At 45.9% G+C, this 140,158-nt stretch overlaps 7 protein-coding genes across 23 annotated transcripts in view; 2 read left to right on the forward strand and 5 right to left on the reverse strand.

The window, feature by feature from the left end:
- Positions 1 to 6,327: 6,327 nt before the first annotated feature.
- On the reverse strand, positions 6,328 to 23,871 carry TMEM170A (transmembrane protein 170A). Of its 4 annotated transcripts, none has more exons than XM_019413151.2 (3): positions 23,494 to 23,871; positions 11,069 to 11,170; positions 6,328 to 7,772 (listed from the first exon to the last, which is right to left on the reverse strand). In XM_019413151.2, exons 1-3 carry the CDS (start codon positions 23,624 to 23,626, stop codon positions 7,642 to 7,644), a joined length of 366 nt encoding a protein of 121 aa, XP_019268696.1. In that variant the 5' UTR covers positions 23,627 to 23,871; the 3' UTR covers positions 6,328 to 7,641. The 4 variants fall into 4 exon arrangements, with proteins under 4 accessions (XP_019268696.1, XP_019268693.1, XP_019268698.1 ...); XM_019413148.2 differs by having other exon boundaries at positions 11,000 to 11,170; positions 23,494 to 23,863; XM_019413153.2 differs by lacking the exon at positions 23,494 to 23,871 and adding an exon at positions 22,780 to 23,422 and having other exon boundaries at positions 11,000 to 11,170.
- A 7,057-nt stretch (positions 23,872 to 30,928) lies between these two features.
- On the reverse strand, positions 30,929 to 43,674 carry LOC109245691 (carbohydrate sulfotransferase 6). 2 transcript variants are annotated; one of them, XM_053906680.1, is made up of 4 exons: positions 43,585 to 43,674; positions 42,861 to 43,161; positions 33,682 to 33,757; positions 30,929 to 32,758 (listed from the first exon to the last, which is right to left on the reverse strand). In XM_053906680.1, exon 4 carries the CDS (start codon positions 32,740 to 32,742, stop codon positions 31,555 to 31,557), a length of 1,188 nt encoding a protein of 395 aa, XP_053762655.1. In that variant the 5' UTR covers positions 32,743 to 32,758; positions 33,682 to 33,757; positions 42,861 to 43,161; positions 43,585 to 43,674; the 3' UTR covers positions 30,929 to 31,554. The 2 variants fall into 2 exon arrangements, with proteins under 2 accessions (XP_053762655.1, XP_019268692.2); XM_019413147.2 differs by lacking the exon at positions 43,585 to 43,674 and having other exon boundaries at positions 42,861 to 43,375.
- A 1,329-nt stretch (positions 43,675 to 45,003) lies between these two features.
- TMEM231 (transmembrane protein 231) lies at positions 45,004 to 70,867 on the reverse strand. Of its 3 annotated transcripts, none has more exons than XM_053906683.1 (9): positions 68,628 to 70,867; positions 68,148 to 68,228; positions 66,735 to 66,792; positions 63,380 to 63,549; positions 51,160 to 51,288; positions 50,684 to 50,827; positions 48,498 to 48,579; positions 47,266 to 47,371; positions 45,004 to 46,909 (listed from the first exon to the last, which is right to left on the reverse strand). In XM_053906683.1, exons 2-9 carry the CDS (start codon positions 68,169 to 68,171, stop codon positions 46,729 to 46,731), a joined length of 894 nt encoding a protein of 297 aa, XP_053762658.1. In that variant the 5' UTR covers positions 68,172 to 68,228; positions 68,628 to 70,867; the 3' UTR covers positions 45,004 to 46,728. The 3 variants fall into 3 exon arrangements, with proteins under 3 accessions (XP_053762658.1, XP_053762657.1, XP_053762656.1); XM_053906682.1 differs by having other exon boundaries at positions 68,148 to 68,254; XM_053906681.1 differs by lacking the exons at positions 66,735 to 66,792; positions 68,148 to 68,228; positions 68,628 to 70,867 and adding an exon at positions 63,645 to 64,619.
- A 42-nt stretch (positions 70,868 to 70,909) lies between these two features.
- On the forward strand, positions 70,910 to 81,507 carry GABARAPL2 (GABA type A receptor associated protein like 2). 2 transcript variants are annotated; one of them, XM_053906684.1, is made up of 4 exons: positions 70,910 to 71,077; positions 71,410 to 71,465; positions 72,639 to 72,811; positions 76,084 to 76,428. In XM_053906684.1, the coding sequence occupies exons 1-4, from the start codon at positions 71,044 to 71,046 to the stop codon at positions 76,229 to 76,231; spliced, it is 411 nt and encodes a 136-aa protein (XP_053762659.1). In that variant the 5' UTR covers positions 70,910 to 71,043; the 3' UTR covers positions 76,232 to 76,428. The 2 variants fall into 2 exon arrangements, with proteins under 2 accessions (XP_053762659.1, XP_019268690.1); XM_019413145.2 differs by lacking the exon at positions 76,084 to 76,428 and adding an exon at positions 80,904 to 81,507 and having other exon boundaries at positions 70,916 to 71,077.
- A 7,061-nt stretch (positions 81,508 to 88,568) lies between these two features.
- Positions 88,569 to 119,594, reverse strand: ADAT1 (adenosine deaminase tRNA specific 1). 9 transcript variants are annotated; one of them, XM_019413132.2, is made up of 11 exons: positions 119,486 to 119,562; positions 118,852 to 119,007; positions 116,202 to 116,390; positions 115,835 to 115,903; positions 114,678 to 114,732; positions 114,105 to 114,235; positions 110,440 to 111,043; positions 107,603 to 107,748; positions 105,761 to 105,860; positions 100,173 to 100,259; positions 96,222 to 97,580 (listed from the first exon to the last, which is right to left on the reverse strand). In XM_019413132.2, exons 3-11 carry the CDS (start codon positions 116,368 to 116,370, stop codon positions 97,448 to 97,450), a joined length of 1,494 nt encoding a protein of 497 aa, XP_019268677.1. In that variant the 5' UTR covers positions 116,371 to 116,390; positions 118,852 to 119,007; positions 119,486 to 119,562; the 3' UTR covers positions 96,222 to 97,447. The 9 variants fall into 9 exon arrangements, 7 of the variants coding, with proteins under 7 accessions (XP_019268680.1, XP_019268685.1, XP_019268677.1 ...); XM_019413135.2 differs by lacking the exons at positions 96,222 to 97,580; positions 118,852 to 119,007 and adding an exon at positions 88,569 to 90,466 and having other exon boundaries at positions 119,486 to 119,594; XM_019413130.2 differs by lacking the exon at positions 118,852 to 119,007 and having other exon boundaries at positions 119,486 to 119,592.
- Positions 119,595 to 124,046: 4,452 nt separating this feature from the next.
- Positions 124,047 to 138,753, reverse strand: KARS1 (lysyl-tRNA synthetase 1). Of its 2 annotated transcripts, XM_019413127.1 has the most exons (15): positions 138,621 to 138,734; positions 135,934 to 136,113; positions 134,150 to 134,309; positions 133,020 to 133,185; positions 130,384 to 130,477; positions 129,829 to 130,015; positions 129,618 to 129,743; positions 128,584 to 128,703; positions 127,397 to 127,559; positions 127,114 to 127,287; positions 126,870 to 126,955; positions 126,446 to 126,531; positions 125,670 to 125,796; positions 124,821 to 124,964; positions 124,047 to 124,332 (listed from the first exon to the last, which is right to left on the reverse strand). In XM_019413127.1, the coding sequence occupies exons 2-15, from the start codon at positions 136,077 to 136,079 to the stop codon at positions 124,234 to 124,236; spliced, it is 1,878 nt and encodes a 625-aa protein (XP_019268672.1). In that variant the 5' UTR covers positions 136,080 to 136,113; positions 138,621 to 138,734; the 3' UTR covers positions 124,047 to 124,233. The 2 variants fall into 2 exon arrangements, with proteins under 2 accessions (XP_019268672.1, XP_019268673.1); XM_019413128.1 differs by lacking the exon at positions 135,934 to 136,113 and having other exon boundaries at positions 138,621 to 138,753.
- Positions 138,754 to 138,806: 53 nt separating this feature from the next.
- TERF2IP (TERF2 interacting protein) overlaps positions 138,807 to 140,158 on the forward strand; it is an 8,750-nt gene continuing 7,398 nt past the window's right edge. The window contains exon 1 of the mRNA XM_019413129.2: positions 138,807 to 139,607. Coding sequence (XP_019268674.1) covers positions 138,917 to 139,607 — 691 coding nt within the window. The 5' untranslated portion in view covers positions 138,807 to 138,916. The remainder of the gene's footprint in view (positions 139,608 to 140,158) is intronic.

Genomic DNA, 140,158 nt, shown 5'->3' on the forward strand with positions numbered 1-140,158 from the left:
TGTGTTGGCGTACTTTGTGTTTATGTGAATATTGTTGTATGTTATACTGTGTGTTTGCTACATGTACTACATATGATTACTGCATGTGTGTGTCTGACTGAGGAAAAGAGTTAATACAATCTCAGTATTGTAGAGGATGTTATACAAAAATGCTGTAATTGAAACCGTGTTTTATTATATAAAAACACTGCACATAATTATTGTAAGAAAGATGTATTAAATAAGGTGTTCTTGAACAGAAACACACATGAAACAAGATTATGTATTGATCAGTTGACAAAAAAGATTGTGACCGGAGACTAACAGGAACCCAGCCCTGTACTGCTAACTGAATGTGCACGATGACTTTATAAACATAACTACTGTGAACGAGAATCAACAGAATCCTAGAATTCAGACAACACCCACATGCATCCTTCAAGTTAATCCACATGGAAGTATGGCCACCTATGGTCTCTATCATTTTATCAGATTAAAAATATTTCTTAATTAGAATCCAATTATGGGAAGCAGTAATCAGAAACAAATACACAGGAGACAGTAACAATTAACATCCTTTTGTTCAGGTTTAGGGTTTTTCTCAGATGAAAATTGCTCTTCATTGTTACTCTATACTAGTCTGGGTTTGAGTCACCCAGTCCTAGAGTTAATCTAAGAAATAGATGAACACACCTGTGATTAAAAGGACATTATGGTGAATGGGTGACAGGCATTAAGGAGGGCACTTTTCGGGATGAGCTCTGGGTGTCATATCTAAGAGATGAATCACTCACTGGGTTCTACTCCTGAAGCCAAGACCACACTGTACGTTAACTAGCTTGAAAATAAAAAATAAATAAATAAAATAAATGTTAAAAAGGGGCACTGTGGTGGCACTATAGCAGCAAACTTTTAAAAACAGCCTAATTGGGGACACCTGGGTGCCTCAGTCAGTTAAGTGTCCAACTTCAGCTCAGGTCATGATCCCGTGGTTCATGGGTTCCAGCCCTGCATCGGGCTCTGTGCTGACATCTCAGAGCCTAGCCTGCTTCAGATTCTGTGTTTCCCCCTCTCCCTGCCCCTCCCACACTTGTGCGCGCGCTCTCTCTCTCTCTCTCTCTCTTTCACTCGCTCTCAAAAATAAAATAAAACATTACAAATAAATAAATAAAAACAGTTAATTGAAACATAATTCACAGACCATAAAATGTACCCATCTAAAGTACACAGTTCAGGGGTGCCTGGCTGGCTCAGTTGGTAGAGCATGTGGCTCTTGATCTTGGGGTTGTGAGGTCAAGCCCCATGTTGGGTGTAGAGATTGCCTAAATAAATAAACTTTAAAGTGCACAACTCAATAGTTCTGGTAAATTCAGACTTGTGCAGCCATCACATAAAAAAATGAGCCTCTGACCCATTTCTCCCCAATCCCCAGCCTCAGGCTAATCTGTCTCTATAAACTTGCCTATTCTGGACTTTTCATGTAAATGGTATTATACAACATGTGGTCTTTTGTAACTGTCTCCTTTCACTTAACACATCTTCGGAGGTAATTTCTCTTTGGGATGTACCTGTGGAATTGCTTGATCATATAGAAATCATATGCTTTACCTTTCGGGGAACCGCCAGATTGCTTCCCAAAGCAGCTGTGCCATTTTATAACCTCAGCAACAATGCCTGAAGGTTCCATTTTCTGCACACCTTGCCAAACCCCTTGTCTTTTTTATTAAAGCCATCCTAGTGGGTGTGAAGTGGCATTTCATTGTAGTTTTTATTTGTACTTCCCTGATGACTGATATTAAACATCTTTTCATGTCTTTATTGGCCATGATATATGTTCTTCGGAGAATGTCTATTCAGATCTTTTGCCCATTTTAAAACCAGGTCATTTGTCTTTTTATTTATTTTTTTAACATTTATTTATTGTTGACAGAGAGAGACAGAGCACGAGCAGGGGAGGGGAGGGGCAGACAGAGGGAGACACAGAATCCGAAGCAGGCTCCCGGCTCCGAGCTGTCAGCACAGAGCCAGACGCGGGGCTTGAACCCACGAACCACGAGATCATGACCTGAGCCGAAGTCGGACACTTAGCCCACTGAGCCACCCAGGTGCCCCATCATTTGTCTTTTTATTATTGAGTTTTAAGAGTTCTTTATATATTCTAAATAGCCGTCTCTTATAAACCATAGGACTTGAATAATTCCTTCTATTCTGTGGCGTGTCTTTCTACACCCTTGATGGCATCCTTTGAAGCATAACATTTTTAAATTTTGACCAAGTCCAATTTATTTTTCTCTGGTCCCTTGTGCTTTTGGGGTTCTATCTAAGAAGGCTTTGCCTAACTCAAGATCACAAAACATACTCTCGTTTTCTTCTGAGCTTTATAGTGTTAGTTCTTACATTCGGGTCTGTGCTTTAGGTAGATCGTCCTTATGGGAGGATAAGAGAAAAGTAGATGTGAAATTAGGACCCAGGATTTGGGAGTTTACCATGCCAGCCTCTTTCCTTGGACACTGTAAATGGACCCTGCAGTGACAAACTGGGATGTAGCCTTTTGCCCCTGGGGAAAAGGATGCGTTAGAATTCTCCAACACACTCTCCCCCAGCATCATCTCATTTCTCCCAGTCTCTTTGCAGCTCACTGTCACTCCATGCATTTGTTCAAATTCACAGTTTCCAGCCACTTTAAGGATAATCAGGGTAGGAGCTACTTTCCATTATTTCAAATAGTTTAACAGAGCCCAAATCCAGCTCAAAGGCATGCATTGTTTGACCTGAAAAGCATTTTATGTGAATTCAAGTTTGTTGCAAGCACTTAAAAATTGAGATGTCAACCTAGATTTCCAACTTCCCCTGAAAAACTGGAAAATCTGGACATACTGGGCTCAAAATCCCATAAAGTAAGGGACTAAGTAATGGTTGGCCCCTTTAGACAGGGCTCTCCAGTTGGCCAGAGTACAAACTCCCTAGAAGATTCCTGGTTCATTATTACTGTGTTGTCTTAGCAAGAGTTTATGGGGTCCTCTCTACCATACTCAGCACCTTTATTTTTTTATTTTTGAGAGAGAGACAGAGTGTGAGCAGGGGAGGGGCAGAGAGAGAGGGAGACACAGAATCCGAAGCAGGCTCCAGGCTCTGAGCTGTCAGCACAGAGCCTGACGTGGGGCTCAAACCCGTGAGCTGTGAGATCAAGACATGAGCCGAAGTCAGATGCTCAACCAGGTGCCCCCATACTCAGCACCTTCAGCCCCTCCTCTTCTACAGTCTCTTTCCATTGTCCAATCTTGGGTTATCACCTTTTGAAAACTGAAGACAAGCTCCTCCTCTTAGGTCCTGGATACATACAGTCTTGGGGGCTTCTGGCCAAACTCTGCATGTAGAGTTATCCTGGGGTGCTAAATATTGTTCTGTACCTTGATCTGAGTGGTATTCAGCATAAATGTGTGAACACATACACGTTCATCAAGCTACACATTTGAGATTTGTGCACTTTACTGTATATTATGCTTCAATAAAAACTACAGAGACATGGTGGATGGGCAGTCTACTGCCAGACATTGTCTGTCTACAATGCCAGGAACTACAGTGGTCACCTTGTGCCCATGATGTAAGCTACTCAAAGAGGCCGATCCAATTTGCTGAAAATGGCAGAACAGAAAAAGACAATGTCAATGAAGAGTACTAAACCAATGTTGGGAGCCTCTCGTCACGAGAATTTACTGTTGAAATATTTCTTTTTCATACATCTTATCAGCTTTTGCCCATGCCAGTGTGGTTTCATACAAAAAGCTCCAGTTGATAAGATCTAGCCCACAAAGTGCAGTTAAGAGGACTCAAGATTACATAGTAAGTACAGTTTAATCACACCTTTGAACAAGAATTTTACCATAAATTAGTAAGACGTTGAACGTAAAAGGAATACAGCCAAACATATCTTAAGTAGTAAGTTATTTAAAACTCCCTAAATTTAAGTCAGACGTTACTGCAAGATTCAGTTCATTGGCCACTGAATATAGAAATAATAGTCCCAGTTCACAGAATTGAAATTCTTTATTGATAAACATTTATACCAGAATTAGAAATGTCAGTAGAAAAATAAAATTTAAATAATTTTCTATTGTACAAAGATTTGATCATTTGGACTGCAGCAGTTGGTGAAATAATCTAATACAAAAGCTAAGCTGATTTTAGTGACAACCAGCCTAACTAATGCACGAAACAGAAATGCATACACACCACACTTCCTGCCTGGGGCTGGCTGATGGCGACCAGCCTCACCTCCCAGGAAACGGTTTCTTAGGGAAGGTCGATATGCACTGCAGTTGTAGTAAGAACTTAATACACACCAGAGCAGTCAGAAAGGACACTGAAACCGAAAGCCAACATACAATTCCAAATTTAAAAAACATGGGGTGCCTGGATGGCTCAGTCGGTTAAGCAGCTGCCTTCAGCTCAGGTCATGATCTCACAGTTTGGGAGTTCGAGCCCCAAATCAGGCTCTGTACTGACAGCTCGGAGCCTGGAGCCTGCTTCAGATTCTGTCTCCCTCTCTCTCTGTCCCTCCCCCACTCACGCTCTGTCTTTCTCTCTCTCTCTCTCAGAAATAAATAAAACATTAAAAAAAAATTAGAAAACATAAGGAATGGCTTAATGATTTGCATCAACTTTTTCTCACTGGTTTAGACATTTCCAGTAAACGTTTTGCTGCAAAATTTAAAAATGAGTTAAGAGCACAAAGAGACATCCTTCTTGTGGAATATTCATTGCGATTTGTACATGGACTTAAGTTTTCGTGAAATGCCTCCCCCACCCCCGCCAAGCCCCCGTATTAAAGAATCCAGCTTTTATGACTGGGAGCTGCCTCCTTCCCCTGCATAAAAAATACTATAAAAAAAAAAAAAAGTGGATATCTAGCTGGGAAGGGGTGTTTGCACAGCCTCTAAGAAAGCCAGTTGTTGGCAAAAATTCTACAAACCTATATATGGTAAAATAAAATGTTCAGCACAAATGCCAGTATTTTTCCATGAGTGACCACCCCCAAATAATTGTGTATTTGAGACAAGAAATTAAAAAAAAAAAATCCAAAAAAGAACAGACATTCTTTATCATCCAAATAGTTTTTCCTTAAAACCATCTCAAGCTACAAAGCTCAATCTATATAAAGGTCTATAGAAATTTATTCACAGTAGAATGTTCACATATGGGGATGGATGAAATATTCAGTAATTTAAAGATATAGTTTATATTTGAAGTTTTAAAAAAGCAGATCATCAAAATATGGCAAACAAACAAACAAACAAAGATGGGAACAAAAACACCTTTCAAAATGCACTAACTTTTGTGTCTTGGCTCTAAAAGAAAAATAACCAAATATTTAAATCATCTATCAGTATGTTCAAAAATTAGTATTCAGGAAGAGGGGCCTACCAACCATAGGCCCACGTGTTTAACTTGTGAAATTCTATCCAAAATGTTTTAGGGGAGAATTCTAATAAGAGGTATATTTCAAGAGAGATGATTAAAATAATTTTCTACAATAAAGGATATAATGTCCCCACTTTTTCTTTTTTTTTAGAGTTTATCTTGAGAGAGCAGGGAGGAGAGGGAGGAGGGAGAGGAGGAGGGGGGAGAGAGAGAGAAAGAGAGAAAGAGAGAGAGAGAGAGAGAGAGAGAGAGAGAATCCCAAGCAGGCTCCGTGAGGAGCCCAAAGCAGGGCTTGAACCCAGAAACCGTGAGATGATGACCTGAGTCAACATCAAGAGTCAGACACTCAACCGACTGAGCCACTCAGGCACCCCTGTCCCCAAGTGTCTTAAATTGAAGGGCTACTTTGCAAAAATCACAGCTCCTTGAACTGGAAAAAGGAGTCTTATTTATAGGGCACCAGGCTGGCTCAGCCAGTGGAGCAAGCAACTCTTGATCTTAGGGTTGTGAGTTTGAGCCCCATGTTGGGGCTCAATTTTTAAGTAGAGATTACTTAAAAATGCAATCTCTTAAAAAAAAAAAAAAGGCTACATTTGCTTGAAAGAAAGATTTGAGCATTGGAAAGAAAACTTGGGGAATGTATAAAAACATTTGCTGGCATTCCAAGTCTTCTTGTAATTTTCCACCTAGTCTGAATATATGTCACTGTAATTTTGATAACTGGTCTAATGGCCTATTAGTTAGAAGGAAATCTCCAGTTAATTTTGTGACCTCTTTGTAATTTTTCCTCTTTGACTTTCCCTGATAAGTTCATCTTCCAGGCTATTTTTAATCAGAAGCTGGAGGGCATATTGCTTTAAATGGAATAGATATTGTTTGTGTGTACATGACCTCATGGGCTGTTAGCCTTACTGTCACAATGAAAACTTTCCTTTAAAAACATCAGGTTTAATGAATCAGAAACTATTCTGAAAACAGAATGACTGTATTCCATACAACGCAGTTAGGTGGTAAGGATCAATTTAGATATCTAATTTTTGCTATCCTTTTTCTTTTGAAGGTCACAGTTTTCAGACATTTTAATAAAAAAGCAATTTAGGCAGAAGAAAAACTAAGATAGCTAAAATTGGGTTAAAGAAACGATGTTTAATTCTCTGTAAGGAAATAGAGTCTCTTGAAGGGAAATGTAAAATGTGGAAGTATATCTGAAAATTAAATTTTAGGCACTTTCTGGGAGTGACCCCCAATACTGTAAAAGTGGTAACCATATTAAGACTAAGAAATCAATAACCTTTACCCTAGTTTAAGCTACATTTCAACAATTTCAACTAAAGTCACTAAGAAAAACTGTAACAATGTTTAAACAAAAAACAATTTTTTTGGTACCTCACTGTCCAAACAGCATCCTAACCAATCTGGCTTAAAATTTTGAACTCAAGCTATTTAATAGAGTCTATTTCCAATTAACCAAAATCAAGAGAATGAAAGTGACAAGAAAAGGGGTACAGGAACTTGGGAGGCAAAAAAGTCTCAGTAAGCTAGCTTATTCTGATAAAATGTACAAAACAATAGATTCACATCTCTTAAAATATCTTAAGTAATCAGAGGTCAAGATAGTTCTCCATAAAATGTCACATCATCTTCTTTTCTTTCAGCAGTGGAACTGAAGCCACTACTTGTGTTGTAGGGTTTTTTCCTGTTCTGTTTCACCAAATTTGTTCTCAAAGCTCTACTCAACCAAAACCTACTTGGCACTTACTGTCATGAAGATGTAGCAAAAGAAGAGTCTGCCAAATTCTAATCAAGATTAGATTAAATAAGGTTTTAGTATGGTATACTCTGTTCGGAAAGAAACCAGTATTTTTCATAGTTTCTCTGTTATAGGCAACATTGCATTTTCTCACATATTATTATACATTTCAGTGCAAAGGATGTCAATCTAGAAGCATTGTTGACCTAGCTTGGGTAAAGGTGCACCTGTAAAACTACTTAAATACCGCCCCCCCCCCCCCCAAAAAAAAAACCCACTTGATTTGTTTTGGTTGAGAACAATAAGAGTCCAGTAAGATCTTCAGTTCCTGGAGCTTCAAATCGCAGAAAGGGCTGAAATGTCATTCTTCACACGTATTTCTTCATCCGTTTCTTCCATTTGAAGAATTAAGAAAACACTACATTCCATAATGTATTCTTTTTGAGGATTCTGTAAAACTGAGGTTTGCCATCGGGGTATAAGGGTGTTCACTATAGAGTAGCTAAAACCCGTAAAAAGGAGACCACTACTACACAGAATGTCTGTCCGGTGCCCAAGGTGAGGGCTTCAAATGGTATCATTTCCTTTCCTGCTGCTCGGTACACTCCAGCAATTGCAGCACCTGTTTAAAAATTCAAGAGTGTTAAAAAAAAAAAAAAATCAAGGTTAATATAATCAGGAAAATACAGTACTTAAAATCCTACCCTAAGTAGAATATTCCAGATTTTTTTACATTAAAATTTAAATATCATAGAAATGTCTTATTCTCCCTATACTTTTCTCTAGATTTTAAGTATTCTCCATATGACTTATAAATTACTGATTAGTGCTTTCAGACGTTGAAAAGTGAGTCCTTAAAATGGAGTCTCCTGGATTTACTGAATAAAATAATCTGGAAATCATAACCCAAATCACAAATTTCCACGTGACCTGATTACAAACTCATCACAAAAACATCTCTTATTTGCCATGCTTAGCATTTAACAGGTACCTAATAAAATTTTGGTAATGAATGCCAATGAAACTTTCCAGGGAAACTGAACAAGAAATATTTCAGAAAAAGCCAGAGACGCCCACTCTGCCTTCTACTGTACTCAGCTCCCCTCCCAAAGTGGACGGACGAGCAGCAGAGGGAAAAGGAAAGGGTGACTCTACGTTTATGAAGTTGTTACTAATTCAAAGGGCATGAGGCCAGAGGTGCTAAGGGGGTCCTTCCTGTTCCCCACATCATTAATCGTCTTTATTACGTTAAGTCACCACAACTTTCCAGAAACGGAGTAAACCAAACACAAACATCTGTACCTCCCTAGAAACCCAGATGAATTGTTACAGGGACTCAGCATTGTATTGAGAGAGCCAAGATTTCATTAGTTTGACAATAATAGATCCAAAGTTCCCAGATGACCCTCCTCTCAAAGACCACTCCAAACAGAATCCTCCTTGGTCAGTGTGTTCATTCCTGCAAACAGGTATTTGCCTCTATGTTTTCTAAGATCCCTATTCTCGTGATACTCAGATCAAGCTGGAACAGAGAAAGCACAGCATGAAACAGATTTTGAATAATACAAGACAACATACAGCATCTCAATCAAATGCCTACACATTTTACACATGTGATATGAAAACATATTAACAAATTCGAAGAAGAAGAAAGAGCAAATTAACCAGTATCTGTATTGGTTGCCTGGAACATCTGTGACTTTCAAATGCCCACCTCCAGTGCCTATGCATACGTACGGTGTCATTAACATCTGCAAGGCACCTGCTGCATCGGGCCCCTTCATAATTTAGCTCCCAAACGAGTGGGTGGGTAGAAAGCAGTGTAAGAAACGTGAAGTAGGCCCTAAGGTGGGGCCTAGATGACGAAGAAGGGAAGAACGAAAAAAAAGCAAACCAGGAGGAGCAGTAAAATGGGAAGGAAATGGACTCTACTCACCAGAGTCTTAAAGAGAGAATGGACACATTTATTGCACGATTCCTAAGTGTTAAGTATTACGTTAAGTACTTTAAATAAACATTATTTCCTTTTATCATCACACAGCATCTGAGGAGGGTAGAATTATGGTTATTTTACTGATGAGAAATCTGAGACAGCTCCTAGGAGCCAGTAATCCAATAAGGAAACTGGAACAGAGGGTCTCTAAAGAGCAGCAGCAGGTGATACAGTTAAAAATACTATATAAAGCCAGTTATGGAAACACCTTAATGCAGACAGGAGAAAACTGGCCTCCTCCTCCTGTTATCACAAAGGTTTCGCCACCTACAGAACACAAAGAAATGAGGCCACTTTGTCCTCAAAAAAAAAAAAAAACCTCAAGTCAAAGAAAAGGCAGAGGGGCAGTTCTATTTAGAGCTCAAGGCTTAAATGCACACACTCACACAAAAATTACAAATTAGCAGGAATGTTGTGTTTCTATCTTTTCAGCATGTATTTATGTTTACATATGCACCTGGAAAAAAGTCTGAAAGCATATACCAAAATGCAAACTGAGGTTTTCACTTAGGGATGTGATAATGGAGTGTTTTTAGTTTTGGTTTCTGGAGCTTTTAATTTATATAAAATATATTTATATTTAATCATGAGCTTAAAAATGACCTAAACTGATTCTCATCCTTATGATATCAGCAAAAGCCAAAAACAAGTAAAAACAATTTATAATTTGTTATTCCAGTTCTTTAAAAATTTTTTTAACATTTTTGAGAGAGAGAGAGAGAGAGAGAGAGAGAGAGATACAGAGCATGAGCGGGGGAGGGGCAGAGACAGCGGGAGACACAAAATCTGAAGCAGGTTCCAGGGTCTGAGCTGTCAGCAGAGCCTGCCTGATGAGGCGCTCAAACCCACGAACTGTGTGATCATGACTTGAGCTGAAGCCAAGCTCAACCGACTGAGCCACCCAGGTGCCTGTGTTATTCCAATTTATTTTTAAATGTTTATTTATTTTTTGAGAGAGAGAGAGAGAGAGAGAGAGAGAGAGAGCGAGCGCGAGCGAGCGGGGGAGGGGCAGAGACCAAGGGAAACAGAATCTGAAGCAGGTTCCAGGCTCTGAGCTGTCAGCACAGAGCCCGACATGGGGCTCGAACCCACAAGCCATGAGATCATGACCCAAGCTGAAGTCTGACGTTCAACTGACTGAGCCACCCAGGGGCCCCTCCAATTCTTATTCAGAAAGTTTTGACAGGGGAAAAAAATAACCAGAAGACAAATCAGGTACCATTCATTAAAAAAAAAATTTTTTGAAAGAATACAAGTGGGGGAGGGGCAGAGAGGGGAGGTTAGAGAGGATCTGAAGCAGGCTCTACAATGACAGCAGCAAACCCCGGGTGGGGCTCGAACTTGCAAACCATGAAATCATGACCTGAGCTGAAGTCGGATGCTCAACCGACTGAGCCACCCAGGTGCCCCAAATCAGGTACTTTTCTGAACTAGAATTACTCTTCCATCCTTAAAAAATTATTATTCATCCTGAGCGAGGAGAAGGACCTCGTCAACAATCTTTCGATGCCATCAGTCAATTGATAGCTGACAAGAAAGGAGCAGTAGCTTCCAAAAAGATAAACACCTTTTACTAGATTTCAAAATGTAGTTTTACTACATCTCAAAAGCCTCACATGGCTTATCTGAAGCCAGTGAGAGAAAATACAACTTAGGAAGTCAAAGATGTTAGCCAAATCATAGGAGGGGGAGGCGGGGGTTAGAGATAAGAGAAAAACAGTACGCTAAAGAAAGCGCCCATGGTTAAAAGCCACCCTTTGTTGTTCATTTCACACAGACATGTTTCTAAAATGGGTCCTGAAATTAAGCGACTAGTCATAGGAAACGTATGACTGGTATTTTAATGTCTAACATACTTGTCAAGATTCCAGCAGTAATTGGTCCCACGATGCCCATCAACAGGATGCTTACAGACATGAACCTACCATATTTGTGATGTCTGAGGGTGAAGAGGGCCAGTAATCCAGCAGGGACATGGAAGAAGAGAGAGGACACCAGTGCCCACAGGAACACACCATACCACATCTCTACGAGGAAAAGCAAAGAAAGGTCACAAGTCACAGACTTTCCTAGTACAGGAATTACCAAGGGCTCCTCATCATGCCCGCTTATTTCATTTTCAAAGCCATCCAGGTGCCAGGTAGGTTCAGCAGTCAAATATCTAAATATTGATGGTTCTAGAGGGATTAGCAAACCACGGCCCTCAGGCCACCACCTGGTTTTGTGCATAAACTCTCACTGAACGCAGCCATGCCCATTCATTTAAATCTTGTCTAGGCCTGCTTTCAAGCTACAAGAGCAGAACTAAAACAGTGACAAAGAGCACATGGCCTGCAGAGTCTGAAATATTTACTATCTGGCCATTTCCAGAAGAACTTGGTCAACCCCTAAAATGATCAGTCATTTTAGACTTCTACGATGGAAAAGCTTTACAGTTTTATTCATTCAACAGTCATTTCCTTTTTTTAAATTATTTTTAAGTTAAAATTTTTTTTTTATTTTGAGAGAGAGCGACAGAGAGAGAGAGAGACAGAGAGAGAATGCCAAGTAGGCATTGCACTGTTAGCTCAGAGCCTGATGTGGGGCTTGAGCTCATGAGCCATGAGATCATGGCCTGAGCCAAAATCAAGAGCTGAATGCACAACTGACCAAGCCACCCAGGTACTCCACAACAATCATTTTCTACTCAGCCATCAAAAAAAAAAAAAAAAGAAATCTCACCATTTGCAATGACGTGGATGGAACTAGGGTACATTATGCTAAGCGAGGTAAGTTAGAGTAAGACAAATACCATATGATTTCACTCATGTGGAATTTAAGAAACAAAACAAAGGAACACAGGGTAATGGAAGGAAAAATTAAATAAGATAAAAACAGAAGGGGAGGCAAACCATAAGAGACTCGTAACTATTCTTAACTATAAAGAACAGAGTTGCTGAAGGGAAGGTGGGTGGGGCACAGGCTACACGGGTAACGGACATTAAGGAGGATACTTGTGATGAGCACTGGGTGTTACATGTAAGTGATCAATGTTTTTAATATAGGTTACCACGGATCAAGGTCCTAAATACATACATACATACACACATACATACATAAATTCATATCAGGCCATCACGTCTTAGAATAGCAAAGCTCTTTAAGATATGAAATAAATACCAGAAAATATAAATGTCTGCCTTAGAGACAAACGGCACATAAGTGAGGGGGCAGGTTAGAGCAACTAGTTCCTAGGGAGAATGTCTAATTGACTTTTAAGATGACTGTAATTTAGGCAACATTAAAATATATGATCAGCAACTATGTCTAAAAACCTATGCATGAGCCACCTCAGAAAATACAAAAAAGGAGGAGATACCACCCTGCCCTCAAAACTTTGCAATCTGGTAAACAGCAGACAGAGCAATTCCCCTCAGTGAGCCCAGGCAAGCCTTCAGAATTCTCAAAATAGCCCCTTAGCTACCCACATGGATACAATGAAGGTGTCATGTGAGATAAAATATACTGTCCATCCTTGCGTTAGGAGCAGGTAAGTAACAGGCAGTTTCAGAGACCAGTCAACAGCTTAAACTTAGAGATTCTGGACCACAGCACTACCGACATCGGGACCAGTTAACCCTTTGTTGTGGGGGGCTGTCCTGTGCATCGCAGGACACGGAGCAGCACCCTAGCCTCTCCCCACTAGATGCCAGTACTGGCCTCCCCCCAGTTGCAATGATCAAAATTATCTCCAGACTTTGCCAGATGTCCTCCTGGGGCAAAACTTCCCTCAGTAAAAACGAGTGTCCTGACTAAAACAGAGGGTTTATAAGATTAAAAGCAGTTAAAGCTACAAAGATAGGGGCGCCTAACTGGCTCAGTCAGTACAGCATGTGACTCTTGAGCTCAGGGTCATGACTTTAAGCCCCACATTGGTCGTGGAGACTACTTAAAAAAAAAAAAAAAAAAAAGCTACAAAGACAGATGGGGTCACACTATGGTGGGCTTTCAAGGCCAGACTAAAGACTTCAGTGTGAAAGCCCTAAAAGTACCATTAAAGGTCTTGAGCAGTAAAGGGTTGTCCGGACGCTATTTCACAGGCCCCACCTTACACTCCCAATAGGAGTACAAACTAGAAAACCTTTCTGGAGGGTAATTTAGAAGGGTGTATCCAAGAAAGTCCAGTGTGCACACCTTTGCCACAGAGACTTTACTTCCAGGAATACATCCGACAGGAATACACATGCAGGCAAGGCCAGAGATAACGAGGGGTTCCCGGCAGCATTGTCTGTAATGGCAAAGACTAGATGCCAACTGTACGTCCATCAGTGTAGGGCTTGTCAAACATGTTTGGGTGCAGCTATATAATGTAACATTTAAAAAAATTTTTTTTTTATTTTTGAGAGAGAGACACACACACAGAGTGCAAGTGGGGGAGGGGCAGAGGAGGAGGGTGACACAGAATCCGAAGCAGGCTCCAGGCTCTGAGCTGTCAGTACAGAGCCCAACACGGGGCTCGAACTCATGAACCGTGAGATCATGGCCTGAGCTGAAGTTGGATGCTTAACCGCCTGGGCCACCCAGGCGCCCCTACATACTGTAACATTATACTACCACGTAAAAACATGGGATAGATCTTTATATACTGATGGGATAAGATGCCCAAGCCACAGTGGGAAGTAAAAAAAAAAAAAAACAAGTTCCAGAAGAGTGTACAGAAGAGTCTGTTTTTATAAAAACAAAAGAAACGAACGAGTGCGTAAGTCTATGAATTCGGAAAACAGTCTGGATGTAGGTGTACTTAATAAATATTGAGGACATGTGCAGGCGCTGTTCTAAGTGCTTTACAAATCTTAACCAGTGCAATCTTCTAAACAACTCTGTGAGGCACATGATATCCCTGGCTCTTGGCTGAGGAAACAGAGGCAGAGGGAGGGAAGGAACTTGCCAGAGCCCACAGTGCCAGTGGGGGCTGGGGCAGAGCCCTATTGGGCCCCATGCATGCTCCATGCTGGCAAGCTACAAAAGAGCCTTATTTCTGGGGGGTGGGATAGGTTGGGGTAGGGCTAATGACAATTCACTTTTTACTTTGATTTTTCTTAAAAAGCTTTTCTAGCTGCTTACTGGCTTTTACAGAATTATTATTAAAAGAAAGTAGAAAAAGAAGAAAAAAGGCTTTTGTTTCCAAAAGAACAGTTTGGGAAGGTTGGTGGGATTGGAATGAACAATTACAGAAACGATGAGGAGCACTAACTGGCTTGGGGAGCGTGGAGAGCGGGAAGGGCAGGACCAGGGGCTCTTCTCCAAGCTGTATCTGAAGCTGCATCTGAAGCAGTCATAAGAATGACTGCTGGGCGGGGGCGCCGGGGGGCTCAGACAGTTGGGCAGTTGATCGTCAGACTCCATTTCAGTTCTGATTGTGATTTCACAATTCTTGAGATCGATCCCCGTGAGGTGGACTCCCAAGTGACAGCACGGAGCCTGCTTGGGATCCTCTCCTTCTCTGTCCCTCCCCCACTCTTCACGCTCAAAAAAAAAAAAAAAAAAAGAAAAAAAAAAAAGAATTACTGCTGTGCATGTTTCCTTCCCAATTTCTTATTCTTGTTGTGGGTGGGAGCCAAATGCCCCCAAGCCACCCTTGGCATTGTCACCGGTGGCTATACTAATTCTTTGCTCATTTTGACTCACCTAAAGCTTCAATTAACACTATATTCGACACACACCTGAATTAGGACACCTAGTTCATGCTTTGAATGAAAGTGTCAGGTGTGCCCCATCTAGGGCTCAATGCTTATTAAAAATAACAAACGACTGAGGGTGTTTTGGCACTTTTGCTCTGGTGAAAAACAGATTGCTATAAAAAGTTTCAAACCGTTTGTGAGACTTTTTTTTTACCCCCCGCCGAACAAGATCTATCTTCAGAAAAATTTCATAATACTGTTGAAACTGGTCTGTTTGACAGGGTTTGCCAAATTCTGCTAAGCCAAGTTAGATCATGAAATATGGGGCATAAAGTGATTAAATAGTAAGGTCCCAAACTTAAAAACTAAATATATGTAACATAAAAAGCTAATATATGTAAAAAGATAGTGTCCAGAAACCGCCCCTCGAATACGTGTGCCCCCGCCAGAGCTCTGGTGCCCACACACCTCTCCTGCACCCTGGCTCAGTGACAGCAGCTTGGTCTTTTCAGCCTAAGCCCCCTCGTACTCCACCGCCGCCAGCTTGACCCCACGCCATGGCACAGAACCATGCTGTCCCCTTCCAAAGCAGTAACCCCATCTTCAATCCCACAGTCCTTACCAGCTACTCCCCAAATCACGTGGAGACTCTGACCTCTATCCCACCACCGAGCGTGTGAAATTCTATGACGGCACCGGGAACGCCAGCGTCCCAGGGTGGACAATGGGATGCAAAATCTGCCTCTAAGAACTCAGAGCAGTTGCCATTCTGGCTGCTGGCTGCCACAACGGACTTCAGACCCCGCCACTGAGCCGATACTACTCTCGGGCCCTGCTGGAGCTCCCCAAGTTTTAGAGGTAAGCACTGCTCTCAGGAGCAACTCAAGGCGGTGCTGGAGCCTGGCTTCATACTGGACGCCATGGCACCATCAGGGCATTGAGCTGGGAGGTGGGGCCTTGATCTGCCAGAGACATACCAAATTGATAACTGCATGAAAGGGGGTCCGAGAGGATCGAGGCCTGATGAGAAAGGAAGAGAGACCTCTCTCTCCGTCTCTCACTCTCTCTCCCTGCCACGTGAGGACATAGCAAGAAGGCAGCCTAAGAGGGCCCTCACCACAGCATGGCCATCCAGGCTCCAAAACTGTGAGAAAATAAGTTTTTATTTTTAAAAAAATTTTTTAAAGTTCATTCATTTTTGAGAGATAAAGAGAGACAGTACGGGTGGGGGAGGAGCACCAAGAGAGAGGGAGACACAGAATCCGAAGCAGGCTCCAGGCTCTAAGCTGTCAGCACAGAGCCCAACGTGGGGCTCAAACTCACAAACCGTGAGACCATGACCTGAGCCAGAGTCAGGAGCTTAACGGACTGAGCCACTTAAACCACTTCAGCCTAGGGGCGCCTGGGTGGCTCAGTCGGTTAAGTGTCCAACTTCAGCTCAGGTCATGCATGATCTCACAGTCTGTGAGTTCGAACCCCGTGTCAGGCTCTGTGCTGACGGCTCAGAGCCTGGAGCCTGCTTCAGATTCTGTGTCTCCCTCTCTCTGCCCCTCCCCTGCTCATGCTCTGTCTCTCTCTGTCTCAAAAATAAATAAAAACATTAAAAAAAAAATTTAAAAAAAACACTTCACCCTATGGCATTTTGTTACAGCAGCCTAAAACACCAACCCTCACTCCTTCCCTATTTTCCTGGTGCACAGCACCTGCCTGAGGAGGACTGCTAGGCTACCAACCCACATCTCAATTTTCCTGAAAGCTGAGAAGCCTATTTGTAAACAAGGTGTGGCACAGCAGGTCAGCACTTCCGGAGTTTCTGAGAAGGGGAAGCATACCGCACGCACCCTCCTACAACCTTGAGCTGCATCCATTAGCTCCATCAGTGCCTACAAATCTTAGAGAACATCACTTAAGTCACACTAAGGAGGAAAAAAAGGGCTTTATTATGTTAGGTGAGTAGTCTAGTTTATAAAACACTTTTCAGATGGATGAGATTATTAAAGGACTCTTAATAGCAAAGGCAAACCCCAATCAATAAAACACTTAAAAAAAAACTAAGCGATTTCCCTTTAACCTACTGCACCTTAATTTGCTATCTACGTAATAGCTACTTATGGATCATCATATAGTACTTTTCATTTCTTCGGTTCAATATGCTGTCAAAAATCTGTGTCTACATATCTTACAGTATTTCTCTGTTCACTATTTCAAATCAAGCGCATTATCTTCAGCTTTGCTTACTCTGACGGCAGCACTGCCTGATGTTGAAGGATAAATCAGAAAATTAATCTGCAACAAAAAATTATAAGGGGCAATCAGATTAAGCACTGGTGACAGACTGGGCTCCAAAGATGTCTACACACTCATCCCCAGAGCCCATGAATAGGTGGCAAAGGCAGTGTGCAGAGGTGATTAGGTTAGGAGTCCTGGGATAGGTGAGTAGACTGGCTTTTCCAAGTGGGCCTAATGTAATCACAAGGGTGCTTGTAGGAGGAGGCAGGAGGGTTGGAGACAGAGTGCTTGGAAGATGCTATGCTTCTGGCTTTAAAGATGAAGGAAGGGGGCGAGAGGCAAGGAATGCAGGTGACCTGTAGAAGACGGAAGAGGCAAGAAAACCAATTCTTCCTAGAACCTTCAGAGGAAGGTAGCGTTGCTGACCCATTTTGGATTTCAGGCCTCCAGAACTCTACGATGTTTGAAGCCACTAAATTGTGGTAAGTTGTTACTGTGCCAATAGCAAACGAATACAAGCGCCAAGAGTTTATTCTTTCAACAATCAAGTATTTACTGAGCCCGTCCCCTATGTCAGGCACTTGAGTGAAACAAAACAAGACAAACATGCTGTCCACAAGGAGCTTATTACCTTTAAGAATCTGTTTTTCAGACAGACAGTTCAGTTAAAGGGATAAGCCACACAGACTGCAGATTCCTCTAGGTGAGTTCTTTATTAACGGAAAGGGTTTGTAATGGCTGGCTCCCTATCTAATCTCCACAACTGAGTCAACCAATTTCTAAGCAAGGCCTCAAGACCAACCAGGCCCCAGTCAGAGTAGCAGAAGAAGCCTAAGCCAAGTGGGCAGGGTGAGGCTCAGCACTCAGCCATCCTTTTAGCTGGCCCCACTCTATCTTATGTTACGTCAAACAAGCGAATGAACAAGCTCAGCTTCTCTGAAGCCAGGGTTCTAAGGGAACCTGGGAACTGTAGTCCTACCTGGTCCTGGCAACTCAGTGCTGGACTGCCTTCACACTAATTGCCCATCAGCCTACATCTCTCCACACTGCCCACTGTGAGACCCCTCTCTTACTGAACCCCACCTACCCACCATGGTCCCCTCTGGTCCCCTGCAAAATCAAATACATATATATCGGTTACTGCCCCCAGTTCCTGACAGAGCTCCTAAAACCCTTTAAATAATGGTGCTAAGTGTCAGTTGCTTAAGTGTCCAACTTCGGCTCAGGTCATGATCTCACGGTTTGTGAGTTCGAGCCCTGCATCGGGCACTGTGCTGAAAGCTCAGAGCCTGGAGCCTGCTCTCTGCCCCTCCTCCTCTTGCACTCTGCCGCACCCCCCTCTCAAATAAACAAACATTTAAAAAATTTTTTAAGAAAAAAATAATGGTGCTAGAAAATATTCTGTTCTCATATTTAGTCTTTTATTATTTTTTTAAACATCTATTTTTGAGAGACAGAGCATGAGCAGGGGGAGGGGCAGAGACAAAAGGAGACACAGAATCTGAAGCAGGCTCCAGGCTCTGAGCTGTCAGCGCAGAGCCCGACGCGGGGCTCAGACTCATGCACCTGTGAGATCATGACAGGACCCTCAACTGACTGAGCCACCCAGGCACCCCCTAATATTTACTCTCTGACCCTGGTTTCTAACACAGAACTTCCAAATCTCTTGGAATTTCCAGGCACCTCTTTTGTTCGCAGAAGGCACTCTTGGTAGGCTCCAGGATGGTCACCAGAAAGCCATGATTATAAGCATGGAACTTTCAGCCCCATCCTCCATCCTCTGGAAAGGGAGAAGGGTTGGAAGTGGAGTTAATAATCAATCACGCGTACGTGATTAATCCTCCATATAATCCCCAGAGCAGGGAGTTCAGAGAACTTCCGGGTTTGGTGACTACACCTACGTCTTGGGAGGGTGGCAGGCCCAGCTCCACAGGGACAGAAGCTCCTTTGTTCAGAATCCCTTCTGAATTCACCCTATGTAACTCTTTATCTGGTGTTCATTTGTATCCTTCAATATTCTGTGTAATAAACTGGTGATTTAGTAGGTAAAGTATTTTCCTGGGTTCTGTGAACTACTCTAGAAAATTAACTGAACCAAGGAAGAGGGTCATAGGAACCTCCAACTTAGAGCCGGCCGGTCAGAAGCACAGCCACCCACCTAGACTTCTGACTGGCATACAAACTGGGGAAACTGAGCCCTTTACCTGTGGGATCTAGTGTTAACTCCAGGTAGACAGAGTAGGAACTGAACTTCAGGACACCCAACTAGTGTCACAGAATTGGTAGACGTGTAGAAAACCCTACGATCGGTGTCAGAATGTGGTGAACGTGGGAGTAGTGTGAGAATAAAGGAAAGCAGGGAGTTTTCCCCAAGAGACCTTTCCACTCCTCCTTAACAGTGATGGCCTTCCCACCAGGACTGCCCGCTGCGGGCTGTCACCTCTCTTCTGACACCACTGCCTGACTGCCTGCTCACTGCTGGTTTCTGAGTGTAACCCTCTGGCCTGTCTCACTCCAGCGGCCTCTTGGTCCTGATCTGGCCTTCCGTCTATTCACACAAAGCCAGAAAATCAGTGCTAAAGGATATGAAGCATATTGTGAGGGGTTGTTTTATTATTATTTTTTTTTATCTGAGAGAGCGCAAACACAAGCGAGGGAGAGGGGTAGAGGGAGAGAGAGAGAAAGATGGATAATCTTAAGCAGACTCAATGCTCGGCATAGAGCCCAACGTGGGGCCTGAGCCCACGACCCTGGGATCATGACCTGAGCCGAAATCAAGAGCTGGACGCTCAACTGACTAAGCCACACCAGTGCCCCAAGTATGAGGTTTCTTGTTGGGGTGATAAAATATTCTAAAGTTACTTGTGATGATGGGTGCAAACTCTGCAGATGCTGAAAACCACCGAATTATACACTCAGGAGTTGGCCAAACCATCCGTCCTCTGCTCAAAACCCTCCCACACCACCCTCTGGGAGGTGACCTCACCTCTTCCTCCCTGCTTTGCCCACAATCTTCCGTCCTCCATGGTGGCCTTCTTTATGTTTCCTAAGTAAACTCCTGAGCCAGGGCTCTGAACCTGCTGTGTCGCTGTCCAGAAGCTTCTCCCAACAGCTGCATGGCTCGTGCCTCACGTCCTTCAGATTGCAGCTCCAATAGCATCATCATCAAGAGCTTCCTCATGACCCTACGTAAAACGGCATTCCCCCACCTGACGCACAAGACCTGCCACTTACTATCTCCCTCCTGTCTGACAACACCGGCTCTTCCTTTCCATACTTTCATTTTCTCTCTATCCTCCTTTGTTTTGCTCACTACACATCTTTACTTGGTACCTAGAAAATAATAGGCAGGCAACAGACACTTGAGTAAATACTTACTGAGTGAATGCATAAATAACTGGTCTTGAGTGTGACCCATTCTTGGCTCCGGCAACGGCACAACCAAACCCTAGGTAGGTTTCAGTTTAACTATCACAGGACACGCTTTAACACTGCCATTAATAAAAATTCCTACCTTCAGAAAGTTCCTGCTTTCCTGCTAAAAGACAAGATCTGCCTTTCAGATTTGCTAAAAAACGATGACAAAAGAAATCTGAACAACCTGGAATAGGGAGGGTTAGGCGGCAATCTAAATGGCTAAATTGCAAATGCAGGTTAAAAAATCAATTCAAAGCTTCCTGATGGTGACAAACCACAGAGTATTTTAGAGCAACGATTTTGCCATATTGACTTGTCGTAAAGTGCAAGTAGCCTTTTCTGTGAGGCCAAAACAGAAGTAATTCCAGATTCAGGTCAATGAATAGAACTCACTGTAAGCAGGCTTTGGTGCCTCGAAAAGGATCAAACTCCACGTACCTATAACATCCATTAGTCCAGTTAAAGATGAGACACAGCAGGGAGGCTCTGTGTTTACCCATCCCATTCTGATCAACTTCAGATCAAGGGCTATATCTCATGTATGTTTATATCCCAAGCCCAGAGCCTGCACTGGGCCAAATGTATACTTGCTGAATATGAATGAATAGTTCCCCCAAATTTTATATATGTGTATATATATATATATATATATATATATATATATATATATATATCAATAGAACTGCCCATAAACTCATGTCCATGTGGCAGTTTCCTGTTTTCAGAATACTTTCTGAAAGCAAAACAATTCTCATAGCTGTCATAGCTACTATGACATAATGTCTAACTACTGTCCCAAATCCACTTATCTCAATCTTAAAGAAAAGGCAACCAAAAGATAGACAGACTGGAGAATATTCAGCTCCAAAGTACCACCTCACATATGACTTATCGCAAAAGGATTAAGGTACCCTTTCAGTGGAGAGATCCGATAAACACCACCTTCACCAAATGATTACTGACAGCAGTGTTAGTAAAGGTACACCGTGATGTTAAAGGTCTCCTGATATAATGCACTGGGAAGTGGACATCACCTGTATAGATAGGATTCTAAACAAAAATGTTTAATCTGAATGTAAGCATGAAAAAAATGATCGATAAACTTAAATTATAGGACATTCTATGAAATTAGGCTGGACTCTTCAAAATGTGAAGGAACAAAGATGGACTAACTGTTCTAGATTCACGGAGACTAAAGAGACATGGCAACTAAATGCACAGTGTGATCCTGGATTAGATCTGGGTTTTTTCGTTTGTTTGCTTTTTTTAAAGAAAAAAGCTACGTGGGGAGCCTGGGTGGCTCAGTTGGTTAAGCATCAGAATTCAGCTGAGGTCATGATCTCGCGGTCTGTGAGTTGGAGCTCCGCGTTGGGCTCTGTGCTGAGAGCTCAGAGCCTGGAGCTTGCTTTGGGTTCTGTGCCTCCCTCTCTCTCTGCCCCTCCCCTGCTCTGTCTCTCTCTCTCTGAAAAATAAACATTAAAAAATTAAATAAATTTAAAAAAAGATACATGCTGAAGTATTAGGCACGAAGCATCATCACTTCGGTAACTTCCTTTCAAATGGGTCTGCAGAAAATAAAAATGTTGTGTGCGCGTGTGTATGTATGTACATACACAATTCACACACACATATATGCATATAGAGATAAAGCAAAAGAATGAAAACGTTAATAATGAGTCGAAGTAAAGTACTTCAATGTATCAGTATGTTTGAAAATTTCAAAATAAGGAAACAAAAACAGACTAATCTGGTCCAGCAGAACCTCCAGACTGTGTGTACATTGCATTTTTCATAGTGTCTCCAGAATGCCATAGATTTGTTGTCACGGTCAAATGTGCTCTTAGTACCTTTTGAAACAACGGGAGCTGCCAGATTATCATTTTAGCTAGAGTTCCAAACTAACATCTGCATCTGCCCCAACGTGGTTATTATCATCAGCTGTCCCACAAAGCTGTCAGGGAAACTACTAGGCAGGTAATACACACCAAGTCCCGGGGGTCCACTGAACGGCGCCCGGCAGTCGCTTCCCCGTGGAAGAGAAATCACAGGTGCCTTGTTTATGACTGCAGCCAGTAAGTAATCCAATCGTCCTTCTTTTGCAGGTCCCTGGCGCAGTTCTCGAATTGTTTACTCCCAGTCACCTTTGCCGGACAGCCCAACCTCACCCTTCCATCGCCACTGTTCTGTCTCCTGGCCTTTTAAAGGTCCAACACAGAACTGCGCCCTCCCCTCAAAGCCTTTATGAGCCTTCCCCAGTCATTTCTCCTCCTCTCAGTTTTCTGAGCACGGAGAGCTTTCTACCTTCTTATAAATTTGGAAAAAACCCTTACATCAGGCCCAGCAGAAGCTCCGGCGGGCGTTAAGGAGAGTGAAAACGCATCTGTGTCAGAGATCTCGAACGCGGGAGTGGGGAATTCGGCAACAGGTCTCAGAAAGTGATTCCTCGAAAGAGAAGCTGGCGGAGTGGGTGCGTTTGGACGCAGGTGGGACAGCGATCGGCAGACAACCCGGGGGCACCCGGGGCTGGGGCGAAATTACACACCAGGGCAGCGCGGAGTGCCGACCGCCCCTCAGCCCGGCCGGGACGGTTCGGCGTCCGAGCTGCGAGAGCCGCGCGGCCGGCGCGGACCACAGGGGCCAGGCGCCTCGAGCCCCTAACTAGCAGGCGCGACGGCCTCCGGGGCTCTGTCGGGTCCCGGTCTGACCCTGGAGCTTCTGGAAACTCCAAACAGCAACATCAGCTCGGGTGGAGGCCGAGCTCCCTCCACTGACGGGTCCACTCGCGGCCGCTCCCTCCGCTCTGGCCCCCAGCGCAGAGTCGGAATGGTCCGCCAGAGGTGCCGGCGGGGAAGCGACGGAGGAAGAGCTATATCCCCCAGCTCCCCGCCGAGGGAGCGGGAACCTCCTTCCAGGAGGCATACAGCGCCGGCAAAGTGGGACAGGCGGGCGGAGAGGACCCCGCCGCGGGGGAAGGGGCGCCCCCCGGCCGGGCGGCGGCGACGGAGCGCGGAGTGCGCAAGCGCGGGGCGGGGCGGGGCCGGTACCTGGGAAAGAGCAGAGAGAAGTGGAGTTGGGGCACAGGGTCCCGTTGCCCACCCGCGGCACGAGCTTCAGGCTGAGGATCTGCTGTAGGAGCCCGGCCGACCCTCCGCTGCCGCCGCTCCCCTCGTGCTCCATCCCGCCGCCATTCACCGCAGAGAGATGTGGGGGAGCGTCCGAAGTGCTGCCGAGGCTCGCTCGCTCTCACTCACAGACCAAAGCGCTCTCTGACTCTACCTCCTCAGCGTCACCCTCGGATGGGGCCCTCTTCCTCCCACCTCAACGGCTCAGCCAAGTGATGGGACCTTCCTCCAATCACAGGACGCTGCAGATGGCAGAGGCGGGGCGAGAATTGCTCCCTCCCCTGACGTTGCGTATGGCTCACCGAAACCTGGCACCCACGGGCTACGCCCCCTACTGGGCAAGTGTCTCCTGCTCCAGAGTAGGATGTGCGAAGCTCTGCCCTTCTCTGCAGCGCCACCTATAAGACAGTAGGGGGATTGCATACCCTCCCCAGACCCGGCGCGTAGATTTCAAACGGATCTAGCAATGAGAATCAGATGGTTCAGCAGCCAGGTGAAGGAGGCTGGAAGACATCAGCAATACCTCCAATATTTGGAGGGAAAGTGAATTTTTTGAAAGCTTAACTTTCTTTAAAGTAAAAAGCCTTGCTTGCAGGGACGCCTGGGTGGCTCAGTCGGTTAAGCATCTGACTTCAGCTCAGGTCATGATCCCACAGTTGGGGAATCCAAGCTCAGCATGTGGCTCTCTGCTGTCAGCACAGAGCCTGCCTGCTTTGGATCCTCTGTTTCCCTCTCTCTCTGCCCTTCCCCAGCTTGTTCTTTCTCTCTCTCAACATAAATGTCAACAAATCTTAAAGAAATGCATTGCTTACAAAGTTCATAGTATTTTACATAATATTAATTCAAGAACATTAGCAAGATTGTTTATTAGAGTTCCCTCTTGAAGATTTCGTTTTGAGAGCTAATGTCCGTTCCTCAACACTGCAACTGGGATTTTGCATCAACCAAGAAACATCTAAAATGGAAATAGTAAGTATTTAAAAAAGTCATGAAATATTTAATGCTATCTTCTGGTACATTTCTCAGACCATGAGAGTGTGTAAAAAGTGGAAGAAACATTATTTTAGGGTTATATAACAATCAATAGTGTATCACATTAGGAAACATTATTTTTAATTTACAAGTCTATCCCCAAATTCTGAATTGAGAGGTTAAAAAAAATGACATTTACACTTGCAGGAGTCAGAAAATGTATGTTTGATGTGCCCTTTCTTTTAAAAAACATTCTTTTAGGGGCACCTGGGTGGCTTAGTCGGTTAAGTGTGGGCTTCGGCTCAGGTCATGATCTCACGGTTCATGAGTTCAAGCCCCACGTCAGTCTCTGCGCTGACAGCTCAGAGCCTGGAACCTGCTTCAGATTCTCTGTCTCCCTCTTTCTCTGCCCCTCCCCTGCTCACACTGTCTCTCTCTGTCTTTCAAAAATAAATAAACGTTAAAATTTTTTAAATTTTTTAATGTTTATTTTTGAGACAGAGACAGAGGGCAAGGCAGGCGGAGGGGCAGAGAGAGAGGGAGACACAGAAACCAAAGCAGGCTCCAGGCTCAGCTGTCAGCACAGAGCCCAATTCAGGGATCAGCCCCATGAACCGGGGGGATCGTCACCTCAGCCAAACTCCAGCGCTTAACCGACTGAGCCACCCAGGCACCCCATATGTGCCCTTTCTAAGGAAGCTGAGTATGTCCTCTGGCAAAGTTAAGGAGTGATGACCGAGAAAGAGAAAGATGTGCAAAACAAGAAACCATGGATTTAACCTGGAGTGTCAGACTGACTTCTGTGCCTAAGTCCTAGCAGCCACCTACCCAGATTAGAACAGAAAGAAGAGTGTCCTAGGAAAAATAGTGGAATTGACCTTAAGCTATGGACTAAATGGTTAAGAAGCTCAAATTTTTAATGGCAGGGTGAAGAAAGTTCCTCTTTCTTCTCTTAATGAGAAAAAAAAAAAACCCTGAAAGGCAATACAAAGTCCAGGAGACACAAGCCTGCAAGAAAATTAGGAAGCAACTAGATTTTTCGCTTGTTTCCTTTTTAGAACTCTACCAACCATCTCACTTGTTTCACTTACAGAGAGATGCAGAACTATAAAACTTGTAGAAGACAATGTTGAATGTAGCTATGACCTCACAATAGTGAAGGAGCTCTTAAACTAGATAGAAAAATCAAAGATTATAAAGGAAAGGATTGATAAATTTGTTTTAAATTAAGAACTTGTGGGGGCGCCTGGGTGGCCCAGTCGGTTGGGTGTCCAACTTCAGCTCAGGTCATGATCTCACCGCTCAAGAGTTCGGGCCCGGCATCAGGCTCTGTGCTGACAGCTCGGAGCCTGGAGTCTGCTTTGGATTCTGTGTACGTCTCTCTCTCTCTGCCCCTACCCTGCTCGCACTCTGTATCTCTCTTGCTCAAAAATAAATAAACATTAAAAAATCAAAAAAAAAAAAGAACGTGTTATTCAAGTGTTATCATAAAAACAGCAAAAAGACAAACCACAAACTGGGAAAAGATATTTGCGATATTTTTGTAAGCAGCAAAGGAGTAGTATCCAGATCTATAAAGCACTCCCGAAACTCAGGTAAGAAAATGACAAAGGGACAAAAGAACTGAATAAGTACCTCATCAAAGAGAAAACACAAATTGCCAACAAAAATAGGAAAAGATGCTTAACCTCATTATTTATCAGTGAAACCCAAAATGAAGTCACGATGAGATCATTTATCAACCACCCAATAGCCAAAAAATTTGAAGTCTTGAGAATGGCAGTTGTTGGTGACGTCGTAGAGCAACTGAACTCCTGAGCAGCAAGTTGACAACCATTTTGGAAAAATGTCGAATGAAGAGTCTCACGATCCAGCAAGTTCGCTCCCAGATGAATATCCTCTAGCGTTGGCACCAGGAGGCTCATACAAGATGGTTCCTAGTAGCGTGGTAACAGCGAACAGCTGAAAAGCTGGACGTCCATCAAGACGAGAATGAGTTAACAAAATTGTGATATAATTTTCAATAAAATACTATTCAGTCATTGAAATAAGTTACTTAAAGCTGCAAGCAACAGCATGATGAGTCTGTGGAATAAAAAGGTGAGGGGAAAATCGAAGTTACAGAAGAAGGCCACAGTGCGATTGACTTGATCCAGTTGAGAAACTTGCAAGACTAGCCAATACACTAATTAAGGATAGTAACATAGGCAGTGCAATGATCTATTATTTTAAAAATATCTGACATGTTACATACATATATAATATTATATGCACAGTTATTTGAGGAGGACCACAGAGCAAGAGTGGCCTTGGACACCATCTCATTCCAAGGAAAAGCCAAAGTCCTCACCAAGGCCTACAAAGTCCTACATGATCTGACTCCCTCTCTCTTGCGTTCTCATCTCCTAGCTCTCTTCCTCTGGCCTCCCAGACCAGACCCACTAGCCTCTTGCTGTTCTCCCAATATGCCAAATGGGTTCCCTCCTTGGGAGTTTTGTATTGTCCCTTTCCTCCTCTGGGACATTCTACCTATCGTTACCCCTTAATTAACTGCCTCACTTCCTTTAAGACTTTGCTCACATGTCACTTTCTCAACAAGACCTACGCTGATCACCCTACTAAAAATTGCAACTCACCCCCCCTATGCCCACACATTCCTAATACTGGTGATTCTTTCCTACTTTTGTGCTGGTGACTGCTCACTTCATAACGGGTGTTGAACAAACAAATGGAGGTGTGGCGGACTTGAAGACTCGGATCAGAATGGCACCAGGACTGCAGGGCCAGCCAGGTTCTCCAATCTTACCCCCAAGGGAGAAAGCATGATTGGCAGAATGACCTGCCGCCCCAGGAAAATTCAAAGTCCACTCTGCAGTGGTTGCTTCAGTCTCTGTGTCGTTGGCCAAACCCTCTCATTTCAGCAGACTCCCACTCCCTCCTGAGGCTACCAGTGTTTCTGGTCCAGTTTTTTTTCTTTTTTTCTAAAGACTTAACATTTTTAGAGCAGTTTTAGGTTTATAACAAAATTGAGGGAGAAGTACAGAGGTTTCCCATATACATCCTGCCCTCACACATTGGTAGCCTCTCCCATTATCAATATCACTCACCAGAGTGGTACATTTGTGACCAAGGATGAACCTACATGCATACGTCATAATCACCGAAAGTCTATAGTGTACCTTAGAGTTTGCTATTAGTGTTGTACATTCTACAGGTTTAGACAAATATATAATGACATATACCCATAGTTATAGTATCATAGAGAGTATTTTCATTGACCCTAAACCCTATGCCTCATCCATTCATCCCTCCCTTCCCCATGCCCAACCCCTGGCAGCCACTGATATTTTTACTGTCTTCATAGTTCTGCCTTTTCCAGAATGTCATATTAGTTGGAATCATATAGCATGCAACTTCTTCATTGGCTTTTTTCATTTAGTAATGGGCATTTCGGTTTCCTCTGTGTCTTTTCATGGCCTGATCGCTCATTTCTTTTTATCACTGGATAATATTCCATCGGGTAGGTAAAAATGAAAATGACTGACTTACTCCTATACAGGTGACGGGCGGGGGCGGGGGGGTGGTGGTGGTCAGTAGGAGAGGAAGATAAGGGCATTCTCGACACCATTCCAGAGACTTTAAGTTAGTACTCCATTTTTAAAGTAATTTGGTAGTTTCACATATAAGACACAAATGCTTCTTGATCCAATAGTTCGACTTCTAGGAATCTGCACTATAGACACAAAAACTTGGTCACCTCCTGGGGACTTCTCTAATCTCATGAGCCTGGACCCACGAGTGAGTTTTTAATTTTGTCAAGGAAACTTGATTCCAAGGGGACGAATCCCTGTCTTTAATCTGGCTCCTTTTCTTCATTCTATGCTTGATGAGCTCCCATTCTTCCTTCATTTATTCGAATCAGTGTTTCCTCTTCAAAGAGGTCCTCCTGACTTCCCATACTAAAGTAGGTCATCCTCTCCCCATTCTTATTATTTCTTCTTAGAGCACAATTGACATTTATGTTTGCAGGTTTATCTGCGGAACTATTTACTTTGGGTCTGTATTCCCGACGAGAGCAAGGTCTGTGACTGCTCTGTCCCCTATGTCTCCAGGGTCTGAACTGTCCTGACTCATTGAAACACTCAATTGGGTACTGCCTGTCCTTGTCCGGAAACCTGATCTGGGTTCACCCCCAGCCTTGCTTAGAACCAGGTACACCGGGCATATATACATTCACCCAGAGGCTTGCCCAGAGTACACTATATGCAGGGAGCCAGGTCTGGGAGCCAGTCATCCCCTTTCTGGGATCTGGGGTGTACATCCAGAATGGATGAATCACAGAGCAAAGACCATTAATGGTGGCCATCCAAACAGTCTGTGACTGGAGCAAGGGCAAATGAAACTTGTGTGAGGCCACTATCAGGCTGGGCTCTGAGCCATCCCAAAGCCTTCCTGGGCCCCACGAGGGATCAGTATCTCCCTATTCTTGGCCTCTGGTACCATGAACATCTTGCTCATCCCTCTTTGCCTGAACATACCACATTGTCCAGGACCATTCCTAGGCTGACACCTCCACTTGGCACTGTGATCCTTCCAGGCAGGGCCAGCAGGCTACTTTTATCCCCAGTGGCCAGCACAGGGCAGAGGACAGGGAGGGGCAGGCAGGGAGAAAAGGGGCCAATAGTAGGGGCTCCGATGCCCCAGCCCACTGCCTACCATACCCTTCAACACTCAGGTCCTTGAGATGTTTGCAGCCAAATGCCTGAATGGCTTCCTAACACCTAGAGACCTATGTCATTACCAGGGGAATGATCTGGCTCTCCAGGCTGGTAGTGGGGTCCTTTACCGCATCCCAGTTCAGTTTGTTAGAACTGTAAGCATTGAAGTCAGAAATGCGAGTTTGAGCTCTCTCCTATCTATCGAATATCCAATAGATAGATAGATAGATAGATAGATAGATAGATAGATAGATAGATAGAGAGCACGAGCAGGGGAGAGAGGTAGAGGGACACACACACACACACACAGAATCTTAAGGAAGTTCCACTCCCAGCAGAGTCCGATGCAGGGCTTGATCCCAAGACCATGAGATCATGACCTGAAGTGAAATCAAGAGTCGGATGCACTCAACCAACCGAGCCACCCAGGTGCCCCGAGGTCTGTCCTGTATATTAAGCTATGTGACCTGAGCCTTTCGAAGTTGCAGAATCCCCATTAACAAATGTGGGGGTTTAAATACCTTCCCCATGTTACTGTGAAGGAGCAGATGGAGGTTTTATGAGGCCTGAAGCTTCTACAGCTTGACGGCTCCTTAAGTGAGGGGTCCTGAAGCTTCAGCTTCAAGGTCAATATGTCTCTACTCCCTGCCAGAAAAGACATAGAAAATGCCAGATTCCCTCTTGCCTGCCTGCTTTGCAGCAAGGATAGGGGTCCACAGTCAAGGTCCCATCAATCCAAGGCCATACCTGGGTGGAGAAAAAGAAGCTAGCGGCCTCCAGAACCCCTTCTGGCAAATGACGGCAACATTTGAGGGCACACAAATGTTGTGTGAGGTCACACAGTGAGGTCACACAGTGAGGGCAGCTCCATTATCTCCAGAGGTGACGGGCACACAAGTTCTGGCAACTGTCAGGCCCACACCAACACTGTGCCCCAAAGTTTGTGTGCGCTCAAATCTGCTGCCCTGTTCTTCCCAGAGGGTCTGTGAGCTCCGCCCCGCCCCCCCCCCTCCTTTTCCTTTTAAACACTTACTGGGTGCTTGCTAACTCTCATTTTCATTTGCTAAGCTCAGGACTAAGCCGTCTGGACACCCAGCGTCCCTTTAATAAGTCTCTGCAGCCGAAGCCAGGTGTTGTGGCTCGCAGGCAGGAATGGTATTCTGCTCATCTAGGGCCTGGCCTGGGAGGACCAAGGGAAGACAATCACCCCGCAGGCTTTTTCCTTCCAGTCTCCTGGCCAGATTTATCTGGTTACAGTCGCCCTGTGACCTGCCCTCCAGGCACTGATCCTGATGCCAACTTCGTGCTTTGCCACATGCTCTGCCTGGCTTGCTGCCCAGGCCTCCCGAGGCCTCCCACCAGCCTCATCCAGCAGGCTCTCTAGCTGCTGCACTCTGGGCTCGGTCAGCTCATCGCTTCCTGTAGCCCGCAGCTGTGGCCCCAGCCATGGCTGCTTGGTCTTCCCTAGTGCGAGTAAAACGGGAGAATCTGCCCTTCTTTCGTAAAAGTGACAGGTCTCTGCAAGCCTCATCCACCCCTCGACCTCCCGCTGTAGCCTCAGAGCAAAACCCTCCTCCTGCCTCCATCCTCCTCATGGTGCCACCTGGGACAAGTCCCTTCAGTTTTGTGTTCTGCCCGTCAAACTTCACAGACTGTAAACTCCAGTATCACACAGATTCATTAATTTTTTATTTCTGTGGGTGGGACCTTTACTGTCAGGGCAGGTGATGGGGGTATGTGGGCTCCTGGGAGGATGGGCAGAGAGAGGCTAGAGGGAGACCACAAGATAAGAGGCATCTTGTCTGATTTCTTGCTGAAAGAAACAAGCAATATAAATGCCAACAGCTCTGATAGAGTGTGGTGGTGGGACCTGGGGGCAACAAGTCTGGGGTGTGGGGGGGAGGGGCTGGACTTGAGGGGCCAGCTCACCGCAGCGCCCCCTCTACCCCCAGGTAGGGCCGGGACCCCCTTGTCAGCTGTCGGATGATGCATCCAAAAGGAAAAGAGACTTAGGAAGAAAGCACTCGAGTAGCAGCCGAGTGGTCTGAACTTATTCGCGGTGCCCACAGGAAGCGTGGACACAGTTTCGCTTTCCGTGAAGCGTGCACCCGACGGGAACCCAGCTCCCAAGGAGGACTCGAAGGAAAAGCAAGAAGAAAGAAGCATGGAGTTTCGGGGACTCAATCCATTCCTACTACGGAGGAAGACTCCCCAACTCCGGGCCCCTCCACTAGCAGCCTCGGCGCTGCGTGACCGGCTCCCTCCCCCGCCGCCACAGCCTGGGGGGCCTGCGCTAAGGTCGGGGGTGCGCCGCGGTGGACGACGCCCAGCTGAAGCTGCTAGTGCCGAGCGGCTGCACCAGGTCCACGGAGAGGTCGCGCTGCTCGGCCTCGGAGGCCACGGCCCGGTAGCCCAGCAGCTGCAGCGCGCCGGCGCACAGCTCCTGCACGCGGCGGATCTTGGCGAAGGGCAGCGCGTGGCGCCAGGCCTGGGAGACGTTGAGCGCGTTCCTGGATGAGGTCTTGAAGGCCTCGCGGCGGGCGCCGGGCCCGGACCCGTGCGTGCTGTTGTGGATCCAGGCCTCGAGCTGCGGCGTGAGGCTCAGGCCCGCGAAGTCGTAGAGCTCGCGGATCTCGGGCAGCGGCGCCCGCGCCAGATCCTCAAAGCGCACCAGGCGGTAGCGGCCGCGCAGGAAGGGCGGCGGCTTGCTGGTGGCGGCCTCGGCGATGCGCACGTGGCTGCGACACACCTCGCGCACCACGCGCAGGCCGGGGTCGGACTCCACCCAGGTGCCATTGGTGCCCAGCACGATGCCGTTGTCGCGCGCCAGCGCCTTGGCCGTCTGCTCGCGGGAGCGCAGCACGGCCCGCGGGTCCCGCACCAGGTGCACGATGCGCAGGTTGAGCGCGGGGTCGTTGAGCAGCGGGTAGAGCACCTGCAGGTTGAAGAAGCGCACCTCCTTGAGCACCACGTGGCTGTAGGAGCGGCAGGCCTCCTGCGCCACGCCAAAGGGCCGCCGCCCGCACAGCGGCTTGCACACCGTGTCGCTGCTGATGGCGCCGCGCGGGAAGGCGGTGCAGGCCGGCGGCGAGCACAGCGCGCGGCTCACCGCGAACTGGAAGAGGTCCGACAGGTTGCGGCGCCACGGCAGGTAGGCGTCGAACACGTCCATGTCGCACAGGAAGACGGAGCGCACCAGGTCGCGCACGGCCATGTGCAGCGCCGGCGCGCTGCCCTGCGACAGGGTGGTCCACACGTGCCACGCGGGCTCCATCAGGTAGAAGACGTCGGGGTGCTGGCTGAAGAGCTGGCCCACGAAAGACGAGCCCGAGCGCCACGAGGACAGCACCAGCACGTGCACCCGCTCTTTGCCGCCCACCGGGGACGGCGGCCTGGGCCAGGAGACCAGGAAAAGCAGGATGGCGGTCTGCGCCAGCAGGAGCACGGTCACGGCCGTGCTGGAGATGCGCGGCAGCCACATGCCGCCGGCCGGGGGCCTGCGGGAGGAGAGTGCAGCCGTTGGGGACCGCGGCCCGCTAGCCGCGCCGCAGCCCAACTCCCGCCCGGTGCTTGCGGAGAGCGGCCCCGGGTCTGGACCCCCCGACCTGTGGGGGCCTCCCTGGACTACAGCCGTCTCGTTGGGCGCTCCCCCGGCAACAGGACTTTAAGACATCAAACATGATCTAGACCCTGCAGAGCAAAGGCCAGTTGCAGACTACTGCGGGAAATGTATGTTCGTCCTTACTTCCTCCCCTCCCCTGCCTTTCTCTCCCTCTCTCTCTGCCTTACTCCTCTTTCTTTCTTCCCTTCTTTCTTCCTTCCCCCTTCCTCCTTCCCTCCCTCCCTCCTTCTTTCTTTCTCTCTCTCTTTTTTAAAAACAGAATCTCCACCTTTTGCTTAAGAATTCCTTTTGGGGGGACAGTTTTAGGCTGTTTAGCTAAACATCTTGATGAGTGATTTGGCTCCCTCCCCAGCTTCAGCCACTTCTTAGCCTGTGATCTCTGACCAAACACTTAATCTGCCTGTGACTCAGTTTACCCATCTGTAAAAAGGGGATTGATACTGGCACTGGAGTAATGGAATGAGCATGGGGGCAGGGCATGTAGCAAATCCCATAACATGCAACTTGCACTTTCCACACAGGGCGCGTCTGTGTTGTTTGACTTCTTTTAAACACGCAGCTACAGCTTTTGTTATTAAAAGTAAACAAATGACAGAGACAAAGAACACCAACTGTTGCCACCTACAGGGAGTAGAGTGCTGCGGGATGCTGGGACTCCAGAGGGAAGGTACCCTTCTGGAGCTGCGTGAATGTGCAGAAGAAAGCAGTTGAGGGGGAGGTGGGGCAGAACCAGGGAAGGAGGAGGTGACAGCAGTCAGGCCCCTGGCCACGGTTTGCCTCCATGCTGAGGTTACTCACGGTAGTCCAGGGCCGCTGGGAGAGCTGCCCACCTCAATCACAAATCCATGGAAGACGTCCGCGGGTTCTTCCGGGCCTGAGGAAGCAGGAGGGAGGCTGGGTCAGCGTCTCACCGGAGGAGATAACCCGGCACAGGGGGAGGGTTTTGCCTTCCCTTACTGACCGAAAGGTCCCTGCAGGTGGGAACAGAGCTGCCCAGCCCCCGCCTGGAGCTGGGCACAGACCAGGGGCAGGGTACATTTTTCCAAATGGGTGCGAACGGGTGGTCTCTCCTGCTGGATGGAGAAGGGAGGGCTGGCACTGAGCCCTCTGGTGCCACTTAGCAGCTAGGAGCCCTGGGGCAGATGACTTCTCCACCCAGATGAGACACCCTGAGGTCACCTACATTTGGAATCCCGGCATCTCCCGAGCCTACCTCTAGTCCCCAGCCACTCCTGGTCCTGTGGTGGATCTTAAGAATGTCACCCTTGTCCCTCACAGTGAAAGGAACCCTGAGCCAAGCTCGCACAGCCTGAGGTCTCAAAGATGAGCTGCTTTGGAAGGAGGAGCCTGGAAGTCTCCTCCTTGCTTCCACAGTATTTGCTCCCCACTAAGCCACCCCACCCCCCAGCCATATCACCACCGGGAGAAGCTGGGTCTAAATCGTGAGCTGGTCCCACTTATTCAGAGGCTGCAGGAGTGGGAGGAGGACACCCGACGGACCTGACATCTGCTGACTCCGACGCTGTCTCCCGAGTCCCGGACCCTACGCTCACTCCCGGAACATAAGGAGAGCAGCCGCCTTCCTGCCCTGCACGTGTTATCTCCTCTCCTCAAAGATGTGCTTCTCCACGAGAACAGGGCACAGGAGAGGAAGGGAACTCAACCTGCATTTGCTGACATACGAGTGCTAGATGCTGTTTTGACTCAATGGCCCCTTTGGTAGACACTGTGATCTCAACTTCTTAGGTGAAGGACCCAAGGCTTGGAGAGATAGTAGGGGAAGGGGGACCCCGACCCAGGACTTCCGTCTCTAAGCTCCTGGCATTTTCTGATCCCAAGCAGCTGGCCTCTCCCATATCCTGGGGGATCCCTGCGGAGCAAAGGACCCTGAGGTCTGGCCCAAACACAGCTGTCCTGGCCAGCCCAGCCCTTTTCTGGCTAGGGAGGGTCTCAACCACAGGCCGATGTACTCCAGGGAAACCAGACATTTTCTTAAATGACTCACACAATACCGGAGCTGATATCTGATCTTATTACTGGAACTCGAGAACTAGGAAGGGGACTGACACACCCTACCCCATGCGGGAGCCCAGGGAAGACCAGGTCCCGTGGGAGATTTCCTGATAAGGAGCCTTGTGTATAGCATACCCAGTGACCTCAGGGTTCAAAGTTAAGAACGGGTCCGAAAGGTACCAGGACAAGGACTTAATTTTCATGAGTGAATTGCATCCTCCCAACACTCCCGGAAGGTAGAAATTACCTTTTTTTTTTATTTTAATGTTTTAATTTCTTTTTGAGAGATTGAGAGTATGTGAGCAGGGGAGGGGCAGAGAGAGGGAGAGGGAGACAGAATCCGCCGTCTATGCCGTCTATTTCATCGTGTCGTTCCCCTGTGCAGCAACCTTCAGCTTTCCAGACTCACTTCCCATACTTCCGACCCAGCATCCTATAGGTCAGGTGACCTGGAAGCAACACTCCATGTTCCTCTCTTCTCTGCTGCGAGTGCCCATCCCGCTTCCTCTGAAGACACCTCACCTGTGCCTCTCTCAAGCCAGGTACCACTCTGCCCTGAGTGACACTTTGCCCCCGCCTCCTTGCCACTGCGTTTTCTCACGACTGTCTGTTCCCAGGCATCAGTGTGGACGAGTGCACGAGACAGAGTTTCCTTGGGTCCCACTCAGTACTTGTTCCTCCTTATTCTGCTAACAGCCTCTAGATTTTTCTCTGGGGAGCCACCCCTCACTCACACAAAGTGCACGTGGTTTGCGTGGAGCCGACCGCCCACTTCCCAGTTCGTAGGGAGTCATGTGCACCAAGCCTCGTTCATCTGTATATTCCGCACGTCATCCCCCGACCAAGCGACAGGCTTAGGAATGGACATTTGCCCCAAGTCCAATCCCAGGAGTTTTTAGCTCTGCAGGGGAGAGGGACGCTGCCTGGGTATAAAGCCAACACAGAAGAGAAGTGAGCGGAGAAAAAAAAAAGTCTGAGCTGTGAACACCCGGATCCAGCTGGGCGAGATTCACCCGTGGACTTCTCAGTGGGGGAAAATACCCCCTTTTTTAGCCAAGCCAATGCGAGTTCGATTTCTGCCATTTACAACCAAGCATTTTGACTGGAAAGTGGGTCCTGTGGGTGGGGTGGGGTGGGGTGTGGGCCGAACCCTCAGGAAGCCTGGACAGAGCTTTTGGAGGCCCGTCATGCCGTGTTTCTTGATGAGGTGCTAAGTACCTGAGCGTGTTTGATTTGTGGGAAGTCATTAAGCCGTATTTAAAAACAATTTTTTTAATGTTTACTAATTTTTGAGAGACAGAAAGAGTGTGAGCAGAGGAGGGGCAGAGAGAGAGGGAGACACAGAATCCGAAGCAGGCTCCAGGCTCTGAGCTGTCAGCACAGAGCCCGATGCGGGGCTCGAACTCACAGACCATAAGATCATGACCTGAGCTGAAGCCGGACGCTTAACCAACTGAGCCTCCCAGGCACCCCATCAAGCTGTATTTTTATGCTCTTTTCTGTATGTATGTTATATTTCATTAAAAAGTTCAGAATCCCGACTGAATAAGGCAGTAAGTGTCATGTCAGGGAATGTCCCAAAGACTAAAGAGTGGATGATATTAATAAAGATTTGCCTAACTTAAGTCAGACACTCTATGATCCAAATCCAAAGGGAGGAACTCCCCCACGTGTCCCATATTTCTTCCTGCTGAGCGTTTAAGTTTAATTATTTATTTTGAGAGTGAGAGCACAAGCAGAGGAGGGGCAGAGAGAGAGAGAGAGAGAGAGAGAGTCCCAAGCAGGCTCTGCAGTGTCCTCCTGAGCATTTTAATTTTTTTTTTTTTCAACGTTTTTAATTTATTTTTGGGACAGAGAGAGACAGAGCATGAATGGGGGAGGGGCAGAGAGAGAGGGAGACACAGAACCGGAAACAGGCTCCAGGCTCCGAGCCATCAGCCCAGAGCCTGACGCGGGGCTCGAACTCACGGACCGCGAGATCGTGACCTGGCTGAAGTCGGACGCTTAACCGACTGCGCCACCCAGGCGCCCCCCTCCTGAGCATTTTAAAGTGGCAGTATCTTCAGAGGTGCCTGGGTGGCTCAGTCGATTAAGTGTCCGACTTCGGCTCAGGTCATGATCTCATGGTCTGTGAGTTTGAGCTCCACGTCGGGCTCTGTGCTGACAGCTCAGAGCCTGGAGCCTGCTTCGGATTCTGTGTGTGTGTGTGTGGGGGGGGTGTCTCTCTGTCCCTCCCCCACTCATGCTCTCTCTCTCTCTCAAAAATAAATAAACATTAAAAAAAATTTTTTTAAGTGACAGTATCTTCTAAATATCCCTGACTGTTTCTTGGCCTTGGAGACACAGGAAGGAGCTACTGTTCTACCTGACTTGCCAAGGGGAAACCTGAGGGCAGGACGGTGTGCCACAGGAGGGGGGTGACCTGGAGCCCAGGAATCCAGCTCTCTGGGAAACCCTCACCTGCACCCCAGCTCTGCGTGCCCTTGACTCCGCAGCATGTCCTGTCATCAGCCCTTCCCAGCCCTGGCAACGCATCTAAGGGAGTGAAATGTAATACTAAGTACAAATCCAGGGCTCAGCTTTCTCTCAGTTTGGCATCAGCTGGAGGCCATCCCTGTTCAGGAATCCCAAAGGCTACAGAAAACAGATCCCAGATGAGGGACCAGCGGACTCTTGGCATCAAGGGCCACCCCTGGGGGGCAAGCCAGCTCTAATGGAGCCCGGGGCATCTGTTACAAAGAAGGCTGAAAAGGAGGGAAAAAGAGGGGGGAAAAAAAAAGGGGGGGGGGGAGGCAAGGGAGAAAAGGAGAGAGAGGAGGAAGATGAATGTTTACAGTGGGCTGGAAACACGGAGCACCCATAAATACCATCCATTGAGGGCTTCCTATGTGCCAAGAGTTTGCTCCCATCTTCTGATTTAGTCCTTACAACAAACCTATGCAGTGGACCTGATACCCCTCCCTGTTTTACAGATCAGGGAAGTGAAGTTTAGAAAGATTAAGAAATTTGCCTAAAGGACCCACACAGCAGCGGAGTCAGAATTTAAGTCCTCACCACCTAACTTTAGAGCTCTTAACTACATAACTTCGAGTGGAAAAACCACAAGTACCAACACATACGAGGATGTTAAAAATACACCGGTATCAAAGGACTTCATCAAGAAAGTGAAAGGACAGCCCCGGATGGGAGAAAATCCTCGCAAATCATATGTATGGGAGCCAGAATATATAAAGAGCTCTTACAACTCAATAACAGAAGACGCAGAAGCCAACATAAAAATGGGCAAAAGATTTGAGTAGACATTTCTCCAAAGATATACAAATTACCTGCAAGCGCATGAAAAGATGCTTGATACTTTTAGTCGCTTGGGAAATGGCAATCAGAACTACAATGAGATATCACTCCCCATCCACTAGGATGGCTAGAACCAAAAAGGTAGATCAGCAGCGTTAGTGAGAAGGTGGGGAAACCGGAAGCCGTGGACACCGCTGGGGGGTGCAAAGTGGTACAGGTGTTGCAGGAAACAGGCAGTTCCTCGAGAGGTTAAACACAGGGTTACCACGTGGTGCAGAGACGCCACTCTAAAATACATATATATCCAGGGGTGCCTGGGTGGCTCAGGTGGTTGAGCATCTGAGTCTTTATTTCGACTCAGGTCACGATCTCATGGTTTGTGGGATCGAGCCCTGCATCAGTGAGGAGCCCGCTTGGGATTCTCAATCTCTCTCTCTCTCTGTCCTTCCCCTTGCAATGTCTCTCCAAAAATAAATAAACATTTAAATAAAATAAAATACGTATCCAAGAAGACTGAAAACACATGTCCACACAAAAATGTGCTCATCACCTTTCATAGTAGCATTATTCATAATGGCCCCAAAGTGGAAACATCCCAAATACCTATCGACTGATAAACGGATAAACAAAATGTGTGGTACATCCATACACAGCTTCCCCTTGGTGAATGTGGAAGTTGGGGCATCAACCTCTACACAGTCGAAAATCCATGTGCAACTTTTTTTAAGTAGTATCACACCCAGCATGGACCCCAACGTGGGGCCTGAACTCACAAGCCTGAGATCAAGACCGGAGCTGACATCAAGAGCCGGATGCTTAACCGACTGAGCCACCCAGGCACCACCACCACCCCCCACCCCCATGTGTAACTTCTGGCTCCCGGAAAACTTAGCTACAAACAACCTACTGCTGACTGGAAGCCTTAACACGAACAGTCACCTATTTTGCATATTATATGTATTAAAGTAAGCTAGAGAAAAGAAAATGCTACTGAGAAAATCTTAAGGAAGAGAAATACATTTATACTACCACAGTGTGTTTATTGAAAAAAATCTGCATATAAGTGGACTCACACAGTTTAAACCCACGTTCAAGAGTCAACCGTAATTGAGTGTTATCTGGCAATGAAAAGGAATAAAGTTTTTTTTTTTAACGTTTATTATTTTTGAGAGAGAGACACACACAGAGTGTGAGTGGGGGAGGAGCAGGGAGAGAGGGAGGCACAGAATCCCAAGTAGGATCCAGGCTCTGAACAGCCAGCACAGAGCCAGACGTGGGGGCTGAAACCTATGAACCATGAGCTCATGACCCGAGCTGAACTCGGACGCTTAACCGATTGAGCCACCTGGGCACCCCAGGAATGAAATATTGATACATGCTACAACATGGATAAACCCCGAGGTGATTAACACACAACATGTGTATACTGTTGCATCAGTGAATTGTGCACCGTAAAAGGGTGAACTTTAGGGTACGTGAATTGTATCTCAATAGAGCTTTTATTAAAAAAAATACACAAAAATGCAGAGAAAGAAAGTTGGAACGATGTGTGCTGAATAGTAGTTACCTTTCTGTGGCCAGATAACAAGTAATTTTTTTCTTGTTAGTGCTTTTGCTGCGTTTTCCAGGTGGTCTACGACAGACTTGTATTACTTTGGTAATCGTAAACTCATAAACTTGGTTAAAGGAGGCATGGGCACGGGTGGAGCTTGCCTGCTCCAGCTTTCGCTGCAGGACGAGGAGTGTGGCAGATCAGTCCCCTGGCTGACCCGAGTACCAGCTGGCCAGAGTAGGACGGGGGCAAGGACGGAGAACTACCTCCCAGAGGCTACAAGGAGTGAAGATCCCTAAACCCGCCCTCAGCCTCAGGGCTGTGGACTGGGTCAGGCTGTGGCAGGAGACATTCCTGGCCCCAAGCCCTGGCCACATCTGCTCTCTGCCAGCCCTAATGAGCAGCTTCGTGGCATCAGCCAGAGGCAAGGAAGCTGGAGTCACACAGCCCAGATGCTGCTGGAGGAAACAGGTTTGCCTGCAGGAATCTATTGGGAAATGAAATCAAATTGTCTAGGAAAGGAGCCTCAAGTCCCCCTGGCTCAGAGCCACCCCAGGGGGCATTTCAGAGCAGATGAGCAGGTAACACATAACACCTTTCTCTGGCTCTGAACTTTGGGGATCCTCAAAATGCATTTTGCGCTGGACCTAATCATAGAACCTTACAGCTGGGGAGACCTGAAGTCTGGGGACTCCCACCTCTTTTCTGAAATAACTCATGCAGGGGAGGGGGGGTAGGGAATGCACCTTGAGAACATTCTCCTGTGTTCCCCCAGGTGTTGACAGAGCCCTCTTACTACAGGGATAATCTGGAAAGTTCTCTGGCTTATTTTTTTAACATTTTATTTTGATTGATTTGTTATTTTTGAAAAGCAAATCATTCTTAGAATTCAATCACATAAGAAGAAAAAAAAAAAAGGAAAGGGCTGTTTTAGAAGAAAACATGGAATAGCCAAATGCAGTGTGTAGATGTTGTTTGGATTCTGATTCAAACAAGCCAAGTGCAAGAAGATATCTTTGAGGCAATGAGAGAAATTTCACCTTGCCTGAGTATTAGGCGATACTGAGAAATCACCGTTAATGCTACTATCACTGTGCAGAATACTCTTGTTCATACATTTCTGTACCTATGTCCCCTTACTAGACCAGAAGCAGGATTCTGTCTCATGACAGGGAGCAGTGCTGGCACAGTGGCTGATGAACTCCATTTGATCTTTTACTGGGTGACCTTGGACAAGATACTTAATCTCTCTGTGCCTGTTGTTGTTGTTGTTGAATCTGTAAGACGGGGGAAATTCACCTGCCTGGTTCAGTGGGTAGAGCATGCGACTTGATCTCAGGGTCATGAGTTCAAGCCCCATGTTGGGCCTAGAGCTTACTTTAAAAGGTTTTTGTTTATTTTGTTTTAGAGAGAGAGAGAGAGAGAGAGAGAGAGAGAGAGCAAGCAAGAGAGCATGCATGAGCGGGGGAGAGTGACAGAGGCGGAGAGAGAGAAAATGAGAATCTTAAGCAGGCTCCATGCTGGGCTCTAGCCCATAACCCTGGGATCATGACCTGAGCCAAAATCAAGAATCTGATGCTCAATGGGCTGAACCACCCAGACACCCCTAGAGCTCACTTAAAAAAAGAAAAAAAAAAAAAAATGGGAGTGCCGGGGGGCTCAGTCAGTTAAGTATCCAACTTTGGCTCAGGTCATGATCTCACAGTTCTTGAGTTTGAGCCCTACATCTGGGCTCTGTGCTGACAGCTCAGAGCCTGGAGCCTGCTTGAGATTCCGTGTCTCCCTTTGTGTGCCCCTCCCCAGCTCGCGCTCCATCTCTCTGTCTCTCTTTCTCTCTCAAAAATAAAATAAGCGTTAAAAAAGCAAAACTCAGGCAGCCTGGGTGGCTCAGTAGCTTAAGCATCCAACTTCGGCTCAGGTCATGATCTCATGAGTTTGTGGAGTTCAAGCGTAGCAACGGGGGTCTGTGGGGACAGCTCGGAGCCTGGAGCCTGCTTCAGATTCTGTGTCTCCCTCTCTCTCTGCCCCTCCCCCACTTGCATATTCTCTCTCTCTCATGAATAAGTAAACATTAAAAATTTTTTAAATAAAATAAAAATAAATGGGGGAAATAATATAACCCAAGTCAGGGCTCGATGTGAAAAGTGAATGAGTTAATATTTATAAAGAACTTAGAACAAGGTCTGTCACACAGTACACTAGTATTTGCTCAGAAATCTTCCAAATCCTGGGTGACAACTATATTCTATGAATCGGAGCGAAAGCCTTTTCATAAGGAAAACTCAAGGACAACAGCCTGATCTGGTTCAGGTGACCCTGGGAACAGAATGTGGCAAGCCCAGGCAGGGTCAGAACGTGTACCGCAAAACAACGGTGAATAGTGGCTACAAGACTGGCTTCTGAAAGCCGGACTGGGTTCAAATTCTGCCTCTGCACCAGTGAGGTGTGTGACTTGGGGCAGTGCACTCCTAACGTCTGGGCGCTTCCTCCTCTGGCTCCTTTGCAAAGGACGCCGGCGACAGCCCCTACCACACGCGATGGAGAGGAGTCAATGGAACCGTAGAGCCCTCAACACAGCCAACCCTTAGCGGGCTGAAGCAGCCAGGCACTATTCTCATTACCTCTGGTACTTGGCAACTCACTCTGGGCCTCAGGGAAGCCAAGTCCTTCCTGCTCTCTAGGCCTCAGTCTTGCCATCCTCATGCCTCCGGCGCAAGAGGGTACCGAAAAGAGAGTTAACATTGGCCAGGCACCTCCGCTGAGGCCAAGATCCAGCAGCCCCAACAGAGGCCTCCAGGCTCCAAGGTCAGCTGCATATGGTTCTCAATTCACTCACCAAGCTGCTTTTTCTCAAAAGAGTTCCGCGGAAAAAGCTTTCTGGATTAAAGCCCTTGGCAACTCCCGTTTTAAGAGATTAGGGATCCCCAGTAGCGATCTCCGGTGCAGCTGAAGCCCCGGGGAAGACACCGTGAAACCAGCGTCTGGGGCTGCAATGCCCTCTCCACCTTCGGTTAGAACCACCACCCTCAGCTCTTCTCCCCAGACCCGACTCCTCGGCTGCAAGATCAATGCCCCGGTTTGGGGGCATCCTGCGCGGAGACAGGCCGAACCAACGTACCCCGAAGCTGGCGTCCCTGCCCGAGCTGGCGCGGCGGCAGGCGGACACCTCTCTCCTGAGGCTCGGCAGGGGCTCCTTGACCTCGCCTCTTCCCAGTTCCAGTCCACGGCCGGCTGTGTCTTCACCGGGAGACTCCTCGGGAGCTGATGTGCCCCGCAGGCTCCCAAGGCTCTTAAGGGGCACGCAGTGACCCCGGGGAGAAGGCTCCGAGAGGCATGGGCGCGGGGGCAGCAGATGCCTCGATATTGGAGGCACCTGGCGAGCTCAGGAGGGGGGAAGCTGGAAACGGGGCAGGCGTGTCCTGGAAACGGAGAGGCGTCTTAAGAACAGGGGGTGTGCGTGCGGGGCAGTCGTGGGGCAACGACAAGACGCGGACTGGGGCGCCCCTGCCCGGAGCCCCCCACCCGTGCCGGGCGCCGCGCCCCCCGCGCCCTGCGCCCCGCGCCGCCAGTGCAGCCGCCCGCTGCCCGAGAAGAACGCGCACAATGAGGCGCTTTCAGACGTGGCTGCGGTCCCGGAGCCGGCGGGCGGGAGCCGGGGCGGGAGGGACGGAAGGAAGGAAGGAGCCGGTTGGCCCCCTGCTCCCACTACCCTCCCCACTTCGGGGGAGGGGCGGCCGCCCGGGGGCGGGGGCGGGCGCCGGAGGGCGGGGTGAGGGCGGGCGCAGGTGGGCCCCGGGGGCAGCGGGAGGATGTCAAAGGGCGCTGGCGCTCACCCTCTTCACCCGACTAACTGACCGAAAGAGTTGTCTCCCGCTCCGGTCGCGGAGAGCGAAGCCTCCGGGGAGCACAAAAGGCCCTGGCGAGGGAAATCAAATCGTAATCTTGCCCCTCCTCGCTCTCTGTGGCATCCTCGAAGCGAAGTGACTTGGAATCCAAGCCGCTTTCCCAAGCCCCCAGCCTCAGACCTGAGTAAGCCAAGTCCAAGGCGTCCTGATGCCAAGCGGACAGCGCAGCCTCCCCAGCCAGTAGCCCAGCTGGGAGGGGCCGAGACGCCAGGTGGCCCTCAGGACCTAAGCCCAGAGCTGGCTGCCCCCTCCTCCCGTCCCTTCCCTGTTCTAGTCTCATCCCAGAGGCACAGGCTTGGTAGCAAGTCCGGGTAAATACAAGATAAATTTCAAAAAGTAAAGCAGCCCGTCCCCCTCCCCCGCCCAGATAACAACAGAGTCCAGGCATCTGAAAAAAAATTCTGACCTCCTATAATCCGTGCTGGGATCTAAAAGAAGTCTCTGCTGCTGGGACTATAAATTAGTGCATTCTTTCCAGGATGCGGTTTGGCAAGATGAATTTAAATCCTTAAGAACGGCCATAAGCTTTCTGAATTAGTAATTCCTTTCTAGCATCTAACTTAAGGAAATAAACTGGCAAGAAGGATTTATACACAAGGTTCATAGAAGTGTTGTTTATGATAATGAAAAAGTTAGACTACAAAAGATTAGAAAGATGTGTGCCAGAATGCCAATCGTGATAACTTCTACATTTACAGACAACTTATTTTCTTTAGGTTTCTGTAATTTTACATTTTCCCCAATAGGCATTTAGAACTTCTCCGGTCAGAAAGAAACAAGACGTCTTTTAAAAAGCATGAACATGAAGAGAAAGAAAAAAAGAAGACAGAGAATTGCCTTATTAATCTTACATGATGGGACCTAAGCAGGGCCTTAGGGAGCCTCACCTGATTCAAACAGAAACTGGAAAATCATTTACCAAAATTAGAGATCTTCCCTCCCCCCCTCGCTACACCCCACATATTGAGTAATTGTCTCAAACCTTGACTTAGCTGTTACAGCTCAGGATAAAATCCTGCATATTTCTCACCTTTCCCCTCTTCCAACTACACTGTGTCATTCCCCTTCGGAAGCTACCAACATCTGATCCGTAAATAATTTGATATTCACCAGACACGGTTGTAATTTTCCAGCCTGTGGGTTTCCACAGGCCATGTGGATTCCACCAAAAACTCACATTTACTTGGGGCAGGACCAGGGGATGTTGCCAAAGAGCTAACAAAAGCTCCAAGGTCTTTGGGCAGAGCCCTGGCAACGGAAGGCTGCCGGTGAGTAACTGGGAGAAGTGTGCGCAACCTCTGCCCTCCCCATCCCCACCCACTTTGTGAAGTCGGCTCATAACAGACACGTGCAGCCTTCCATTTTGAATATTTTAATTAGAAAGGTACAAAACATCATGGTTCTTTATACAAGTTCTGCCTGAAAATAATTTAACAAAATGCAAAGCGGTGTTAATTCATGTCTTTAGCGATCTTCCCGTTTCTCCTTACCTTTTTGTGATTCAAACCAGAAACCGTTTTTCATTTAAATCCCAAGAAAAACTGTGTAGGTATATAAACAGCCCTAGATAGTAAAAGACAAGGCAGAGGGGCCAGTGTTAAGCTAGTTTTGTGCTTGAATACTTCAAAGTGGCTGTTTCCAAAACTCTTATCTTGGTCAGCCTGGAAGAAAAGGTGCTTTGGAAATGAGAACTGAATCTCCAAGGTAAACTGAGGCATACGCGTGTAGAGGAGTGTGTGGGTGGGTGGGCCTGAAGCATGGTTCAGAGCAGGCGTGTCTCCAGTGCCAGTGACATCTTGGGATCATAAAGCAGATCCGTCTGTCCTTTGAGGACAGCTCATTTCCTCAGGCCAGGAACGGCGAACTAGCCTTCCGTGTGCAACAGAGGCCCATTTCAGCAGTGCCATCCTGATGACACTCACTTAGGCAGGAGGTTGACCCTGTCGGACCGCTTGTCATTCTGCTAACAACCAGGCCGGATTAGGCTGTCCTGGGCGGGCAAGCGTCCTCTTTACCCCCTCAGTGCACCTTGTTCGTTCTCCCCAAAGCCGCTCACTCTGACGGGCACCCTGTCCCTTCATCACAGGAAATACAAGTAGCTGGGTCTCCTGCTAGCCCTCCAAACAAACTCTGTGGTTGTTGGCAGTGGGAGCCAATACCAACAACAGGTCCTCTGTCACCCGTGTCCTTTTCAAGAAGTGGGGGAGGGCTGTCAAGGAGGAGGAGTGGCAAGTGTCCAGGCTGTTGGGTCAGGGCCAGAGAGAAAGAAACTGTTGTTATAATCCTTACTTCCCCCACTGTTGCGGAGGGGACTGTGAGCGAAAGAGCACTCTGGCTTCAGCCTGCTGTTCCAGGGGCACAGACAGGGCAAAAGGCAGGGCACAAAGCCAGCCACAGCAGGGCAGGGATAAAGGGCTGCTCAGCCCAGCTGATGACAGACCAGTGTCTGTTAGCCTGAGGGCAGGTGGATGGTCCCGGTGTCCTGGAGTCGTCCACTGGACACGTGTGCGTGCATGTGCTCTCCAGCGCTCCCTTTCTCTCGCTCCCATTCTCCCCCTCAAGGACCTCTCAGTTCTGGAAACCAAAGTTCTGAATGGGAAATTTAGATGCTCAGGAGTGGAAAGTGCTACTGATTTGCATATCTCTCACAAGAGAGGCCTGAAAAGAGTAAAAAGTGGTTTACAATAGTGGGAAGAAATGCATAGCATGTTTCTCAGTTCAAGAGAGGAAAAGTCTTTGCTTGACCAGAGATGGGACTCTTTCCAAGAGTTCTGAACTGACTGCAGTTTTCTCCTGAAATTCAAGTCTAAGGAAAAAAAAAAAAAAAAAAAAAGCAAATTATAGCCTTCAGGAACCTCTGGATGTTTCCACAAACTAGTCCCTGAAGATTTTGGAGGTGCTTAGAAGACATGGAATTTGTGTAGAGAAAACTTACAACGGATTGTCCTTTGTCTCTGATAGGAAAAGGACACACACGGGCACGTGTCCATGAGGAGCTCTTTGCAAAAATTTCTTAAGATGGCCGTTCCCAGAAGACAAGGCTGAGGTAGCCAGGGTCCTGCTTAGTTCTCAGAAATGGTCTTATGATAAGTGCTCCTTATACAGTTCTCCCTGGGGCATTATGGTGACAGGGATCGTGGTCACCACCTGATTCTGAAACACAAATCTTTTGATTCTTTCAAACACCCAGAGGAAGATAAGCAGGATACTGACATACTGGATCCAGGCAAACTTTATCATTTCCCAGAATCCTGGTAGATAAGTACAGCCAGTTAAGGAGTCACAGATGATATTTTCTAAGTGGAAGTTAAGCCAAAGGTTTAGTTTAGACAGGAAATGGCAAAAATGTTTCAAATGCCCTTATGATAAAAGGGACGATAGAAGATTATTAATACATACATATGGATGATTCTGGTCTGAAGAATCGTCCAGAGATATGAAGAGGAAATGAGGTTGTTTTTTTTGTTTGTTTGTTTTTTGTCCCTGCACGAACAGCAGACGGAGTCATTTAAGCAATTTCCAATCGGAGGCTTCCCATATCTGTCCCTTCTTGGGACAAGGGAGGCACTTTCCTGTTTTTGAAACTGAGCTACTATGGCTCTTTAACAGAAAGGATATGAAATGACTTCCACTGGGTACCGGATGATGGCGTTAATCACAAATGGAGCCTCGGCGGCCCTTCCCACCAGCCAGATGGGGTCGGAGTCCATCAGGACGGTGGTTACTGCAACACAAGCAGGAGTTAAATCAATCCATGAATGCTCTCTCAATAAAATAACAAGGACTATCAAAGTATTCTTTGACCCCTCATGCGAATTCTGCACATCAGAACTTTTCCCAAAAAAATGACTCCGAAGGAAAGAGAATTGACTGTGCAAAGCTGCTCACAAATTATTTGTTGAAACACTTGTCAAAATATTTATGTTACAAACTTGGAACCGTCTGTGTGTTCTTCCACTGTTGAATGGCTAAGCAAAGGAATACTATGCTACCACTAAAAATAATACCAATTAAAGCTTTGTAGTAGCGCGGGGAAGTACAAAAAAAAAAGTTGGATCCTAAAATGTTTTATAAACTATGATAAGAGCTGTATAAAAAAAATCTGCATATGGACAAAGACTGGAAGGAATAAAGAAAGAAAAGTTGTAGATGAGTGTTTTTGTTTTAACATTCCTCTGGTTTGGGAATAATGCCACCAGTGTATTACAAAAATTCAGGAAGAAGTACTGGGATTGTGGTCCTCACAACTTGATAAATGTGTGTGGGTGGTATCTACGATGTCCGGCTGCCACGTAATGCTTCAGATGCCTTTAGAGGAAACCTCAGACGGCCAACCAGACCAATGTGCTGAGTCAAGCACACACACTGGCCCGAGAGCCTTTCCTCTCTGAGGGATGGACACGCTCAGCGTTCCAGCCAGAACGCCAGGCCCCCTGCTCTACGTCGGCTGCTTATTTGGGGGTAAGTCAGTCACATTCCCTACTTCTAGCTGAAAGCCAGGGTTAGCAATTTGTCTTTGGCTCCTTTTACACGTGTGGTGGGGGAGCAACTCAATTAGGCGTTTACAGAAAAAAAGAAATCCATCAAGCTAGTGATCAATAAACATGGGACATAAATGAGCACTCACCTGCTGGACGTTAAGAGTAGTGATGGCAGGGGCGGGGTGCGGGGTCTTTAGATCAGGAGGAAAAGGACAGACCCTAGGTAGCCTGTTCCCCTCCCATCACTGAGTAGTCACTGGCTTGGACATTTTTATCTTGACAAGAGCTCCAGTTGTGGTTTTGTCCAATGTTCCCACTGACCTGGAAGGTCCTGGAGAAGCAGCTGAGTGCATTGTACCCATGACTCACCATTCCTGTCCCGGTAAGCGGCAACAATGTGGGTGAGGTCATAGTCACGGGCAAAAGGGCTGGTCCCGTTGATTACAGACACCTGGGATGTGGCAGGAGGGTGTGGAGTGAGCCCCCAGCCACTTTTCCACTCATCCTTCTCTCCTCCCACCCACCCACAGCTGAGACTGGCCTCTCGTGCATGGTGGCCTGCTCAGGCATCAGTAACCCTTTCTTCAAGAATGGATGACCTCCCGTGCAACAATTTTTTCTAATGTTTATTTTTGAGAGAGAGAGAGAGTGGGAGGAGCAGAGAGAGAGAGGAGACACAGAATCTGAAGCAGGCTCCAGGCTCTGAGCTGTTAGGACAGAGGCCAATGCGGGGCTCGAACTCATGAACTGCGAGATCATGACCTGAGCCGAAGTCGGCCGCTTAACCGACTGAGCCACCCCAATAATTTAAATCATCTATGTTCAGTCTTCCCTTTTGCAGGGATAGAAACAGGGGTCAATATCCACCTTTCACAGCTTTTACAGCTAGTTATAAAATACCCCTCTCTATTCCAAGGGGAGCAGTAATTCCTTACATTTTTTAAGGAGACCATATTTTCAACCCCTTTGTCTTTTTCTTGCTCTTCCTTGAATGCTCTGTAATTTATCTCTTTTAAGTGTAGAAATGGAAATAGGATAAAGTACAAATAATAAGCATCTAATCCTTTGAAGAAGGAAACATCTCCTGCCTTCTAATATCACATTCTTGTTGACATATGCTACTATATAAACCTTCATATAAAATGTTTATATCTTGGGGTGCCTGGGTGGCTCAGTCGGTTGAGTGTCAGACTCAGCTGCAGTCTTCAGCACCGTGTTGGGCTCTGTGCTGAGCCGACGTTGCTGAGCGTGCTTGGGATTCTCTCCCTCTCTCTCTCTGCCCCTCCCCTGCTCATGCATGCCTGCTCTCTCTCTCTCTCTCTCTCTCTCTCAAAATAAATAAGCTTAAAAAAAAAAAAGGTTTATATCTTATAGTCCCCCTCCTTTTGTTTTTTTTAACTTATATTGATTATGGCTAAAGTGACCATAAATACATTTATCTGGAACAGTCCTGGTTTTTGCCTGTAATAACTGATAACACTGAATTTCATTTTCAAAAGTAGAGCAGCCCAACTTATGTGGGCCCCCCATGTGGTAAAAGATAGGTTAGTCATGAGCGATCATATGCATGAGTTCCAGCCCCGGAGAGACAGTTCATGGTTCTGTTATTTACAAGCGGCAGGATTTGGGGAAAATTCGTTAGTCTCTATCCGCCCCAGTTTCCTCATGTGTGAAAGGAGAGTTCAGTCTTTCAACAAATCTGTCTGAGTGCTTTCAGTGTGCCAGGCCCTGTTTTAGGTACTGGAGTGACAGTATAGAAGATGTCAGTGCTTTTGCCACTGGGGAAAAACAGCTAGCAAAGAACTGAAAACAGATCTTTGATATTTCCAGTGGAAGTACAGAAAAGAAATCTAGGTGTGGAGTGGTGGGCAGGGAGGAGAATGCTGTTTAGAAAGGAGTGTCAGGGAAGGACTGTGCTCAGGGATATTCCAGCAGGGACCCGAATGCAGTAGCAGAGCAGGCTGTGTGGACACTTGGCAGAGGGAAAGGCCAAGTGCATAACCTGGGGGTGGGTGGGGTGGGGGGGGCAGGAACTTCCTTTTGCAGGCTTGAGGAACAGCAAAAGGGCCCGTGTGGCTAGAAAGCAGCCAGGGGGACCGTGATAGGACAAGAGGCTGGAGAGCTGGGAAATGACAGGAGCAGGCGTCTCACGAGGCTGCTGTCATGATTCAATGAGATGATATATTTAAACCTCTTAACGCAGGGCTGGCATATGTTATGTGCTTAATAAACGGTGGTTAGTACGATTCCCCCAGTGTTTTACACGAACTGCAAAACACCGCTTGGAATGTGCCGTGTGTGTGCACACGGACACCCAAAAACAACATGCAGTTTAGTTCTTAAAGACAGATTTCCCCCCCTCTTTTTAGATACAAATACAGGTGTATCTGTCTCTATGTTTTGAAAGAATTCATGGCAAGAATTCCTCAGAAATCCTCTTCCGTGCCACCCACAGAAAAATGCTATTTCCAACTTTCATGTCCTCCCTCTTCAAAGAACTTGGGAAACGGTAACAGAGAGAAACAAAAGAGGCGGACAGTAAAAAGCACCCTTACGTTGTACCGAACGTCAAGGCCACCGCAGCTTAGGGGATGCTTCTGCTGCAGCCTCAGGTCTCCGTTCACATAGAGCTGGGACCCTGGCACAGCAAAGGAGGACTGGAGAAACGCCATGCTCTGCATCACGAATGTCGACATCCTCTGAAATCATCACAAGGAGAGACGATAGCCATTTCAGTCACATCGGAAGGCTCTGCGTTCCCAGCATCCCTGTCTGTGGTTGCTGCCTACTAGTCCCTTAAACACCAGGGTTAGCCAAGCAGGAAGCACAGAAAACCCTCTGAGCGTCTTAGCATCTCACCTACATTAATAGGACCCCGATGAGAAGCATTCGATTTGCCTCAATTAAACCCCAAACTACACCTCATAATAGAGCCTTCTGCAGCGTGAGTTTCCCTAGAGCTCAGGGAGAGGGCTCCATTCTATTAAAAGACAAAAGGGAGGGGACGGGCTGCCGCGAGGAATGGACTCACGTGCAATCGGTAGGAGAAAGTCAAGATGAGCTGCACACCAAGAACATGCTCCGTGGACTGCAGAGGAAGCTCCAGTTTAAAATGTAACATGTCCATTTTCCCATCCTGGTTCTTGTCTTCTTCTCGAGTCTAGGAAACCCAAAGAGGGCCAGTGACCCTGGTCCTTAATGAGTCTGGGAAGAAGCCACTGTTGTACACGTGACCCATTCCTTTGCTATTCACAGGATTTATCTCCCCCACCAAAAGAAACAAAGGAATAAATGGGTATAAATGGATCAATATCAGGGAAAGAGACGCCATGTGCGTGGCCTCTGAGCTTTCGTACTAGTGCTTCTCAAACTGAAGAGGAACTTGAAGTGGCAAGATCAACAGCACCGGGATGGCATTTTTCTTTTTTCATTGTCTCCTTTGATCTTTTTGGTTTGTTGTGCTGCTGGCGTGTTCTTTTTTCTTTGGAAACACATCCTGAGTTTACATGGAATATTTAAATAGCACATTAGAATTGCCTTCTGCTTCTCTAGAAGTCAGCCTTTTATTTTTATTTTATTTAAAAAAAAATTTTTTTAATGTTTATTTGTTTTTGAGACAGAGAGAGACAGAGCATGAGCAGGGAAGGGGCAGAGAGAGAGGGAGACACAGAATGTGAAGCAGGCTCCAGGCTCCGAGCTGTCAGCACAGAGCCCGATGCGAGGTTCGAACTCACAAACTGTGAGATCATGACCTGAGCCGAAGTCGGGCGCTTAACTGACTGAGCCACCCAGGCGCCCCTAGAAGTCAGCTTTTTAAAATAGAAAAAAGGGGAGCTGGGTGGCTCAGTCGGTTGAGCATCCGACTTTGGCTCAGGTCATGATCTCACAGTTTGTGAGATCGAGCCTCGCATCGGGCTCTGTGCTGTCAGTGCAGAGCCTGCTTCCGATCCTCTGTCTCCCTCTCTCTCTGCCCCTCCCCTGCTTGTAGTCTTGCACTCTCTCTCAAAAGTAAATAAACATTAAAAAAAATGTTTTAAATAGAAAAGAAATGAATCTTCCTCATTACACATTCCCCCAAACAGACTCAGAAGAAAACCACCGAGCTCTACGTATACTTTGTTTAACCACGAGCGTCTTTGTTTTAGACTGTCGATAATGGACCTCATTCTCATCACTGATGTCGGGGCTTGGGAGCTGAGTGCCTCTTTTAGTACCAATCAACACAATGAAAAAGGAAGCTATGTAAAATCAGTGAGGCATTAAAACTACACAGATGATTTATAAATTATGCACATGAAAGTAGGGAAAACAGAGACCTAAGGAAGGAAAAAGGCAAATGACGGCTCATAAAAAACACCAGAATCCGGCCTCACCTCCCATAGTCCCACCCCATAGGGACCCTAAAATGAGTAACCGGGAAGATGGTCACTGAAATAAGATCACTGTGACACGATTCCTTGGCACAGCTCTGGATCCTGTTGCTACAAGTGACCCTTTTCCCCTGTACGTCCTCAGAAAGATTCTACTATGGTATATCAACATTCTCATCTTCATGCTCTGTGAACAGATTCATTTTGCTTTCCGCCATTACTACCATGCAAGGAAGAGATTCTTTGTTCTTTTTCGGGCTACTACGGTTGTTTGAGATGAAGCCAGCTCAGTTTTCAGGACCTTTCAATCATGTCTTTCCTTCTAGACAATAATGTCCTTATCCTAGGCCTTGTGACAGAGAAGCCTGCCCTCTCTCTCCTCTGTCGGATTCTGTTTTCTCTGTCCTGTTCCATCAGCTTCACAGGTGTAGGGGAGAGATATCTGTTACAAGGCTGGCGATCAAGTCGCTGAGGCAATGAGGTATTAGCAATTTTGAGTAGGATGGGGAACAGGCTGCCTTGTCTTCCCGTGAATTTTCTTCGGTTGGGAAGACTGGCGAGACAAAGTCGCGTTAACTCTATGTAGCGGACCCCTGCCTTCTGGATCTTAGGAGTGGAGAGGAAGACAAAGATCAAACGTCTCCACTTGCAGGACAGGAGAGTGGCTGGAATGAGTTGCCAGAAGAATCCAGACCCCAACACAGTGTGGGAGGGACAGAAATGCATTTTTTATTTGATCTTTACAATAAAGCCTGAGGGAAGCAGAGCGAGTATTATCCCCACTGTATGGACGAGAAAATTGAGGTTCAGGGAGATGGAGGGGTTTGTCATGTGTGGCTAGTAGTGGTAAAGACTGGATTTGAAACCTCATCTTTGACTTAGAATCTCGTCCTCTTTCTAGGACTAAAACGCCCAGACTTAAAAAACCAAACCCTCAAGGGGAAAATGTTGGGTAGGACAAATCTTTTTGCAAAAAGCCAGCATCAAAGTTTGTAAGTCTGTGTTCTGTCTGTGCACACACTTCTGCTTCAAGTTCACACAGGACAGGGATCTGACACCGGGGAATAATTTAGTGTCTGCCTGTTAAATTCACACGTTACGTTGTCAAGTATTTTTTTAGGGGCCTACTAGGTGCCAGGCACTGTCGGGTGCTGGGAATATAATGGCAACCAAAACAGATGAACTCTTTACCCTAATGGCGCTTTTGTCCCCGGCCAGGGAGGCAGAAAATAAATCAATAAACAAATAAATGTGGTAAGTGCCACAAAGAGAGATAAAATAGGCTGAAATGAAAGAAAGACAGGGTAGGATTTCACAGCCATTTTTTACAGGAAATTTTCAGGAATATCTGACTGTGGGAGGCTAGAATGAAGTGAGGTGATGAGGCACAGAAATATCTGGGGTAAGAGTGATCCCTGCTGACAAAGTTCACCCGCTCCGCGCTCTGCGCTGTGTGCAAAGTGGGTCAGTGCTTAAGGGAGCGACGAGGCCAGTGCCGCCGAGTGGGTGAGGAGGGAGGTGGAGGCTGAGGCCAAGGCAGCAGGGGGGTGAACGAATGATGTATGCACTGCATCTCCCACAAGTGCCCGCCGCCAGGTCCGGCTGTCACCCCCACAGGGTGGGCAGGGTGGGCTGCATTTCTGTGCCAGCACTTGGACCACTGATGACATCCACCCTTTCATTCCGCTGAGTTCAAATCAAGCTTAACACATGTGCAACAGGTCTAAAGGCAGGCATTCAGAGAGCTAATACTTCTTTAACACAAGTTCAAGGTTAGTATCTAAAACCCGATTGGTGTGTTTGGCTGAGAGAATTCATAAATTATACCAGTACCTTATTTTTATAAGGCATATGTGCAATTTGAAGCTATTTGTATATCCATTGATTGTCCCATCTGATTCCTCTGCATACCTCAGCTATAGTAATAATTAGCAATAATTAAAAAGAGCTCTTTACAGTATTACATTGAGGCTAAGAAAGGGTAGGGGACCCAGTGACAGAACTGGGGCTAGGACTTAGATTTACAGGCTCTATTTAGTGCTCCTTCTACAATAGCCCACAAGAACCTTAATTTCAGGGGTGCCTGGGTGGCTCGGTCCGTTAAGTGTCTGACTTCGACTCAGGTCATGATCTCACAGTTTGTGGGTTTGAGCCCCACATCAGGCTTTGCACTGATGGTGTGGAGCCTGCTTTGGATTCTGTGACTCCCTCTCTCTCTGCCCCTCCCCCACTCTCTCTCTGTCTCTCAAAAAAATAAATAAACATTATAAACTTTTTTTAAAAAAGAACCCTAATTTTAAAGATTTCTGGTGGTTAAAGCAGGATAATCCTTTAGGATATATGTGAAATCAATACAAATATACTAGATGAGATAAATGCAGGCATTGGTAGGTTTGGTCAATTCTCATCAGTGTGCCTAGATCCATCTGGGGCCAATGAGGAAGACAGAAACAAAAGTAAACAATAACTTTAACAGAGGGAGTGTAGTACAGGGAATAATTAGTAACAAAGGTATTAGAGGATCAGAAAGGCAGGAGGGGAGTACCAAGTTAGGGTGACGGCAGGAAGCAGCACCACACCTAGGTCTGCAGAAGGAAGGGAAGAGGCTGGCATTACCTCAAGGAGTTGGGACCCAGACCTCAGGAGCCTGGAAGAAAGAACCCACCAGAGGGAATCAATAAGGCTGGAGGAGACTTCTTCCTTCGGTTTGCTTAACCCGGGCAATGGTTCTTCCCTCTGGTTGTAGTTTCAAGTTTTCTCCCACTCCCAGAAGTAAGCTCATCATACCTCCTACAGGCCGAGCCTCACAGAGAGCCAGTGGGCAAAGGAGGATGTGGTTTTCAGCAACTCAGAGAGCAGGACAAAGCGGGGTGGAGGAGGATGGGTGTGGAGCGGAACAAGACCCACTGACATGCACACCACCTGACTGTGAGAGTTGCTGTAAATTTAATCACCGCCATTACTTCCAGAGGGCTCCAACTTGTAACATTTTCCCCATTGGAGATTCTATGGTATTTAGTATTTGATGGCTTGTTGGAATTTTGTTAGGCCCCTGTTTGCTTTCATACCTTTTAATTCTTTCATATCATATTCTTTCATCAAAGGTTAATTTATTAATTTTTTTCAAAGGATTTTATGTTTAAGTAATCTCTATACCCAATGTGGAGCTCAAACTCACAATCAAGAGTTGCATGGCGTACCAACTGAGCGAGCCAGGCGCCCCAAGTTTAATTTCTTAGTGTATACCAGTGTCCATCGTGCTGTATTACTTGTCATCATTAGGTGTTTCATTTTTTTCTTTTAATGTTGAAAATACTCTTTGGCACAGTCTTTCGGTCTCCAGCAAAGTAGGGACCAATACTTTATGGACCCTAGACTCATCAAATCCTTGCTACCTGCATTTCAATGAACCTAAGATACCAACAATTATAAAATGCACCGTTACTTTATATCCTAGCACCTATTATATGGGCACCTGGATGGCTTGGTCAGTTGAGTGTCTGACTCTTGATTTCCGCTCAGGTCATGATCCCAGGATCGTGGAATTGAGGCCGAAGTCAGGCTTGGTGCTGAGTGTGAAGCCTGCTTAAGATTCTCTCTCTCTCTCTGCCCCTCTTCCCTGCTCACCCACTCTCTCTCAAATAAAACTATGTATATATATATATATATATATATATATATATATACACACACACACACACTTATTTATATATATGTACATACATATATATGTATATTATTATATGTATATATACTATACATGTATATACATATACATATATATACATAATAAATTGATCTAGGGATTCCTAAAACTTCTACATGTTGATACTCTTGCATCACTTTGTGACTCAATGTTAGCCATGCTTTTCTATGTAATTTTGTCTTTTGGTAAAATATTTTTAAAAAATTTTTTAACATTTATTCATTTTTGAGAGACAGAGAGAGAGACAGAGTGTGAGTGGGGAGGGGAGAGAGAGAGGGAGACACAGAATCCGAAGCAGGCTTCAGACTCTGAGATGTCAGCACAGAGCCTGATGCGGGGTTCCAACTCACCGACCGCAAGATCATGACCTGAGCCAAAGTCAGACGCTTAACCGACTGAGCCATCCAGGCGCCCCAATAAAATTTTTTTTCTGATAAAATAGTTTTTAAAAATTAACTAAAATCCATTGGTCTGGGCTCTTAAGCAGGCTTTAAAATTATGGGGTGCTTTGGTGGTTCAGTTAGTTGAACATCCAACTCTTGGTCTCAGCTCAGGTCATGATCCCAGCCCCGCGTTGGGCTCTATGCTCAGCATGGAGCCTGCTTAAAATTAGCCTCTCTCTCTCCCTCTGCCCCTCTTCCCAGCTCACACGCGTTCTCTCTCCTCTCTCTCTCTCTCTCTCTCCCTCCCTCCCTCAAATACAAATTTTAAAAGTTATGTAGAGCTAGCCTATTTTTAAGTGCCTCTTGAACCTTCCAAATGGCCAACATTTGGTTCTCAGGGTTAAGATAATGTTTAATTATTGTTGCTGGGGTTTTCTTTCAAGATGCCGTTGTCCCTTCTGGAAGTTTTGACCCTGGCACATCTGATGTTTGCACATGGGTAGGCAATGAGGACTATGCCAAGCCTGTCTCCCGGCAGCAGCTATTGTAAGATACCTTAGAGAGGACAGATTTTGATTTGAGAGATGTGAAAACAAAATGGGTATCTCAGACGCATGATGCTCCCCACTCACCTTCCTGAATCCCTTTATAGCCTTCAGCCCCCATATTCTATGGGTCCACACATGCCTTAAAGAGCTAAGTCACCTTCACCTTATTGAAGAGAGAGGTCACCCTGTGCTTTTTTTTTTTCCTTCTGTCATTAGCAACAATAGCAACAACAAGAAACTCAGACTTTGAAAGCATTTAAAGCATAGGGACTTTAGAGACGCCGTGCAAGGTGATCTGACCAAAAGGAGAAGCAAGGCCGTTTCTGACTGCTGAGGCATTTTCCCAAATTAGCAACCACAAAGCCACTCCCCAGCATTTGGTCAAACCTTGACCTAAAACCACTGCTTCCCTGGTGTGTTACCATAAGATCACCCACCTGGTTTAAAACAAAACTGAGACTTACTTCACATATGATAAAATATACAGTTCAGTAGATTTTAGGATATTCAAAAGTTGTGCAACTATGACCACTATCTAAGTTCCAATTTCAAAATATTTTCTTCATCCAGAAAAGGAACCCCAAGCACATGAGTCACTACCCATCTCTCCCCTCCCCCAATTCCCCAAGCCTGTGGAATCCTAATTTCTGTCTCTACAGATTTGTCTATTCTGAACATTTAATATAAATGGAATCATACGCTGTGCTGTTTTGTGGTTGGATTCTTTCACTTAGCATGTTTTGAAGGTTCATCCACGCTGAACCTTCCTTTCTGTGGTTGAATAATGTTCCATTGAATGGCTATAACACATTTCAATTATCCATTCATTTGTTGATGGACATTTGGGTTGGGTTTTTTGCTATTAGAAATAAAGCCTCTATGAACATTTGTGCATGAGTTTTTGTGTAGCTGTAGGTCTTCAATTCTCTTGGGTACACATATACCTAGGCATGGAGGTACTAGAAAATACGGTAATTCTAGTTTAACTTTTTGAGGAACTGCAAACTATTTTCCAAAGCGGCTGTGTCACTTTATATACTTAGCAGCTGTTATTGTTTTTGGTTTGTTTTTGCCTTACTTGGGCACTTTCTAAATTTTTTCCTTTAAAAATTGTTGTCGTTATAGTCTAAAAATCTGGAATATGTATTACACTCTTATCGTACAAAATTTAAAAGGTAAAAGGGTATACAGCAAAAGAACATATAGTGAAAAAGTTTCTCTCCCATCCTAACCTTAGCTACTTAATTCCTTCCCCAGAGCAATCAGTGTTGTGTCTTTTGAATCCTTCCAGAGAAAGAACATGCATGTATGTATATGTGTATACAACCACACACACATATGTTGCTATTTTTTCTATTATTTTTATATGAATGGAAGCTTACAATATATAATTTTTGGTTTTTGTACTTACCAATTTCTTTTGGAGGTAATTCAATATACAGAGATCCACTTCATTAAAAAAATAGCTAGGGGTGCCTGGGTGGCTCAGTTCGTTGAGCGTCTGACTCTTGATGTCAACTCAGGTCATGATCTCACAGTTTGTGGGCTCGAGCCCCGTGTCAAACCTGCTTTAGAGTGTAGCCTGCTTGGGATTCTTTCTTCCTCTTTCTCTGTCCCTCCCCAACTTGTGTGTGTGCATGCATGCACTCTCTCTCTCTCTAATAATAATAATAATAATAATAATAATAATAATAAACAACTTAGGGGAGTAGGGGCGCCTGGGTGGCTCAGTTGGTTGAGCATCCGACTTTGGCTCAGGTCATGATCTCACGGTTTATGAGTTCGAGCCCTGCGTTGGGCTCTGTGCTGATAGCTCAGAGCCTGGAGCTTGCCTCAGATTCTGTATCTTCCCCTGTCTCTGTCCCTCCCCCCACTCACACTCTGTCTCTCTCTCTCTCAAAAATAAACAAATATTTAAAAAAATTTTTTTAAAATAATAACTTAAAAAAATAGCTATGCCGGGCACCTGGGCTCGGTTAGTTAAGCCTAGGACTCTTGATTTTGGCTCAGGTCAAGATCTCATGATTCTTGAGATTGAGCCCAGGATGGAGCTTGCTTGGGATTCTCTCTCTGCCCTTCCCCCACTTGCACAGGAACTCTCTCTCAAACTAAATAAACTTAAAAAAAAAAAAAAAAAAAAGCTATGCAACATTCCACTGGGCAGATGTACCACAATTTCTTTGCTGAGTCTTCTATTACTACATGGGTTGTTTACCTAATTACAAACAAGGCTGCAATAAGCAACTTTTTACATAACTCGTTTCACATGTGTGCACAAACCTAGGGTACCTCACTGGAAATGGAAGCAGGCCTGAAGCAGGCCTGTACATCTGTAATTTTGATAAATAAGGACATGTATTCCTTCAAAGAGGTTGTTCCAATCTACACTCCCATCAGTGGCATACGAAAGTGCTCACACACTTCCCTACGTCTTGACCACGGTGTTGTCACACTTCAATTTTTGCCTATTTGATAGATTAAAAAATGGCATCTCAATATATTCTTTGCATTTCTCTAATCGTGCGTGTGATTTCATATATTTAAGAGTCAAATATGTTTCCTTTTCTCTGAACTGTTTACATTCTTTGTTTGTTTTTCTAGTGGGTGCTTGGTCTTTTAATTATAGATCTGTAGGCACTTTGTGTTAGGGAAAGGAGCTTTTTACAAGTGATACAAATAATAAAACTTTGTCCTAGTTGTCATTTGGGTTTTGACTGTGCTTATGGGTTTTACCATGCCCATAGTTTTAAAAAATTATTTTTATTTTTATAGAGTTGAATTTACCCCAAATTTTCTTTTATGGCTTCTAGATTTAATGTCACACTTCGAATAACCTTTCCTATTCCAAGATGTAAAAGCTTTCGCCCACCATTTGTTTCATTAATTATTTCATTAAAATTTTTTTTCATGTTTATTTTTGACAGAGAAAGACAGAATATGAGTGGAGGAGGGGCCAAGGGAGGGAGACACCGAATCTGAAGCAGGCTCCAGGCTCTGAGCTGTCAGCACAGAGCCTGACGCGGGGCTCCAACTCACGAACCGTGAGATCATGACCTGAGCCAAAGTTGGAGGCTTAACCGATTGAGCCACCCAGGTGCCCCTTATTTCACATTTTAAATTGAATTTTTATCTGTCTGGACTTTAATTCTGGTGTAGAGTCTGAGCCCTGGCTCCATTTTAACTTTTTCCATATGGCTTCCCAGTTGTCCCTACACCATTTTATTATGTAAGTCAGCTTTCGTCACTGATTTAAAATGCCACCTTTATGATATATGAGTCCTTTTCTATACTTTTTATACAAGTTCTTCAAACCACACTGCTTTACTTATTATGGCCTTAACGTATAGTTTATTATCTGATAGAGCTATTCTCCTTGTATTACCCTTCTCTTTGTGCTAGAGTTTCTGTCTATCCCTCCAAACTGTTACGTTTTCATTGAAAATGCATTGAAAGTATAGATTAACCAAGGGAGAAGAGATATCTTTATGATGTTGAATTTTCCTATCCAAGAGTATGACAGAAATCACCATTCTTTTGATCTCTTTTGTGTCATTCACCAGTCTTTTTATTTACATAGATCTTGTACATTTCTTGTTAAGCTTATTCCTAATGAGTTTATTTGTTGAGTTGCTGTTGAGATCTGTACTTGCACTATATCTTCTAGCTCATTGATTTATATCTTATGATTGGAAATTATTCTCAAACCAAGAGCTCAGCTAGAACGAAGCAAATCATTTACTGAGAAAGAACACAGATGACATAGTCATAGATTACTTATAGACACTGGCCTGGAATGGAGGGAAAAGAAAGACTAGGAAAAAGGAGCTTTGGCTTTGTGTTACATAGTGTAAAATTACCTGGTATTAAAAAGGATTAATAGTTCTGGGCACCATAAAAATAAGAGATTGTCTTGGTTTCGTGGATGAAAAATTGGCGAAGCAGGGGGAACATGAGCAGTGCTCTTGAGGGAGTAGTTTCCGGTTACAGAGATAAGAGCCTCGCTAACTAGCAGTCAGTCGGGGAAGCCAGTCAGTTGGTGGGTGAACAAATGAATAAAACCTAATGTTGTATCCTTGTTTTCATGATTATTTTTAAGTTTTCCTAATTAATTCTTAGACTCAAGTAACCAGGGAGTATGATAGAGAGGAATACACAAATGTGATGAAAAAAATCTTCTACCAAAAACTTAAAAGACAGGGAATACTAACCTAAAGTAAAACGAGCAAGTTAATTTTTTGTTTGGAATAAACAACGCCTTTGCTTCCACTTTTGGAAAGTAATCACATGCCTGTGGAACACGAGAAATACAGTGGGTATACAGTGAAAAGTAAGCACATCTTGACACAGCCTCTCATCCATAGTCACCCTTCTCCACAGGCATTATCATCTCCAGTAAGAATAAAAATGGGCAACATGTAATGATTCGTGAGGAGTTATTGAAGGAGATTTATCTCCTACTCCAGTTCTATGTTTTAAAGTCAATTTTTTAATCCCATCTGGCAATTTTTTTATGTTTTTATTATTTATTTTTGAGAGAGGGAGAATGCAATTTGGAAACAGATATGGGGAAGGGACAGAGATAGAGGCAGACAGAGAATCCAAAGCGGGCTCCATGCTGAGAGCAGAGAGCCCGATGTGGGGCTCGAACCCACCAACTGTGAGATCATGACCTGAGCCGATGTCTGACGCCTAACCGACTGAGCCTCCCAGATGCCTCTAAAATTAATTTAAAATACCTGATCATTTAAAGAATCAAAGGTGTTCAACAATGTTTGTTACAAAACGCAGCAGACTTCCAGCCCCATGGCAAATATTTTCATCTCATTTACTGATTATGCAGAAATGTATCTCCATGTCTTTAAATAACATTGGCACAGGCACTTCTGTATTTCTCAGTGTTGGGCATTCTCTATTGACTTGCCACAAGGAGAGATGAAAGGTTAGTTTTCTGCCCTCCACTCCTCAACTGAGTTTAACCCTCATTTTGGTTAGTCAATCTATATTCAGTGTTCCCATAATTATGACTAAGTAAATCCTTTACCTTTCTCCTTTTTCCTTACTTTTTATTTCACTGGATTTAGTAATTATTTCCTTGGTTAGTTTTATGTTTACTGATACAATTTCAACAAACAGCTTGTATTCCAATTCCTTACAATTTGATGTTTAAAGGTGCAAGATTTACTCAAAATCTTGTTCACTGCAGTATTCTAACCGTGAAAAAGTAAAAGCACATCAAACATTCACCAAGAGAGAATTGTTAAATCCATTACAGTTATTCCATATTGTGAAATACTATGCAGATTTTAAAAAGAATAAGGTTAATTAACAAGTATACATATGCCTACCATGTACCTTTGTCATTATATATACTTGTAATTCTTTAATATTTTACAATGAGCATGCATGTTTACCACCAGAAAAAAAATATAAAAATTTAAAGTAATCAGAAAAAAACAATCTGAATTCATATTTTGTTTGTTGTTATTCATATGTCCAATCAGATTAAAAAATTTTTTGTGGGTAAAGAGATTCAACTTTGGAAGAAGAAAAAATAGAATTTTTATACTTCTAAAGGAAAATGTTTTCAGAAAACGAGCAGAAAGGGGGTGAATGTAGAGGAAACACTCATCCTGAACCAAATACTAAATTACAGACAGTAAAATGTTTCCTTTTCATCCTGGACAGCTGCAAAATGGAGCAGCATCCACGCTTACAAATCCAGGGAGGCGGGACTGGGCCCCCAGCACATTCTGGGGAGGTCCCTTGACCAATGAGCGCCTCGGCTTCCACGTGTCAGGTCTGCATTAAAAATGCATGCCCTTGCCGGTCTCTGGGGCGATGCACAAATGCAGCGACACAGTGGGGTAATTAATAAGAACACCTTTCGGCCTTTGTGATTCATAAAGGAATTTTCGCGACCACTCATCCATCAGGCCAGGCCCACGGAAATGACGGGGACGAGACACAGGCTGTCCCCAGGCTTCGGGTCTCTGTGTAGGACACATGCTAACAGCAGTGGCTAACTTTCTTGGGGTTGCGGACTGCTTGAAGTCAAATGAGTCAACAGTGTCACTTCCCGGGAAATTAAACATATACACAGGCCAATGTGCCTGTGTACACAATTTTCGTGGGTTCACGACCTTTAAGACCCAAGCTGGGCTTCCCCAGGCCGGGCCGCTCACCCTCCCCCCGCCACCCTCTCCCAGTCCCGGTGGGCCTCTAGGCCTGAGGGAGAACCACTTACCGAAACCAGCGGGACGCGCAGGTGATCCCCCTGCAGTCGGTTGAAGGCGGGGAACGTGCTCCAGGCCAGGAACCCGTCGTGATCGGGTCCCAGCAGGGCCACGAGTAGCACCTGGTGCTGGAAGCGCACGGTCGGCTGCTCTTCGTAGCTGCTCCGCTTCAGCCAAAGCCCTGAGATAGAGAGGGCAATGGGGAGGTCACGAAGGCGGGCACCGGCACAGCGGGCCGCGGGGAACTGTGCGCTCAGGGGCCGCGGGCAAGCTCACCGTGGCTCCGGAAGGCCACCAGCAGCGGCGGGATGTACGTGAGCACGGCGGCCAGCAGCAGGAACAACGCGGCCTTGGAGCAGAGCCCCGCGCGGTAACCGCGCTCCACCGGATGAGAGAAAAGCTCGTAGAGCGCCATGAACTCCGCGCGGAGTCCAGCCCCTTGTGCTGGAGCCCTCGCGGTTCCAGAGGAAGGACCAAGTTTGGCTTCTCCTGGTTGCCATAGCCTTGGTCTCCACGGCAACGGACGGCGCAGCGAGAGGAACCAATAGCAAGGAACGCGGGGCCTTGGTAGGGGTGGGGCTAAGAGGGGGCGGTGCCCGCTGGTGGGCGTTAGACCTCCTTTCGGCCTTATGTTCCTTTTCCAAACGCTAAGTGGAAAAAGGGTATTTCCGAGCCCAGAATCGTCGCCATGCCCTGTGTTAATACTTGCGCAAAATAGGATTTTCCTAAAAGTTGACTTGAAGTAACTACCTGCTTATGTGTCAACTGTTAATCCCCAGTGTTGTGCATAGTTAAGTCCAATCAGTCACAGCACACTATACATTACAGGAAAACACAAATGTGGCTGTAGTTCTGGCGGTGGCCCCGCTAAGACCAAAGCCAGGTCCCTTTGTCTCCAAAATTTGTTGCTTTCACTATACTCCGTAACAGGACAGAGAAACGGGACACAAATCTCTGAGATCTTCGAGGGATAAAAGATAATTACTACATGGTTCTCGGCTATACTTCATTACCTTATACTGGGTACAAGCTTCGCCACCGGTTCTAAGGGAAGCTGGGGTCCTCCACAGAGATGACACTGGCTCATCACTTAATTGAATGCTTCCACCACTATCACCACCGCCCCCCACCCCCCGCCAGTATTTCCTGGCAGAAGGAGGCCCTGAAGGATCACATTGCAGTTCCAAAAGGTAGTGTGTTCAGAGAAAAATCGGTAGTTGATGCCTCTATTTTGAAGGCAACCTAGAAATGTCTTTTTTTTTAACATTTATTTATTTTTGAGACAGAGACAGACAGAGCATGAGCAGGGGAGGGTCAGAGAGAGAGGGAGACACAGAATCCGAAACAGGTTCCAGGCTCTGAGCTGTCAGCCCAGAGTCCGATGCGGGTCTCGAACTCACAGACCGTGAGATCATGACCTGAGCCGAAGTCGGATGCCCAACCGAATGAGCCACCCAGGCGCCCCCCCTAGAAATGCCTTTTAGATGAAGAGAATAGCTGAGATCCTAACAACACAGACACCTGAGAGGTAAAGACATGACAATTTGGAAAAACTATCCAGGGTCCTCCCCATAGTCTAAGATGACAATAACAGCCATAAGATTTTGACATATATGGTCTGGTACTACTCATCCTTGCTTTAAAACTTTTCTGAGCAATCCCTATCCAAATAACACCAGTATTCTTCACAGAGCTAGAACAAACAATCCTAAAATTTGTATGGAACCAGGAAAGACCTCAAACAGCCAAAGCAATCCTGAAAAAGAAAACCAAAGCTGGAGGCATCACAATTCCAGACTTCAAGCCATACTACAAAGCTGTAATCATCAAGACGGTATGGTACTGGCACAAGAACAGACACAATGGAACAGAACAGAGAACCCAGAAATGGACCCACAAACATATGGCCAGCTAATCTTTGACAAAGCAGGAAAGAATATCCAATGGAAAGAAGACAGTCTCTTCAGCAAATAGTGTTGGGAAAACTGGACTGCAACGTGCAGAAGAATGAACTTGGAGCAGTTTCTTACACCATACACAAAAATAAACTCAAAATGGATGAAAGACCTAAATGTAAGACAGGAAGCCATCAAAATCCTAGAGGAGAAAACAGGCAACAACTTCTTTGACCTCGGTTGCAGAAACTTCTTGACATGTTTCCAGAGGCAAGGAAAACAAAAGCAAAAATGAACTATTTGGACCTCATTAAGATAAAAAGCTTCTGCACAGAAAAGGAAACAATCAGTAAAACTAAAAGGCAACCGGCAAAATGGGAGAAGATATTTGCAAATGACATATCAGATAGTTAGTATCCAAAATCTATAAAGAACTTAATCAAACTCAGCACCCAAAAACACAAATAATCCAGTGAAGAAGTGGGCAAAAGACACAAATAGACACTTTTCCAAAGAAGACATCCAGACGGCCAACCGACACATGAAAAAATGCTCAACATCACTCATCATCAGGGAAATACGAATCAAAACCACAGTGAGATACCACCTCACCCCTGTCAGAATGGCTAACGTTAACAACTCAGGCAACCACAGATGTTGGCGAGGATGCAGACAAAGAGGATCTCTTTTGCACTGCTGGTGGGAATGCAAGCTGGTGCAGCCACTCTTGAATGTATATATGTATACAATGGAATATTACTTGGCGATCCAAAAGAATGAAATCTTGCCATTTATAACAATGTGGATGGAATTAGAGTGTATTATTCCAAGCGAAATAAGTCGAAATAAGCAGAGAAAGGTAAGTATCATATGATTTCACTAATATTTGGAATTTAAGATACAAAACAAATGGACATAAGGGAAGGGAAGCAAAAATAACATAAAAACAGAAAGGAAAACAAACCATAAGCGACTCTTAAATACAGAGAACAAACTGAGGGTTGCTGGTGGGGTGTTGGGTAGGAGGATAGGCTAAATGAGCAAGGGACATTAAGGAGGACACTTGGGGTGAGCACTAGGCGTTACATGTAAGTGATGAATCACTAAATTCTATTCCTGAAATAATTATTATGCTATATGTTAACTAATTTGGATTTAAAATTAAAAAAAAAAAACCTTTTCTGGGGTGGCAACACAGCTCTTAAATACAGCAATTGTACGGCTGAAATCTATATTATGATTCTGACATTATACTATATCTGTGATTTAAGTGAATGACTTTCATTTATTTAAATAACTATTAAAGCCATATGATTTCATTCACGTGTGGAACTTAAAAAACGAAACAAAAGAACAAAGGGGGAAAAAAAGAGACAACCCAAAAAACAGACTTTTAACTATATAAACAAACAGGTGGTTACCAGAGGGGAGGTGGGTGGGGGGATGGGTGAGATGGGTGAAGTACACTTACCTTCATGAGCACTGAGTAATGTATAGAATTGTTGAATCACTATATTGCATACCTGAAACTAATATAACACTGTATGTTAACATCACTGAAATAAATAAATAAATAACCATTAAAATAAGACTCCAGAATAGATGGTTCTAGTTGCCTCCTGAGGGTGGCTCTACACTGAGGAAGAGGTGTTTGCCTTCAAAGTTCCTTCTTTCAACAGAAGGAAACACAAACTGTAGCTAGTGTCAGCTTAGTCACAGCTGAAACACAGGGAGGTGACTGCTGAGAATTTAGGTGTATGAAGTACCTCCCCTGGGATGCCATGAGCTTTGCAAAAGTATTTAATAATAATGGATACAAGGGGCGCCTGGGTGGCTCAGTCGGTTAAGCAACCGACTTCAGCTCAGGTCATGATCTCACGGCTTGTGAGTTCCAGTCCCATCTTAGGCTCTGTGGTGAGAGCTCGGAGCCTGGAGCCTGCTTTGGATTCTGTGTCTCCCTCGCTCTCTGCCCCTCCCCTGCTCATGCTCTATCTCTCTAAAAAATAAACAAACATTAAAAAATTAAAAAAAAAATCATAATGGATACAAATATTTACTCTTTGATTCCATGATTTGAAGAAGCTAGTTTTTGTGGTTTAAGGAATGTGAGTTTTTAAAAATGCTCAAGGTCTGTGTATATTGTGCCATTTTCATATATTTGTAACTGAGACCGGAGTTCTCAGTTTCCATTTCCCTAATTGTCTCATGTTTCATACACTTTATCTTAAGGACAAAGAGAGTTGTTCTCTTAAAACTACACATTTTGACCATGTTCTAATCTTTTCTAGAAGCTCTCATTCAGGGTTATCTTGAAAAAGTTTCAAATGCCTAAATGCTTGCTTCAAGGCTTTCCAACATTCCTTTCACCAGTATTTATCTATACTGCTTCCCAATTCCCTCTTCCAACCCAGCCTTTGTTTCTATCTATTAAGCGAAGTTTACTCTTTGGAAAATGTACCCTTCTCTCTGAAACATAAGATTCACATTCTCTGTGAAGTCTTTCTTGATAAACCTCACTTGGTTTTGTGTTGGCCTCCATGGCATTAGCCATCTCTCAACATTCATGTTCACATATCTCTCCAATATTTGCCATTTATTCTGCATGTTTTATATGTCTGTTAGTATGTAATGGCACATTTTCCTTATCCTATTTTTTCTTTTGACTCACCTTTTCAAATTGTCATCCCCTCAATGAAGGCATTCAGTATTTTCAGAACATTCAGTAAGCTAAATATAATGGCCTGATAGGTAAAGAAGATGATGTATATCATCAAGGCAGATCAAAGAAGCTAATTAGAATAGTGAACCGGAAAAGGACATTATCAAGAAAGTAGGTAAACTAGAAGAGAGAAGTGCACATTAGTGAGACCATCAAGTTACATGCCTGTAAGTTGGTGAGTGATGGCATCTTTCCCTCAAGAAGTGAACACTAAGGTCTTCCAGGTGCAACATGGTATACGCAGGCCTTGGATTAGAACACAATGACCTGCTCTGTAAAAGGAAGCAGGGGTCTTCAGTCTAATTTCTTAATTTTTTTTTTTTAACGTTTATTCACTTTTTGAGAGACAGAGACAGAGTGTGAGCAGGGCAGGGGGCAGAGAGAGAGGGAGACACAGAATCCGAAGCAGGCTCCAGGCTCTGAGCTGTTAGCACAGAGCCCGACGTGGGGCTCGAAATCACGGACTGTGAGATCATGACCTGAGCCGAAGTCAGATGCTCAACTGACTGAGCCACCCAGGCGCCCTTCAGTCTAATTTCTAACCCCTCCACTGATTCCCTGATTATCAGATGGTGAACATCCACCTTCATTCCTCAGTGTTTAATTCTATTTGTAAAATAGGTATTTTCACTTTTTTTCACTTACCCTCTAGCTGATCTCATCCAGTTCAATAACTTTAAATACTTTTCTCTTGAATTTGAGAGACTCATTGATCTATTCACCTACTCCACAACTGCACTTGGATGTGTCTCTTGGGCATCTCAGACTCAATACAGCCAAAACCAAACCTTGATTCTCATGTGCCCCCCTCCCCCCCCCCAGAAGCTGGCTCCACCCTATTTTAGTAAATGGCAATTCCATCCTTGCAAAGTGCTTGACTTTGGCTTTCCCTCACACTTCATATCCAATCTATCATCAATTTTGTCAGCTGTACCTTCAAAATATATCTAGAATACAACTGCTTTCCACCACCTCCACAGACACCATCTTGGTTTAGGCCAACATCGTCTTCTACCTGGATTATCACCATAGCCTTATCTGTTCCCCTGGCTGCCATTCTCAACCTCTTACAGTCTACAAAGAAGCTAGCCTGATCACTTCAAAAGGAAAGCCATAACATGTCACACCTCTGCTAAAAAAACCTCCACTGACTTTTTTTTAAGTTAAAAAAATTTTTGTTTTTCATGTTCATTTGAGAGAGAGACAGAGAGAGAGCATGAGCGGGGGAGGGGCAGAGAGAGAGACACAGAATCCGAAGCAGGCGCCAGGCTCTGAGCTGTCAGCACAGAGCCCAACGCAGGGCTCAAACTCACGAACTGTGAGATAATGACAAGAGCCGAAGTCAGACACTTAACCGACTCAGTCACCCAGGCGCCCCCCCTCCGTTGGCTTCTCATTTCGTTCTAAATAAGATCCAAAATTCTTCACGAGGAATTCAAAGCTCAACACAGTTTTGTTATAGATCTCTTTGATCTCATTTTCTAACACACTCCCCCTTGTTTAGTCAGCTTCAGCCACAAGGGCTTCCTTCCTGTTGCTAGAATATGCCAACCACTTCACCTATTTAGCATTCTATTCTACCATCACTCTTGTCAGCAACCCTGCTTTATTTTCTAAACAGCACCTACCATTACCTGACACATTTATTTTTTGTCTTGTCCCATGAGAATGCAAACTCCATGGGAGCAAGAAGTGTTGTCTGTTCTGTTCACTGCTTTTCCCTAACACCTAGAACAGTGCTCCTGTTTGCAACAGTAATAATTTCTAGGTATGAAATTCAAAGGACTTTTCACTTCATTAGAAGAAAACAAGCAAACAAAAATCTATTTTGGTTGCTCATTCAATCTTAAAATAACCAAAATACTTGTAGAATGAAGCTAGATTCCACAGCACCCATCAGGAATTACAACTGCAGGAAATGCTGAATGACAATGTTCAAACATACAAGCCTTTCAGATGCATCAGAATCACAAGCACATGGCAAGGATCATGTGCCCAATTAAATGAATATTCTTATTAATATTCATCAGCTCATAAACAGATGTTGACCCCGAGCAGACTGTCCTGATGACTCTGCTAGGAAGAAAGGAGTGACATCACTGGAGAACCTCCAGGCATATGCTCAGGCAGGTGACACACACACACATACACACAGCCTAGGCTGTGATTGCTGAACTGCCATAGAAACCTGTCTTATGACCAACCCTCAGGGGAATTCTCCCAGCCTGACAATCACTTCTAACTCCTCTGCAGTTAACGTTCAGGGGTCTGTTTGTGATTAGTGCGATGTTACCCTCAAATGCATAATTGTGATACCTTTTCTTAAATGTTTACTCAAACATTTATTCATGAATAAAGGAAGGAAATGGAATTTCTTTAAATTCCATTTCTTGGTCCATGACAACCTAGTATGGCTGTCTCTAATATTGAACCCGCAGCTTGTCATCAGTACCTCTCCTCACCCAATCCCCTCAAACTAGTCACACTCCCTGTATGGAGCCCCCAACCTGTTACCAAACAATACTCCCAGACTGTCAATGCCCTAAACAGACTCCCCTCGCCGTCACCAACCACCAGAGACTCTTCTTCTGGCATTCACACCGCCAAAATCCCTCCCCGTGTCATCAATGAGACTTCCCTCATGAAAAGTCCTCTATAAGAGCCCTGTTCTATCGGCCAGACCCCCAAACTCCTCTTCCCGTTACGAACGGCCACCGAGACCCCACTCCTGTTACCAGCTCCCGACATCAATTCCTTCCCAGTCACCAAAACCCCTCAAACACGGTCCTGTAGCCACCGTCGTCATCCCACTTCCCCCGGTAGCCCCTCGCGGAGCCACCTCCTGCCCCGCCTCCTTGAGTGTGGCCCCGCTCGCAGGCTCGCCGTCCTGGCTAAGAGCGCCGGAAGCCCCGCCCCCAGCCGGTTGCTAGGCTCCGGCAGCCGGAAGTCCCGCCTGCCGTGTAGTCGCCGCTGCTGCTGCCGCTGCCGTCGTTGTTGTTGTGGTTGGTGCGCTGAGTTCCGCGGCTCCGAGAGCCGGCTGCATCCCTTCCCCGCCGCCGCCATGAAGTGGATGTTCAAGGAGGACCACTCGCTGGGTAAGGGCTCCGTCAGAGGCCGGGGGTGGGGGTCGGGGCGGCGGGTGGGCCCCCTCCCCCACTCGGGTCGCCTTGGGCTGGGCTCGGCCGGGCGGGGCGGAGGCCGCGCTCGGACTCGGGTCGCTGAGGCTCCGGTGCCCCCGGCGGCTGCCCACGGACCTTGTGCCGCCTTTTGCCCTTTTTCCGGGTGGCTCGGTACGGAGGACCGAGGCCGCCGGGACGCCGGAACAAGGGCCCCGGGCGTACGCAGGTCGCTGGGGGAGGAGGGCCGGGGGCCCGGGAACCGGCCCACGGGCAGGCGCGACCGTCAGTCCGGTGTGTGTCTCCCACAGAACACAGATGTGTGGAATCTGCGAAGATCCGAGCGAAATATCCCGACCGGGTTCCGGTGAGTGCACTCCCCGCCCCCTCACCTCGCTGTCACCCCGTCGTCTAGGACTAGTGACAGGGCCCCGGGCCATTCAACAGTTGACAAGTTGAGGTTCCAGTCCCAGTTATAGTAGCAGACAGGCCAGACTGGGTTAGGGGCCTTCCGGGGCCCAGACGTGAGGGTCTTGAATTGGTGCTGTTCAGGGCGACTCAGTGCTGAATCTCCCGATCTAGGCCAGCGAGCTGCCTGCAGCCTCTGGGCTCCCTCGCCAATTATGTAAGGAACGATGTTCTAGGACAGGGCAACAGGTCACTGCCACTTTTGGGAACAGTGATGGGGGAAGACTGTCACTTTGGTCTTCGAAGCGGTACTTTAGTCGCAGGACACTCATCTTTAACTTTGAGCCTCCGTCTTTACCTGCCTTCTAGCTGCCTTTCTTCACTTTGACCCGGTCATCCTTTCCTGACCAAAAAATCTTAAAAGCGTCCGAGAACCCCTTCTTCCCTGGTTTCTCCTTAATCAGTAATAAATACGTTCCTCTATTTCTTCTGTGGTAGGAGATAAAGTTTCTGTAATCCTTACTGAGTTTTTAAAGGACATGCATGTCTGTTACCGTAGCACTTTGAATAGCTACTTTGAGGGAGGGGTTAGGAGGGACACATTTGAAACCTAGTTCAGGGAGAGTAGGAACAGGCCAAATGAGGAGCTTGGTTCTTGGCCGGCTGGGATTGCCACTCACTCCCATTAGTCTATCCGTTCCTGTTTCTTGTGTTCCTTGGGATCGTACTTCCCCTGTAGTGTGAAGGCAGACCCATTCTGAGGTCCTGCAGTAACTGGCTATAGATGAAACTCTCAGCAGATATTCTCAGGTCTACTCAGACAAAATGTGGAAAAGCTTTCAAGTAAGGGCTGTGTTTCTCTCATGCACGCTGAGATCCAGGATGATAAATATAATTGACCACAGAAAAGCACTTACTGTTTGCCTGTCACACATTTATATCAGTTCTTAACCTCCAGAGTTAAGAGTTTGTGGTTTATTAAATCAAGGGCATGTTTTCCAGTGTTGTACAGTTTCCCACCCACTCTTTCCCACATACTATTCATCAGCTCCCTGACAGGGCAAGGCTAGAGCAGTGCAGGGCCAGAGCCTCGCTTTAGAAACCCAATCCTGACCTCTCTCTGTTTTCCCAGGTGATTGTGGAAAAAGTCTCAGGCTCTCAGATTGTTGACATTGACAAACGGAAGTATCTGGTTCCATCTGACATCACTGTGGCTCAGTTCATGTGGATCATCAGGAAAAGGATCCAGCTTCCTTCTGAAAAGGCAATCTTCCTGTTTGTGGATAAGACAGTCCCACAGTCCAGGTAAGAAGTGTTTACTGGCATTGGCTATCTGCTTAGCTGCTTACAGAACTCAAAACTTTGAAGGTCAGAAAAGTCATAAATGTCCTGACTGGAAATCTGGATTTTGTGCTCCCTGACATGAGGAGTTCAAGGAAAATAAGAAAGAGCTGCAGTACATGGAATGTACTTCGGGTTAAAAAAACAGAACAAGGTTGGACTTAAAAAAAAAAAAAAAAAATAATAATAATAATAAAGAAATGCAGCCTCAGAGCCTCACGAATCCTTTAACACAGTTGAGGACTTACTTAGCCTTAAGCCATCAGTAGAACTGAAGCCTAAAATGAGATTTTCTTCAAATGACCCATGAAATAAGTCCTGGGATTCTCCACTGGGAGCTTGTGGGCCCTCCTGAGGCTCAGCTTCAGTTAATCACCCTGCTGCTTGCTCTCCAGACTTATTTCGGTGCCACTGTCAGAGTCAGAGTGTGTAGCTGCCTGATCCTCAGGTATGTTAAAATGGCTGCTGTCCAGCAAAAGGCTCCGTGGTCTCTTTACAGACGTCCACCTCCCTCGTCACACCTGCTTTCACTGACAGAGTAACCGCCCCCTCGCTCCAGCTCTTGGGCTGCCTGGAAGCGTTCTTTGGGATAACTTGGGACCTGAATCAAGGCAGGGGCATTACGATTCCCTTCTTCTGTGTAGTTGACTGCCTAGCTTTAGTTGCCTATGGAAAGAAGAAAATGGACTCATTCTAAATTCCTGGTCAGTCCTTTCCCATTACTGGTTGAGTACTTCTAGACCCTGAGCCAGATGCTAGTCCGTCTCCCCTGAGCGTGGGTTCCCTGGCTACATGTCATCTTGGCGACCCAAACTAAGTCTCATTTGTTACCCCCCAAAAGTAGCACTTCTAAAAGCTAAGGCTTTCAGAAGCCCTGGGAACTAGCCCAGGGTGGCCAAAGTATGTTTCCTTTGAAAATCCTTGGAAGGTCCAGAAAAGGCCTAAGCCAAACTCCATTCCTCTTCCTATGAAAAGTAGAGAGGTCTGGCTACTTGTTGGTCTGATTTTTGCTTTCCCAACCTCCACTGCCTCCATTTCCTGTGTTTGGCAGAGAAGCAGGATAGGGGAGAAGTGAAAGGTTCTTCAGTAAGGCCGGTGTCCTGCCTGAGAAGGTAGGCCGAGCCCTGCCTGCTGGGTGCTGTGGGTCTCCCGCAGCTATAGTTCGGGAAGCTGTGGTGTTGGCAGAGGCAGTCTTGCCACCTGGTGGGGCTCTTCCAGCCTCTCTTCCCAGGCCTCTAGGCACTGCGGTGCTGGGTGTACTTTTCATCAGGGGCGGAAGCCCTCGGCCTCTGTGGTCATACTCAGCTTCCCTTAAGGCTGTGGGGGAGGTAAATCTTTACTCATACCACCTGCAGCTTCTGTAGAGCTTTAGTGACCCTGCGTTTCCTCCTTCCTGGAGGTGGCTTCTTAGGTGGAGGAAGTAGGCGACTAAGACCTGTGGCATTGAATTTATTTTACTCGATTCTGATCCTCTGATATTTCTTGAAGGAAATGAAGTAGGCTTCTGGAGACACTGTTACTCTGAGGACTCCATGTTAATCTAGCAATTAAAATGGCTACAGATTAGCAACTGCCCCCTCCCTCCATTATCCCTGAGATATAAATAGAATTGGAAATGAAGAGTGATTCTCAGGGCAGCAGAGGCTGCTTCATTTTCTCTCCAAGTCCCATTTGCCTTTCCAACCTGATAAGAATCTGCCCTAAAGCAGATGATGCAGCAGTGACCCAAGTCCCGATTTTAGAGAGTCACTAACCAGGCTTCCTCTGTCTAGGCCTGTGGCCCCAGTTAAAGGCTTTCTGCTTCAGGCTTAATGCAGCAGTTATTTGCTGGGGGGTTTTATTAAGAAAAATTGTTCTTCGGGGTGCCTGGGTGGCTCAGTCGGTTGAGCCTCCGGCTCTTGATTTCAGCTCTGGTTATGATCTCATGGTTCATAAGTTCAAGCCCCGCTTTGGGCTCTGCGCTGACAGGGCAGAGCCTACTTGGGATTCTCTCTCTCTCCCTCAGTCTCTGCCCCTCCCTCGCTTGCACTCTCTCTCTCAAAATAAATAAATAAACTCAAAAAAAATTGTTTCTAAACAAAAGAGGTAGGTGACATCATTGGGCTTTATGCTGGCGGTAATCACCTGATGGTAGCACACACAAAACTGTCACAGGGTCTCCCCCTAAAGCCCGTGTGTGACTCAGCTTTGTCATCTCCTCCTTAAGGCAGCTGAGCAGCAGCTTCTTCCTCAGCTCCTTCCAGCCTCCTTAGGAAGTGTGGGGCCTCCCTTAACCTTCTGCTGGAGCTTGCATGCTTCCAAGAGCAGCGAGAGGAATAGTCGGGAAGGGAGGAGTCCAGGCCTGCAGGAGCCCTGCTCTGTCCATGACGGATCTGCGCGAGGGTCACTGGTGGAGTGAGCGAGAGGTGGAGCAGAAGCAACTTCAGTTATTCTTGCCTTGGAGTGGAACTTTGGGAGAGCGTTCTGTAACACAGCTAAAAATTGTGGTCGTAAAAATGTGGTCATTGTTTAGAGTAGTTAGTATTAACTATTGATTCTAGAAATAGAGACCAAGGCAAGTCCCTGAGAGTTTTACTTGCTAAATTCTTTGAGTTCTCCATTTTTTTAAAAAGCAGGGCAGAGGGGGTAGGATCGCCACTCCCTTTTCGCATTTAGCATTGGAAAGTTAAATTCTCTGCCTATGTGCCTGCATTCAGAATCAGGCCAGAAACGGAAGGAGAATTGTGCCTTGATGCAGGCAGAACTCAAAGGATATCCGTACACGCTTCCCAGTCATGGCCTTACAGGGAAGCCCAGACCTGGCAGTGGCACCTACCTTTTGGTCTTTGTTTAGAACACAGAGTCTTCTTAATCCCTGTTTAAAATAGAAACAGCAGTATATTATTAAATAAAATATCTCTAAGATGTTATAATTTAGGAATGTTACCTTTGGAAACCTGTGTTTAAGATTGTGGTGCTTAGTTGCTTTTTGATCTTAAAGAGATACTAAGTAAAGGGAAGTTGTGAGATCTTACAGTGCATTCATCCTTTATTTAGAAATGTACTTAAATTAAGCACTTTTGATCATTTCTAGGTAAATACTTATTCAAGAACAGGATTCATTCCAGAAGTAATGGAATTTATATCAGAGAAAAATCTGATAAAAGGAATAGCCAGAAGTTAGTTTTTATGTTGTAGAATGTCAGGGAACCTTCATGGCTAAATTAACTTTCACTTTGAGGTGGTTGCCTTTCCAGGGTCCATAGCAGTGGCCACTGTCCTCCCACCTCACCCCATCTGCCCTCCCCTGCTGGGAAAGAGAGAAATCCAGGTCCGGTGGAAGCACGTGGGCTCCAAAGCAGATGGGTGACCAGGTGTGTGCCCATCAGTCCAGCCGGTTCATGAGTCAAGCTGGATCCCACAGCCTTCATGAGCTGCCCTTGGTTGGCCCTTGCCCCTTGGGGGAGGTTCTGCAGGGATCAGGCACCCACACAGTTCTAGGTCAGCCTCCTCCAGCGCAGAGGCTCTTGAGCAGCTTAAATCTAATGTTTGCCCTCAGCAGCTCGGCTATTTCTGGATGTGGATCCTTCTGAAAGGTGCCTTTATGAAAGGCTCATTTGTCTGGATCTGTGTGACTCTGAATGGAGGGGTGGGTGATACCCTCATCACCATACCTTACTTAGATTGGCTTCGTGACTTACAATCTGCCACTGGCTTTTTCCATTTCTTTCCTGGTCAGACTCAAGAGTTTGGAAGGTGGCAGTGCTTCTGGTACTCAGCGGTACCCTTCTGGGTTGGGTGCATGTATGTAATAGTTGATGCCACAGCGGGGTGCTTTAGTGTCAGGGACTGGAGGTCATCTGTGGGTGTCTTCCCCAGCCAGTGACTTAGGCAGGAGGCCTTGGAGTTGCAGTGTTGCTCGTAAGTGATCAGGCCATTCAGCAGGTCTGTGCGGCTTGGCCTCGCGGGCGCATGTGCGTGAGGATCCTCCGGGCATTCTGGCAGCAGCCTGCCCAGCGCTGTATGGCTTGGGCTCTGTGACCTCTGAGAGGGAAGCGCATCTTCTCAGAGGCTTGTGGAACTTGTCCTAAACTGATGTGCCAGCCTCCTGCTGTTTTATCTCGCTGCCTTCCATTTAACTCTTTTTTTTAACGGACTTAAAATTTAAACTGTTTGTGGCCTGGCTCTCTGGGGCTCCAGGCCAAATTATTCTGACTTTGTATGTGTGTCACCCGATTCCATAAGTGCTATTTTGAAATCATACCTTACAGATGTGTCAGTCTTCTTTCTTGGCGCTCAGTGATACCTCGAAACCGGGCATTCGCTCACAGGCTGCTAAATGGAGTGTTCAGCTCCCAGCGTTGAGTTTCCAAGTTTCTGCCCAAGGGGTGTCCCGAGTATAAGGACCCAGTGCTGCTGCCAACTAAATAAAGTTTCCACACGAGGCTGCGTGACAGAGAAAGTTTCCACGCGGGGCAGGGAGAGGAATCTTGCAGTCACCAGGCACAACAGTTGTCACGTTACAGGATCTGAAGGAGGGAGCTCTGTGTGACGCAGAGGCTGGCAGTGGCGGTCTTACCTGGGAAGCTGTTACAAACGTAGAATCTCAGGCCCCACTCCGACCTACTGAATCCGGATGGGCACTTGAACTAGAGTGCCAGTGATTTTGTATGCACGTTTGTGTGTGTGAGAGGCGCTTTTCTCAGGGAGACCTCTGCGGGAGCTACGGGATGCTGCCGTTCGGCCAGTAGAATGGATCTGTGTATGCACTTGGAGGCAGCCCAGCTCAGTGGTAAGAGTGTGTCCTAGCTGTGTGATCTGGGGTGAGTCACTTAACTTCTCTGTGGCTCACTTTTATTATTTCTAAACTTAGGCCGCCTGATAAGATTGTTGTGAGGATAAAAAGAGTTAATATAGGGGCGCCTGGGTGGCTCAGTCGGCTAAGCGTCCGACTTCAGCTCAGGTCACGATCTCGCAGTCCGTGGGTTCGAGCCCCGCATCGGGCTCTGTGCTGACAGCTCGGAGCCTGGAGCCTGTTTCAGATTCTGTGTCTCCCTCTCTCTCTGACCCACCCCGTTCATGTTCTATCTCTCTCTGTCTCAAAAATAAATAAAGGTTAAAAAAAAATTTAAAAAAAAAAGAGTTAATATAAACACACTTAGAACAGTGCTTGGCACGTAAGTGCTATTATAATTAGGAGTTTTATGATCACCCTCCATAGCTGCTGGGGCACTGGTTAGAGAGATTTATAAATGCAGGTTTTACTTAGAAGACAATGGAATCTAAAAGCAGGCAGGCACGAGAGCCGCATGATGATGGGCCTCCGCGTTCAGTCTCAGAGCCTGCCTTAGACAGCGTGGCTCCGGTGGTCATTGTTCATATTAGGCAGAGTCAGGGGTTGGCCGCTGGTATTTATGAGCTCCTCGAGTGTTTCTTACTCAGAAGTGGGATTTAGAGCCATCGCACTAGGGCTGCTAACTTGCTAGGAAAAGAGCACACTTAGTCTTCAGATGGAGCCAGACTTGACATTGGCATCAAGGGTGGCCGCCTTTGAACTGCACACAGTGTCTTTGACCTCTGCCTCTAAATCCCTCTGGTACTGGTGGTGGGGAGAGGGGAGGACAGGTGCTCGTCATGGTCATCCTGGATACTAGGATGACGTGGGGTAAGAGAGCTGTGGCAATAACTGTAGCTGTTTTCCCTGTGGCCTCATTCTAAGGAGTCTCAGAGAAAAGCAGGGTTCCTCAGGGCATTCCCAACCACCAGGGTAAGAATCTTCCTGAGAGACTGAGCTCCATGTCAAGCCTTTTGCTAGCCGCTGGCTCCTTACTCCAGTCCCAGATCACATGACTCTTAAAGATGAGCATCTCAAACAGGCAAAGACTAGCATGTGTCTTCCTCTGGCAGAGAGACCGGTTCTCAACCTAGCTGCACCTGGAATCATGTTGGGCATTTTAAAACATACTGATGCCTGGCTCCGACCTCCAGAGATTCTGATTTAATTGGTCTGGGGTGGGGCTTGGGCAGGGAGAGGTTTTAAAGTTCCCCGGAGATTCTGTTGTGTAGCCGAGGTTGAGACCCAACACTCTAGGGGTCCCCAGGATGGGGTTCCTGTCTCTACCCACTGTCCCTCAAGTCCTCACATGTTCCAGGTCAGTGCTGTCGAGAAATGGCCTGTGCAAATTACATTACAAATGTAATTTAAAATGTTCCAGTACATTTAAAGAGAAACAGGTGAAATTAATTTTAATAGTATACTTTATTTAGTATATCTAAAATGTCATTTCAGCAGGTAATAAAAATTGAGATTTGTACATCCTTTTTTCATATCAGGTCTTGAAATCGTGTGTATGTTTTACACTTACAGCACATCCCAATTCAGGGAGCCTTATTTCAAGTGCTGAATGTAGCCAGCGGCTACTGTATGGGACAGCAAAAATACAGGACATTTCTATCATGGCAGAAATAGCACTAGTGGATAGGGCCATTCCAGGAAGTCTTTCTGTGGAGTCCAGGTTAGGAGGTCCTCACAGGGAGCGCCGTTTACCAGATGCTGGTGACAGGTCCTTTGTATTCATACCTATCCACCCCCACTTGTTACTTAAGAATTCTCATCTACCCACACAGCCAACCAGGCTAACCTTGCAATTGGGCAGGAAGAAGAGAAAAGGAAAAATTCCCCTTTATAAAAATGTGGCCTGTATCCCTGTTTATATGGAGGTCCCATGAGGCCTGCTAGGAACACAGCAGCAGGGTGGGGCTGTGATTGTTTCACCAGCTTGAAGCCTCGGACCCCTCCATCTCCCGCCCCCCTGCCTCAGTTTTACTGAATCCTGCATGTGAGCACCTATTATGACCTGTCCAGCTAGTGACCTCTGAGGTCTTCAGCTGGCTCTCAGACTGGTATCTTACTGCTGGTTCTGGTTGACCCCACGCGTGTGGTCACACTGATGTTTAGCACATGTCTGTGCCTCCTCCTCGGCTCTCCTAGAACAGTCACGTGGCCAGAGCTCGCCTGGGGTTCCCCGTGTTACTAGTCTTACCCTGGAGCCGGTACAGCTCAGTTTCATGGCAGAGAACTAGATTAGGTCTCCTGTACTGCAGTCTGTTTTATGGCTTAGGGAAAACCAGTTTTCCCACCCACACATGTTTAAACAATACCTATTTCTGGAGGGTTCTTCAGAAGGTTGGGCAGAGTTTCTCTGGATTCCAGATATATTCTGAGAACTTTCTGCATTACGTGTGAGGAAAATAACTTCTCTTTGATGGCACCGATGCCGATCTCAGGGGCACAGGGTTTTTGGTGGGGGAGCATCTACAAGAATGAACCCACTTGTACTTACGTTAGGTACAAATGATCCACCTTCAAATGAGCCTGAAGGAGAAGCACGCTCCATGTACACTTCTTTACCTTGGCCCTCCACCCACACAGGGATGGGCTGCTTAGGCTCTTCATTTTGCTTAGTTTTTTTGTCTTGCCCTCGGCATCCAGAAAGCATTCAAGTGCTAACCAGAGCTGGCCTCTGAAAGAATAACTTGGCGTGAGGGTGGGTTAAATGGCCTTGCTTCAGGGCAGGAGAATGGACATTTGATTCTAGTCTTGTCTACTGATTGCCAGAGGCCTAATTTATCCTGGCTCCATTTCCCTTCTGTAAAGCTGGATTGTCGGCACACGGCAGTGCTAAGATTTCAATTACTTTTCTTGTCTACCACCAAAAGCACGGTAGAACAGCTAGTTTTTATTTTTTTTTAAATTTTAAATGTGTATTTATTTTTGAGAGACACGGAGAGAGACAGCGCGAGTGGGGGAGGGGGGAGAGAGAGAGAGAGAGAGAGAGAGAGCGCGCGCACGTGAGTGGGGGAGGGGAGAGAGAGGGAGACACAGAATCCGAAACAGGCTCCAGGCTCTGAGCTGTCAGCACAGATGCTTAACCTACAGAGCCACCCAGGCGCCCCAGGCAGCTTGTTTTAGTAGTCAAGTCCCTTATCTTCAAACCGACTCCCTCCCAGCACCTTGTGGGTAGACTCAGTGACCAAACCCAATTTTCAATGTTGTTTTTTGTTTTTCTCTTTCAAGCCTAACTATGGGACAGCTTTACGAGAAGGAAAAAGATGAAGACGGATTCTTGTATGTGGCCTACAGTGGAGAGAACACTTTTGGCTTCTGAGGGCCAGTGCTGGGCTGGGTGCGCCGCTCCTGCTTGTGTATCTTGTAAATAGCTGGCCATTTTCAGTTACCAGACCTCTTCACGTAGACCTGTCAGTGCATTTGTAACTGGATTTATTTCTTAATATATTGGAAGGTTTTGTTTCCTTAGACTAGTAAATTATCATACAGAGTTTTATTTTGAGTTTTCCTTTTTGTGCACTGTCCTCATGGCTATACTCCAGGGAACTTGTTCCTCTGGGGATCCTATTTAATGAAGATATTTCCATATTAAAGTGAGGTAGGTGGGGTATTAAAGTGAAAGGGAGGGAGATGATGCATTTCTTCTGGATTATGTTTGAAGTGTTAAAGATGGTTAAGTATTAAAAGCACCCAAATTAAATCCTTAGCAATCAGAACACTTGCTTCACTAGATTTTGCCAACTGCCAATCATGTTGGATTGAGCTTATCTGTTCCTCTTTCTGAAAATATTAAGGTAAATAATTAACAATAAAACTTCCTCTTATAAAGGCATTGCAGTGTGACCATGTCGTTTATTTACTTCTTACAGATGGGTGAGAGCCTAGCCCTGTTGTCTGCTGGGCCAGCGGGAGGCATTGTGGGGCCCATAGCAGCACAGCCTAGGACAGGAAGCAGGGGTCTGTGTCATAAGAGGGTTGTTTTTTTTTTTTTAATGGTTAATATATCCACATGGATATATTCAGCTTTAAAAACTATAGAAAGATAGACATTCCAATCTCAGCACTGCTGTGTGCCAGACATTGAGAAGTGCTGCTCCCACTCCTCCTCCTTTTCTTCTACAAAAGAAACCATATATATTTATGTACGTTGCTTTTTTTTTCATTTAACAGTATATCCTGGTGATCTTTCCATATCAGTTGATAGGGAGCCTTTTCATTCATTTTTATAGACAAATAGTATTGCACTGTGTGAAGATACCATTATTACGTGCCTAGTCCCATTAATGGTGTTTGGGTTGTTAACAGGCTTTCACTATTTTATACAGTGTTGGGACAATAACTGTAGACCGTAACGTACTCTTTTTTTTTCTTTTTTTTATATTTTTATTTATTTTTGAGAGACAGAGACAGAGCACAAGTTGGGGAGGGGCAGAGAGAGAATGAGACCCAGAATGCAAAGCAGGCTCCAGGCTGTCAGCATAGAGCCCGATGCGGGGCTCGAACTCACAAACTGTGAGATCATGACCTGAGCCGAAGTCGGACGCTTCACCGACTGAGCCACCCAGGTGCCCCCGTAATGTACTCTTAAATGTACCCGCACTCTTTCTAGTGCTGCTCTCCAGTCTCTTCTTCCTAAAAGTCACGATTAGATTTCCCATGTCCATGAATTGCATGATTTCTCACAAATTAGTATAAATGTGGAGGCACAACACACATGCATCTAAGAGGAACACTTAGTTACTTTCCCAAATCTTCCTTAGATTGATTGTGTTGCAGGCTACAGCCCTACATAGATAATCAGAATAAAGCAACTAGGTATCAGCCCACGATCTGGGAACATGTAGTTAAAATAACTGCCTTAAACTTTCTACAGAGGAAATATAACTTTACCAAGTTATATAAGCAACCCGTCAAAGCTCTCTACAGATCTCAGCTCCCCAGGTGGGATCAGAAGAAACTCTTGTCATTAAGCATCATGTTGGTCTTTCTGAAACCTGACCCAATAAAATCTGCAGTCTCTTTGCTGGTAGTTTTAAACTAGAAACAGGGAGAAACTGACCTCTGAGTGGGCAAGGTAAAAAGAAGGAACAAGTTCTGTGTTAAAAGGAATCTTGTTTGCAGTGACATACACCCAACTCAAACTGGCTTAAGCTCTAAAAAGGCAATTTATTATTTCACTTATTGTACAGGGATAGTTCATTTGCTTCAGACATAGCTCAAACCAGAGATCAAACGATAACATCAAAACTCTTTCCTCTTGGTTTTGTTTCCCTCTGTGTTGACTTCATCCTCAGGCAGATTCCTCTCATGTCATGGCAAAGTGGCCCCGTCAGCTTTGCAAGTCCAGTGGGAGAGCATTTCTTCTGAGGACAATGTTAAAAGTCCCCAGGAGGATTCTGGCCTCACTTGAATTACCAAATAGCTTCTCGCCCATCCCTGCCTGAGGCAGGGACTGGTAGGAAGGAGTGGTAAAAAACCCTCTTTTTAACCATGTGAACAGGATAGGACTATAGAGCAGTGGAGGAGGGATAGCTTTTCAAAGGCATTTTGACCTGTTTCTGTTTCACAACCACAAACCCACAAATGAACAGTAGTAGAGAGAAGAAGAAAATCAAAAAGCAAGTGTCTCTAAGTCAGCTGTGTTTTGCTTTCCTTCAAAATTAAAAGTAATTTGGGGCACCTAGGTGGCTCAGTCGGTTAAGTGTCCGACTTCGGCTCAGGTCAGGATCTGGCAGTTCATGGGTTCAAGCCCCGTGTCGGGCTCTGTGCTGACGGCTCAGAGCCTGGAGCCTGCTTCGGATTCAGTGTCTCCCTCTGTCCGCCACTTCCCTGCTTGTGCTCTGTCTCTCAAAAATAAACATTAAAAAAAAGTTAAATTAAGTTACAGGGGTGCCTGGCTGGCTCCGTTGGTAGAGCACACGACTTGATCTCAGGTCGTGAGTTCGAGCCTCACGTTGGGCATAGAGATTACATAAAAAAATTTTTTTAATTACAAAAAAGTAATTTATAACTTTTATTGAACACACGCTGGATACCAGATGATTTACATATATTATCGTGGTTAGTCTTCAAAAAGCACTTACGAGACAGGGAGTGTAATTCTCACAGCTACACTGCTATCAAGTGACAGAGTTAAGGAGATTTAAAACTCGAGATTTAAGAGGAAAGACAGAGTTGGCATTGTGAAATCACTTCATAATGCTTGTTTTTTTTCTATTTACAGTATGCCTCAAACTGCTGGATACTGAGGCATAAACAGGAATAAAAATGTTACCCTGTCTTTCAGAAACTTACAGTATGGGGATAAACCTATACATAAATCAATAATTACGAGCAATATTAGAAAGTATTCTTGGAACAGAGGAAGGAGTAGCTATTATCTATGAAACAAAGTATTGAAGAAAGCAGTCTTATATGTAATAAAAAAATGGATTTGTCAATCTTGCCTTTAAAATGTAGCATCTGAATAAAGGTTTGAAAAGTTTTAAAAAAGTAGCATCTAGTTTCACCCAACTCTAGTCCTTAAAATACACTAGCAAGATTTTACAGATGAATTTTATCAAACTATGTAAAGAATCCTTAACCCTTTCTTAAGCTTGCAGAGATTAGAAAAAGGGAATAATCACAAATTCATTTTGAGAATTAAAATCTTAATGCCCAAAACTTTGTAAGAGAGAAAAATTAGATCTCATTTATCAACAGAGAAAAATCCTAAATAAATTACTAGTATATAAAATTTAGTAGTGTACTAAAAAATCATGACCAGGTAGAGCTTAGCTCAAGAATGGGTTATATAGTCCGTCATTATGTCTATGAATAAAATATTCCAAACTGGGGTGCCTGGATGGCTCAGTCAGCTAAGCATCCAACTCTTGATTTTGGCTCAAGCTCATGATCTCACGGTTGGTGGGATCCAGCCCCATGTCCTCGGGCTCTTTGCTGTCAGTGTGGAGCCTGCTTGGGATTCTCTCTCTCTCCCCCTCTCTCTCTGCCTCACCCTCACTCGCACGCATGCTCAACTCGCTCTTTTTTTTTTTTAAGTTTTTAAAATGTTTATTAAAATTTTTTTTATTTTTTTTTTTAATTTTTAAAGTTTATTTATTTTGAGAGAGAGAGAGAGACAGCAAGCAGGGGAGGGGGAGAGAGAGGGAGAGACAGAATCCCAAGCAGACTCTGTGCTGCACAGAGCCTGATTCAGGGCTTGAACTCATGAAACCAGGAGATCATGACCTGAGCTGAAACCAAGAGTCAGATGCTTAACTGACTGAGCCACTCAGGTGCCCCTGTTTATTTATTTTTGAGAGAGATAAAGAGAGAGAGAGAGAGAGAGAGAGACAAAGCATGAGTGGGGGAGGGGCAGGGAGAGAGGGAGACACAGAATCCGAAGCAGGCTCCAGGCTCTGAGCTGTCAGCACAGCGCCAGATGTGGGGCTCGAACTCACAAACCGTGAGATCATGACCTGAGCTGAAGTCGGACGTTTAACCGACTGAACCACCCAGGCGCCCCTCTCTCTCTTAAAATAAGAAATAAACTTAAAAAAAAATACACCAAATTAATAACTGAAGGAGAAAAACTATATGATCATCTCATAGATGAAGAAAAAAACACCAGAAATAACTCAAAATCCATGCATAACTTTTAAAAAACCTCTTAGCAAATAGAAGGGTACTTCTTTAACTTGATAAAGGGAACCCATAAAAAATCTACAAATATGACTATTATCATTTTTTAAATGTTTGTTTAGTTAGAGAGAGAGTGCATGCACACACATGCTCTGGTAGGGCAGAGAGAGAGAGAAAGAGAGAGGGAGCAAGAGAGAATCCCAAGCAGGCTCTGCGCTGTCAGTGCAGGGCTCAGACTCATAAATGGTGAGATCATAACCGAGCTGAAATCAAGAGCCAGATGCTTAACCAACTGATCCACCTGGGTGCCCCGACAGCAAATATTTAAAGCTACGGTAAATAAGGTAATATGACAGGTACTGATACTCGGATAGACAAGTATTCTAATGGAACAGAACCCAGAAATAGAGCTGTATAGAAAACATACGTCAGAGGTGGCGTGACAAATCAGGAGAGAAATGAAGAACCAGTCAACAAATACAAATTGTACTGTGAAGTCTGAGGGATGAACTTTGTGGCATGTGAACTTTATCTCAATATTCTCAATTAAAGCTGTTAAAAAAGACTGCTGTCACTGCTCTGCTTCTCCTCAACACTGTCCTGGCATAAAAGCAATACAGTAAGAGAGGAAAAGTAGATGAGAGGCATAAAAATCAGAAAGGAAGACTAAACTGTTCTTAAATGTAGACAGTGATAATCTACACAGAAAAATCCAAGAGAATCTGTAAAACTTAGAACAAGTCAGAAAGTTCAGCATGGTTGCTGGATATCAGGTGAGTTACAAATATGGATATTGTTTCTACATACCAGCTATAAACACTTAGGGAGTATAATAGGGAAAAAGATCTCATTCTCAATAGGAGCGAAAATCTATAAGTGCAGAGGAATAAATTTAATGTCATGCAAGACCTTCATGGAGAAAATGACAAAACATTATTGAAGGACACAAAAGATCTAAACAAAAGGAGAGATACACTAATATACCATATTCGACGATGAGAACACCCAATATTGTACAGATGCATATTGCTCCAGATTAACCTATACTACAATTCCAATAAAAATCCCAACCAGTTTTTGTTTGTTTGTTTGTTTGTTTTTTGTGGAATCTGACAACTGATGCGAAATCCAACTAGAAGAGCAAAAGGCCAAGAATAACCAAGAGGTGATGAGAAAAACAAGCTGGGGAGACTTATCTTAGCAGTAGTTAAGTAATTAACACTGCACCATATGGCAATAGAGACAGACAAATAAGCCAGGAAACACAACAGAAACCCAGAAACAGACCTGTGTTTAAAACATAACAGTGACGGGGGCACCTGGGTGGCCCAGTCAGTTAAGCATCCGTCTCTGGCTCAGGCCATGATCTCATGGTTCAGGGGTTCCAGCCCAATGTCCAGCTCAGTGCTGACGGTGTGGAGCCTGCTTGGGATTCTCACTTGCTCCTCTCTCTGCTCCTTCCCCACTCACACTTTCTCCCTCTCTCCTAATAACAGAAATAAACTTAAAAAAAAATGTTATATATATATATATATATACACACATATATATGCCTATATATATATATATATTCATGCCTTATATATATACATAAGGCATGAAAATCAAAGGGAAAATGATGGATTAGTTAATTATATTCTGTAATTGGCTATATATGGAAAAAAAATGGATCCTGGGGCACCTGGCTGGCTCAGTTGGAAGAGTATGCGACTCTTGATCTTGGGTTCGTGAGTTTGAGCCTCATGTTGGGTGTAGATAGAGATTAAATAAGGAAATCCAAAAAAAAAAAAAAAAAAAAATCCCCATATTACACCATGCAAAAAATAACAAGAGGAATCAAATATCTAAATGTGGAAAAGTAAAACCCACAAGAAGTTTAGAATATCTATGGCCTTGGACTAGGGAGGGAGTTCTTAGTCAAGATACAAAAGTACAAATGATAAAAGGAAAAGCTGATAACTTTAAGTACATTAAAATTTTTAATTAAAAAATGACTTTTGTACAAGAAAAAAGTACTATAACAGGAGCCACAGAGTGATCACATTTGCAACAGGTATAAATTAAAAAAAAAATTTACATCCAGAGTAAATAAAAAACTCTTCCAATGAATAAGATAGAATAGCCCAATTAGAACAACAGGCAAAGGAGAACAACAGAAAATCCTTAACTTTACTCAAGGCCACTGTGTCTGTGGCACATTGCACCAACTCTAGAGAGTGCTTTTCACAAAGATTACAGTGTGAACAGTGCCCCCTAGAGTTGTGCAGTACATAAGCTCTATACTAAAAGATACAGTCTCACACTGGTTGTATCTGTGGCACTGTGGAAATGCAATGGAAAGCAAACTATGGGATATCATTGCACACTCCTCAAACTGGCCAAATTATGTTGCAGCATATAAAAATGGTGGGAGGATGTGAAACATCTGGAATTCTCATAAACTGCTTCTGTGAGTGGAAGTTGGTACCATCACACTGGAAAGCAATTTCACAATATCCAGTGAAATTAAAAATGCAGATAACCCATGACTTAGCAAAGTCCACGTCTAGGTATATAGCCTAGAAATATCCCCACCCATGTATAATATTCATCAACAGGACAATAGAGGGGATGCTATGTGGTATATTCATATAAAGGAAACTACAACAGCAGTAAAGTGAATGCGCTACAGCTACACGTGTCAACAGAAACAGACCCCCGAAATGGTGCTGATGAAGGAAAAAAGCGAGATGCAGAAACAGTCAGCATGATATCATCTCTATCAAATTTAAAAACGTGGAATAATCGTACGTATTACTTACAGATGCAGACATACGTAACGGAAGCAGAAACCACACAACTGAGGGTGGCTACCTAACAGAGGGAGGGGAACAGCCTCAGGGAGGCAGGAGGTAAATGTGGGGGCTCAAAAACAACTAGTCCTATTTTATTTCTCCACAAAATAAAAACACAAAGCAAATGTAGCAAGATGGTTACCACTGATTGTGTGGTGGGTGTTATTCTTTTTATTGTTATGTTTGAAGTATTTCGTAGCTTTTTGTTTCTAAGTTACACCGGCAAGAACAGAGACCGGGTCCTTCTCGAGGAAGAGCACAAGGGGGACTCGATCCCTCACTTCCGCTTCCCTCCTCGGCCCAGGAGAGGTTAGCTCCTACTTCCCTGACCCTGTACTTGCTGAGGATGCCAAAAATAACCTTGTCCCCCAGTGGGGGAGGAGATTATTTCCCCCCCCCCCACCCCCACCCCACCTTGAAGCTACTAACTGGCTGGTCACACTCTTCTCTGTGCTTCTCCGCTTTCTCCTGAGCTCTCCATGGCCTCCAGGGCTCAGGCCAGGGTCCATGTTTCTTCTCTTTCTACCCACATTCTCTCTGGATGATTTTACCTTAACTCACATCTTCAAGGACTTCCTAGAAATAGATGGCCCCCCCATCTCTGTCTGCAGTCCATCTGTCTCTCCTGAGCCCCGAACCACTCCCTTCAAAGTGCCCACCCCTGGTCCTTATCCCGAGGTAGTACTCGGAAACTGAGCTCATCATCCTCGGCTTGCAGCTCCTCTTCCTGGGTCCCCTACCTGATACGTGGCACCACATTCCGTCCGTCCTGTCACCCAGCAGTAACCCGGGAGCATCCTCCTTCCTTCCTCCCTCCTGCTCATCCCCTACCTGCAACCAGCCAATCAGCCCCACCGGCTGCTGTGTATTTCTCTGCTTGGTCCTCTCCGTATGGCTCCTGACACCATTACTGTCTGGGCTTCAGCATTCCTCTTTTAATGACTCCAGTAACCCCCCCATCTGTGGTCTCCCCGCCACCATCCCTGCCCCTGCCATTCTAGCCTCCCTGCCGCAGAGAAGAGCGATCTTTCTAAAATGCCGCTTCCATCCCAACACCCTTTTCTCACCATCCCTGAAGTGCTGAGTCTTCAGGAGAAGACCCCAAGTCCTCTCTGACTTGCCCCAGGTGCCCCTCGAGCTCCTCATACTCTGCCAGCCCAGTCGTGCCCGGCTCTCCTCACTGGCCTTTGTATGTGGTGACTGAACCTCAGATCTTCTCGCAAACTGTCCCGCAGGCGCCACCATTTCTCTTTGCCCGCTAACCGTGATCCTACCGTCCGCCTTGCGCCCCTCCCCCAGTTGGGTGTTAGGTCTCTATCACGGCCACCGTTACACTGCGCTGTTCCACCGTGAAGGCACCTGCCCGTCTTCCCCATCGGTCAAGGAGGAACAAGAGGATCGTCCCTATCCCTGCACCTCTGGCGCACAGCGTCATGCCTGCCATGCTGATGGGTGTTCAGAAGGCACAGGGGGCTGGTCGACCTGGGGCCGAGAGCCTATGTAACAAGCACTGACGCGTCTTAATTTTGCAGCAGTGGCTGAAACACACGGTGGCCACAGGGAGGGCACGGGGCAGCTTTGGGCACCCAGGCACCAGTCCCAATGGTGGCCCAAGGATCTCCAAGGAGAATTTGGAAGGAGGCAATGTTAATTTTCTTATTCTCAGAAGGCTTGCTTGCTCTTCATTAGACCAAATGTCGGAACGCTTTAAAAAGTGCAATTGGCTCCCCTTTTCATCTTGATTTCCTTAGGGAGGAAAACCCCAATCCTGGCGGTTGACATCAGGGAGGCAAAGCCACAGTTAGTGGGAAGATCTATAGATACCTCTGTGATCAACAGCTTCGCTTCCTCGCCCCGTTGGCAGCTGGAGAGAGGCCTCTGCTTCCAGATGTGGAGCGGAGACGGTCTGTGCTGGCAAACGCGCGTGCCTGGTGTGCAGCGAGAGGCTCCACAAACACGTGTCCAGTAGGCTCCTCCTAAGGACAGTCTCTTAGGTTTATTAGCAAAAGCTCTGGAAATCAGGATTCGCCAACTGAAGAGTCACTTGTAGCTAAAATACCAAGGATGGAGTTTCCTGTGTGCCGGCTAGGCGGCCCTCCTCATGGCTGTGTTCTACGTGATCTGATCTTATCCCTGAGACCCTGTTGCCGGGGCAGCGTTGCCCTCGCTTCAAAGAGTTCGACGCTGACACTCTGAGAATGTTCTGACCGATCCGAGATCACACAACCAGTACATCCTGGAGCCGCACTTCCAAGTCATGTCTATGGCCACAACCCATCCTTGCCCTGCTAGGTCAGAGGATACGCATCGAAGGCCTGTGTCTCTCTGTGGCCCCTAGACATAAAAGTAAACATCCAGGGGCGCCTGGGTGGCGCAGTCGGTTAAGCGTCCGACTTCAGCCAGGTCACGATCTCGCGGTCCGTGAGTTCGAGCCCCGCGTCAGGCTCTGGGCTGATGGCTCGGAGCCTGGAGCCTGTTTCCGATTCTGTGTCTCCCTCTCTCTCTCTGCCCCTCCCCCGTTCATGCTCTGTCTCTCTCTGTCCCAAAAATAAATAAAAAAACGTTGAAAAAAAAAAAATTTAAAAAGTAAACATCCAGATTCTGAACATCTGACAACAATCAGCTGGAACAAAATAATGGCGCCTCATTGGACAAGGAATACACTTCTCAGCTCACTGCACCTACTTTCTTTACAAAGTTTCCTACTCCTGGAAATATTTGGGTTTGCAACCATTGCACCATAGTTTATGCACCTTCCTTCCTTCCTTCTTTCCTTCCTTCCTTCCTTCCTTCCTTCCTTCCTTCCTTCCTTCCTTCTTCCTTCCTTCCTTCCCAGAGCGAGCGAGCAAACAGCAGAGCGGCAGAGAGAGGGAGAGGGAAAGAGAATCCCAGGCAGGCTTCACACTGTCAGCGGAGAGCCCGACACGGGGCTCAAACTGATGAACCGTGAGATCATGACCTGAGCAAAAGCCAAGAGTCTGATGCTTAACCAACTGGACCACTCAGGTGCCCCACCATCCATTTTAGAACAGAATTCCTCCAAACCGTATGGAAGCAAAAGACTGACCCATGTTGGCCCTCATCTTTCGTGAAGGAGGCAAAGAGATGGGCTGCACGGCCTGGTCTGCCCGTGTCCACACAGATGAGTGAACGCTGTGGTCTGGATCTGGCCACTCTATCGCCCCGAAGCCTTGTTTCTCCCACTGCCAGCTGGTTTCTCAGCCTGGCAGTTATGATGGGCCAAGGACAGAGGGGGGTTCACAGTGGTACTGGATAAACCAAGAACAAAAAGTACAGCGTGGAAACATCGGCTGAGGGGGCGCCTGGCTGCCTCAGTTGGAGCAGGCGACGCTTGATCTCGGGGTTATGAGTTCGAGCTCCATGTTGGTCTTAAAGATTGCTTAAGGAAATAAAAAAAATTACACACACACACACAAAAACCCCAGCCGAAAAGGGACTCACTGGAGGTCAAAACGGTCCATAAGGAATAGTAATAAAAAAGGAATCTGGTGAAATCTTGGCAGGGATGAGGGAATGTACATCGAGAAGAGCTCTTTTCTCTCAAATAACAGAATCGAATTCAACCAAGCCACGGGTGAACTGGATTGCGTGAGCACCATTGCCGAGCGAAGCTTGGGTTGCCCACGGTATAATTTCTCAGAGATCTCCTGAGGTTGCACAGAAAGGTCTTGTTGTTGAACTGAAGGGGGATGCTGGGAATGGGCCCTGTTCTCCTGCTCTGTTGTCAGGTTGGTTTCACCACCCAGGGGCCCACCGTACCTCTCCCCATGGAGACACTGCTGGGTTTCAATGCGCTTTTCATTCTCTTGGCTGCCTGAGCAAACAGCCATCACTGTTTCCATTGTGAGCTCTTCTCCTTTTGGAGCCAAGCCCAAGTTCAGGGAACATGTGCTTGAGACCAACATTTGGCAGCCTGGGTCCCCACTTGGAGTGACTCTGTCTTTGCCTTTTTCCTATTAAGACACTTTGCTGAATTTGGAGACTGGAAAGCAATGCTGAACGCGCTTAGTTCTAAAAGCTGGTTCCTACCCCTGCTGGCTCGTTAGTAGACGAGACAAAAAACCCACACCCAAATTCAGAACCCGAGTTACTAGGTGAAGACACAGAGTTATTTCCATCCCTCTCTAGTTACTAACATGCCTGAGGCCATTCGTATCTCAAAGCTCCAATGGGCTCAGTTTCCTGGAGAAAATTTCTCGTTGCGTTATTTACCACGTTAAGAATTTCTATGAGAAGTCCTACCTCACACTTGAAAAAACTAAGCATCCTAATTGCTGGGACCCCATTTGGTACAACCGGTGACAGGTTAGAAGTCAGAGATTAAATATTTTCCCCACACCCACATAGAAGTAATGGTAGAGTTGGTACTAGAACATGATTACGTGGTTAAGTGACTCTTGATTTCAGCTCTGGTCATGATCGCACGGTTGGTGAGTACGAGCCCCACGTCAGGTTCTGCGCGGACAGGGCAGAGCCTGCTCGAGATTCTCTCTCTCCCTTTTACTCTGCCCCTGCCCCTGCCCCTCCCCGTCTCGTGTGCGCGTGCGCTCTCTCTCAAAATAAACTTCTAAAAAAAGATGATTAAAAAAAAGAACATAATTACTTAAATATCCAGATCAAAGTTTATTCTACCATAGCAAATAACAGGACTAGGTTTTTGGTTTGGGTTTTTTTTTTTTTTTTTTTTTTACATTTTTAAGTTGACGTATAATTACACACAATAAAATGCGCAGAGGGTTTAAGTGGAGAGTTTAATACATCCTGACAAATATTGACACCCATGTCATCAACACTCCAATCCAAACAGATTATTCCCCAAATCCCAGAAAGTCCCCTTAGGCCTTTTTCCCTCAACTCCCATCCCCCATCTTCCCCCACCAGGCAACAACCACTCTTTGATTTCTATCCCCCTTGATTACTTTTAGTGTGTCAGACACACATTTTAGTGTGTCTGCACATTTGGACCACAGGTGCTACTTGGGATTTGTTTTGGATCCACGCCTTGCAGGAAGTCAGTCTTAACCCCGGTACAGACACATTTAGGTTTGAAGGGATTCACGTTTGCGAGATGTGAAGGCCAACTACGATTCCTCAGTATGCGGTCCAAAAAGGACTTTTGGAAAATAAAGTTTTCTTCACACTCTCTGCTTTCCTGGCTCTTTCTGTATCCCGCTTCTCCTCCAGGACAGCTGTCTTTGGGAAGACCTGCTTGAGCCCTTTAAAGGGAGCACACGGGCACATCTTCCTACTTAGAAGCCACCTCCTGGTTTTGGTGACCTTCCTGCCTCACTGGGCCTCCTCTCACCAGCTCATCTGGCTTCCCCACGGGCATCACAAGAGGACGGTGGTAGTTGAAAACTCAGCGTTGTCCTAAACCACTTAACTAGCTAGCAAGGGAACCGGGTTTTAGAAACTGGAAAACTCTGGCTAAGGCTTGCTCAGAACACTGTCTTAAAGCCAACAAGTATTGCCAAGGTCCAGGTGGAGGCGGCTTTCCACCAGCCACAGACACGGCCAGATCAGACGGGCCTGCTTCTCTTCCAGGCCGAGCTGGCAGCCAGCGTGGGTCATTTTCTCCGTAGCGGCTTCATTTCCCCAGACAGTGAGCTAATGCTTGGCATTAGCAAACTCCATAAAACAAGGCATTTCACCCCGTACTTTAAGGCAGAAATGACTACATGGAATATACACACACACTTATTTAAATCGAGCCACATTTTTAAAAGTCTGAAGAAAAATAGTTAAAAATTATGCAAACATAGACACATTAGAATCCACTTGTGAACAAGAACAAAGGAATGATGCTGGAGCGTAAACTTCCCTCAAGAGCCAAATTTCAGAAGACGTTTTGTTAGACCACCCTCTGGAATTACAAGCGCAGCTGCCTAAAATCTGTTGGGGGAGTCCCTCTTCCTGTACAATGCCACTTCTGAGGACTTTCTGCTGTTTCAATAGTTTAAAATACAGAAACGGTTTTCTGTTTTTTACAAATGTTTATTTTTGAGAGAGAGAGAGAGCAAGCAGGGGAGGGGCAGGGAGAGGGGGACAGAGGATCTGAATTGGGCTCCGTGCTGACCATGAGATCGCGACCTGAGCCGAAGTCAGACGCTTAACCCACTGAGCCACCCAGGTGCCCCTTACATAGTTTTTTTTTTTTTTAATTTTTAAAGGAGGTTACATAGTTTTTTAAAAAGCCACCTCCCCACCCCTGTCCCCCCCCCCCCCCCAAAAAAAAAAGAAAGAAAGAAAAGAAAAGTGAAACAAAGTTAACTGTGTACAGATTTGGAGCAGTAACCACAAAAGGAGGTGTTTCATGAAACCTGAAAACACAATCTCTAGATCAGGGTTTCTCAGCCTCAGCACTACTGATACTGTGGGCCAAATCCTCCTTTGTTACGGGGTTTGTCCTGTGCACTGCAGCATGTTAGCAGCACCCAAGGCTGGCAACACTTGGCCCATACTGTCACACATCATTTCTGGGGGAATTCAGTGCTGTGTGTGCAACTCCATGGGAGACAGTTTTTAAATGCAGGAGGAGAGGACGTGCCAGGCCACAAGGAGTCACACGGAGAAGCACCAGGGTGGGTCAGGAGGCAGAAGGAGCGAGGACGTGCGCACAAGAGCCGTTATTGTAAAGGGGAGGAAAGGACGGGGCAGGGTAAGCGGACTTGGGACTGGCTAGTTGGACTCATTTCAGTGGTCTCTGAGGCACAAGGGCTGTCCCTGGTTTTCTGGCACCTGGACCTGGGGCGATCAGGGCAGGTGGAGTGTGGCCCAGAGTGGGAGAGCCCCATAAAGCACGTGGCTGGGTATGAACTCTGGAGGGCTTACTTTCTTTTCTTTTCTTTTTTTAATGTTTATTTATATTTGAGACACAGAGAGAGGCAGTGTGCAAGCAGGGAGGGGCAGAGAGAAAGATGGAGACAGAATCCGAAGCAGGCTCCAGGCTCTGAGCTGTCAGCACAGAGCCTGATGTGGGGCTTGAACAGACAAGTCGTCAGATCGTGACCTGAGCTGAAGCTGAAGCCAAACGCTTAACCAACTGTGCCACCAAGGTGCCCCTGGAGGGCTCAGTTTCAATCTTTTACTATCTCTGGGAGTTGGCTAGCCTCCGTGGGCAGTCTCTCCAGGGTGAGCAAGGCCCTGGATGTCAAAGCATCAGAAGCACATGGTTGATACAGGGAGGATAGAGTCTTGCACCTGGACTGTGTCCGTGTGCCTTTTCTCTCTGCCGACGTTAATCTGTGTCCTTTCAGGGGCACCTGGGTGGCTCAGGTCATGATCTTGCAGTTTGTGAGTTTGAGCCCACGGTTTGAGGCTGTCGGAACAGAGCCTGTTCCGGATTCTCTGTCTCCCTCTCTCTCTGCCCCTCCCCCGCTTGCGTGCGCCACGTGCTCTGCTCTCTCTCAAAAACGTTCAGGGCACTTGGGTGTCTCAGTCCGTTGAGAATCTGACTTCAGCTAAGGCCATGATCTCGTGGTCCATGAGTTCAAGCCCCACATGGGCTTAGTGCTGTCAGCCTGTCAACACGGAGCCTCCTTCAGATCCTCTGTCCCCTTCTGTCTGCCCCTCCCCCACTTGCCCTCTCCCCCCAAAAAAATATTTAAAAAAAAAGATTAAAAAAATCTGTATCCTTTTGCTGAAATAAATAATAACTACAACAGTTTTGCTGCATTCCATGAGTGTCCAGTGAACCATCAAACCTGAGGGTGGTCCCGGGGATCCCTTGCACTGCTGCTAAAACCATGAGCTGAAAGGGTGACTGGGAACTTCCTACCGGGATAGATAAGCTGAGCCCACTGAGCCCACTGCGAACTCACTGAAAGCAGGACAACCAGATGTCCTGTTCCTCTTGATATGGTGCAACAGAAGTACGCAGAATCACCTAAGAAGCCCTAGGACTGGGGTGAGGGTGGGGCTGACTGAAAAGGGGGAGTGCCTGGCTAATGGGAACCATACTGGGTCGATGAGGGTCCCCCACCTCTAACAGAGAACAAAAATGTTTTACAATTATGGTGATGGTTGTACAACTCTGTGGATATACTAAAAGCCACTAAATTGTATACTCTCAATGGGTAAATTTTATGGAATGTAAATTATATCCCAATAAAGCTGTTATTAAAAAACATTTAAAGCCATACAAGAATGACAGGGCGCCTGGCTGGCTCAGTCGGTGGAGTGTGTGACTCTTGATCTTGGGGTCATGAGTTCAAGCCCCATACTGGGTGTAGAGACTACTTACGAATAAAATCTTAAAAGAAAAAAAAGCTATACCAAGATACTAAAGGACTTTGAGAAGAGCTTTGGATAATCCTGACACGGAGAACTTCCCTTTCCATCAATAATTTAAGGAGCAGAGAGGTTGAGAGTTAAATATTAGATAGTGGTTAAAAGAGGATGGGTAGCTAGGTCTGCTGCTGATTTGCTATATGGACTTTTGGCCTTTTAGACAGAACTCTTTCATTTGAAAGCCACAGTCAACCTACTCAGATAGGCTTAACCCAAACAGCCGTATGAATTTATCTCACATACTTGAAGTCCAGGCTGGGCACTGGCTTCAGGCATCCAAACAAGGTCACGGGAGCCGATGCTTTTGGCTGTTTCCTGTTTTCTTGCCTTCATTCTCAAGCTGGCTGCCTCTGTGTGGAGGCAAAGGCAGCCACAGACAGTCCCACGAGTCTGTGGTCCTTGGAGCTTCTGATCCGAGAGGAGACAGCATCTTTCCTGCTCGCCCTGGCAGTAGTTCCAGGATTGTATGGCGCTGCCTCACAATCTGAGAGCTGGGGAGTGAGGTTTGCTTCAGCCACGTCCCACGGATAGAGCAGGAAAGGATGACCCTCCGAGGGAAGAAACGGCACATGTCCACTATGCCAAGGGAAGCTCTAAAACTTGCAGAGGTCTGGACACCATCTCAGCCCAAGAAATACTTGCCAGATCAACGTGGGAACACACAGAGCGGAGCTGCTGCAGAGTACCTTTCAAGCGTCACATTCCAAGTTCTTACTCCATGTTTTAGAGAAGCAATAACACATGTTAGGACAGATGCCAAGGGCATCAGCGAGGTGATGTTTTAGCAGAGAGAGATACTTCAGTCAAGAATGGATAGTTCCATGTTTCAGGATTCTGTCCATATTACCCAGAAGAGATATGTCACTCTGATAGATGGCAGACTTTTTTTTTCCTGACTCAGCCACAAGAAAAGCTAAGGCTTGTCCAGCACAAAGGAAGAAGCCGTCCAGTGTGAGCAGCTGAAAAACACTCTGCTACTAATAAGCTCTTTGCAGTTTGCCCTTCTTATTTAAACTGGTGATAATCCGGTGGGTTTCTGATCCAGGATCCAAAGGCCTGCTTTCGGAGCGCACTCCAGGCTTCCTGGTAAGTAGACGCAGCCTCCTTGTACTCGTGGTAGGTCTCTAGCTTCTGCGCCCTAATGCACACACACCGCCAAGCACACAGGTTCTCACTGATCAGCTCAACGTGGTGGCCAACTGAGCAATCAGCTGGACAGATGTCTAAGCAGAGACTAGGAACAGATCTAGGAATGGGAGGATTTTGGTACGCTTTCCAACAGCTACTCTCTCTCTCTCCAATGTAGGAAATTCACTAGAAAGCAACACGGATTGAAATAGGGGAGAAAAGGGGGCACCTGGGTGGCTTAGTTAAGCGTCCGACTCTTTTGCCTCAGGTCCTGATCCCATGGTTTGTGAGATCGAGCCCCATGTTGGGCTCTGTACGCTGACCGCACTGACCACGTGAACGCTACTTGGGATTCTCTCTCTCTGCCCTCCCTCCCCTGCCACGCTTGCGTGTGAACTCTCTTAAAATAAATACATAATCATTAAAAAAAAACCAGGTGAGAATAAACAATGCTAGTCTTGTCTGGTCCTCCTGCTATCAGATAACACAAGAATAACTATCTACTTTTTGGTTTAAAGAGTTCTGGGAAATGGCTTACTGCACAGTCCCGTTCCCCGTAAGACCCAGATAGGACTCATGGATGCCCCCCCTTGGCTTACCTATGACAGACCCTCAAACTCCCATTCTCTGTCTCATAATGACTAGCTGAACTGTTTCCATCCACACGCCAATCTCGACAAAATTCTTGCTTCCTTGACCAACATTAGTTATGCTTCTGTCCTCCCAACCCTGAACTATGACCCACCCTCAGCCTGAGCCAGCATCACAATATGCAGGGACCTATTCTTAATGGCTCCTCCTGACAATTGACTGATCTCAAGAAAAGATGTTTCCTGTCTACTCGTCCCATCACACCAATTGCGCATTCCATGCCCCCTGCCCTGTTCTTTCCAGCCTTGTTCACTGCTCCCCACAAAGGGCTACTCCTTCCCGCCTGCCCTGGAGGCTTACAGACCTTAGGACTGGAGTGTCTTTGCTATGGCATCAGTCCTGCTGCTGCTGTTAACAGCCCCTCTCTTACTGCAATGATCCTTTTGAGTAAAGTCTCTCCTGACCTCAGTCCAGATTTGTTTTCACCGACACATAAAATGTATGGAAACCTCCTGGTCAGTTTGATTCATTTTTCCAGACAAAAAAACAAGCAGAGTGACTCCTGACCAAACTGACTGGAGGGCATCACTACCAACAGCAGTACGCATGACGGTGATAACAAGTGTTCAGCCTCTTCAAATAGCCTTTTCTAGCAACACCTTGGCTTCCCCTCTGCTGTACAATAAAGAATTTGGCCGGTCTTGTTGCCGGTTCCTGGGAGGGAACCTTCAAACCGCCAGGATTTCCCAAGGGGTAGAAATGTCTTTGTTGGGGCACCTGGGTGGCTCACTTGGTTGAGCGACTGACTTCGGCTAAGGTCATGATCTCACGGTTTGTGAGTTCGAGCCCCGCGTCGGGGTCTGTGCTGACAGCTCAGAGCCTGGAGCCTGCTTCGGATTCTGTGTCTCCCTCTCTCTCTGCCCCTCCCCCACTCATGCTCTGTCTCTCTCTGTCTCAGAAATAAACATTAAAAAAAAAAAAAAAAGAAATGTCTTTGTTATTCATGGTGGACCCCTCTGATCACACCTGAGTTTATACTTAACGAGGTGACTCCTGGTGGGCCCTAGAGAGATCTGGATGGGGCTGGCCCTGCCAGAGAGACTAACCACAGAGTGGAGTTGGTCTGACCTCCTGATGGGAGGGGAAGATGGAGAATGAGTTCAGTCACATCATGTGGTCAATGAGTCATTCAGGTGTATGTAACACAAGCACAGGGAAGACACTGGACGCTGAAACTTGGGTCCCCTTCTGGTTGGTGACACACAGTGATGTGCTGGAAGGGTGACACATCCTGAGACACAGACGAATTGTGTTTGGTACCCTCTCAGACTGTGCCCTGTGTGTCCCTTCTTTTAGCTGGTCCTGATCTATATTCTTTAGAATAAAAAGTAATTGTAGGTATAGTGCACTCCTGAATTTGAGTTGTTCCAGTGAATTAGTGAACTTAAGGGGGTAGCAGGAGCCCCTGAGTTTGCAGTCAGTGGTCCCAAGCGTGAGGGGCTTGGGGGCCCTGGAGCTTGCATCTGGCGTATGAAGTGAGGGCACTGACCTTGAGTAGCTAAGTGTCTGGACTACCCACCCACCGGCCCCTGGAGTGGTTTTATAGTTCTCTACATTCCTCTTTGGGAGCAATTTCAATTGTAAAGCTGCAGCAGAGGAAGAGAAGAGTGATGTTCCTAATAGACTCTATTGCCCTCTAAGCAATAGGGCCAGCCCCATATGTCTGCCCTGCCTTCCACCTGGAGGGGGGCGAAGGGGGGCCCTGGAGCAGACCAAGCCCCAATTCCCCCCCAGTCTTCTGTAACCCTGCACCACTAAACCACCCCTCCTGTACACCTCAGATCTGCACCTGCAATCGGAGCCCGGGGGACAGAGGCACATGCGGGTGATAACTAAGTGCCCACTGGCCCATTGAGCCACCACTCCTGCCAAAGCTTCCTGCCATTTGTAAACCAGAATTAAACCACAAGTCGTCCTAAATATGAAAAAAAAAATGGGTCAACAGAGTCACCTGAGGGAGTCTGGCCACTTGTCCTCTGAAATACTGCTTAGCAGTTTCTGAAATGATCTAAAGAGTTCCACTTTGCTGATTTGGGATCTGTTTGGAAAGACAAGACAAAGAAGATTTTTAATGAGTGTTTGATACACACCAGGCCCCTGTCAGGGACACCGGGCTTCCCCTGGTATCTTTCTTAAATTTGAACGTGCAGGAACGCCACCCCCCCCACCTGTTCTTCACATGAAGAAAATGTAGACCTGATTGGGGTGAGGTTAACAAAGTGAATCTCCTCTTAAGAAATGTCATCAGCCGTGAAATCATGAAGGTGACAGTCTCAAATGGGGTGACAACAGAGGTGGGATTACTAAATTCCCCCCAGGACTCCTGCCAGCCATGCTGGGCTACTTCTTCCTAAGGGCGCCGGCCCTGTGGGTGATACCGCTCACGACACTGAAGCTGGGTTTCAAGCTTGAGTGGTGCTCCCCACGTGAACCACGGTTACAAAGTCCACTCGGACAAGCACCGGAGGCAGAGCCTCCAGACTCCCCTGCGGGCACTGTGGGCCTTCCTTTGCTTCTAACATGAAGCTTCGTGCAGGCCACAGCTCGGGACAGTGAAGGAAGTGAGTGCGGATTCCTCACCAGCCCAACTGGGCTCTCCTGGCTCTGCCCATCCAGGCTGCCGGGATCTGGACCGTGTGCGCCTCCTTCTTTCCTCGCTATACGCGGTTCACGAGCTGATGCAGAGGCAGACGTGTGTGCCAAGAAGGTGCTGTCTCATCTTTACACACCATACCCTTCCCCGTCCTCACAGACTGTCCATGTGAGCTGTCCATCAGCTCGGACCCTGTGGCCACAATAGGTATATGTGAAGTAGGGAAGTGTACGTTCTGCCAGAGAGTTCCCTCACCTGGCGGGCACTGAGGCTACAATGCAGCAATCATCGCTTAGGGGGGGTCCTGAGCCCTCACACTCTCCCTGGGCTTGAACTGGGCCCGAGTGGCTGCCGGCGCTTAGGAATGTAAGGTTCCTTTAAAGGTAAAAAGAAAACCCAAAGCCAAGAAACTAATGAAACTTATCTCATTAACAGATTAAAAGAGAAATGTAATGTCATTATGAGGAAAAAATGTGCAGAGAAGCACTTGTGAGAATTCAACAGCCACAGAATGATTTAAAATCTTTTAGCAAACGAGGACTAGGAAAGACAGCATTTACATTCATAAAGGGTATCATTAAAAACCTATAGCAAATTCATGTCCTTAAAATCAAGAATAAGACAAGGGCATCGAGGTGCCTGAGTGGCTCAGTCGGTTAAGCGGCCGACTCCGGCTCAGGTCATGATCTCGCGGTCCGTGAGTTCGAGCCCCTCATCGGGCTCTGTGCTGACAGCTCAGAGCCTGGAGCCTGCTTCGGATTCTGTGTCTTCCTCTCTCTCTGTCCCTCCCCCATTCGCGTTCTGTCTCTCTCTGCCTTTCATAAATGAATAAATGTTAAAAAAAAAAAAAAAAGACAAGGGCATTGCTTTCACAGCTTCTTGAGACCAGCTCTGAAAATGTTTCCAGCATTCTTCCCTCTGGAGGAACAAACAGCACTTTCTCTTATGAATGTTTCTGGCCTAAGCGAATGGCCTTGTGAGTGATGTTAAGGTATTATATCTATACAGACGGGGGATGCTGGGAACCACTCCTCTGCTGAACAAGAACTCCCTCCAGAGAAGAAAGGCCTTTCTCAAGACCTAATCAACAGCAGAACAGAGTGGCCATACTCGTAATTCCTCTGCCAATGAGACCTACTCAGTAATAACCACTCATGTCATTTGTGGAACATAACAATCCTCCTGGCTGCTAGCTACTTCTCTCCAAGGAGCCCTGGTTCCTTTCAGCAGCAACAATTATGTTCTTAGATATTAGGCTCTCCCTGGTAAGTTGGTTGACATTGCTGGTTGGGGCATCAGAGAGCTAGGAAAATTATATATACATAAACAATTTCTTAAAGATGACACAGGTTTACGTAGGTGTTCTTAATCTAGCCCTATCTTTTAACATATTTAGGCACACTTAGGGTTGTTGTTGTTGTTATTGTTGTTGTTTTTAACCCCTCATGCTTTTCTTTTATAATCCAATAAGCCACGTAAATGATGTCTCCAGGATGCTCTGGGGTGGAATAAGGATTTGCCACTTTAGGGACAAGAGCAAAATGAAGCTTCTTGAAAATGAGGGTCTTTTACCTGGTGTGTTATCATCGCGTTGTTTGGAAAAGAACACAAAGACTTAAGTATTTTCTTCTCGTATTGTGTTAGCATATTAAATGTCTCTAACATCCGTCTGCTTTCATATGCCCCGTGGTGGTAAAGAAGGTGGTCCTAGGATGCCAGGGCTTGGGAATGAGCAGTGAGAGAACCTGCTCTCTCCCCAGCAGCTGTAACTCTTTAGAATAAAAGAAACGCTGACTCTTCTGCACATAACATGAAGCTTCACTGGGCAACTGAAGGGGAAACCAACCTTAACAAGGTGTTTGCTGCGAGCCTGCACCACATTCGCTTTCACTTCTCACCATGTTCCTGGGTGACACATACTCTTAGTTACCCTTGCTTTGCTGTTGGGGAAACGGAGGCTCAGAGAAGTAAAGTAATTTGCCCAAGGTGTCACACACTGGAGAGGAAGGGAACTAGGAATTAAACATCAGTCTCTTGGACTGCAAAGCTCCTGCTCTTTCCCCCATACACTTCTTCCCTGCAAGGAGTCTGCCTCCTAAATGGAGAGACACCTACACCGCATCAGGGACCTCAGATCATCTACTCCAACATCCTCATCTTACAGATATGGACACACGGAAGCCCGGAATGCAACTGGACTCGTTCAAAGTCATGTGGGTAACGGGAGCCAGAGCGAGTTTGGGAACATGAGGTACTCCTCATCAACAGAAAGCACTGACATATCGGTATAAGCCAGAGAATATAGCACTACAGGAGTTTGAAGAGAGGTTCCAGGAGGCAGCGAACCTGGACCTTCTGGACCTACAGCAACCAGAAGGCAGTGGTGGTTGAGCTGAACGTTCAAGGTAAAAGAGGGTGTGGACTCCTAGTGAAGAAGAGCATTTAGACCTGAGCGAAGCACAAACAGGAGCCACCGTCAGGTGGGTGGGGCCAGGGGGAGCTGCTGTGGGCCTGTCGCTGCCGTAGAGCAGAGCTGGAACTCTGCAGGAAACATGGTCCCGGTGAAGGCAGGACCTGCTCTGCTCACACACCCTGGTCTGTGGCTGAGAGCTGGTCCCTTGGGAGATGCAAACAGTGGCCTGAAACTAGGAGGTCCTCGGGGGAAAAACTGGTCCCAAAACCTCCACCCCTAACAAGTTTGTTAATATCACTCAATTCAACAGCCTGGGCTAACAGGAAAGGGTCTGGGTCTGCAGACTGGGCCATCTGGACCCTGCTGAGTGGCTGCAGAGAACAAAACCTTCTTTTTTAAGGTCTAAAACTATATAAGTTATTTTTGTCTGTGTTGAGGCTGGCAAATAAGCATATTAAAAAGAAGAAACAAATCCACCTGTGAACTTTAATTATAAAATTTCTTTTTAAGGACATAGTAAAGAAATGGAAAAGCAACTCAAGAGTGAAAAGAACTACAGTTGACCCTTGAATAACATGGGTTTGAACTGTGCGGGGTCCAGTGACACAAGGATTTTTTTCAATAAATACAGTATTATACATGTCTTTTCCTTATGACTTTTGTAATAACATTTTTCTGGTTTGCTTTATGGTAAGAATACAGTATGTACTACATACAACATATGAAATACATGCTAATCAAGTGTTCATGTTATCAGTAAGGCTTCTAATCAACAGCAAGCTATTGGCAGTTAAGGTTTTGACCAATCAAAAGGTATAAATGGATTTTCAACTGTAAGGGGGGTCAGAACCCATAACCCCCCCAGGGTTATAGTTCAAGGGTTAACTATACCTGTAAAAGGTAGAAAGCCTACAACAGTCACTCAGTGGCAGCTCAGTCCATCTGAGATGTAAATGCCTTTGGTGGAGAGGCCATTTCCCTACAGCCCGTCCCAGCCACAGGCTACTGAAGACTACCAGTGGCTCACTGGGAGGGAAAAGTAGAGTAGGATCTGCTGAGCATTTAGAAGAAGAAAAACCAGTACGGCAGATACATGACCCTTGAAACACACAGGGAGTCTCATGTCTAGCAGACTACATGTTGTACATTTCAGTCGAAGCCAATATGAAGACAAAAAGTCCTGCTTTCATGGTTGCCTTTCTGCCAGGCCAATCACTGTGGAGCTTCATAAATGATTCTTGGCTTCCAAGCTTGACCTATGAAACCAGAATCCCTAGTGGTAAAGCCCAAGAAAGTGTTCTTTTCAAGATTTTCCAGGGGAAAGAACAGTCTTTCCAAAAAAAAAAAAAAAAAAATGGTGGCAGGACAACTGGATATCCCCATGCAAAAGAATGAGGTTGGACCCCTACCTCACACCTTATAGAAAAATTAACTCGAAAGGGATCAAAGTCATCAACCTAAGAGCTGAAACTATAAAACTATGAGAAGAAAACAAAGCAAATCTTTGTGATATTGAATCAGGCAATGGTTTCTTACCTGTGATGCTAAAAGCACAAACCACCCACGAAAAAACAGATTAAACAGACTTCATCAAAATTTAAAACTTCCATGTTTTAAAGGACACCTTCAAAAAGTGAAAAGACAACCCGCAGAACTGACAAAAAATACGTTCAAATACATCTGTGATAAAGGACTAGTACCCGGAATATATCAAGAAACCTTATAATTCAACAATAAAAGATAAATAAAACCAAGTTAAAAAATGGGCAAAGAATCAGAATAGGTATTTTTCCAAAGAAGATATACAAAGAGCTAATAAGTATATGATAAGATGCTCAACATCAAAAGAAGCTCAAACAATTATTAGGGAAATGCACAGCAAAACTACAATCATATAGCACTTCACACCCACAATGACTACAATAAAAAGAGACAATAATGAGTGTCGTAAAGGATATAGGATAATTGAAACCCATACATTGCTGGTAGGAGTTTAAAATAGTGCAGCTACTATGGAAAACAGTTTGGCAGTTCCTCAAAAAAAGCAAAAACAAAAAAACCTCCCGAGGTTATCATATGACCCAGCAATTCCATTCCAAGGTATACCCAAGAGAATTGAAAACATACGTCCACCTAAAAGATTCTATAAATGTTCGCAGCAGCATTATTCCCACAGCCCCAAAGTGAAATAACCCAAATATCCATTAACAGAAGCGTGGAGAAACAAAAAGTGGTCAGATCCAGACAATGGAATGTAGGAATGAAGGACTGATAACATGTTACGATATGGATGAGCCTTGAAAACTTAGGCTAAGTAAATTAAGTCACATACTGCATGATTTCATGTAGTGGGAAGTCCAGAACAGACAAATCCACAGACATAAAGGAGATTCATGGGGCTGGAGAAGGGCATGGGGAATGACAGCCAGTGGGTGCGGGGTTTCTTTTTGGGGAGATGAAAACGTTCTGGAACTAGATAGTGGTAACACACGACTGCACAGCCACCATCTCCTTCTGCCCCAATATGCTGTACCTGGCCTGAAGGCACCTGATTGCCTTCCGTGTTGTTCCCTGTGGAAAGCCATTGGCAGTGACATCCAGCGGCTGCTCAGGAACCGCACTCCAGCTGATGGCTATGAAAAGACAAGATTCTGCAATTAAGACCGTTCAGTTTCCTGTGAACATCAGAGGTGTTTTAACAAAAATATTTCCCTGCGTCTGCAGATTCAGGAGAGTTGGACATGACATCAGAGTCAATGGTTGCCACTGTGATGGATGGCCTCCAGAATATGGTAATATAAAGAGGTTGTGATTCATCACCATCATCATCAAATCTAATAACCATTAAGCATTTATCATACGCTGGACACAAGGTAATTGAATGAAATAGAATTTCTCATTTAATCCTCATAACAGCCCTAATAAAGAATGACAGACTTTTCTTCCACTCCTTAATCCCCATCACCTATTTTCCCCATCCTCCCCCATTCTACCCTCTGGTAACCATCAGTTTGTTCTCTATAGTTAAGAGTCATTCTTTGGTTTGTCTCCATTTTTTCCTCTTTGTCATTTGTTTCTTCCACATGAGTGAGATCATATGGTATTTGTCTTTCTCTGACTTATTTCACTTAGCATAATACTCTCTAGCTCCATCCATGCTGTTGCAAATGGCAAGATTTCATTTTTCTTTTATGACTAATATTCATTGTGTATATACACTACCTCTTCTTTATCCATTCATCTGCCAGTGGACACCTGGGCTGTTTCCATAATTTGGCTACTGTAAACACAGGAGTGCATGTATCCCTTTGAATTAGTGCTTTTGTACTTTTTGGGTAAATACCCAGTAGTATGATTACTGGATCATAGGGTAGTTTTATTTTTAATTTTTTTAAATCTTTTTTAAAAAATGTTTATTTATTTTTGAGAGAGAGAGAGAGAGAGAGAGGGGCAGAGAGAGAGAGGATCCAAAGTGGGTTCTGCACTGACAGCAGAGAGCCCGATGTGGGGCTTGATTTCACCACCTGTGAGATCACGACCTGAGCTGAAGTCGCATGCTTAACTGAATGAGCCACCCAGGTGCCCCTATTTTTAATTTTTTGAGGAACCTCCACACTGTGTTTCACAATGGCTGCACCAGTTTGCATTCCTACTAACAACAGTGCAAGGAGGTTTCTTTTTCTCCACAGCCTTGCCAACACCTGTTTCTTGTGTTGTTGATTTTAGCCATTCTGACAGGCCTGAGGTGATAGCTCACTGTAGTTCTGATTACCATTTCCCTAATGATTAATGATGTTGAGCATCTTTGCACATGTCTGTTGGCCGTCTGGATGCCCTCTTTGGAGAAATGTCTATTCATGTCTTCTGCCCATTTTTTAAAATTGGATTCTTTACGAAATGATATTCTTACCTAAAAATGAAGAACTTGAGGCTAAGACAGGATAAGTAAGTTGCCCAGAGTCACGGAGAGCATGAACCTGACCTAGGGTGGGTGTTTCCCAAGCCCACGCTACATTTTTTAAAAATTTTTTCAATGTTTATTCATTTTTGAGAGAGACAATACGAGCGAGCGTACAAGCTACGAGCAGAGGAAGGGCAGAGAGAGAGGGAGACACAGAATCCGAAGCAGGCTCCAGGCTACGGGCTGTCAGCACAGAGCCCAACGCAGAGCTCGAACCCACAAACCGTGAGATCATGACCTGAACCGAAGTGGGTCGCTCAACCAACTGAGCCACCCAGGCACCCCCCAAGCCCACACTATTGACCACTGAGGTAATAAACTGCCTTCCCAGGCTGGGTGGACACAGCGTCTCCCAGGCCACCCCACGGTCTGGGGAAAAGTCACTCCAGGGCAAGGGGAACCAGGATACCTTACCTGCGCCACAAGGAACAAGTCGGCCTGGGCTGTCAGCCCTTTTTGCCTGCACTGCGCCGCGGCTCTGTTCAAACAGTAAACCGGACTGCTGTATTGTCACTTCTTGAACTCCAAAGCCTTTGGGTAAAGCTGAGACGTTCTGACACCTAATGTGAGGGAAAATGCATTTGGTTTAGGCCCTCTGTTCGAGGAAGAGAATATGGAGGACTGTGGACCACTTCACCCCTGAGTCTCGGCGAGAGGGCATAACAGAACAGAATCTAGATCATATGAACCTCATGGCTGAAGGGAGATCCCTTCCCATCACTCTGAAGTGAAAACGATGAACTGAGTCACCACCCCTCAGTGACTTTAGTGACTCCAAACTCCACTCCTGGTACTGGCTTTGAAAGATGTGAAAACCTTAAACAGAAATATTAACTTGTGGCATCTGTTTCCTAGGGAATCCTTCACACACACCAGAAACCCAAACCATACTATAATATAAAAGTTTCATTTTTTCCTTTTGTATCTTTCACACAATCTACATGCCAACGTGGTGCTGCTCTGGAACTGAGGAGACAGCAACTTTAAGGTCTCAGAACGGGGAAAGCACAGGAAACTCAGAAAATATCTTGCACACAGTGCCTAGAGTTGCCTTTTTAAAGTTTATATATTTATTTTGAGAGAGAGAGGGTGCACACGCACGTGAGCATGAGTGGGGGGAGGGGCAGAGAGACAGAGGGAGGGAGAGAATCCCAAGCAGACTCCATGCTGTCAGTGCAGAGCCCGATGTGGGGCTTGAACTCATGAACTGTGAGATCATGACCTGAGCAGAAATCAAGAGTCCGATGCCTAACCGACTGGGCCACTGAGGCACCCCTGGGTTGCTTTATTTTTTAAAAAACATCTTATTGGGGGGCACCTGGGTGGCTCAGTCAGTTGGGTGTCTTACTCTTGATTTCGGCTCAGGTCATGATCCCAGGGTCGTGGGACTGAGCCCTGCACTGGGCTCTGCGCTGAGCATGGAACCTGCTTCAGATTCTCTCCCTCTGCCCCTCTCCTGGCTCGCACATGCTCTCTGTAAAACAAAATAAAGTAAAAAGAAAAACCCAACATCTTATTGGGATGTAATTTATATATCATAAAATTCATCCACTTAAAGTGTAAAATACATTTTGTTTTTGGATATTCACAGAATTGTGCCAACTTCACCACAGTCTAAGTTTACAGTTTCATCCCTTCAGTAAGAAACCCTGCACCTGTTAGCAGTCACTCCACATACCCTTCTCCAGCCCTTGGCACCCACGAATCCCCTTCTAGATTTGCCCGTTTAGGACATTTCTCTACATAAAATCATACACTATGTGGTTCCTCTCACTTGGCATAAAGTTTTCAAGGCTCATCCGTGTCGCAGCTTGTATCTGGCCTTCACTCCTTTTTGGGGCTGATATTCCACCATAACAGTCCACCCCCTTTTGTTTATCCAGCTGACGCACACTTGGGCTGTTTCAGGTTTTGGCTGCTATGACCTACCTTGCTATGAACATTCGTGTACAAGTTCTTATGTGGATGTATATTTCCATTTCTCCTGGATACGTACCCAGGAGTGGAATCAGTGGGTCACACCCTGCAGCTGCTCCCTGGACTGAGCTTCAGGGGAGCAGCACATCTGACACGACAGGCTTCCCCTCCAGCCATGGCCTCATCCTGCCCTCAGTTACCACAGCCTTAATTAGGTCTGGCTGCCCTTCTTTAGGGAGACCACACTTCGGTGATGATGCTTTGTCTTTTATCTTTTAAAAAATTAACACTGATGTTGATCGTTTTTAAAAATTATAACAATATATATATATAGGTACTTCAGGAAAATTAGAAAACAAGAGTAATTGCAAAGAAGAAAAAAACACCCATAATATCACAACTCAGAGGTAATCATTCTAATAATTTGGTACATATTCTTTGACAGTTTTTTTTCTATGTGCACATATACTTTAAGACCAGGGGCACCTGGGTAGCTCAGTTGGTTAAGCGTCCAACTCTTGATTTTGGCTCAGGTCATGATCTCACAGTTTGTGGGTCTGAGCCCTAAGTAGGGCTCTGTGCTGACAGTGTGGAGCCTACTTGGGATTCTCTCTCTCTCTGCCCCTCCCCTGCTCACACGTGCTCTCTCTTTTAAAATAAATATATAAAGACCAAAATGAACTTATTGTATCTTTTGACTTGCTCTTTGAACATCATGAACATTTCCAAGTCAAATTTTCATCAATATTAGTTTTAACAAAAATCTCTTGCTGGCCGTTTCCTTTTCTTTTTTAAAAATGACTACATGGGGTGGCTGGATGCCTTAGTTGGCTAAGTGTCCGACTCTTGATCTCAGCTCAGGTCTTGATCTCAGGGTTGAGTTCAAGCCCACGTTGGGGCTCCGTGTTGCGTGTGGATCCAGTTTAAAAAAAAAAATGACTACACACAAAGCTAAATGTTTGAGCACTTTCTTAATTATTTCCTTAGGACAAACTCCTAGCAATGGAACCACTGGAACAACATGCATGGATTTCTTTTAAAGTTTTTATTTATTTATTTTGAAAGAGAAAACATGCATGTGTGAGTGGGGAAGGGCAGAGAGAGGGACAAAGAATCCCAAGAAGGCTCCATGCTGTCAGTGCAGAGCCCGACATGGGGTCCAATCCCAAGAACCGTGAGATCATGACCTAAGCTGAAATCAAGAGTGGGATGTTCAACTGACTGAGTCACCCAGGCGCCCGCATATGGATACCCTTAAGGCTCTCTGGACACATTCTCAGACTGCTTCTCAGGAAGACTGTTCCACTTGAGCCCTCCCCTCCCTGCCCTCTCACCTCCCAGTCAGAGCTCTCCGCATGGCCTCCTGGCTGTATGGGCATCTCCCAATGACCACGGCTGACAGGTAGAGAGGCTCTTCTAGAAGGTGCATCAGCAGTGCCCCCTGGCATCCGAGGACATTCCACCGTGCCAACTTGTCACTGCAGGACATGGAGCGGGTCCTGTCTCCCCGGCCTGGCTTCACCCGGAGCAGGCCCACCTGGTGATACGCTGCACCAGGCTTTCCCGAGTCTCCAGCTTCTCCAGGCACACATTTGGCTCCAGTTCTATAAACGTCCACCACTTTGGCACCACTGGGGGCCCTTCCGGTGACAGTGGCCAGTTCCTGTGTGGGGACATCAGAGCTGCTGACAGTTGGTGGGACTGGACCACTTTCCTGATTGTCCAAACTCTGACAGTGAGCCACACCATCGGGAATCCCAGGTTCAAGCCTCATCTTTTTGGTCACAGGACTACCCAGGTCTTCATAGTTCTTTTCATCTTCAGGAGTTTCTGGGTTACCACTGGCTTCTTCTGATGGCTTACTGGCCCAACGTCTACTGACGGGACAGCAGGGCTGATCTTCAAATTCAAGCATTGGAATGATGGAGGCATCCCCACCTGCAGGAGAAGGAACCCCTTAAAAACCAGTGGTTCTCTGTGCACATTGATTTTGTATCCTGCAACTTAAAAAAAAAAAAACCAAAACAAAACAAACAAAAAAAAAAAAAACCAGTGGTTCTCAAAGTGAGGCCCCCAGACCAGCCACATCAACATCCCTTAGGAACTTGCGAGAGCTGTAGATTCTTGGGACCCACAGTGGACCTGCTGAATTGGAAACTCTGGAGGTGGTACCCACAATGTGTGTTTCAACAAGTTCTCCAGGTCATTTTGATGCAGGCTCAAGTTTAAGAACCACTGTCTTTTTCATTTTTATATTTTTATTTTTTTAAAGAGAGAGAACAGGGGAGATGGGCAGAGGGAGACAGAGAGAGAACCTTAAGCAGGCTCCACACTCAGCCTAGAGCCCGATGAGGGGTTAGATCCCATCACCCTGGAATCATGACCTGAGCTGCAATCAAGAGTTGGAAGCTTAACCTAAGACTGAGGGACCCAGGAGCCCTACGAAGAACCACTCTCTTAAATGGAGTTTAATTCTATTTTCCAGCTGCCCTGAGATGTATTAGGAAGACTTGTCCAAACTTCCTGAGTAAGAATCCTCTGCGACTCTATCTTATCTAGACCGAGTGAGTTAGAAACGCTGGGGTGGTAGGATCTGGAAAACTGAATACTTTAAACAAAGATCTCAAGTAATTCTCATCCCAGGAAGTTCTGAAAACATTAGTTTAGATCACGATTTGTCAACTTCCATACTACTGACATTTGGGCCAGACAATTCTTTGCTGTGGGGGCTCTCCTTTCCATTACATGTTTGGCAGCTCCTTGGTCTCCACCTACTACTAGCTACCAATAGCACCTCCCAGCCTGACCATCAAAAATGACTCTAGATGTTGCTAACTGTCCCCGGAGGAGCAAAGCCGTCCTGAGTAAAGAACTTTGGTTCACAACGAGCACAGGTTCCCCAGCACATTTTGTGGGATGTTATCCCATGAGATGGAAAACCAAAGTGGGAGGTTGATTTCATGGTTAAACATGTTTGGCAAAAATGTTTAGTTTCCCCATCTCGGAGATCTTTGTGTATGTCCTCACAGTAAAGACTCTGCAGTGAATTATATACCTGGCATTTCCCTGCAGTCGGTTAGAGATTTCTCACCTAACTCTACGCTTAAACAGAATCAAAGAAAACCAGAGGTTAGTAAAAAGCACAGCTTCCCTGTGAAAAAGGAGCTACTTTTTCAAACACTAACCTAATGTGTGTTGCTTTTTTAAAGCATGTAAATAATACATTTGTAGTCTTTATAACCTAAGAGTGGGAAAAGCAAAAGAGGTAGATGTGGGCGTATTGCCAGAAAGGCTGGCTGGCAGGCTTCCAGAGGTCTCACAAGGTGACAGTGACTTTGGAGAATTGACTGGGGCCCACCTCCCACTCAGAAAGCTCCAGAGGCTGACTCATGCTAATCAAACTCACAAGCAAGGGCCGGAAGTAGCTAACCCAGGCACCAAATTCTCAATTAGCAATGAGGAATAAATGCCAAGGGAGCCAGATAGTCAAATTCTCCAGGTAGTGTTCTTTCCTCCTGCAGACAAACCATGCATGGGTGGACATCACATTTTAAAAGATTACCCATGAGCCCAGGACAGTTAGAACAGTGGTTCTAGATTTTGATTTCACAGACCAGTAAAATTTCCAGTAGATTTTAAGATCAACAGATTACTTTGTATTCCATCAAGTAAGATCTTTTAAAAATCCTAATTACTACGATGAAAAATAAAAGAAAAATCTTATAACCTTCACATGGAAAGGAATTAGCTTTTTGAAAAACTCATTATAGTCCTGATTTTTCCCATCTGGCTATGGACCAGCCTGTGGACCACAGATTTATGTGGTCTGGACAGCCATGACCTGCAGATGCTTCTCTCTCCACAATAAGGCTACGCCTGCCATCGGGATCAGCCAAGCCCTGGCTACTCAAAGTGTGGTCCACAGGCCAACACCACTGGCATTGTGGGGACTTGGTTAAAAATGCAGAACCTCAGACTTCATCCCAGACCTAATGAATTTCAATCCACATTTTATTAAGATCTGCGGGTGGTTCATATGCATATTGTTGTTTGAGAAGCACTGAGTTAGGAAACATCCTTTGGTTCTTGGACATCCTTTGGTTCTTTGGCTTCTGCTGCTAATAACTAAGCATGGATGAGCCCTGCCTACTTCACTCTGCATGTCGTTTTTCTGGCCTTTGACTCAACCAATTATTTTCTGATAGACTCATTCTTTCTTAAGCTATATCACATTTTTGATTTGAATTATGACCAAATCTTGGCAGCTATGCTATCTCTTTAGAATGAGTGCCTGTATCTGATCAAAATGCACGTGTTAGTTTTAAAGCTTAATACTCAGAGAACAATAGTCTGCTCTTATTTCAAAGGATTTAGGGTAAGGAAATTTTACTGCCATCCCTGAATTGCTGTCTACAAAGGGTAGAAATTATTTTCAATTTTCAAGACAAAAAAAGAGTGGCCACCCCTAGGCTATGCCTGGTTTTCCTGCCTAATACAACCACAGCACCTGAACATCCCCTTATAACTCATCAAAATTTAACTTAACTAATCATGACTGTCTACATTCCCTAAAAGACTCTATGAGGCTAAGCCAGGGGCTAATCTTATTCACTGCTATACATCTAGTATGTCATACTGTACTTGACAAGTAGCAGAAAATATCTGTTGCATGAATGAATGAATGAATGAATGAATGAATGAATAGAATGAGTTTCAGCATAAATCTCTATAGAACTCAAGGCTTTGGGCTTCTAAGCCCCATTGTTGGGTTCAGAGGAGGTTTAAGCTTCACAATCCTGTTGGGAGCTGAGAACTGGGAGCTGAGCCTTTCCTTGGTAGAGAAGTGATTAGGCACAATGGCCTGTTCAGAAAAAGGCACTGTCCACTGGCTGTAGCTACACTTCAGCCAGAAGAGCTTTTTGGGAAATGCATCTATGGATAAGACAAACATAAGGAAAAAGACAATGTAACATCAACCCAAAGGCTTGAATATACTTACAGGGTGTATGGCTGGAGAAAAACACAAACAAGATGCCTTGTCTGAGTTTCCACAGCCCTCTCTGAGTTCCAGGGACAAAAATGCTATTCTCCTTCAGGGCGGCCGCCAAGTGGAGCTGATGCAGAAGGTACCTAATGGGGTGCAAGATGTTATCAGAATGAACAACCGATCACTGCGATACAGGGAAAGACTGGCTGGGTGATTGTCTAAGAAAGAAAGAGCTACTGCAGCCCAATGGGACTGGCACTGGAATCGGGAATTACGAGAATGATCTAGACCAGTGATTCTCAAAGTGTGGCCCTTGTACCAGCAGGATCAGCATCATCTGGAATCTGTTAGAAATGCAATCTGGACCTGCTGAGTCGGAATCTCTAGGGGTGGGCCCAGCGATCTGGGTTTTCACAAACCTAGGTAATTCTGATGCACATCGGGCATGAGAACCACTGTGTAGACCAGTGTTATTCAAAGAGTAGTTCACAGACTGACATGGTCAGTATTACTGGAGAGCTTATTAGAAATGCACATTCTGGGACCCCCAAGGCAGGCTAAATCAGATTGCGGATGTGGCTTTACCTTTGGAAACTCCTCCTGGCTATGACCTCAGCATGGCTATCATTGAGGATGTCTCCTGCGGCAAAGACAGGACACTAGTGAAGACATATAGAACATGGAGAGGCCCTGTTTCCTAGAAGTAGAACACAGTGGTTTCCCCCAGCAGCCAGGATGGCCACGTAGCTCCTGGAGGACTTTGTCAGAAAGTATTGCAATGATTAAAGGCAATGCAGAGTTTCCTCAACTCAACGCTACTGTACGTTTTAGGTTAAAAAATTCTTTGTTGGGGCAGTCTGTCCTGTGGATATGTAAGATGTTTAGCAGCATTCCTGGCCTCTACCAGAGGCAGGTAGCACAGTATCCCCCTCCCCCTAGTTGTAACAACCGAAAATATCTCCAACCATTGCCAAATGTCCCCTGGGGGGCAAAATCTCCCCATAGCCAAGAACTACTGATTTATAGGAAAATATCTGGGGACAGGGGTCCAAGTCTTTTGTACTCTGGTATCACACTTCCTCTTATGGTAATATAACCTCAACAAATTCAATCCATAATGGTCCTGGAACCGGGAGGCAAGGCGGGGAAAATGAGGAAAGCAAACTTGAGAAGGAATCTGCTAACTGGAAGCAGAAGGTGAAGATGCCAGATCTCTAAGGGATTTCCATATTCTTGCTGGTGCCCAAATCTCCATTTGATTGCTTTTGGAGGCTTCAGATAAAATGTGGGGTGGCTAAGTCCGGGGGACTTCTGGTTTGAGCATGAACATATTGGCCAACTTTCAATCTACTCAGAAAGTATGTTCCTGGAGGCCTTTGCTTTCACAGTTTATTTCCATTCTTTAAATGAATTCTATGGGGTGCCTCAGTGGCTCAGCCAGTTAAGCAGCTGTCTCGTGATTTTGGCTTAGGTCATGACCTCACGGTTTGTGAGCCCTGCATCGGGCTCTGTGCGGACAGTGTGGAGCCTGCTTGGGATACTCTCTTTCTTTCTCTGCCCCTCCCCAACTCATGCTCTCTCTCTCAAAATAAATAAACTTAAAAAAAAATGAGTTCTGTCCTTCCATCTGGAGTGACAGTCAGCGGGAACATTAAGGTTGGCCACCTCGGCCATACGGCCCCTTCGCTGAGAAGAGGAAAAGACAACATGGACAGTGGTTTCCAGACCCCACCTGGGCTTACCGCTCTTCCTCATTTTGGACTGGCCTATGCATTTCGTCCCCGTTCCCATTGAGACAACTTCCTTTGTCACTGAGAGGAAAAGAATGAATCATTAAGTGAGCTCTCACAATATGAATGGTCCCCCTCCTCAGGTTTCACATCTGCAGACTCCTCCAGAGCATTCTTACAGGCTGACCCAACCGGGGGCTGTGGTTGTGGTTCTGGCATGGCCAACTCCCACCACCGGAAGGACTGCGGCACCTGGTGGAGAGCAGGGGAACATTCCCACCACTGCATCTGCCCCCAGCCAGGGCCGTCCGGCACAGCCAGGAACAATTCTACCATCTTTGACAGGGAGAGGGAGCATTTGGAGGTGGAAAGGTCTCACCTTGCACCGGTTTGTTAGCACCGCCACAGGCCTGGTCGATGGCAGGCTGTATCTTCACCACGGCTGCTAGCAACGTCCACTCACGGTTGGGCTCAGGCTTCCCCTGCTTGGGCAGCCTGGTCTGGTAGTGCTCGTAACACAGCCGCGCAATCTCATCAGCGGTCCACATGGTCTGAGTTAGCGCTGAGCCTAATCAAGAACCACAACCATCAGAAGTACAGAAAGGAGAACCAATGCGAGGTGCTACAACGTGCCTGGGTGCTTCAGGAGGCTTTTGGGGTGGCCCACCCGCATTCATGCTGAGGTTTCTGTGCCTGGAACTCTATGGGTCACGTTCTGCTACTTCCCTGTCCCCTTTGCATTTTTTTTTAAAGTTTATTTATTGAGAGAGAGAGAGAGAGAGAGCACGCATCAGGGTAGGAGGGGCAGACGGAGAAGGAGAGAGAGAACCCCAGGCAGGCTCCGCACTGCCAGTGCAGAGCCCGACAGGGGGCTTGAACACAGCAAGTGTGAGCTCATAACCTGAGCCAAAGTCAAGAGTCGAGCACTTAACCAACTGAGCCTCCCAGGCGCCCCTCCCCTTTTCATTTTTAAGGAAAGATCAAAGAAGTCCCAAATCCCATCAGCCCCAGAAGACACCCTCTTTCTTAAAGCTGTTTGTTGTTGTTGTTGTTGTTGTTGGATATCTGACATGAATCTATGAATCTGAACCTACTACTCAAAATAAAAGCACATGAGAGGGAAGTATTCCCCACTACTCCAACTTTCATTTGGAAAGTAAAGTATTTCATCTGCATGTAAACTATTGCAGACCTTAGCCGGCTTTGGGCAGACTCTAATCATACAAGGTTTATCTTTCTGGGCAGATGCTCTTTTCCACCTTCTTTCTCAGACATTTTATTTTTCTTTTCTCTGCCTTCTCCCCACCTCCCGGCAGAATGACTGGGAGTTTTACTCTGGTAAAACTCCACTGATGCCATCAAGAAAACAATTCTTAAATTTCTCCCGTAATGTTTTATGAGACAGAGGGGGGAAGTGACAAAGCGCAGAGCTTTCTCACCAGTCAAGTGTTCTCTCTGCAGGAGTATGTGTTAGAGTGTGGACTTTCGAGTTACCCTATCTGGGTTCCAATCCTCGCTTTGCCACCAGTTGTGTGATACTGGGTAGATGACTTATCCTGTTTATCTGTTAAAATAAGGATAACAGTAGTATTTGATCTATGGCTTATTCTGAGGATTAGTATTTATAAAAACCAATTGCTGGGGCGCCTGGGTGGCTCAGTTGGTTAAGCGTCAAACTTTGGCTCAGGTCATGATCTTGTGGTTTGTGAGTTCGAGCCCCACGTCGGGCTCTGTGCTCATGGCTCAGAGCCTGGAGCCTGCTTTGGATTCTGTGTCTCCCTCTCTCTCTGCCTCTCCCCGATTCTGTCTCTCTCTCAATAATAAATAAATATTAAAAAAAAATCTTAAAAAAGCAATTGCTACAATATTAAGCATAATTAATGTCAACTGTGAATAATATTCCAAAAAGGAACATTTCATGTTCCTAAATGATTTGTCCTAAGCTCCTTGGGGAGCAGAGGGGCTGTAATAGCAATGTAAAGCTATGCATAAAAATCATTAAGCAGATCAGATTTGAGAGACCACTTTGCTATAAAATACTCTTTTACTCTTGACTCTGCGCTCATTCAATGATCCCATTTAGACTCAAATGTATGAAAAGCTTCTTAGTAGAAAATGAGATCATATGGTGACGGATATAGCTAAGTGTTAAAAAAAAAAAAAAGGCTTATTTGAGTTCCAATGCATGCAATTTCTGAAAATTATGAGCCCCTGCATTGGGTCAAATTAATTAAACAAGGAGGCTACTAGACTGATGCAGCTTTAAAGCTGTGGTGGCCTGTGTAAGCAAACCATGGTCTAAGCCTGCTCACGCTTCTAGGTTACAAAAGCAAAATGCTAAAGAAAACCAAACACAAACAGCCTCCTAGGCTTTAAAATATGGCCAAACACTTTCCTTTCTTGCTGCATTTTATTACGTCTCTCTTCTGGTTCTGATCTGCAGAGTCCTCCTAGCCATTTTTGGTTTGGTGCTAACTGGAACTGATTTTTGCCCCAAAAAACTCTTAAAAATTTTTAATATGCTTATTTATCTATTAAATGTGGAGGCCTGCTGCTGCAATAAAAAGCCATGGTGGGGCGCCTGGGTGGCGTAGTCGGTTAAGCGTCCGACTTCAGCCAGGTCACGATCTCGCAGTCTGTGAGTTCGAGCCCCGCGTCGGGCTCTGGGCTGATGGCTCGGAGCCTGGAGCCTGTTTCGGATTCTGTGTCTCCCTCTCTCTCTGCCCCTCCCCGTTCATGCTCTGTCTCTCTCTGTCCCAAAAATAAAAAAAAAAAAAAAAAAAAAAAAAAAAATCCATGGTAAATCAGACCACAGTGATTTAAAACAATCATCTGGCAGGGACTGACCTAAATTGTAACTTTTAAGTCAGAGATCCAGCATGTCACGTATGTCCCAAAGCAAAAGCATGGGAGATCCTAGAATCCTCCATTTCTAAGGGGCTTTTCCCCTCTCATTTCAGGGAGGTGGGAAGGTGGGGAGGGACGGGCATCACAAGGCATCAACCTGAAATTAAACCAGAGGCACATACCGCCAACTATAATAGCCAGGGAAGACAGAACTTGCCAGAAGTAACATCAACTCCTTAAGATGAAGCAGCCCAGAACTGTAGCATCATCTCATTCGCAAGGTTGTATGGATGAGCGTGCACAGTAGTTGAAATTAATGTTTTGTTAAACTCGGTCCCCTAAAATTCAAATACATTCTCCTATATCTTGAGTAACTTCATAGGAAACAATAGCTCAGTTAAACAGGCATTTCTTTGCCCACAAGATCGCACATTACAACAGGTGCAAGGAGCGTTAGGAATTCTCCTTTTCAAAGAAAAGTTAAAGCAAGTCGGCTGCCAGGGGAGAAAAGGTTTTCGCCTTAGGCCCCCCTCCTCAATACTCTCGGCCGCGGCCCCACCTCGGTCAGCTCTAGAATAGATTGGCACCCATTGTGCAAGTTACAGGAGAGGCTCTGGGCCTGAGAAGCAGAGCCCCGGCGCGCGACTGCCTCCTCGGGTGCTGTGGACGCTGCCGTGAGGTCACACACCCCGCGCCCACCCGCAGCGGACACCGGCACTTCCGGGAAGCCAGCCGCCCTTTCCACGCGGGAGACACGATCCTCACAACCGGTTCGGACAAATATGGGCTGGGGAAGTTAGACCGAGGGCAGCTCACCCAGCAGGGTTGGGGTCTCCCACATTCGCGCGCCCTCTACCCCGCTACCTCTTCACCTCCCAGACGCTCCCCTCCCACCTCCAATGTGCGCGCCCTGGGAAGGAGGGAGAACAGCGCGGCGTAGCGGACGTGATGTCACAAAGAGGCTGGTCTTTCAGGTTCCGCCCCCAAAGGCGCGCGGTGCACGCTGGCCCTTGTAGTCCGACTGGTTTGGAGCGGGGGACTGTGGAACTGAGGTTAATAATCCAGCGTGTTGCGGCGCCCGGGTGGTTTAGTTGCTTAAGCGTCCGACTTCGGATCAGATCATGATCTCAGGGTTCGAGGGTTTGAGCCCCGCGTCGGGCTCTGTGCTGACAGCCCAGAGTCTGGAGCCTGCTTCGGATTCTGCGTCTCCCTCTCTCTGTTCCTCCCCTGCCCCCACTCCGTCTCTCTCTCAAAAATAAAGATTTAAGAAAACAATAATAATCCAGAATGTTGGACCGTCGGTACCGGTGAAATGGCCTGATGAAAGCTGACTTTCTGGTTCGACTAGTAGAATGGCGTCCTATCATGGACCACTAGTCTAAATTTCTGTCTAAAATAGCGCTGTACAACAGAAATATAATTTGAGCCAAATATTGTAAAATTTTCCAATAGCTACATTAAAAAAAGTCAAAAGAAATAGGTGAAATTAATTGTAAACACATATTTTATTTAGTATGTCCAAAGTATTATCGTTTCAGTGTGTAATCAATATTTTATTTTATTTTTTATAAATTAGCCTTTTTTAAATTTATTTTTTATTTTTTAAAATTTGCATCCAAATTAGTATATAGTGAAGCAATGATTTCAGTAGATTCCTTAATGCCCCTTACCCATTTAGCCCATCCCCACTCCCACAACCCCTCCAGCAACCCTCAGTTTGTTCTCCATATTTATGAGTCTCTTTTGTTTTGTCCCCCTCCCTGTTTTTATATTATTTTGTTTCCCTTCCCTTATGTTCATCTATTTTGTCTCTTAAAGTCCTCATGTGAGTGAAGTCATATGATTTTTGTCTTTCTCTAATTTCACTTAGCATAATACCCTCCAGTTCCATCCACGTGGTTACAAATGGCAAGATTTCATTCTTTCTGGTTGCTGAGTAATACTCCATTGTATATATATACCACATCTTTATCCATTCATCCACCGATGGACATTTGGGGTCTTTCCATACTTTGGCTATTGTTGGTAGTGCTGTTATAAACATGGGGGTGCATGTGTCCTTCCGAAACAGCACACCTGTATCCCTTGGATAAATGCCTAGTAGTGCAATTGCTGGGTGCATGTAATCAATATTTTAAAAAGCTGAGGTATTTTACAGTGTTTTTTTCATACTTAAGTTTAATAAATCTGGTATTTTATACTTACAATATATCTCAGTTTGAACCAGCCACATTTCAAATGCTCAACAGCCACATGTAGCTAGTGGCTGCTGTATTGGGTAGCGTAGGTCTAAAATCTTCAGATTGCCAGGAATAGGTAGTATAACTTGTCTGGATAATTCAGGAACCTGTACCATCCAACAATTGTATACCTCATTTCCTAAAGATGAGAAAATTCACTTTTCTTCTTGTTACATCTCAGAAGTTACAAATTAGAGTGCAGCTTACTTGACCCTGTCCTTCTTTCTAGTTCAGAAGAAAAGGGCCACAAGACTCCTTCAAGGCTAAGGACTCTGCTGCTCTTTCCTGTCTCTCCAACATCTTTAAAAAAAAATTTTTTTTTAACGTTTTATTTATTTTTGAGACAGGGAGAGACAGAGCATGAACAGGGGAGGGTCAGAGAGAGGGAGACACAGAATCTGAAACAGGCTCCAGGCTCTGAGCTGTCAGCACAGAGCCCGACGCGGGGCTTGAACTCACGGACCGCGAGATCATGACCTGAGCTGAAGTCAGACGCTTAACCGACTGAGCCACCCAGGCGCCCCTCTCCAACATCTTTAATCCGCAACTCTCCCTCTTCTGTCTTTAAAGAAGCACTGATGGCGGGGCGTGGGGGGTGGGGATCATCAATCTCAGGGATCAGTACCACCATCAATCTAGTTGTATAAATGGAAAAGTGAGTCACCCTCCTTGTCATTTTCTTTCCCATAACCCCCACAATATAATCCATTGCAAAATCCTGTTGATTTTACTCTGTCTCTTGGATCCATTCACTTCTGTCCACTTCCATGGCAACAGCCCAGGATGTCTCCCTCTTGGATTGCTATGCTAACCTCTAGACTTTCACCTTTCCTTGCCCAACTCCAATTCTCTTTCACAGAGTAGCCAGACTGATGTTTTATTTATTTGATTTAAATTTTTTAAATGTTTTATTTTTGAGAGACAGAGAGAGAGAGGCAGAGAAAGAGGGAGACACAGACTCCAAAGCAGGCTCCAGGCTCTGAGTTGTCAGCACAGAGCCTGAGACGGGGCTTGAAGTCATGAACTGCAAGATTATGACCTGAGCCGAAGTCAAAGCTTAACCCACTGAGCCACCCAGGTGCCCCAGACATGTTTTAAAAACACAAATGTGATGTTACAGTCTTGCTTTAATACTTTAGTGGCTTTCCAGCACTCTTAAAATACAAAATCCCATAGTAGGGCTGAGACTACATAAAATGCCATCATAATAAGGCTCATACCCCTGTGTGGCCTGCCTCCTACTTTATCTGGTGGCATATTTTCACAGTCTTCTGTACTCTATCTGGTGTCATTGGCCTTTTCTATGCTCTTTCCTATCTCAGGGCCCTTGCACTTGTTGCTACATCATGGAAAGCCCTCCTTCTTTGACTAGTTAATGCTCTATCTTCTTTCAGATCTCAGATTCTCATGTCCTCAGGGAAACCTTCCTTAACTAGGTGTGTTAGAGTTTCTCAACACCCCACAGCCGTCTCCTTCAAAGCATTTATCAGAGCTGCCATGAAGCTTGGGACCGTGCCTTTCTGTTCACCACAGTACGGCAGATAGCACATTGAACCTTCAACCATTTAAGGAAGTAATGGGACTTTATAATTACAATCCTTATGTTCCTTCTAGCTTTCATCCTGTTTGTTATTCTTCCTGTTAAATCCCAGACAAATTGCTACTGCTTCAGTTCATCTCTATCTCCAGTCTTCTTGAGGCCAGATAGCTGGCTTCTGCCCCCTGCCTACTAAACAGTCCTTTAAAGGTCACTCGTGACCTCATTGTTCTTGTTGCTTTTTCTAGTGGTAGTGTTGCCTGAGGTCCAGTACCCCATCTTGACCCTATACCCTCTCCTTTGGGGGGAGGCCGGGAATGATGGTTTTCATTTTAATACCATCTTGCTGGGGGATGTGCCATATGGAAGGGTTTCTTTTGAAATTACACCTGGTCATCTATCACTACGGCCAAGTGCTCCTAGAGCCTGTGTTTAAACACCAGCAAGGGTTGGAGGTGCTCAAAACTCTGAATTAATTCCTAGGGAGGTAATTCTGCATGCTAAGATCATTGTACCAGCTACAGAAGTAAAATCTTGCTCTGTGAAAGTAGACTCTTAAACTGGGCTGCTTGCAGGCTTTGCTGAGATGCAAAAGGCAAGTCCTTTGTGGTAGGACTCATTGGAAGGTTTCCCCCAGCTGCCTCGTGCATCAGGGGTCAGGGACTCCATTATACCAGCACGGCCTCAGCCATGACCTTGTGTCATTCCTAACCTAGATGAAAGGAGCTGAAAGTAATGATAAAACTCCAGACTCACCATTCAGCATCGTACTTACTGTTCCCACCTGAGGCCAAATGATGTCCAAAACCTAACACTCTACCTTTCCTCTCAAACTGCACTTCCTGTTTGTCCCATTTCATAAAGGACAACTCTTCAGGCCCCAAACCTTGAAATCATCTTTGGACTCTTTTCTCCTGATCCACATCCCATCACCAAATTCTATCGACTTGAGGAACAGGTAGAGTCGTCACTTGTAAGCATCTCTGTTACATTAAACCATTGGCACTGTCATCTCCCTTTCACTGTTGCCCTCCCTGTGCTAACTAGAACAGTATTTTGAAAGCCCTCTATGCAAAACCCTCCAATGGCATCCCACATCACTCATGATAAAACACACACTCCTCAGCATGGCTTACAGGGATCTTTCCGTACTCCTCCAGTCACACCAGACCCTTTGCCGGTCCTTGAAAATACAGTCCTCTGGTCTGGATTGCCCTTCCCCTTAGGCGTGTCTCCAGCTCTCTACTTAAATGTCACCTAGAAGAGTCTTCCCTGATCACATATTTAAAATAGCACTGTCCCCATCCACCTCTTTGTAGAATAGCACCTTTGTCCCCTTACCCCTCTTTCTTCTTAGTATTTACCAGAAATACGTTTTATTTAGTTGCCCTCAACCCCTAAAAAAAGAATGAAATTTCCACCAAAGCAGGGACTTGCCTTTTGTTCACTGCTGTGTCCTTAATCCCTTAGAAAAATGCCTGGTACTGAGCAGATATTAACATAAACTTGAATGAATAAAGTGATATAATGCTAACCATGCACTAGGCCAGCTGTCTGAATAAAAGCTGACATTCCATGGTAAACAGTCAGGAGACAAGAGTAGAGACAAAAGGTTTATTTGGGAACAAGGAGTAAAAAGGAATTCTTAATTCCTCTTCTCTCGTCTGGCGGCCCAACTGAACAGTGATCGTCAAATGGACAGCAACACACAAAAATTCCCCTGCCGTCCTTGATCTTGTGCAGAAACGCAGAGAAGCCTGAGTTACACAACTTGCAATTATTATTTTCTAGACAGAAGTACCAGTTGTTGTACTTTCCAATGTATCCGTGGTGGCTCCACTCTCTTTCTTGTCTTCGGGCTTCATGGCAGGAAACAGAAGTACTTCCTACAGGAGAGAAAATCACTTTGAAGGAAGAAGCACGCTCTTTTTCACAGCCATCCACCCATTCCTTTTGCTTCTGGTTATTGTTGCCACCCAAATTCAGAGATCTGTGCTGGTATTTCAGCTTAGAAGATAAAAAAGAATGAGTGAACACAGAGTTCTCTTAAAATAGGATTTCCCTATCTGCAAAAATGAGATAACGGTAGTTTCTCTACCTCGTAGGGCTGACTTAAGTGAAATGACATAATGGCTGCAGAGGGCCTGGTGTGTTCCTTGGATCCTCAAGAAATGCGAACAATGAGTATTCCTTCTGCCTCAGGTAGAAAAAAACCCAAATCTGATAATGTCAGACCCTCTGGTCGTCATCCTGTAGAGTCATGTATAACTGCTCTGCCTGAAGCCCTTCCTTTGCTCTCCAGGCCCACCATGCCTTGCCCCTGAGAGCAGAGCTCCTGCAGGGCAGTGGGTGTGGCAGGAAGACCACTACGTACCTTGATGTTATTGGAATCTGTGAGAAACATGGTGACACGGTCGATGCCCATGCCCCAGCCAGCTGTGGGGGGCAGCCCGTATTCCAGGGCAGTGCAGAAGTTCTCATCTATGAACATGGCCTCATCGTCGCCAGCGGCCTTGGCCTAGAAGAGAACCAAACAGTGACGCTGTCTCAGGCCACGCTGTCTCTCAGTGTCTGAGCAAGCACATTAACACGTTTAGAGGGATGACCATTCCAGGAATGCTCTGGAAACCAAGCACTTGCTGGGAACTGGTTTCCCAGTAACTTCAGGATGGACCCATTTCTTTCAAAGACCCGGTCAAGTCTGGCGATCCCCACTTCAGAACACAAGCGCATTTCTCTGTGAAATGAAAACACCTCCACTGTCCCGGACAACTTGGTGAGTCCAAGGAGACTGATTTTCAGAGACTAAGGATTCCTAAGAGTCTTTCCCTCATTTCCTGAAACCAGCCATCACAGGCAGCCTGTGAGGGCTTGGTCTTTGTTAATCTATCTGCCTCTTATCCCCAACCCACCTTAATAAATGTACCATCTAAGAAAAATTATGTTCTTTTTACGCAAACGTATTTTCAAGGCAAGTATCACACTCCCCACACAGACACTAACATGTCTAAGCTCCTATGTGGAAATTCTAAGGCCCAAACTAGTCAAGTTCTCCATCTTGAAATATGACCTCCTCCAGTGAAGCCTGTGGCTTTATCCTTCATTTCTGTTGAAGTCATTAAGAGATGCAGACAGTAACACAGACTAGAGTTAAGGCTGATATTTTCTAGTGAGTGGGCACATGATGAAGTAAATGCCTTTGACTCGCACTCTCCTTCCTTACCTTGGCCTGTTCTTCAAAGAGCTGCCGCTGCCGCACAGGGTCATTCAGCTCGGTGTAGGCATTGCAGATTTCCTTTTTCATGACAAATAGCTCAAAGCGCTCAGTGAGACCCTCCTTAGAGCGGTGCCTGGAGATAGGAGACCAAAGGAGAGGCTGAACATACAGGTTCTCTAATAACATCTGGTACAAACACAGGAGTTCCTGGATTCTAGTTGACTCAAAACTGTTACGGATGAGACCCGAAGCCTGTATGCACTCTAGCACCAAACCATTTGGTGCAATGGTGAGGAGGGTTAGACACAAGGAAGGTTTAGTCATCCTCACAACACACGTGGGTGGTAAATGGTTACACTGAACCATACCTCCTGAATTCATGGCCTTCTGTGCCTTGTCACACCGACTCTGGGCTGCCCATATGACTTGCTTTGGACAATGGGACATCAGCAGAGGCTTGATACGTGTTTGTACACTGGGGTTTATTCTTTTGGAACCCTTCCTCCTGGAGCCCGGCCACTATGTAAGGAAGCTCAGGCTATGCTGCCCCAGACAGAGGCTAGCTACATTTAGAGGCCCTGGAGGAACAAGAACCCAGCGGAGGAGAAAGAAGGTGCCCGAGTTTCCAGTTACAGCTGCTTGGGTTACCCTAGCTACCACTTTGTAGAGCAGAAAGACTACCCAGTGAACCCACAAAATCTTGAGAACTGTTGTTTTATGCCACTATAACTCTGAGGTTGTTACGTAGCAACAGGTAACTGGAAAACCACGTTGTATCTTACCATTTAGCCAAAGGGCTCATTATCTGCGGGTGATCACAGATGAATGTAGGATTGATGCATGTTGTTTCCAGGAACTCCCCGACAAGCTTAAGGAGAAAGCAAAGCAGAGCTACAGATCCCTTCTGATGGCATTTTGATTGTTCCAGTCCTGGCAGAAGGACTCTGCTCCTACCCACTACCGGATGCTACAAGGGTTTATCATAAGTCTCTCCATGGCTGGTAAGGTTTGACTGAGATTATGTAACTACTCGGTACAGAGCTTAGAAGAGCAGTTCAAAACTGGTTAATTCTCTTATTTCTCTCATTAGGGCTTTCCTGTGAGGCTGTGTAAGTTAGTTCTCCACAGTGGAGTTCACCTTCCCAGGGAGCAGGGGGCTGGTTACCACTGGATGAGGGCATGTACTCGAAGAGCACGGTCTGTCACCTTATCAAGGAGTCTGGCAGTGGTCCGAGGTGGAGGGCATTCAACAGCTCTTGCCACGCAGATATCGTCAAGGATTTTACGAGTTTCTGTAATACAAATGTACAAGTTAGGACAGAAGAATCACATTACCCCAGTAAAAAAAATGTATGAAAAGAACAGTGTGGGAAAATTCTAGCCCTGATCTCATCTAATTCAAAGCTGAAGAGAAAGGAGGGCCATTCAGTGGAGGAGTGCATCACTTTACCTTCGGTCTCAAAGAGACTGGTTTCTGGCAGCTTCACCCCCAAGACCTTCTCAAGTTCTTCAACCATGCTGATTCTCCGGAAGGGTGGGGTGAAGTCAATCTCATGGGCTTGGCCCTCCGGGCCATCTGGATGGTAGGTGATCTTGTAACCGCCTGTAATATGCTTCACCATCCCTGGGAAAGAAATCTACTATTTGAAAAGGACCAACAGGAAGTCCTCCTACAAGCAGCACACCAGCCGTTCAGACACATGTGAAAGACAAAAGGGAATAGGAGAGGTCACCTGACATCATCTTCTCTGTGATTTCCATGAGATCGTGATAGTCTGCATAGGCCATGTAGAACTCGCAGGTGGTGAACTCAGGATTGTGAGTCAAATCAATTCCTTCATTCCGGAACTGACGTCCAATTTCATAAACCCGGTCGATGCCACCAACCACCAGGATCTAACAACACATGGCCAAGGTCATGGCAGCTAATCTCAATGACTCTGGAAAGTTTCCGTCTACAAAACTAATTTGGTTTTCACAGCTGAGGGATGTTTTCAGGTCTCTACCCAAATGTCGAATACCCTACTCTCTTTAGACCCTCGTAGTGGATAGTCATCATTTGTTTTGGCTGCCCAGGACCTCTGAATACTCTTCCTTTGTCAGGACAGCACCCCATCTTGTGAGTGTGAGCCTCCCCAAGAAAGAGGCCTCTCTTGGGGTTAGGATGCAGGCATGTGACTCAAGCTCCCCACCAGACATGCCCATGCAACTTCTGAATGCTACTGAAAGAAGATGTAGATATTGCAGAATTCCTCCTGGAGAAGGGGGCCAGAGATATCTAGCTTTTAGAGGTAGAAGCAGAGCAGAGGTCCTAATGGATAGCGCTGCGGTTCTGAGCTGCGTTAGCTGTCCCAAGTAGAAAAATCTGGGCTCTCCATGGGAAGAGCCCAGATGGGCCTGAGAATCATTCCTAGTCCTGTGGTCTCCAAGCCTGATTCTCTGATCCTCCTGGGACTGTGAGCTTCCTTATGTATCTGAATACATTTTTCTTGTGCCTAAACTAATTACACCAGGTTCTGTTGTCTGCAACTAAGAACCTTGAATGACAGTCTCTGGTATTTACTCTGGTGACTTATAAATCTTTTTTTCCAATTTTTGGACAGATATCAAGCTTTCTATAAAAGACTAAAATCAGACCTAATCTAAGGAAGACAATAAACCTAAAATATCATGAGAACCAAGGCAGGTTAGGAGGAGCTATACACCTAAGAAAGACAATCCCTTTGCCCTCTGACCCGCAATGCTCTACTGATCCTGTAGAGAATTTCCAGAAGTGTTAACGCTCACAGGCGTGCCAAATTAGAATACTCTCCTGGCTGTTCTACTCTTTTTGTTCCTTTTATTTCTAACTACATCTATCTAGCCAATGGATTTCCGGCCTCTGTTTCTCCCAGGAACAGGGCATCTTCTTACTTATTACCTTATGGTAGAGTTCTGGAGCAATTCTCATGTATAAATTCATGTCCAGCTCATTGTGGTATGTGATGAAAGGCTTGGCCACAGCTCCCCCTGGGATGATGTTCATCATGGGAGTTTCAATCTAAAAGACAGGGAGATACACTGAGTCCTCAGACAGAGGTCCGCAAACCAGAGGCCTTGGGGGTAGCTCATGTTGTGCATGGATATAGTTTAGCCGGTTATATCCCTAAGTGAAATTTAAGGTTAACAGTAATGTGCAAGTGCTTGACAAAAGAAGTAGAGATGTCCTGATTTTCTAGAAGTGTCTCAATTTCCATTAATACCAAACACCATTAACACAGTACCATAAACTTCCACAACTTATAAATTATATTTTAATAAACACTGTAAGTTGAACTGTTTATGTTCTTTGAATTAGTTATAGACATGCAAAAAGGTCCAATGTCTATGGGGGGGGGGTAGGAAACAGCAGGTCCATCAGAATACATGTAGTGTGATCTCATTTATGTTTAAAACAAAAATTAAAACGCTTCCAAACTGTTTACACACGTACCTCATGTAGAACATGCTCAGTATGTAGTTATATATGCATAACAACTAGTGTGGAACGATATGTATCAAACTCAAGTTTGGGGAAGAAAGTGAGTTGGGAGATACAAAAGGGGACTTTCAGTTTTGTTTCTGTTTCTTTGAATTTGTTTTACACGTGTACTTACCTTTCTTCATATAATTAAAAGGTTTTTTTTTTTTCCCTTAATGCTACAAAAAAGCAAAATGAGTTGGTAACTCAATGAACATGACATCATTAGTAGGTAGACAGCCCTACACTTTGTCCATTATCTTAGAATTCAAATCCTGCCTTCCTCATCGGGGCACTAAAAAAACAAGGTGGGACAAAGACACTGGCCATCAAAGGGACTTTTCGCTAAGCGTGAATAGTATGGATATAGGACATGGAAAAGGGAAGAGAAGGAATAGTAAGAGGCAGGCATAGCAAGGCAGCTAGCTCATCGTGACAGGTAAGAACTCTCTCACCTCCAGGAATCCTAGCTCATCCAAGAAACTCCTTATATACGTGATGATCTTAGAGCGGATGATAAACTTCTGCCTCACGAAGTCATTCAGGATCAAGTCCAAGTATCTCTGACGATATCGTGTTTCCTAAAGCAAAAGCAACAGATAGAAATCATTGCCAAGTCTAATTCAACGCTATGACAGACCACAGCGAGGAGGCCACAGAGCTTACCTTGTCTTTGAGGCCAAAGTGGAGGTGAGGTAACATATGCAAACACGGCGACAGCAGTGTGATCTCATAGGGAATGATGCTCAGCTCACCCTTCTTGGTCTTCCCAGGATTCCCCTGAACTCCAATTATGTCTCCCCGACGCAGTTTGTTATTGATATGGATAAATTCTTCTTCTGATTTGTAATTCCTGAGTGAAAGAAAACCGTACTTCAGTGTATGATATTCCGAATTAAAACCAACCACTGGTTTAGCTTTTAAAACTGCCCTCTGGAATCCTCACTAAACTGCTGGTGCTCAGTTTGGGCGAACCTGGGAAGAATCTAGACTCTTCTGTCAACTGCTAGAGTGCTATCTTTTATCTGTAACTGCTGCACAACCTGAGGGCAGTTGTTATTCTCTAGGTGACCAAATGGCCTTTTTATTCTCTTTTCAGCCTTACCCAACCATAACCCGCTTTTAACTTTAAATGCCAATGAGAAAGGAAGATCACGTGGTCCCCAACCATGTTGCCCTGAGTCAATCCAGAAAGGCCCGCAACGCGGTATTTCTACATACCTGGAATTGGCCATGACTTGCAACTTGACCCCCTCTCCTCGAAGGTCATAGAAGATGAGCTTTCCCCCAGAAGCTCTTTTGGCATGTATCCTACCTAGAAAAAGTACAACAAAAACACTGATAGAACGAGAAGCCATTTTGTGGCATCAGTGCCCAAAAAGTTCCCTCTGCAATGTTTACGTCTAGGTAGAATGTCCTATCAACATAGACCAGAACAATTCGATTTTAGCCCAAGACTTAAGCCCAGTCTTTTCCTTCATGACAAAAATCTTACTTAAACCAGTTAAAGAAGTGCAGCAAGACCTGGCTTTAAAGTTGTTTACTGGACTCCCGGAAAACGGCAGCGCTGGTGGCAGCATAGTTTTCGGCTCTACCTCAATCCTCCCATTAAAATAAAAAGCACAACCACACAGGCAAGGCCAAAAAGCTATGGACAACATTTACAACAAAATTATGTGGGAGGATACTCCCAAGAATCCCCAAACACAAGCAGTGGGGCAAACCACCAAAGATCCCCATATGGGAGAAAGCTGTAGGGGAGCCTTTGTGGGGTGTCTGCCGAGTCTGAGAACTGGAAATCTCCAAATCGGCCATAGGTAGTCACTGGAAAACGTGGCAGCTAACTGGAGGACAGCAGCTGAACCCAGGAGGGGATGTGCCCACTGCCACGTGGGTGAGTAGAGGGAGTTGGGACTGCATAAGGTCTAAAGGGGCTGAAGCCCTTCAGCATAGCCCCAGGAACATTCTTAATTTACTAACCAGGGCTCCCTTCTAGGACAAGGCCCCGTAAAACTGGAAAAGACCAGGAAACCACAAAGGGGTCCGACAAAAGTGAGGAAGGGGAAGAGAGCCTTGGTATCTCAGAAAGCAAGCTGCTGTAATTCTGAACACTTCACAAAAACAACAGAAAAGGTAGCTCAGTGAAGCTGGAAAAGCTATTTGAATCAAGCTTCCCTTAACACTGAGGAAAACTAGAGGCCTGGGTGGCTCAGTCAGTTAAGTGCCTGACTTTGCTCAGCTCATGATCTCACAGTCTGTGGGTTCAAGCCCCACATCAGGCTCTGCGCTGACAGGTCAGAGCCTGGAGCCTGCTTCGGATTCTGTGCCTCCCTCTCTCTGCCCCTCCCCCACTCACACTCTGTCTCTCTCTCAAAAATAAACATTAAAAAAGAAAACATTGAGGAAAACTAATTTCACATAAAAATAAGCAACATAAAAGTATTGAGATCAAATACCAGTTATTAAATAAAAAAGCACTCAGGAAGGACATGCCCAGAAAAAACAAAAATTCCATTTGACAGTAAGTTGAATGACATTAAGAAAATGCCGTGAAACAAAAATACCCACATTAGAATCATCGAAACTAAGAAATGAGGTGACACATGAAAAAATCAGAAATAAAGTAAAAAACCATTTCAGGAATGAAGACTGAACTAAAAGAAAATAAGAGTGAATATAGAAATGCTTTAAGAGAAACCCAGAGGAAAGAAAGACAAAATTTAAACATCAAAGTGTAAAGAAAAAGGTACAAAAGGTTTGAGAAAAAAGTGACATATTGAAAATCCACCATATGAATAAAAGGAGTCTCAAAAGAAAACCAAAGAAATAATATATTCAAGGGGTGCCTGGGTGACTCAGTCGGTTGAGTGTCCACGTCTTGATTTCAGCTCAGGTCATGATCCCAGTGTCCTGGGAACGAGCCCCGCCTTGGGCTCCACGCTGAGTGTGGAGCCTGCTTGAGATAGTCTTTCTCTCCCCGCCCCCCCCACTCCCCGCTCCTTTCTCCTGCTCCTGTGCTTGCTCTCCCTCCCAAATTAACAAAAAAAAAAATTATATTGAAGAAAAATTTCCTAAAAAACTTGAAAACACATTTTTAAAGGGCACTCTGTACCTGAGAATATAGACTCAGAGCAACTAACATCAAGACATGTTTTAGTAGAATTACTGGACTTTAAGCTTTGGGCATTTAGGTACTGGCAGAGGTTCTCTCTGGGTAGTGGGATTATGGGTAATTCAATTCCTCTCTGCTTCCTAGAACGTCCCAAATTTTCTACAATTAGTAGTTTTATTATTTTTGGGGGGCAAATAAAGACAGATTTTTTAAAGTAACCTCTAAGCCCAATGTGGGGCTTGAACCCATGATCCTGAGATCAAGAGTTTCATGCTGTATGGACTGAGCCAACCAGGTGCCCCAGGTTTTTTTTTTTTTTTTTTTTTTAATTAAGGAAAGATCCTGTGCAAGATGCTAGAACTCCAAAATAACAATATTCTAAAAATACAGTCCCGGTGCAAAACTTCTTAGGCCACAGGTGGGAATTTTTAGGAACATGGGGTTGTGGTCCCACTGGTAAGGGGACGTCCTCATAAAGGACGATGAAGTAGCAGCGGCATCAGGTCAGGAGTTCCCCTCAGAGAATGCCCCCTCCTCTGCTGCATCACCTCGTCTGGAACACAATCTCGTGTCTCGGGGCTGCTCTACTTCTTTCTGTGAATGGATATACTTGCCCTGTCCCTCGTGAAGTAGGAGCCTGCGACACAGGCTACTTGAAAGCAAGACCAACCCAGAACTTTCTTTGTGCTGCTGTAGCGGCCTGTCTGCTGTGAGAGCTCAGCATACTGCCAGGGAATCCTCCTACCTGCCACCTTTAAGGTGATGTCAGTTAGGTGGTCCCCAGGCTGCAGGTGACTGTATTCTTGGATAAAATGAGTCAGCGAGATGTCTACGTGGAACTTGTGTGGATACGGGTCTTCCCCACTGATCTTCAGTTGGTGGACTGCTTGGCTACGGATCTTGAAGTATTGCTATTAACAAAAAAAAAAAAAAAAAAAAAAAAAAGAGCCTCTGAGAAATGGAACCTGACCGATCATACCAGTGGCCCACCTAGCAGAGTACCGTATTTTGCCGCAGAGTGGCTCCAATACAGTGAGGTCTCCTTAACTGAGCCCTCCACACCTTTGAAATCCCAAGATGGGAATGAGATTTGCACTTAAAATATGCACAGTGGCTAAATCCATAGGTAGAAATGAAGGCCAGAATTCCAAAATGCAAGATTCAATGAAAAGGAAAATGGGAATTCTGCCTAAAATACTAAGTTTAATTTGTATAGGTGGCCTTGGTTGCCACTTTTGCGGATGCATCTGCACAGTGAGTTACTTACCTTTTTTCCTACCTTCCTACCCCTGGCTACATGTCAGACTTTTCCCCAAGACAAGACTCTGGGGCCTGGAGGATGTAAAAAAGGAACACCTTTTCTGATGCAACCATTCAACTCTGCTGTTGTAGTGTGAAAATAACCTTAGACATGTAAAAAAAAATGGGCATGGTTGTGCTCCAATACAATTTTCAAAACCAGGGAGGACAGATGAGATTAAAAGCAAGGAAAGGTGGATCCGGTCTATGGACTAAAATTTGCGAATCTCTGGCCCAGAGTAAACCCTAGTCAATCTTTACGGAGATACCTTTTCTGGATTTGTTATGAGGCGCAGCCAGTTTCAGGGAAGAATAATCAGTCACTTGGAAGTACTGATTCTCCCAACCACCTACTGGGAGTTGATTAGAGAAATGCTCATTGCCTGTGCCTTTAACCAGACGTAGTGGCAGCTCCCTCCCACCGCCCCTTCCCCCAACACATCTGCAGCAACCCAGGGTTCACAGCTTGTTTTCAGTTCCTATTTCTCTTCTTAGTCACTGGTCCCAAGGAATTTGCCTTAAGCTTCATCAGAAGCTTCCTCCTACCCAGCCAGAGTGGTGGTCCAGGGGACTCACATTTGGGTCCAGACTCTCCTCCTCGGCACCCACACCATTGTCAGTGGTGTGGTTGGTGGCGGCAGTGGTGGCCTGGCTTAGTTGTTTTTCACTGAGCTCCTTCTGCTTGGCTTCCTTCTCTGCAATTTTCTTCTCAGCTTTCAGGCGTCTCTTTAGCTCACTGTTGGCAAGATGCAAATGTTCAATGTGACAGATACCTGAAGAGTCCTCTACTATGTTCTGCCCCATAACCACGGATCAAAAATATGAACAGCCTGGGGGGAAATGCTCTTGCCTGGTGCTACACCTCCACTCCTAGTCTCTTAGTCAACTCTATACGTGAATGAAACAAAGGAAAAAGTAAGCTTAGAATAAAGATGTGAAAGATCTTCCTCACCCCTCTGCTTTCCAACATGAGAACCCAAACTAAAATCAGGGTACCCCAGGACAAAGGAAAACCGAAGAGGCAACGTGGTCTGGCTCTGTCTGCCACCCTTCCCTACACCTCTCCAAGGAGTGGGTTAGTCTGGGGTAGGTTAGGGTAACGGAGAGGTGGCTCTTCTGAGTTCAAGGAGACGCACCATTGACAATCCCTCCCTCAGCATTGGTCAGTGTATTAACAGTGACTCTCAGTGTTGACCTCCCCGTCTACTGTAGCCGGACCTAAGACAACAAATGGGGCAGAACAGTGTACAAACCAGCATAGAGTAGGGGGTAATATAACATCCTTGGAGTCAGACTGCCTGGGACCTAATCCTGACATACCTGCCTAGCAATTACATGACCTTGGGCACATGACCTCCCATTTGTAAAATGTAAATAACAGAGGACACTCCCCTCCCCAAATGTGAAGACTGTAATAATGTATGCAAAGACAGGACCTGCCCTTAGCATTTAGTTAACATGCAAATGAGAGCCATTCTAGGTATCCTTCACTGTCTTAAACCCTTTATTCTCTGCACCCAGGATTTGGATACACTGCTGGTCCAATCTCTCACTATCTACACTCTGATCTGAAATCTTGCTATCTGAACCCAGAAACCAAACAGATTTGTGTAGAGGATATCCTCAGTATTCAAACAGAATTGGTCATTCTTTCAAACCACCAATGTTAGCTGAATATTATATAATAACCATAGCAAATTATACCAAGTCATGCTTGTATATTACCTGGCTTTATGGCACACTCTTAATTTTCAGTATGAATTTAGAGTAACTCAATCGAAAAAATAAATTGGTGATGTGAAATACTAATTTTTAAGAAAACAGACTCTGAGGGCTTCAAAGTAGGCGTCTCTGGATGTAATCTGTCTTGTAACAGTTTTAAATACAATCATTCCAGAACTGTGTGCTAGGCTTACTGTGCTGTAATTCAGTCAGTAGGCATCAGAGCCTATTTGGTTCTTCTTGGCATTAACATAAAAAACCTGTTTTCCATTCAACTAGGAATGGAAATTAATCCTAAGGGAAATCAAATTAATCCTAAGGGAAATTCAAAAAGATCCTAGAGATAGAACAAAGACTAGAAACCAAATTAATCTCGGGAGCAAACCAAGTTCAGAAAGACAGGAAAGGGAACGTTTGTTCTCGGCACTGTTGTAGAATAAGATCCACAAGTCATCTCAAGAATTTAGAGTGAGAATCTGAATTTATTAAAGAGAAAATGAGAAACCACTATTGGTTTTGGCAGTAGAGCTCTTTGTTTCCTTAGCAACAAGTGCAAAGAGTCAGAGGCTTAACAAATAAGGACCCAAGTAAGGAAGGATTTTTGCTCCCAGAGCAACAACGAAGGTAAGGGCACCAACCTTCTTTTATCAGAAAGTGGCTTGTCCTTGTGAAGCGCTGTGAAAGGAGCAAGTTGATACAGTCGCAGCTCCCTCTGCCCCCACTGTGCCCGGGAGGTTTGGCGCAGGGACCCCCTAACAAGCCTTACAGCAGCTTGCGTCAACATGGCAGAACACCCCGGAACTAATGATTACCACCACCTAACAGGAAACAGAGATGTGGTGTCAGATGGGACAAAACAGTACATATACACCCAACCAGCAGTCCTACTCTTATGGGTAGGGGAGGTTGCACAACCTTTTAGTGTTCCACTGAAGACCCTCTTAACTGAGGACAACCCTGTAACTCACTGTGCTGCAACCGTAACTGACAACATTCTGTCCTTGCTATGGTAAAAAGGTGCATATCTGGGTTAAAACTCAGGAGTAAGGCAACCCATAGTTTAAAGGTAGAAATGATCACAACAACCTAGAAAATAGGAGACAGGACCTGAGGCGGTGTTTCCGAAGCCCCTGACATGTGGCTTCTCTCTCGGAGATTAAAAAACCCTGGTGACAAAGATGGCAATGGGAAGCACGTGAAATGTCACTATCAATTGCAAACTCTAGATGAAGCTAAAAGCAAGCCACACAAAAGCACCTCTGAGTCAAAGATAAGACTTAATTGAGCTCTAGGAACAAGGAGGAAAGGAGAATTTCAGGAAGGATCCTGGACTACAGTAATCTGACCTTTCATTTGGGAAGGAGTCACCTGGCAGGCAGCCCATCTCTTTTTAAACTTGAAGAAGATAACTGGCATAAAATGGTACTCATGAAGAGGCAGACCAAGGAAGTCCCAAGAACAATTAAGATACAGAAGGAAATGTTAATCGTTAAAAAAAATTCTTTTAGCCCATGGTCACTAGAGTTATATACGTTAACAGCAGATTTTCTTAGACAATGTGGGGAGGTAAGGTGCAGGCAGTGTAAAGAGCATGGGCTGTGGAGTTCTGGACTGGGTTTTAGATCTCTGCTCCAGAGCCTCGATCAGTGACAGACCACACTTTAGGTGTGCACACTTCAACGTATTCAGTCGCCTAGAGCCTCAGTTTATTAATTTGAAAAACAGACATTAATATTTTCTTTGCAAGGTTATTATTGAGATTAGACAGAAAGTTTGTATGGTTCTAGCATTATGTCTGACATATAGAAGCTGCTTTAAAAAGTAGTAGGGTGGGGGCACCTGGGTGGCTCAGTCTGTTGAGCAAGCTGGGGGTGGGGGAGGAGAACTAGTGACAAAGAGAGCCAGAGAATCCCAAGCAGGCTCCGTGCTGTGCTGTCAGTACAGAGCCCGAACTCAGGAACCGTGAAATCATGACCTGAGCCGAAATCAAGAGTTGGACACTTAACCAACGGAGCCACCCAGGTGCCCACCTCTTACGGTTTCCTTAAGAGATGTCTTTTCCCTAAGTTACTTAATTCTAAGAATAAAGCACACAACATACCTAACATACAAAACGTGTGTTAATCCACTCTTAAGGTTATTGATAAGGCTTCCAGCCAACAGTTGGCTGTTAAATTTTGGGGGAGTCAAAGTTACACTCAAACTTTCCACTGTATGGCGGGTCAGTGCCCCAACCTCTGAGTTGCTCAAGGGTCAACTATATTTATGTAACAGATCAAAGTCGAGTCAATTTTCCCAAAGGCAGAAGTCTGAGACCAGGTTCCAAACATTTATAGAGATGTGTATCCTACCTTCAGAAGGGTGCCATCAAACCATTAAATTTAATGTTTCCTTTCTCATTTTTCTTGAATATTTGAAGCATAAATCCAGAGACACAAAAAGAAAATTAATTTTTACTGGTTAAGGGCCTATTCCATCAGGATTCAGAAAAGAACGGAGCCCAAATGCGGTAAGGCAGCCATTATTTGTAATGATTTAACTTTTCTCCTGCCTCTGGAATAGTCTAGTTATGCCCCTCCTTGGGAGTACTGAAAAAACAAATCATTGCTGGTGTTCTGTGCTTCAACTGAAGAACCCTGTTTGAGAGGGTATACATCCAGGAATATAAAACATAGCCAGTTAAAGGGCGGCTAGTCTTGATACATTCCTATTTAGCTTCACACACCAAGGATTTGAGAGTGGGTAACTAAGATCTATCCAGCAGTGTTTGAAAGTGCCACCTAGTAGACTGGTGGACTCATATTCTATTACTGGACATCGGTCATTCACTCAATACTCAGAGATCCTTTAAATAATCCACATATTTAGGTGCACAATACAGTTTTAGAAATGATCCATTTAATACATAAGATTCAGAAAAGCCGAGGTGAGGCCAAGGAAAATTTCAAGGTCTTTCCGAAAAGCTCGGGTATTTAACTTCCTTCCAATGGTAGCGAGGCGTGGCTCGGCAATAAAAGAAAGCATTTTTTTTTTTTTTTCCCAGAAGGAGGTAAAGGAAGGAGTAAATTTCGTTTTTCTGTACTCAATTCTCATTTTTCTGTATACTCTAACTCCAGGAATGCGACGACAGGACTCCGCCAGAGCCGGGCCCCGGAGCAACCTGGGGAATGTAGTTTCGCGGTTTAGCGGCTACGTCCGGCGTGTCCAGACCCACGAGAACCGGCAGGAAGGCCATAGGCACAGCCGCCTCGGCCGGAGCCTCGAGGCGCATCCTAGCCCGGACTGTCCGGGCGCAAAGACCTTAAAGACTCACGGCGACACTTACTTTTTGCTCAGTTTTGGCTCGCTGCCGTCCACTTTCACCTCAGCCGCCTGCACCGCAGCCATCTTTCCCGAGGGCCCGACCTAAAAGGGACGAGGGTCGCACAGCAATTTCCAGGTCACGGCCGGAATCTCCGCCTCTTCCGAGAGGAGGGGGCGGGCGCTCTTCGCGCGCTGCTACTGCGCAGGCGCAGGGCGGGGCTTCGCGGCCGACGCGTCTAGAACCGTCGTTCGTTCGGGTTCGCTCTGTGCGTCAGAGGCTTGTTTGGGGGACCGCTGTCGTGGTGCCTGGTGTCAGCTATGGCGGAGGCGATGGATTTGGGCAAAGACCCCAACGGGCCCACCCATTCCTCGACTCTGTTCGTGAGGGAAGATGGCAGTTCCATGTCCTTCTACGTGCGTCCTAGCCCGGCGAAGCGTCGGCTGTCGACGCTCATCCTGCACGGCGGCGGCACCCTATGCCGGGTGCAGGAGTCTGGGGCCGTCCTGCTGGCCCAGCCCGGGGAGGCGGCGGCCGAGGCCTCGGGCGACTTCATTTCCACGCAGTACATCCTGGACTGCGTGGAGCGCAACGAGAGGCTCGACCTGGAGGCCTACCGGCTGGGCTCGACGGCCGGCCAGGCCCCCGAGACGAAGCCCGCGGCCCCGGCCAAGGGGGGCGCCGCCACCGCGGCCGCCGCCGCCGCCGCGCAGCCCGAGCCGCAGCCGCCCACGGGGCGCATCGTCTTCACGGACGCGGACGACGTGGCCATCTTGACGTACGTGAAGGAAAATGCCCGCTCGCCCAGCTCCGTCACCGGCACCGCCTTGTGGAAAGCGATGGAGAAAAGCTCGCTCACCCAGCACTCGTGGCAGTCCATGAAGGACCGCTACCTCAAGCATCTGCGGGGCCAGGAGCATAAGTACCTGCTGGGGGACGCCCCAGTGAGCCCCTCCTCCCAGAAACTCAAGCGGAAAGCTGAGCAGGACCCCGAGGCCGCCGATAGTGGGGGTGAGGTCTCTGCCGCGAACGCGGGAGCTCTTGCTGCACCTGTGCGGGTGGGGGCGGGGCTCCTCCCCCCTTCCGTCCGGTGTCCATGTTGGCGTCTCCGGTAGCGTCGCCCGGCCCTCCCCCCCCCCCCCCCCTTTAGACATCCGGGTAAAATTGCACCATTTTCTACTCGCACTTCGATTTACCTTTTTCCGGTAGCTGACGTGGTTTGATGCTCAAATGGTACAAACAGGCTAGATAGACATTCCACCTGATTCTAGCCACCAGCTACCCCGTTTTCTTCCCCGGAGGCAATGTGTTGTTAACCGTATCTTTTCCAGAGGCTGGTTTCCAGAAATACTTCTCTCTGTTCAGGTAGAGTCAGTGTAAGCTTTTTCAAAGGCATGCCAGACCAGTTTATTTTCATGTTTTGGCGTCTATGCGTACTCACAGAAGGTTCTCGTCAGTTGGAATGATCTTCCTGGTCTCGCTCAGGTGAAGTGCGTTTTTAATGTAGTTGAACTGAACGTTGGGATTCAGGTGCGGTTAGGGCTTCAGTGCAAAACTGTTAA

This window comes from Panthera pardus, unplaced genomic scaffold, assembly GCF_024362965.1.
Source record: "Panthera pardus isolate Hobbes unplaced genomic scaffold, ASM2436296v1 HiC_scaffold_19, whole genome shotgun sequence".
Taxonomy (NCBI): Eukaryota; Metazoa; Chordata; class Mammalia; order Carnivora; family Felidae; genus Panthera; species Panthera pardus.

Excerpts from the sequence above, each read along its gene's own strand:
- KARS1 (XM_019413127.1), bottom strand. The coding sequence starts at position 136,079 with ATGTTGACGCAAGCTGCTGTAAGGCTTGTTAGGGGGTCCCTGCGCCAA. Across the intron at positions 130,016-130,383 it reads CAAGTCATGGCCAATTCCAG|GAATTACAAATCAGAAGAAG; the intron begins GTATGTAGAAAT and ends TCTTTCACTCAG. Across the intron at positions 124,333-124,820 it reads CAGATTCCAATAACATCAAG|GAAGTACTTCTGTTTCCTGC; the intron begins GTACGTAGTGGT and ends TCTCTCCTGTAG.
- TMEM170A (XM_019413148.2), bottom strand. The coding sequence starts at position 23,626 with ATGGAGCACGAGGGGAGCGGCGGCAGCGGAGGGTCGGCCGGGCTCCTA. Across the intron at positions 11,171-23,493 it reads TTCTCTCTGCTCTTTCCCAG|AGATGTGGTATGGTGTGTTC; the intron begins GTACCGGCCCCG and ends TTTTCCTCGTAG. Across the intron at positions 7,773-10,999 it reads TACTGCTGGAATCTTGACAA|GTGCTGCAATTGCTGGAGTG; the intron begins GTATGTTAGACA and ends ATTTTTAAACAG.
- GABARAPL2 (XM_053906684.1), top strand. The coding sequence starts at position 71,044 with ATGAAGTGGATGTTCAAGGAGGACCACTCGCTGG. Across the intron at positions 71,078-71,409 it reads CAAGGAGGACCACTCGCTGG|AACACAGATGTGTGGAATCT; the intron begins GTAAGGGCTCCG and ends TGTCTCCCACAG. Across the intron at positions 72,812-76,083 it reads AAGACAGTCCCACAGTCCAG|GGTCCATAGCAGTGGCCACT; the intron begins GTAAGAAGTGTT and ends TTGCCTTTCCAG.
- ADAT1 (XM_019413130.2), bottom strand. The coding sequence starts at position 119,510 with ATGTGGGAGACCCCAACCCTGCTGG. Across the intron at positions 114,733-115,834 it reads GTCCAAAATGAGGAAGAGCG|GAGACATCCTCAATGATAGC; the intron begins GTAAGCCCAGGT and ends TCTTTGCCGCAG. Across the intron at positions 114,236-114,677 it reads GCCAGGAGGAGTTTCCAAAG|GTACCTTCTGCATCAGCTCC; the intron begins GTAAAGCCACAT and ends GCACCCCATTAG.
- LOC109245691 (XM_053906680.1), bottom strand. The coding sequence starts at position 32,742 with ATGTGGCTGCCGCGCATCTCCAGCACGGCCGTGACCGTGCTCCTGCTG.
- TMEM231 (XM_053906681.1), bottom strand. The coding sequence starts at position 63,783 with ATGGCGCTCTACGAGCTTTTCTCTCATCCGGTGGAGCGCGGTTACCGC. Across the intron at positions 63,550-63,644 it reads GGTGGCCTTCCGGAGCCACG|GGCTTTGGCTGAAGCGGAGC; the intron begins GTGAGCTTGCCC and ends TCTCTATCTCAG. Across the intron at positions 46,910-47,265 it reads TACCCAGTGGAAGTCATTTC|TTATCTACCAGGATTCTGGG; the intron begins ATATCCTTTCTG and ends AACTGGCTGTAC.